General features: G+C 40.7%; 2 protein-coding genes across 3 annotated transcripts; one reads left to right on the top strand and one right to left on the bottom strand.

Annotated features, from left to right (window-relative positions):
• Window positions 1-28,749: 28,749 nt before the first annotated feature.
• LOC132407430 (uncharacterized) lies at window positions 28,750-68,052 on the bottom strand. 2 transcript variants are annotated; one of them, XM_059993920.1, is made up of 3 exons: window positions 67,827-68,052; window positions 50,711-50,918; window positions 28,750-30,886 (listed from the first exon to the last, which is right to left on the bottom strand). In XM_059993920.1, exons 1-3 carry the CDS (start codon window positions 67,984-67,986, stop codon window positions 30,265-30,267), a joined length of 990 nt encoding a protein of 329 aa, XP_059849903.1. In that variant the 5' UTR covers window positions 67,987-68,052; the 3' UTR covers window positions 28,750-30,264. The 2 variants fall into 2 exon arrangements, with proteins under 2 accessions (XP_059849903.1, XP_059849902.1); XM_059993919.1 differs by having other exon boundaries at window positions 67,761-68,052.
• LOC132407242 (uncharacterized) lies at window positions 40,120-80,385 on the top strand. Its single transcript, XM_059993506.1, has 4 exons — window positions 40,120-40,209; window positions 40,767-40,885; window positions 67,805-68,058; window positions 78,388-80,385. Exons 1-4 carry the CDS (start codon window positions 40,120-40,122, stop codon window positions 78,684-78,686), a joined length of 762 nt encoding a protein of 253 aa, XP_059849489.1. The 3' UTR covers window positions 78,687-80,385.
• The last annotated feature ends 63,794 nt before the right edge of the window (window positions 80,386-144,179 follow it).

Here is a 144,179-nt window from a genome sequence, read left to right on the forward strand (position 1 = left end):
ATCTTTTGAGGTTTAATAACCCAAATTTACTGCCTGTACCTTACTTATTTACCATCTACTTACTTACTCTTGTTCTTTATCATGGTGAACTTCACCGTAGTTGATTAGAATCATAGAGCACTACAGCACAGAAGCATGCCCTTCAGCCCATCGGTTCTGTGCTGAACTGCTTTTTTTCTAGGTCCCATTGACCTAGAAATTCAAGTTCAAGTTTATTGTCATTCAAGTGCGAACATGTTTACTGCCAAATGATACAACATTCCTCCAGACCAAGGAGCTCAGCACAGTACATATAACACACACACAAACTTTGCCAATTAAAATGTTGAGGAAGATTGAGACATCGAGGTGTAGGTGGAAGGCGAAGGTGAGTAAGGGTTTTAATCAGTGCTGGAGATGGAGTCTGTGAGTGGCCTATTGCTGTGTGGCTCGCTGTGGCAGTAGGGTAGGCCTCCCTACCTCGTGTGGCACCCCTCTCTTTCAATGATGTCAGTGATGTTGGAGGATGTTACTGTGGTTCTGTGTTCATGGATTCGACTATGTGTTGATGGACTGTGAACTTTTTCAGACTTATCTTATCAATGCTGGCATTGAAGAGGGTCCAGAGCAGGTTCATGAAAAACCTTAGCATACTTTGACACAGCTCAGCCTATTACAGACACCAGCCTCTCCTCCATTTCTCACTGGCTCAGTAAAGCATTCAGCATAATCAGAAATTTAGCCACACACGCCAAACACTCTCTCTTTTCCCAGCTCTTATTAGGCAGAAGATACAAAAGCCTAAAAGCAGGTACTCACTGTTGTAAATCCAGTGAACAGTTCTGTAGGCTGATAAGTTGGACTCTTCACCTCACAATCTATCTCGTAATGATCTTGCACCTTTTTGCTTACCTGCACTGCACTCTCTCTGCATCTGTAACACTTCATCCTGCATGAACACGAGGAAGTCTGCAAATGATGGAAATCCAAAGAAACATACACAAAATGCTGGAGGAACTCAGCAGGTCAGGCAGCATCTGTGGAGATGCATAGACAGTCGACGTTTCAGGCTGAGACACTTCTTCAGGACTGAGATTGAAGGGGAAAGATGCCAGAATAAAGGGGGGAAGAGGAGGCTAGCTGAAAGGTGATAGGTGAAGCCAGGTAGATGGGAGAGATCTTTATTCTGCAATTAGTTATTATTTTGCCTTGTATGACTAGAATGTACGATGAAATGCCAACTGTTTATTAATTTCCACAGATACTGCCTGACCTGCTGAGTTCTTCCATCATTTTGTGCGTGTTGATCTATAATTACCTGCTCATGTAGAGCCATCAGAAGCTGACGTGTAGTTTGCAGAAACATGATGTTGAGTTTTGTTAGCCTCCCTCTTGATCCTGGGGCTGTGCAAGTTGATAGGGTGGTTGAGATGTGCTGGCTTTCATTAGTCAGGGGACTGAGCTCAAGAACCGAGAGGTAATGATGCAGTTCTATAAAACTCTGGTTAGAGCACACTTGGAATATCGTGTTCCGTTCTGATCACCTCATGTGGAAGCTTTAGAGGGGGTGCAGAGGAGATTTGCCAGGATTGCACCTGGATTAGAGAGTGTGTCTTACCAGGATAGGTTGAGTGAGCTAGGGGTTTGCTCTTTGGAGCGAAGGAGGATGAGAGGTGACTTGATAGAGATATATAAGATGATAAGAGGCATAGATTGAGTGGACAGACAGAGGCCTCTTCCCAGTGCGGAAATCACTAACATGACAGGGCATCATTCTAAGGTGATTGGAGGAAGCTATGGGGAGGATGTCAGAGGTAGTTTGTTTTTACACAGAGAGTGGTGGGTGCATGGAACACTCTGGCAGGGGTGGTGGTAGAGGCACATACAGTAGGGGCATTAAGAGACTCTTTATATAGGCACAAGGACGACAGAAAAATGGAGGGCTCTGTGGGAAGGAAGGGTTAGGAGGTTGATCTTGAAGTAGGTTAAGAGGTTAGCACAACATTGTACGTCAAAGGACTGGGACTGTGCTGTTCTATGTTCCATTTCTAAAACATCATCTTATATTCCAGAAATAGGAGATACGTTTGAATCTAAAAATATACGTTTAACTTCTGAATTGAAAACAGCTTTATTATCATGAACTTCCATAGAGTAGAATAGAATGGAATAGAACTTTATCGTCGTTGCTCGAGAAGAGATCGCAGTGCTGCTCCAGTCCGTGCAAAACAAACAGAGCATGCAGTATGGCTTAATTAAAAAAGATATCCCATATTTACATGCAACAAGTGACTTCAATAGTCCAGAACACTCAAAGGTCATTGGCAAGCTGAGGAGTAGCATTATTCAGCTACACAACAGCCCTCGGGAAGAAGCTGTCATTCAATCTCACTACCTTGGCTAAGATGGTTCTGTACCTCCTACCAGGTGGCAGGAGATCGAAGAGACAGTGTCTGGGATGGGCTGGGTCTTTAATGATGTTACAATCGTGCTGTGGACATTGAGAGTTGTAGATTGTCTCTGGGCTTGGTAGTTGAGTCCCAGAGATGTGCTGATCGTTGGAGTACTTTGTGATCTGTCTTGCATTACCGCACTGTCACTCCGGTTGTCAGTATGCTCTATCGCACATTGATAAAAGTTGTCCAACAGTTTCTGAGGGAGATGTGAAATTGAATGTTGTGCCTTACCATGGGAAGTTCTATGGGAAACTACCAGCAAATATTAACCCACACAACAACAAGCAATGTATAACATCTTAGAAAACAAGCAAGGTGCAGAAAGCAATATCATGTCCCATTGGCTCATAAATGCCCGATCCATGAACACTGTCTTTCAAAGGCTCATTGCCTCTTTGTTTAAGCAAAGGGAACATTTGAAACCTGTATCATTTAGAACGTGGTAAAGGAATGCCAAGCTCAGAGATGGCACGGGTGCAGACACACCCAGCCCTGTGTCACCAGGCAAGGTAACCTGATTCCAAACAATTGGTTTATTTGTCATTACAGAATGTCTCTCTGGTCCTTCCCACTCCCTCCTCTCTCCCTTCCCCTTTTCCCAACTATGATTCCCCTCTCCCTGCCCCCTTCCCACTCTCAGTCCACAAAAGAGACCCAGATCAGAATCAGGTTTATCATCACTCACATAGGTCACAAAATTTGTTTTTTTTGTAGCAGCAGTACAGTGCAATACATAAAGTTACTACAGTACTGCGCAAAAGTCTTAGGCACCCTAACTATATATGTATATATGTCTAACACTTTTACACAGTACTGTATGTACTATATTTGTGTTTGTGTGTATATGTACGTATATAATTAAATTAAATAAATAGTGCAGAAATAGAGCAGAAAGTAGTGAGGTAGTGTTTATGGTGTGCTCATTGCCCATTCTGAAATCGATGGTGGAGTGGAAGAAGCTGTTCCTAAAACATTGAGTGTGTCTCTTCAAGCTCCTGTACCTCCTCTCTGATGGTAGTGGGCATATCCTGGGTGATGGGTGTCCTTAATGATGGATGCCGCTTTTTTGAGGCATCACCTTTTGACGATGTCTTCGATGCTGGGGAGGCTAGTGCCCACGATGGAGCTGGCTGAGTTTACAACTATCTGCAACTTTGTCCAATCTTGTGCAGTCGCTGCTCCATTACCAGACGGTGATGCAACCAGTTAGAATGCTCTCCACTGTACATCTGTAGAAATTTGCTGGAATGTTTGGTGGCATACCAAATCTCCTCAAACTGCTAATGAGGTGGAACCACGTTCGTGCCTTCTTTGTAATTGCATTAGTTGGGGTGACGATAGATCTTCAGAGATGTTGACACCCGGAAAGTCGGAACTGCTCTCCCTTGCCATTTCTGATCCCTCCATGAGGACTGGTGTATGTCCTATCAATGAGCTTTGGGCTCTGTAATCAGTTGTACGTTACACTTGAAGCAGTCTATCCAATTGATCCACCCAGAAAAGTTAGTATTTTATTAAATATAAAAGAGCGTAGCTCCTTTTTTTTCTTGTTTGGTCAATCTGACCAGAGGAAAATCACTGACATCAACAATAGAGCATTTCTTGGTAAAATAAATTTCAAGGGATTAATTAAGGAAAGGCAAGATGTTGCTGACTGTAGGAAAAATTGAATCCTTTTACACTCCTGGGAGAGACCACCCACCTGCATCGTATATTCAAGTTATTTTCTTAACAAAGGACTGCAGAGTGTGTAAAGCTTGAAGGGAGAGGGTTGAAGTGAGATGATTATAATGAGAGGACTTTTTAAAGAAAAATGTTCATTAACCTTTGGATAAATGCTTAATGTTAGTCACAATTTTTCCTGCTTAACTGACCTGCAATAAAAGTAACCCGGACTGTTAGCACACTTCAGAGAACAATAGGTCATGAGGAAGTTCCCTGTCTATAAATACAGAAACTTTACAACCCATGGTGTGAGAACGAGCTGCTATAAAGGACTGGGAAAAGTGTCTGAGTGGGGCATTGACGAACCATAAAGCCACTTCCTGGTCGTCTCCGGGGGTTGGGCTGTGCTGCCGAGTTCAGCCCTCTCTCCTGGGGACACCATGTTTCAGAAACATGTGATAGGCCCTGACCCTGAAACGGAGTCTCAGTGATGGCAGGGTCAGGACTGGGGTGGAGGAGGCCCCCAGGCACTGAGGGCGAAGTGGTATTTTATTAGACCATAACACCATAAGACGTAGGAACAGAATTAGGCCATTTGGCCCACTGAGTCTGCACCACCATTCCAACATGGCTGATTTATCATCCCTCACAACCCTATTCTCCTGACTTCTTCTCATAAACCCTTGATGCCCTTACTAAAACCCTAGCTTTCTCAGCTGTCTGTGGCAATGAATTCCACAGATTCATCTTTGTTCTAAAGGGATGTCCTCATATTCTGAAGTGAGCCTTCTGGTCTAGACTCCCCCACTGTAGGAAACATCCTCTCCATATCCACTCTCCCTGTGCACTCTGGTCCTAGACTCTCCCACTGTAGGAAACATCCTCTCCACATCCACTCTCCCTGTGCCCTCTGGTCCTAGACGCTCCCACTGTAGGAAACATCCTCTCCATATCCACTCTCCCTGTGCCCTCTGGTCTTAGACTCTCCCACTGTAGGAAACATCCTCTCCATATCCACTCTCCCTGTGCCCTATGGTCTAGACTCCCCCACTGTAGGAAACATCCTCTCCACATCCACTCTATCTGTGTCCTCTGGTCCTAGACTCCCCCACTGTAGGAAACATCCTCTCCACATCCACTCTATCTGTGCCCTCTGGTCCTAGACTCCCCCACTGTAGGAAACATCCTCTCCACATCCACTCTCCCTGTGCCCTCTGGTCCTAGACTCCCCCACTGTAGGAAACATCCTCTCCATATCCACTCTACCTGTGCCCTCTGGTCCTAGACTCCCCCACTGTAGGAAACATCCTCTCCACATCCACTCTCCCTGTGCCCTCTGGTCTAGACTCCCCCACTGTAGGAAACATCCTCTCCACATCCACTCTCCCTGTGCCCTCTGGTCCTAGACTCCCCCACTGTAGGAAACATCCTCTCCACATCCACTCTCCCTGTGCCCTCTGGTCCTAGACTCCCCCACTGTAGGAAACATCCTCTCCATATCCACTCTACCTGTGCCCTCTGGTCCTAGACTCCCCCACTGTAGGAAACATCCTCTCCACATCCACTCTCCCTGTGCCCTCTGGTCTAGACTCCCCCACTGTAGGAAACATCCTCTCCACATCCACTCTACCTGTGCCCTCTGGTCTAGACTCCCCCACTGTAGGAAACATCCTCTCCACATCCACTCTCCCTGTGCCCTCTGGTCCTAGACTCTCCCACTGTAGGAAACATCCTCTCCACATCCACTCTCCCTGTGCTCTCTGGTCCTAGGCTCTCCCACTGTAGGAAACATCCTCTCCACATCCACTCTACCTGTGCCCTCTGGTCCTAGACTCTCCCACTGTAGGAAACATCCTCTCCACATCCACTCTACCTGTGCCCTCTGATCCAAGACTCTCCCACTGTAGGAAACATCCTCTCCACATCCACTCTACCTGTGCCCTCTGGTCCTAGACTCCCCCACTATAGGAAACATCCTCTCCACATCCACTCTACCTGTGCCCTCTGGTCCTAGACTCTCCCACTGTAGGAAACATCCTCTCCATATCCACTCTACCTGTGCCCTCTGGTCCTAGACTCCCCCACTATAGGAAACATCCTCTCCACATCCACTCTACCTGTGCCCTCTGGTCCTAGACTCTCCCACTATAGGAAACATCCTCTCCATATCCACTCTCCCTGTGCCCTATGGTCTAGACTCCCCCACTGTAGGAAACATCCTCTCCACATCCACTCTATCTGTGTCCTCTGGTCCTAGACTCCCCCACTGTAGGAAACATCCTCTCCACATCCACTCTATCTGTGCCCTCTGGTCCTAGACTCCCCCACTGTAGGAAACATCCTCTCCACATCCACTCTCCCTGTGCCCTCTGGTCCTAGACTCCCCCACTGTAGGAAACATCCTCTCCATATCCACTCTACCTGTGCCCTCTGGTCCTAGACTCCCCCACTGTAGGAAACATCCTCTCCACATCCACTCTCCCTGTGCCCTCTGGTCTAGACTCCCCCACTGTAGGAAACATCCTCTCCACATCCACTCTCCCTGTGCCCTCTGGTCCTAGACTCCCCCACTGTAGGAAACATCCTCTCCACATCCACTCTCCCTGTGCCCTCTGGTCCTAGACTCCCCCACTGTAGGAAACATCCTCTCCATATCCACTCTACCTGTGCCCTCTGGTCCTAGACTCCCCCACTGTAGGAAACATCCTCTCCACATCCACTCTCCCTGTGCCCTCTGGTCTAGACTCCCCCACTGTAGGAAACATCCTCTCCACATCCACTCTACCTGTGCCCTCTGGTCTAGACTCCCCCACTGTAGGAAACATCCTCTCCACATCCACTCTCCCTGTGCCCTCTGGTCCTAGACTCTCCCACTGTAGGAAACATCCTCTCCACATCCACTCTCCCTGTGCTCTCTGGTCCTAGGCTCTCCCACTGTAGGAAACATCCTCTCCACATCCACTCTACCTGTGCCCTCTGGTCCTAGACTCTCCCACTGTAGGAAACATCCTCTCCACATCCACTCTACCTGTGCCCTCTGATCCAAGACTCTCCCACTGTAGGAAACATCCTCTCCACATCCACTCTACCTGTGCCCTCTGGTCCTAGACTCCCCCACTATAGGAAACATCCTCTCCACATCCACTCTACCTGTGCCCTCTGGTCCTAGACTCTCCCACTGTAGGAAACATCCTCTCCATATCCACTCTACCTGTGCCCTCTGGTCCTAGACTCCCCCACTATAGGAAACATCCTCTCCACATCCACTCTACCTGTGCCCTCTGGTCCTAGACTCTCCCACTATAGGAAACATCCTCTCCATGCCCTCTCCATCTTGGCTTTTCAATATTTGATAGGTTTCAATGAGACTCCCCTGTCATTCTCCTAAACTCCAGTGAATCCAGGTCCAGATTATTTTACATTAATCCCAAGTATTCTGGGAGGAGCCAGTCTTTTTTGGTGTTTTGTTTTGAGTTGTCAGTCTGCAGTACAGTTAATCCCCATTGAAAGCCCATGAGCCAGTGCAATGCCTGATACTACATATCCACCAAAACTGTACTCGAGTGTAAAAGAGAAATAAATGATTGTTACTCTGGATCCACTGCAGCATAAAAACACAATAAGCATAAAGACCATAACAAAAACACAATAAATATAAATACTGTGCCTAGATTGATTGTATGTCCATAGAGTGACACTGGGCACAGGTGTGTCTGTACATAGGTGACTGACGGGAAATGATAAAGTAGTGGTAGTGAGTGGGTTTGCCAGGTGGAGATGTTGATTGGATTGGGAAAAGTAACTGTTTTGAAGTCCGGCGGTCGGTCCTGCATGGATGCTCTGTAGCCTCCACCCCGATGGGGGTGGGACAAACTCCATGAGTGTGATCTTTCATGACATTACTGGCCCTTTTACAGCACTTTCTGCACGTGTCCTTGATGGTGGGTAGGCTGGTGCTGGTGATGTGTTGGACAGTTTTGACTACCTGTTGTAGAGCCTTCCTGTCTGCCGCGGTACAGTTTCCGTTCCGAGCAGTGATACGGCTGGTCAGGTTGCTTTCTATTGTACACCTGGAGAAGGTCATGAGTATTGATGTGCGTCGTCCAGTTCTCTTCAGCCTCCTCGGACAGTTGGGTATCAGTTAGTTTTCTGGATTTTGTAGGATGTGTTCTGGTCCTATGAGAGGTTGTGTGTGCTGTGCACTCCCAGGAGTTTGAAACTGCTTGCAGCTTCCCTGCTGTGCCGCTGATGTAAAAAGGTGTGAGTGATGTTTAGATGAACTTAGTCTATAACTGTATAGGATAATGGGCAGCTTATTCCAGACCATGATGCAACCAATCAATATACTCTGCACCACTTATCTATATAAGTTTGTCAAAGTTTTAGGTGCCATGCCGAATCTTTCCTAAGGAAGTAGAGGCACTGCTGTACTTTCTTCATAATTGCACTTACATGCTGACCCAGGATAGGTCCTATGAATTGAATTGACTTTATTACTTGCATCCTTCACATACATGAGGAGTAAAAATCTTTATGTTACATCTCTGTCTAAATGTGCAATATGCAATTTATAGTAATTTATAATAAGTAGTAGGTACAACAGGACAGTAACAAGATGGTTAAATATGAACAGTCAATATAATATAGAAATACAGTTGTGTCAGCATGAATTATTCAGTCTGATGGCCTGGTGGAAGAAGCTGTCCCGGAGCCCGTTGGTCCTGGTTTTTATGCTGCGGTACCATTTCCCGGATGGTAGCAGCTGGAACAGTTTGTGGTTGAGGTGACTCGGGTCCCCAATGATCCTTTGGGCCCTTTTTACACACCTGTCTTTGTAAGTGTCCTGAATAGTGGGAAGTTCACATCTACAGATGTGCTGGGCTGTCTGCATCACTCTCTGCAGAGTGCTGCAATTTTAGGGAACTACAATTCCCATACCAGGCACCAAGAAACTTAAAATTGCTAAACCCCTCCACCTTTGAGCGCCCTCTAAGGACTGACTCATGGACCTCTGGTTTCCTTCTCCTGAAGTCAATAATCAGCTCCTTGGTCTTGCTGACATTGAGTGAGAGGTTGTTGTTATGGCATCTCTCAGCCAGATTTTCAATCTCCCTCCTATATGCTGATTTGTCACCATCTTTGATTTGCCCAACAACAGTGGGGTCATCAGCAAACTTAAATATGGTATTGAAGCTGTGCTTAGCCATACAGTCACAAGTGTAAAGTGAATAGAACCTAACTATTAGCTTTTGACTTCTTAAAAAAGAAGATTGCACCTAGCCCAAGCCCATGGTCTCAGCTGCCAGCTCACTGCTGTATTGTGCAGTTTGATTATGACCAAGCTAATAGCTTCCTTCTGTTTGGTTTAATGTCAACAGGACCCCTTATGAAGAAGTATTAGAAGTTATTTTGGCCACTTCCCTCAACCAATGTACTAAGAACCAGTCAGTTTTGTGTACAAAATGAATACTGCGAGGTACGTCTTTGAGCATGAAGTGCTCTGGGTAGCTGTAATGCTATCAGAAAGGCATGAAATAACCATAAAAGACGTTCCTGCAGACTGGCCATAATATAGGAATGTATAGTATGTGCAAGCAGGATATACTTAATGTGGCAAATTTTTTGTATATAGTGTTACAGGATATGTTGCTGCAGTTAGCATTTTATTGCACATTCCTCATAGTTTGAACCAAGTGGCTTGCTGGGACATTACAGATGCTACATTCTGGAGCTCACATTCCCTTCTCTGTGGGACACTCCTGAGCCAGTGGACTTATAACACAATCCAGAGGTTTAACTCCAACAACTAATGACATCGAAATTAAATTCGCCAGCTGTACTTATTCAATTTGAATTCTTGTTTAGGAATCAGTCCCGATGTTAACATCCTGTGCTCTGTTACCAAATTTGGATCTGTTGAGTTGAATGACTATGAAGGTGGATAGGATGCTCTGAATCGTTGGGGGAAGCTCTAGGTCAGGGGTTCTCAACCTTTTATATGCCCTTTAAGCAAGTGGTCCACGAACCCCAGGCTGGAAACTCCTGTTTCTAGATCTTTTTTAAGTTTGTTAATCCAGTGCACTCAATCTGAAGCCAGTCAGGAGTTGAAACTGTAATGCAGATATGACATCTGAGAGGTTTTCAACTTGTTTTATCGACAGTCATGCCTGTTAATCTCTCAATCTTTCACTAAACAGGCCTTCATATCCTTTTGAAGAATTAATTTAAATAGCAGAATCAGTGATTAATATCTAATGGGCCCCTTTGCATTGAAAAACAGAACACCAGCCAGCAAGGCAGTCACCTTAATTTTTCTCAAGTTTTTGAAATGTTCCCACAGAAGCTCTGGAAAAAAGTCAAAACAATCTGCAGAATTTCTGACACAGATAGAGCAATGCTGTTATGGAATTTGGGGTTCAAATCCAATGCTGTTCTGTAAGGAGTCTCCATGAGTTTTCCCGGGGGCTCTGGTTACCTCCCAAATCCCAAGGATGTACCTGTAGGTTGATTGGTTATTTTAAATTGTCCCGTGATTAGGTAGGGTTAATTGGGGTTGTTGGGGGTGGGTGAGGCAGTGTGGTGCAAAGGACCAGGAAGGCCTATTCCACGCTGTATCATTAAATAAAGAAAAAATTAAGATCAGTCACAGTTGGTTAATGGTATGTCAAAATGAATCCTGTTACTATCAATTAATAATTTTCTTGGAAGTGCGACTAATGTCACCAATATGTAATGAAGAAAGGAATATTTCTTAGGACTGGCTCATGGACCTTTGGTTTCCTCCTCCTGAAGTCAGTCATCAGCTCCTTGGTCTTGCTGACATCAAGTGAGGGGTTGCTGTTGTGGCACCACTCAGCCAGATTTTCAATCTCCCTCCTATTGCTGATTCATCACCACCTCTGCTTTAGCCAACAACACTGGTGTTGTCAGCAAACTTAACCACGGCATCGGAGCTGTATTTCACCACGGAATCATAAATATAAAGCAAGTCGAGCAGGGCGTTAGGCACCTGTGCTGGTGGAGAGTGTGGAGGAGACATTGCCGATCCAAACTGATCCACACTGAGGTCTGCCAGTGAGGAGATCAGGGATTCAGTTGCACAAGCAGGTACCGAGGTCCTTGGAGCTTTATAATAAGCTTCCAGTTAAGTGTCGGTGTGGCGTTAGCTATGCCTGCTGAGGGTGCACCATTCTTCTGTGCCTTTGATCTCATTCTTAATCTGGGTCTCTTAACTAGAAATCTAGGATGGCTTGTGCTGCACCGATGATCCTGATTCAGTTCAACATGCCTCTGGTTAGACTTTAGAGATACAGAATGATACGTGCAGAAAACACTACATCCTCCAACCAATGTAGTATCTCTCACCATCAGAACCTGAGGAAATTCTCATTCAGGACTAAATTTCAACTAATGCAATCTTAAATAATTTAAGAATTTGTTCACCTTTTCAATCAGTTTAACTTTTTATTTTGTTTTATTTACACCACATATTTAAAAACAGGACACAATTTGATTTAATTATCACTTTTGGAAGAAGTCTGATTTAGTATTAACAAGTTACATAGAGACTTCACCACACTTTGGGCCTAGATTAATAGAGAAAATTGTTAATATTCTGGCAACAATTGGACTTCAATTGCAAAGGCTCACTCAATTCATGCAGACAAAGACACAGCAGAAACAACACAGGTAAGGACTTGAGGAGTATAAGAAATGAAAGAGAACACGTTGTTACGAATCCCGTAACTGGATCACTTACCAGCAAAGGTAGAGAGGTCTGTTGAAGTCTGATGGTACTATTTTTAAAGTCTTTATTTATGAAAGGGGCACAAAAATAAGATTAATACAAACATTCAGATAATATACGTAGTCACTACACAATCTAAAAGCGCGGGTCTAATAATAACCATCAATAAGAAACAGCTCGATCGTTTGTCTAGGGGATAATATATTGTCCGATAGAAATATAAAAGTCACTCAAATTCCTGCAGGCTTCTGACTTTTGAGGAGGGGGATACCGCTGGGTTTCCACTTGTTGGAGAGAGAGAGAGATTGGTGAGAAAAGAAAACTTGCCCGGGTCTTTATGAAGCAAAATCCATTGAAACAGGGGAGCGAGCTTCCCCGTTGTTAGCTAAAAGCAGTTTTCCGTGATTCCAGCCACAGATTCCAGGCACGGAATCCAACGCACGTGGCTTCCTTCAAATGGCTTCCCGCTACTACGGGACCGCTAGCATTTCTTCTGGTGCGTCTGAAGGGGTTGTCCCCCCTCCCAGACCCTCCTTTATACTTCCTCACGGGGTCTCAGATGTCAATCAGGTTGGGATGATGCAATCTCTCTCTCAACCAGCCCACTTTGCCCGAGGGCTTGCACGAGGTCTCCATGAGACAATGGTCAATATTGCATTATTTTGCATCGCGGTGGAACGAGGTATTCGGCACGTCTCTCTCTCCCATTTCCTGGGTCTACTGACCCCCCCTCAACTAGTGCTCTTGCGATTCTCACAAAGGAGGGGGCTGCGGGCATAACAACATAAGAACGTACTCAGGAGGGCTAAAAGAAGGCATAAGGTTGCTGTAGCAGACAAGGAAAAGGAGAATATTAAGGAATTCTATAGATGTATTAAGAGCAAAAGGATTTCAAGGGACAAAATTGGTCCTCTGGAAGATTTGAATGGTAATCTATGCATGGAGTCAAAAGTGATTAGGGAGATTTTTTTTTGTAATTTATTTTTTATTGAAGTTCATCATCAAACAAACTTTTCCATAAGATGTATTTCAGATATTGTACGTATGTCATATATATACATATATAGTCATATATGCCACAAATCTCCACATAATATTTATCGGAGGTATACACTTATAGAAAAGAGAGGAAAGAAAGAACAAGCGAAAGGAGAAAACTATGTACAAATAGGGAGTGATCTTTTTTTACAACATATTCATTGATTTGTGAGAATAAAATCAGGCCTGTGAGGCATTATGTCGTTAAACCATTTTCCCAGTATGAATCAAATTGTTCCAGCTTATGATTAACAGATGCTGTTATCGTCTCCATTTCCATCCATGCATTTAAAGTTGGGCTCTCCTGTGATAACCATTTCCTAGTAAGAGTCTTTTTACCAGCCACCAGCAGTATATTCATTAAATATTTATCTCTTTTCAACCATTCTTGATGTATATATCCAAAATATATGGTCTTACTCTCCAAGGGTATTTCACATTTAAAGATGTCTTGTAGGCCATTGTGTATCCCACTCCAATAGTCTTTGATAACTGGGCATTCCCAGAAAATATAGATAAGGGAGATCTTAAATGTATTTTTTCCATCTTTATTTACTCAGGAGATGGACATAGAGTCTATAGAAGTGAGGCAAAGAAGCAACGAGGTCATGGACCCTGTACAGATTACAGAGGAGGTGTTTGCTGTCTTGAGGTAAACCAGAGTGGACAAATTCCCAGGGCCTGACAAGGTGTTCGCTTGGACCCTGTGGGAAGCTAGTGCAGAAGTTTCAGTGGCCCCAGCAGAGAGATTTAATTCATCCTTAGCGCAGGTGAGGTACCAGAAGATTGAAGGATAGCTAATATTGTTCTGCTGTTTAAGAAAAGCTGTAAGCATAAGTTATTGACAGGTACTCTAAGAGAATGGATATACGTATTTGGATAGACATGGTCTGATTAGGGTATAGCTTTGTGCATGGTAGGTTATGTCCAACCAATCTTACAGATTTTTCGAGGATGTTACCAGGCAAGACAATGGATGTTGTCTAAATGGACTTTACCAAGGCATTTGACAAAGTCCCACATAGGAAGATGGTCAAGAAGGTGCAGTCACTTGGCATTCAAGATAGTAAATTGGATTAGACATTGGCTTTGTGAGAGAAACCAGAAGGTGGTGGTAGAGGGTTGCCTCTCTGACTGGAGGCCTGTGATTAGTGGAATGGCACAGGAATCGATGGTGGGTCCATTGCTGTTTGTCATCGATATCAGTGATCTGAATGATAATGTGGTTAACTGGATCAGCAAATTTGCAGATGACACCAAGATTGGGGACAGCAAGGAAAGCTTGCAGCGGGATCTGGACCAGCCTGAAAAATGAGATGAAAAATGGCAGATGGAATTTAATGGAGACGAGTGAGGTGTTGTACTTTTGGGAGGATCAACCAGGGTATGTCTTACACAGTGAGTGGTAGGGCATTGAGGAGTGCAGTAGAACAAAGGGATCTGGGAATACAGGTCCAAAATTCATTGAAAGTGGCATCACAGGTTGATAGCAACATACACAAATTGCAGACCAGGCAGCGTCTATGGAAAAGAGTACCATCGATGTTTTGGACCGAGACCTTTCATCATGAGTTGTTTGGATTTCCAGCATCTGTAGATATTCTCCTGCTTGTGATTGGACTACTAACACTGTGAAGTCTCTTCCAGGGATGCCTCCCCTGAAGAAGTTTAAATCTTCCCTTCCACAAGTCCTGATGAAGAGTCTTGGCTTGAAACATCAACTGCGCTCTTTTCCATAGATGTTCGTAAAAACAAAATACCCCGCAGATGCCGTGGTCAAAGCAACACGCACAACACACTGGAGGAACTCAGCAGGTCGGACAGCATCCGTGGAAATGAACAGTCAATGTTTCGGGCCGAGACCCTTCGTCAGGACTGAACAGGGAGGGGGCGGGGCCCTATAAAGAAGGTGGAGGGAGGGTGGGAAGGAGAAGGCTGATAGGTGCCAGGTGAAAAACCAGTAATGGGAAAGAACAAGGGGTGGGGGAGGGGAAGCAGGGAGGGGATAGGCAGGAAAAGTGAAGAAGGAATGTACGGGGAAAGCACTATGGGTAGTAGAAGGAGGTGGAACCATGAGGGAGGTGATAGGTAGCTGGAGGAGGAGGCAGAGTGAAACTGGGATGGAGAAGGGAGAGGGAGGGAATTCGGCCCAAGAACAATCATGGTCAAAGATCCTGATCGCCTACGTCATATGACACGACACATAATGATGAAGTTGATTACATGTGACAAATAAAACTAATCTTTATCTTTATAATGATAATGAAGTCAACAGTTTGGACAGAATGTACTTGCAACAGCTTTCTCTCAGAAACACGAAGCTTAGACTTCCTGGAACTATGTCCACCAGCTGCAAATTATAAGGGGAAATTCCTGTGTTTGTTACAGACCTATTGTAATGATTTGCAGATTAATATTAACTTTCAAACTTATTTATAATACTAATGGTTTTAACCTGATCAGAGTTGCCAAATATCTTTCACGTATCAATTTCTGTGGATTACTTAAGCCATGGTGGGAACTGAGGGAGATGGCAGAAGTTTTGGATTCAGCATAGGACGGAGGGATGTTGGTGTGCTGCCATTAAAAATGGGGAGCCGCACTTGTACATGGATTGACAGCTACTGGACTGGAGTGAACTTTCATTCCTGCTTTGTGCAGAATGGAATACCTAGAGTCAATAGACAATAGACAATAGATAGTAGGTGCAGGAGTAGGCCATTCAGCCCTTCTAGCCAGCACCACCATTCACTGTGATCAAGGCTGATCATACATAATCAGTACCCCGTTCCTGCCCTCTCCCCATATCCCTTGACCCCGCTATCTATAAGAGCTCTATCTAACTTTCTCTTGAATGAGGAAAATACAGCAGAGAGACTGAGCTGATGGGACAAGAGCACAGAATTAAAAAGTTAAATAGTTTCCAAGCCACGTATAGAACTTCCTTCCTACCTGAAGAAATTGCAAGGTGGCAAGGTTGATAAATAGAAAAGTCAAAACAGTTAATTCCTCCATCATTGGAGGCTGCAGTTTCAGATGTCAAAGTCTTAAGCTCTGCAATTTCTTCCTTAAATAGCTCTACCTTCTGTCATTTAAGATTTTTCCTGAACTTCACTCACCTCAACAATGAACTAATTCCACAACATAACAATTCACTTATAATGACTCTATAACTTATATTCTTGATATTTATTGCTTATTTATTATTTTCTTTTTAAAATTTTATTGTATTTGCACAGTTTGTTGTCTTTTGCACATTGGTTGTTTGTCCATCTCTGAATCTTCTCTGTGAGAGAGTTCCAAGGAGGTTCATGAAAGTGATTCTGCGATTGAAAGGCTTATCATACAAGAAGTGTTTGATGGCTCTGGGCTTGTACTCACTGGGTTTTAGAAGAATGGGGGAGGAGGTCCAAATCATTGGGTTTATTTAAGGGCATTTGTCAGGGCATGAAGGGATATGGGGAGAAAGCAGGAGATTGGGGCTGAGATGGAAATGGATCAGCAATGATGAAATGCTGGAACAGACTTGATGGGCCAAAGGGCTCAATTTTGCTCTTATATCTTATGGCCTTATGAATGTGGTTTTTCATTGATTCTATTGTGTTTCTTTCTATGCACTATGAATGCCTGCAAGAAAATGAATTTCAGGGTAGTATATATGCACTTTGATAATAAATTTACTTTGAACTTTGAAGTCTGCTTGTTTCACCAAGCTTTGGTCACCTGGTCTTATATGTACCTGCTATCAGATTTCGCTGGGTCTTCCCATGAAGTGCTTTGGGAAGGCACACTATCTCAATGGTGCTATATAAATGGAAGTTATTAGGCACAGTATGCAAAGATTGGGCAGCTGATTCCTACATGTACAAAAGTAAATTCTTGAACTTGGGCCAAACTGAGTGAATTGTGTGATGGCTCCACGGTGTTAATAAACTGCAATGTGCTTTGAAAGGATTACACAGTACAGGAATGTGAAACAGGAAACTCTTCCCTTCTGTAGAGAAAATGCCATGGGAATTTTTTCAACAATACATTCCCTATTTGTTTGAATCTTACGCTGAAAATCTCAAGGAACTATGAACAATTAATTTTCACTGAAAAATCTTTTTCACGTTTCAACAAATTCACTTGTACTTCTTTCACCCTGCCCTTAAATTCACTTGCTTCATTTCTAATACCTCTCTCCACTTTTCGATCTCTCTGTCTTCATCTCTGGAGAGAAACTGTCTACTGACATCTTTTATAAACCTACCGACTTCCACGGCTATCTTGACGATACCTCTTCTCACCCGTCTCCTATAAAAATGCTATTGCCTTTTCTCAGTTCCATTACCTCCCCCACATGAGGCTTTCCTTTCCAGAGTATCAGAGATGCTCACCATCTTCAAAGAATGGTGTTTCTCTTTCTCCACTATTGATGTTGCTGTCACCTGCATCTCCTCCATTTTCCAGACATCCGTACTCACCCCATCTTCCCACCATAGAGAGAGTTCCTCTTATCCTCACTTACCACTCTGAATTTGCATCCATTATTCTCTGCAACACTTGCCATTTTCAATGGGATCCTACCCCAAACACGCCACCCCCCACTCTCTGCTTTCTGCAGGGAATCACTCCCTCTGTGATTCTCTTGTCCGTTCGTCACTCCCCACAAATCTTCCTCCTGGCACAATTCCCTGAAAGTGGTAGAAATGCTACACCTGTCCATTCACCTCCATTCTGGGCCCTCAACAGTCCTTCCAGGTGAGGCAACACTTCACCTACGAATCTGTTGGAGTTGTCTATTGTATAGGGTGCTCCCTATGTGGCCTCCTCTATATCAGTGAGACCTGACATTAATCAGGAGACTGCCTTGTTGAGCACCTCTTCTTCAAATGCCAAAAGTAGCATTTCCCGGTGGCTAACCATTTAAATTCCTATTTCCATTCCCATTCCATCATGCTGGCCCATGACCCCCTCCTTTGCCATGATGAGGCCACTCAGGTGGAGGAGAAACACTTCATATTTCATCTAGGTAGCCTCCAACCTGGTGGTATGAATATCAATCTCTCTTTCCGGTAAATTTATCCCCATTTCCCTCTCCTCTTCTACTATTTCCCACTCTGACCTCTTAACTCTGCCTATCACCTTCTGCTGCAGGCCCTCCTTCTTCCTTTCCTCCCTGATTCACTCTTTTCTCCTATCAGATTCCTTTCTGGTCTGCTCTTTACTTTCTCATCTACCTAGCTTCACCTATCACCTTCAAGCTAGTGCTCCATATCCTCCCCCCTCCTTTTAATTCTGGCATCTTCCCCCTTCATTTCCAGTCCTGAAGCAAGATCTTGGCCCGAACTGACTGTTTATTCATTTCCATGGATGCTGTCTGACCTGCTGCATTTCTCCAACATTTTGTATTTATTGTCACTTGGACATGGCTGCTTATGTTACTGCTAACTATGAAAATTTGAGAAATGTCTGTATTCAATCAATTTTACACATATCTCTGTGCATTGCCATTTATCCTCAGTTAAGCAGAAAGGCATAGCCATATTCCCAGTGAGACCAGAAACCCACAGCTTAAATATTGCAAGATCTAATTCTGAATTAGATCTTGTATCACAAACTCTATGTAAACCACATGAAGTGGGACAGCTTGCAGTCTTAATATAAAATATAATGTGGCCTGAACATTACACAAGTTCTTTAATTTAACTAGAATTAACAGGACACAGCTGGCATCCATTTAGCCCACCCAGCCTATGCCAGGTTTCCAATCTGCCCTGATCCTTTGCTCTCTCCTTACTGCCTGATATACTAGAACTCCAATAATCCATTGCCCATTGGTGGTGCACAACTTTCTGAACTATTGGATATTATAAAACCTACTAATACCCCAACACATTTTTAATTCACTTTTTTTTAGGATGTCACTCAGGGATATAATGAACTCCTACTGGCACAGGTGAGTGTAATTGGAGCCCAGTGAGTTTGAACGACTTTAGGAATGGGACCCTGGTGAGTATAAAGGGATTTAAACATATAACATTGTACCTTTAACTACAATTGGGATACTGTTAAGTTTGGTAAATTAGTATATTATTATCACACGTACCAAGATACATTGGAAAACCTGATTTGCAGACCATTGTTAGATTAATTCATTACACAAAGCAACAATAACAGAATGCCAAATAGTTTTACAGTTACAAAGAAAGTGTAGTGCAAGTAAACAATGAGGTGCAAGATTATAATGAGATAGATTCTGAGGTTAAGAGTCCACCTTATGGAATAGGGAACTCTCCGATTGTCTTATAACAGTGGGATAGAAGCACATAAAATATAGGAGCAGAATTAGGCCATTTGACCCATTGAGCCTGCCCCCCATTCCATCATGTCTGATTTGTTATTCCTCTGAATCCCATTCTCCTGCCTTCTCCCCATAACCGTTGACATCCTTACTAATCAAGAACCTATTGACCTCCACTTTAAATATACCCAATGATTCAGTCTCCACAGCCATCTGTGGCAATCAGTTCTACAGGTTCATCACCCTTTCACTGAAGAAATTCCTCTTCATCTCTGCTCTGAAGGGATGTCCTTTTAATTTGAGCTGTCCTTGAAGCTCTCCTTAAGCCTGGAGTTCCATGTTTTCAGGCTTTTTTACCTCCTGCCTGATAGAAAATGGAAGAGAGAATATTGGCTGCTTTACCAAGAGAGATGCAGACAGAGTCCCTGGAGGGAGGATGGATTATATAAAGCACTGAGCTGTGCTGAAAACTCTCTGTAAGCTCCTGTGGTCACAGGCAAAGAAGTTTCCATAGTTTCTTTGAAGTTATTGTTGGGATACAGGAAATGATGTGGAAGACGCCCTGAAACAGCAATATAACCTAATAATTTATTTTTAATGATGTTCTCTGAAGGATTAGTATCAGCCATGACATAATGGAGGATTTCCTATTTTTACATAAGACATAGGAACAGATTAGGGCCATTTGGCCCACTGAGTCTGCCCCACCGTACCATCATGGCTGATTTATTTTCCCTCTCAACCCCACCCTCCTGCCTTCTCCCCATTACCTTTGATGCCCTTACTGATCAAGAACCTAGTTGTTGTGCCTGTGCAACTATATATCAATTAAAATAGAAACACACATGCAGGAGGTGGCTTTAATTTATGTATTCACATTACAGAGAGAGAAAGAGCACAGATCAATGTGCATGCTTAGACAACAGATCATTGCACATGGATAAGTTATCAGACCATGAGTAGTGCTAAGGGGAGTCACCATCCTAAAAGGAATAGATCCATACATTACACTTCCTTCCCCTTTAGATTAATGTAACATAAAAACTGTATATGTAACAAACATTAAACTTCCCTTTAACAAATCCTATTCAAATATATATGCTTTCACAATAACTAACTCCACTACACTAAAGATTCAGTCTTTTGGGTGGCGCTCTGTGTTTTCAGGATTGCACCTTTGGACCTGTGGAGAGACATCAGGTTTGACAGGTGTCTTGTCAAAGTCAATGTTCTCGGTTGCAAGTGTCACATTGCTGTTAGTGACATGATATCACTGAGAAGTAAGCCCAGTGGTGGTAATGTGTCCATCTTGTTGGATGAAGTTGACTCAGGTTTGTTCTTTGGCTGAGCATCCATGTCTACATGACGTCTCCATGTTTGATCTCCAACATCCACTGTGTACTTCAGTGGTCCAGTTCTTGTAGCTATCCTGCCGGGTGTCCACTTGTCTTCTCTGTTATCATGCACTGGGGCTTGCTGTCCAATCTCAAAGCTCCTTGCAGATCAACTTGGCTGAACTGTTTATCTTGCACTTTCCTCCATTGATCTGGTTTCAGGAGCTCTATGTGAGATCTTAGATTCCTGTTCAAGAACAGTGTTGCAGGTGTTTGATTTGTCATCACATTAATAGAGTTCCAAAGCACAAAAATGAAATTGTCCACCTTGTGCAGTAGAGAAATGTCCTCCTTGTCCATCACATTAACGGACTTCTTGAAGGCTTGGATAAACCTTCTAGCCAATCCACTTATTGCTGGGTGGTGAGGAGCTGACTTGAAATGTTTGTTGCCAGTTTACTTCATGAGTAGTCTGAACTCCTCTGACATGTTTTGTGGTCTGTTGTCATGCACAACTATTCAGGTAAGCCATTTCTGGGGAAGATAGTCCTCAGAGCAGAAACAGTCTTTTCTGATGTGGTTGACTTCATTGGTATCATCTCTGGCCGCTTTCAAATGAGCATCACAGCAATCAGAAACATGGAGTTCATGACTGGCCCAGCAAAGTCAATCTGTACTCTTTGCCATGGTGAAGGTGGCCACTCCCATGGATGTAATGGTGCCTGTCGAACATTTTGAACTTTTTGGCATCTCCAACAGCTTTTGATCAAATCTTCAATCTGTCTATCTATCTTGGCCACCACATGTAACTCCAGGTGAGACTCTTCATCTCGACTGTACCCACATGTTCTTCATACAGAATCTCCAACACTCTTGTCTGTAGTTTAGAGCACAAGATCCATACATCAGCATTCTTTGACATACCGACGGTTGGACAGTTGGTCTTGTCTTACTGAGAACTTTGGAAACATAGGGTTAACATGAACTGGCCATCCTTGCATGGTGATGTCATAGATGTTTGACGATGTTGGGTCATTCCTTGTTTCTTTTTGTATTTCAGAATTTGTTACCGGTAACGGGTCCACCAATGCGGTGTGGGACACTTCTGCTGGGTCACAGCATGAAGACTTTCCTTTATCATTTGCTGATAGTGGAAGACATGACAAGCTGTGTTGTTTGGTATCCTTGAACTCTATGTCATAAGAGTGAGTTCCTAAGAAAAGTGTCCAACACTGTAACCAGGTAGCAGTTATCACTGGCATTTCCTTCCTGGAATTGAAAATGGATACAAAAGGCTGGTGATTTGTCACTAGAGTAAACTTTAGTCTGTCAAGGCAGTGGTGGAACTTCTTTATTCCTCATACTAGACTAAGGGCCTGTCAGTCAATCTGTACATAGTTGCATTTTGTGCTCGTCCTGAAGCAAACACAAGCGTACATTCCGAACCATCTTTCATAGTGTGTGAAAAAACAGCTCCAATGCCATAATGGGACACATCACATGCCAGTCTGGGTCAGAGATGGGTCATTATGGGTGAGCAGTTCATCTAATGTTATAGGTCTCCTTGTTTCCTTGAATGCCCTTTCACCTCTTTCTGATGTAAGCCATGGTTGTCAATAGCATGTACACAATACGAGATTTCATTCTTGAAAAGCTCATATTTCTCTCTCTTTGCTAGCAGACCATACTCACTCAGCCTGGTAAGCACTTTACCAAAGCTCTGGAGGCGCTCTTCATCATTCTTGCCATTCATGATGATGTCATCAAGGTAACATTGTGTTCCTGGGACACCTTGGAGCACTTGGTCATTGCCCTTTGCCAAATTGCTGGAGCTGATATGATGCCAAAGATGAGACAATTATGCTGGAACAGTACCATTTGTGAAGAACTTCCTGCTTGACTCCTCAATCTCCATTGGCAGATAGGCTTGTGACGAGTCAATCTTTGAAAACCTCTCCCCGCCTGCCAATGATACAAAAATTTCTTCTATTTTTAGCAGGGGATGTTGCACAATATACAGCACAGGGTTGAGGCTCCCTTTGGAGTCACCACATATGTGAATAGCTCCAGCCTTCCCTTTCTTGACTACTGGGACAATGGCCATAGCCTAATCACTCCACTCAACCTTGATGTCTGCTGCCTCCAAGCTCTGCATTTCAGCATCCACTTTGGGACATAGTGTGTAACGTATTGGACACGCTTTATGGAATCTTGGTGTTGCTGCTTCATCCAGTTCAATTCTGGCCTTTGAGTTTATCAATACTCTTCTCAAACACCTTCTCATTAGCATTAAGCACCTGTGACTGTCTCTGATTAGTCTACTATTTGGATTGCAGTTGCCTGTTGATGACACATAGAGAGCTTTGCTTGTGTGCCAGTCCAGTTGAATTTTTTTCAACCATTCATGTCTGAAAAGTGCTGGCCCTTCGCTTTTTAACACATACAGTTCCAGCTGCTGCGTTTTGCCTTTGTATGTCACATTCACTTTCAGTTTGCCTTTGGGAGGCATTGTTTTGCCTGTGTAGGTCTTCAGTATCACCAAGGTAATTTCTAAAGGTCGTTTAGAAAACAGTCTGTTGTAGTCAGTTTCTGAAATTATAGACAAAGCTGACCCTGTATCCAGCTCCACTTTCAGTTTTACACTGGACAGATCTATTGTGATCCATATGATTTTGCAATTTACTTCAGTAATGCTATCAGTTCTAGTCATAGCAATTCACTTTTGTCAGACTCTGTGTAGTCTGATTCAGTTTCACATTTTGTCACTTTATGCATTTGTTTAGTTTTGTGTTTGAAATTTTTACTGTGTGATCTTTCTCTTTGGTTGTGCTTTTTGTCTGACTTGCACACTCTCTTTGTGTGACCTTGTCTGTCACACTTTCTGCAAACATTTTCTTTGAACTAACTATCATTTGCGTCATGGGAAAATTTGCAACATCGAGAAAACTTTTGGCTTTTTGCACCATTCAGGAACATTTTGTGTGTTTCACATTCTAAGCTCTTTCTGTAGTTCTATACTTTGATGCAGTCTCTAATGATATTGCAATGGTAAATGCCTGTTCTAAGATTAAGTCTCTTTCTTTCTGCCAGTAGCCTCTTTTGAGTGTTTTGACTATGCACAAGTCTAACTTGTAATGCAACAGAAAGCCCATCTGTAAAGTCACAGTATGGGGAAAGTTTGCATAGTTTTACAATGTATTCAGAAATACTTTCATCCTTTGACTGGTTCCTTTTGTTAAATCTAAATCTCTCAGGTATTACCAGTGGTTCAGGGCTTAAGCGATTTTGTAAAATTGTAACAATTTAGAAATATAGAAACATAGAAAGCCTACAGCATAATACAGACCCTTCAGCCCACAAAGCTGTGCTGAACATGTCCTTAACTTGGAAATTACCTAGGTTACCCATAGCCCTCTATTTTTCTGAGCTCCATGTACCTGTCCAGGAGTCTCTTAAAATACCCTATTGTAACTGCCTCCACCACCATCGCCCTCAGCCCATTCCATGCACTCACCACTATGCGTAACAAAACTTACCCCTGACACCTCCTCTGTACCTACTTCCAAGCACCTTAAAACTGTGCCCTCTTGTGCTAGCCATCTCAGCCCTGGGAAAAAGCCTTCGACTATCCACATGGTCAATGCCTCTTATCATCTTATACACCTCTACCAGTTTACTTCTCATCCTCCATCACTCCAAGGAAAAAAGGCTAAGTTCACTCAACCTATTCTCATAAGGCATGCGCCCCAATCCAGGCAACATCCTTGTAAGTCTCCTCTGCACCCTTTCTATAGTTTCCACATCCTTCCTGTAGTGAAGCGACCAGAACTGAGCACACTACTCCAAGTGGGGTCTGACCAGAATCCTATATAGCTGCAACATTACCTCTCGGATCCTAAGTTCAATCCCATGATTGATGAAGGCCAATACACCATACGCCTTCTTAACCACAGAGTCAACCTGCGCAGCTGCTTTGAGTGTCCTATGGACTCGGACCCTAAGATCCCTCTGATCCTCCACACTGCCAAGGGTCTTACCATTAATACTATATTCTGCCATCATATTTGACCTACCAAGATGAACCACTTCACACTTAACTGGGTTGAACTCCATCTACCATTTCTCAGTCCAGTTTTGCATCCTATCAATGTCCCACTGTAACCTCTGACTATCACACTATCCACCTCCTTGTTGGAGGTGTTGGGGCAGTCCCCAATTAATGCTATGCTAATGGCACCAACACAGCATGTCCACAATTTGCTAATCCTATCCCGTAGGAGAAACTCAGACTGGTTGATTAATTTACTGACCGGCATGTCTTTGAATTGAAACCAGAGCACATGAAAGAAACCCATGCAGTCACAGGTAGAACATAAAAATCTTTACAGACAGCAGTGGGAATTGAACCTTAACTAGCCACTACAATGTGCTGTGCACCTAAATAACATGGGAGTGCAGGGAAACTATTGATAGAATAAAAGGAATATTAGTAATAGGGTGAAATAATAGACAACTATTGAATGGAATGTTAACCTCTTTTGAGTGTGTGATATATTGCTAATATTGGTCCTTGTAATGCAAAAGGCTACAGACAAGGAGAATTGACATGCAGGCAACTGAAAGCTCTGGGTCACTTGCTGCAGATTGAGGGCAAGTGCTTCACAAAGCAATTACCCAATCTGTGTAAGGTACAGGGCTGGAGAATCAGTTCTTCAAGAGTATTTGGGGCCAAGAAGATAGTTCTAGCAGAAAATATGAAAACAGAATTGTAAGGCATCTGACTGCAAGCTCCTAAAAAGGAGTTTGAAGACTGCTGAGAGGACAATCGGGGACTCTCTTCCATCCATCAGAGGTATTTATCAGGAGCGCTGTGTACATGCAGATCCTTAGCATTGTCAGTGATTCCTCCCATCTGTCCAACAATCTCTTTGATCCCCTACCATCAGCAGGAGGTATTGTAGCATTAGAACAGGACCTGTTGGGATGGGAAACAGCTTCTTTTTCCAGGCTGTAAGACTACTGAGCTCCCTGCCACCATCCAGGTCTCATCACGAATGAAGAACTAGTAGCGTTATATTGTTTACATTTGATCTTGTGTTGCAAATGCACCTTATTGTTTGTAAATTTGCTAGTGGTAATATTACTTTATGAGTAACGTGTGAGTTATTTGTATTGTGTTGTGCACCATGGTCTAGAGCAGGGGTCAGCAACCTTTACCACTGAAAGAGCCATTTGGACCCATTTCCCACAGAAAAGAAAACACTGGGAGCCGCAAAACCCGTTTGACATTTAAAATGAAATAACACTGCATACAGCGTTTTTTTGCCTTTATGCTATGTATAAACAAACTATAACGTGTTGCATTTATGAAATTGATGAACTCCTGCAGAGAAAACGAAATTACATTTCTGCATGCAACAAAAACATTTTGAACTCCGAAAAAAAGACGTTGGGTTGAAGGTTACTTTTAAGTAAAATACTCAATGTCTATTTGAGTCCTTCTTGTATTTATGAAAAACGCCAAACTTAAATTTTCTGCCAGCAGCAAACCAAAAATAACGTCAGCCAGCTGTCAACCTGAAAAATAAAAGGGCTATTTCACTGAACAATGAAAAAATATGAATATATGTAAAATAATAGGCAATTAAAATATTTATCATACTTGGTTAATGGGATTTCTGCTCCTGGACCTCAGCGCACAGCGTCTGCACATCAGGGCTGTATGACGTCACCTTCATCTTTACACAGGATCGCAAGCTGTCATCTGTGAGGCGTGTGCAATGTTTGTTTTTAATAAAGTTCATGTTGGAGAACACCTGCTCACATACATATGTGGATCCAAAGATCGACAGGACTCCAAGCGCATACTTTTTAATGTTTACATAAATGTCAGGGATAGCATTCCATGTTTCGAACACAAGTTTGTCCGGTTTTGGGAGGTTTTCAATATCACTCCATTTGTGATTCTGAGCAAGAACGGCCTTCTGACGGGCAACATCTTCAAGGTCTTCTGTCAAGCGTCTAAACTTGGACACCCATATGTCTTTGATGGCTATGTCGGCCAGTTCCATCTCAAGATCAGGTTGACTCACACTTGCCAATGCAGTCGTATTCAGTAGGGATGGATCGATGCTTAGGGGAGTGACTGGGAAGGATAATGTGTTTTTTTTTCTCTCTGAACTCACAGAAGCGTTTCCCAAACGACGTTTGCATTGCGATGATTGCAGAATGTCGATACTCCGAATTTATCATGTCGTGACCTTGTTTGAACTCTCTCAAATTGGGGAAGTGAGACAATGTGCCTTTCTATAAATCTCTGGCAAGCACTGTCAACTTGCGCTCGAATGCCAAAACATCCTCCAACATGTGTAGGGCTGTACGTCCTTTCCCCTGAAGAGCTGTGTTCAGGTACGCTGTCATGTCTACCATAAAGTGTAGATTTTCCAGCTACTTTGGCTGGTCCAGCTTAGGAAAGTTGAGCCCTTTGCTGCCCAGGAAAGTTTTCACTTCTTCCAGACATGCGACAAAGCATTTCAGCACCTCCCCTCTGGACAGCCAGTGATAAAAACACGTTGTAGCGGTGTGCTACCCTCAGTCAGTAAACTGCAGTCAAAGATGACTTTATTCGAACTAAACAGCCTCCCTCAACCCACCCCCCATGGGTGCGGATGCTCCAAAAGACACGTACTCACAAACCCCTGTAGGCTATCTCCCTTAGACTGAACGCTGGCTAATTGTGAGCCGGTTCGGATGTGCCAGGAAATGGGTTGCCACAACATTTTATTTAGATTGTACAAGATCACCATAATCTTCAAACTTAGAATTACATTTCAAAAACTAACAAACTAACATAAAGTACATTTTAATTAAATACTCATCATTTATTTTCCAAAGTCACAGGGAGCCGCAGCACAGAGATGAAAGAGTCGCATGCGGCTCCGGAGCCGCGGGTTGCCAACCACCGGTCTAGAGGAAAGTTGTTTTATTTGATAGTATTCATATGTATGGTTGAATGGAAATAAACTTGAACTTGAAGTGATGGGGTGAATTGGCTCTGACAGAAAGATCAATGCTTAGAGGAGTGTGGAGAATGGATAAATACCCATAAGCTATGAACATTGCCGGGTCTGGAATGTTGAGGTCAGGCTGTTGACATCATGAACCAGGGATTTTGTTGAGAGGGAGGGAAGCATGGGATTCAATGACTGAGAATGAGATTGAAGATGAGATCAGGTCCTCAGAGATTGGGAGGTCTTTGGTTGTGAATGAAGGATCAAACGTGTATAGAATAATTTACAGGAATTCCAATCAATTGCCACTTCATAAAAACCAGTTGTCTTGGGTGTGGCTAACTGTGATTATCCTATGACAATTCGTTCTAAATTCTCCACACTGCACTAATAATATTGAATTTGGAATGATGTCACCTTGTACAATTGATACAGAAACTGCACGAGGCATCTGGTGATTAAGTATTCTGGGAAAAACCCAGTCAAAATATCCTGGAAATGGTTACTGTTGTTTTCAGTTTTGGGCAAGTAAATCTTTCATCATACAATGTTAACAAAGCTTAGCTGATCAACTTTCTAGTCCGATTATTATAAAAAAAATTCAGACAGCATTCAGAATACAGTATTTTGGGCTCTAACTTTAGAATGGTGTCAAACTAGTTTTATGAAAACTTGAGGAAATCTGCAGATGCTGGAAATTCAAACAATACACACACAAAATGCTGGTGGAACACAGCAGGCCAGGCAGCATCCATAAGGAGAAGTGCTTTCGACGTTTCGGGCCGAGACCCTTCATCAGGACGTCAGGCTTGACGCTTCTCCCTATAGTTGCTGCCTGGCCTGCTGTGTTCTACCAGCATTTTGTGTGTGTTGTTGTTTTTATGAAAACTTTATATTTTTCTCTTTGGCATTATTAATCAACCACTCCAAAACTATTTTCTTGTATTTAACATTGTAGTGATTTAACATTATAGAATTTCATTAAAATTCTATACACACTATAGTAGATAATGAGGCTGTTTAATATTTCTTGCACAGAGCTTCATTATCTGTTTCAAATGAGCATCCTAACTGAACAATACAGGATTACATTTGTTGCTCTGCTCAACATTTAAAACAGTAACAATTAGAAGGGTGATAATAAAATGCACATTAGATAAATAAAATAGTTATTTTCTAAAAAAATCATATTTATTGATTTTTTAGGTGAATACTGCATATTGTACATATTTGCTTCAAATTATAAAGCAACATGAAATTCAATAAGTAGGTCCATTTTTGTACTGTTTTGGAATGCCCTTTGAGTCAATTGCTATACATTATTCTTAAGAAATAGTAATGGGCTTTTTATCATTTTAAAAACAATAGAGTGGAGGTTGGCAAAATATTAATATCCTTATTTAATTCTTGCATCTGTTTGTGTAGACATCATATAATTGGGAACAGACTATCTGAAGAATAGCTGGCTAATATATGCTGGTAAGCTTAAAAAACCATTCCATTTCTGTGGGATCACAAAAGATTCTTTCATGTATATCTGCACATTGTTACTTATTCTATATTGGTGTGCACCTGAATAAATGCACAGAATTTGAAGAAGATTATCCATACACTTGTGCCATTTTACATGAATATTAGCCTTTAGTTCTTCATCATTCTAATAATACAGAGGTGTTATTTATGGGTTATACTTGTGAAAACACAAAAAAGCAGCAATGACAAACTCCTGTAGAGTACGCAGGATAACACTTTGTCTTGCAGAGCTGATTCAGACCTTTCTATTAAGTTTCAGTCTTGTATACTGCATATACAAATGTTTCACAAATGTTATCTGAACTCAACCTGTTAACATCTCCCCTTCCTATAAATAATGGATTCAACTAAATATAACACAAATAAGTGTAAGAGGCTCTTTTTATATTTATTTAAAGAGCTGGCACCTAACAGACTAAGTAACAGAAACTGAATTATCTTTGCATTTGTAGAAGACTGAGGGAAAGATGAGAACTGGTATGCTTTTCAAAGAACCAATTAGTGGGAACACGTAATGGAAAAATAATCCTTCCAAAATGTTGAAATTTCTTCTGCTACAAAAACATAATTAATAGTAAGCATAATTTAATGACTATGAGATCTAAAATGGGGCTGGTTTAATTCTTAATGAATTTTAGAATAGCTTTAAATCATTTATTCTAAAATATTATGGTGTTCAACAACCAACAGGGATAGTTTTCATAACACATCTGTGGTTCTTCACTTCAAATACTACTTAACAAGTGGTTAAAATATTACTATATATTTATAACTGGTACATTAATTTTACACCAACAACATTAATAGTAGAAGATATCAACAAGATCTAAATGATTTCTCACCTCGTATGCCACTGTCCATTCCAATTTTTACCAAATTTTAAAATAATTTGTTAAAATTAAATCTTTATTACATAAAGAGCTAACTGAATAACTCTGCTCTCCTTCTCATTTTCCTTCCTTCCCATTTTTTTTCTTTTCATGTTTATCTCAGATTTCCTTTTGAAAGTTAATGAGATTACTTCCCTGCCAAGCAGTGGATTCCAGTTCATAACATAAAAAGTTTTTTCCTCTTCCATTTGGTCCTTTTAGTAAATGTCCTAAATTGGTGTCATTATTTAAAACTTTGTAATAATAGTTACATTTTCTCCTATATTCACTCTACTATCAAAGCCTCCATAATTTCCAGTATTTTTATTAAATTCCCCCTCAATTGTCTACACCAGCTTTTTAAATTGGCAAACACTATATTTACAAAGTGGTAACCTATACTGTGAACTGGAAATGAAGTTTTTGCGCTGAACGTTCAGATGTTTAGCCATGGGCAAAACATGAATATCAGATTCTTTTGGCTCGCTTGCACTGAATACAAATATCTTTGTTTTCTCTCTGTCTTTCTCAGCATCATTAACCAGAGCAGGATTCTGATTGGTATTGGACTGTGAACGGTTGTGTGTGTTCTCCTGGGGTCGGTGGGCATCATCTAGTTCAGCTTCCAAATCATAAATATTTAATTCAGCCCTTGAGTCATTCCTGCTTTTGTGCTTTAATGGTTGTGTTCGGTGTAATCCATGTGGCGAATCTTGCAATATTTTGGAATATTGTTTTTGCCCCATAAAGTAACAAGTGATCGAAGTAGGATGGACACATTTCCTTTCAAACATTGGTCTCCTCTGCACCTGACCTTTCAGTTCCCCACCAGGCCGACATACCCAGGCAGAACCTTTGATTGTACCTGAATCCTCTATTTTGCTAATATTTTCATGTTTTTCTTTTATCTTTGTGTTTTCAGCAGATGCAGGTACTTCTGATTTTTGTGAAACAGCCTCAGCTGGTTCCCTGTAAGACAGGTTAAAAAAGATATCACAAAACACATTGTCAAATTTCTCCTCATTTATTCAGTTACTAACAGATTTTATTTACAACAGTAACTATAAAGATGAAAGTGCAATACATTTTAAAATATAATGTTTTTCTGACATTTTGGAAGGGAATTTAGTGTAAGATGTCACTTATAGCATTTACAAACTATACATATTGTAAATTAAGTTCAATTTTTAGTATGTGCCAAGTTAAGATGTATAGGCATGACAATTGGCCACACACGACATTGTCTGGGAAGGAGCAGAATGCAATTTGTGAAATTCTGATTCTGACTGTAATGCAACAATCCTGCTGTTTGCATTATCCATCTTCTGGGTGAACAGACAGCAAGATATGGACAGTTCATCCTCTGGGTAAACAGACAGCAGGATATGCTTAGCCTCAACCGGCAAGACAGCAAATAGTAAACTCTGTGCCTCGGATCTTCTGAACAATTTGCCAAAGCATTGTGTCATTATCAGCCTCTGAAATGGTGAATTTCTCTTTTTCAAACATGCAGAGTTACAAAATGATGTGACTTGTGACAAGATTATGTCCTGATGAAGAGCTTCAGCCCAAAACATCAGCACTTTATTCCTCTCCAAAGATACTGACTGACCTGCTGAGTTCCTTCAGCATTTTGTGTGTATTACTCTGGATTTCCAGCATTTGCAGAATCTCTTGAGTTTAAGATTTTGTCAAGGTTTTAGTTTGATGTTTCCTTCCTTTAAAATCTGATTATTGTATGGGATTCTGAGAGCCAATTGTATTTAAATTGTACTTCAGTAAAAAAAAGGTTCAAAGGTTTATTTATTGGCAAAGTATACAACCCTGAAATTTTTCAATTCTCTGGGTAGCCATGAAACCAAAGGAAGAAAAAAGGTAGCACAATCATCAGTTCCCAAATCTCACTTCCATGCAAAAACAAGAATAAAAATGGAACAGGCACATCAACCCCCAAATCCCTTCTTCTGCCACAAAAATGAGAAAAATGGGTCAGGCACATCAACCCCCAAATTCCTCTTCCTGCACAAAAAAACAAAATGGATAAGGCACATTGACCCCCAAATCCCTCTTCCTGCACAAAAAATGGAACAAAATGGATCAGGAATATCAACCCCAAATCCCCCTCCCTACACAAAAAAAAACACGAGAAGATCAGGCAAAAAAAAACATGGAATGTAAAAAAAAAGTCTATAGTCCAAAGTCCAAATCCAAAACTCAGAAAAAATCTGGACAATATTTTCTGGGCACATTGTCCCCTTACCAGTACAGAGAAACCCATTAAAAGCCAAGTAGCCAGCGCACATGCTCTGCACTCCAATCCCCCTCATTGCATTAATCAGTGAACAATGGGAGCTTAATCGGCAAAATGGAGTCAAACATTGGCTTGCACTCCGTCCTGCAGACTGCCCACTATGAGGTTTGCGCACATTGCCTCTGGAATCCTCTTGGAGACTGCAGAGTGCTGGAACACCCAAACGATCTCCAAACTTTTGTACTCGCCTCAATATTTCAATTGCCCTTGTCGCCTTAATCAGCAAACAATGGAAAATTTAATCAGGGAAATGGAGTCCATCATCAGCTTGTGTGCTATCCTGCAGTCCTCTTGCCTCCCAGAATCCTCTTGGAGACTGCAGAGTGCTGAAATACCCAAACAATCTCCAAACAACAAAACACAAGCTCCAACAGTTCCAGAATCACATTTAAGATGAGAAACAAATGTAAAAGACATAAAAGAAGTGAAAAGGATTGTTTCATGATCTATCCAGAAGATGTCAACCAAAGGATCATTGTATGCAGTTACCATCTTGACCAGAAGTTGGAGAATATAATTAATTTATAAAAGGAGGGAAGTGAGTTGCAATATTGGAACTGAGTAGTACATTTAGCCCATTGATCCTTATAATGCATTCAGTGAAATTATGACCAAAATGTGGTCCAACTCCATTCTTCCCCCAAATTCTTTAATTGCTTAGCCCACCAAAATATCAAACAACCAGATCTAAATTTAACAACTGAATTTGTAGAAAATAAGGTAATACAGTAGAAAAAGAGGTTAATTAACATTAGGACTGAAATAGAATCTATACAAAGATATACAGATTTAGATTACATTTTCTCATCATCTCTAGAACTGCCTAAAAATACTTCCTGAATCATAGTTACTGTTGCAATGCAGAAATTGCAGCAGTAGCCAATTTTAGTCCAGTAAACGCTCCAAAAGGGCAATCCAATATTGACTGGGTAATCAGTATTTTTGCTGATGTTGACTGAGAGTCAAGTATTGGCCAGGCTACTAGGGATAATTTTGTTTATCTTTGAAACTGTGTCATGAGATCTTTTCCATCATGGTTTAATGTTTCATTCTCATTCTCAACACTTTTGAATCCTGGATTGGCACTGGAACCCATTCACCAAACAATTCACCAAAAAAGGAATGGATGTACTGTAATCAGAATTCCAAGTACAATTGCAGAGGTGTTCCATTGTGTAGGAGTTGGTTTCCTAAAAAACAACCACACAGTGATTTTCTGTAATATTTGTTGTTTCTTTCACATTGTTTATTTCATTTTTTTTCTCATATAAATTCTGTAAGAGCAAAATGTTACCCCATATCTCAAATCTTTTGGTAGTAAATTCTGTAAGGGCAGCTTCATGCTGCCTGAACTGCCATAATGCAGGGATACACTGCATATTAAACCAATAAAAGAGGAAGCACTAGTAGATCTAGTAATGTAAATGAAAGACAACAGATTAAAAAAAGCAAATGTATGCCAATGTAGTCATGCCAATAGTGACCTTAACATAATGACAGTTTGAAAATAACAATTGAAAAGGTCACAACTTAATGATCAAAGTAATGGAATAAGAGTAGAAAAATTACAAAACGTTTTAGCTGATTTGTAAAGATCATGGGAAGCATAGCTTGATAAAATAAAACAAGAATCTGTCACAGTAAAATAAAAAAAGATTCACCCCCATGTCCTATATCTATATGTAATTATGGCTACAAGTTGGAATAAATTATTACAAAATAGTCAAATTCAGCTCTAAATAAGTGCTTAATTATGCCTGTTATTGTATTCTAGTAAATCTCCTCTGTACTCTCTCTATTTTGTTGACATCTTTCCTATAATTTGGTGATCAGAACTGTACACAATACTCCAAATTTGGCCTCATCAATGCCTTATACATTTTTAACATTACATCCCAACTCCTATACTTAGTGCTCTGATTTATAAAGGCCAGCATACCAAAAGCTTTCTTCACCACCCTATACACATGAGATTCCACCTTTAGGGAACTATGCACCATTACTCCTAGATAACTCTGTTCTACTGCATTCTTCAATGCCCTACCATTTACCATGTATGTCCTATTTTGATTAGTCCTACCAAAATGTAGCATCACACACTAATCAGCATTAAACTCCATTTGCCATCTTTCAGCCCACTCTTCTAACTGGCCTAAATCTCTCTGCAAGCTTTGAAAACCTGCTTCATTATCCACAATGCCACCTATCTTAGTATTATCTGCATACTTACTAATCCAATTTACCACCCCATCATCCACATCATTAATGTATATGACCCAATATTGGACCCAGTACAGATCCCTGAGGCACACCACTAGTCACCAGCCTCCAACCTAACAAACAGTTATCCACTACTACTCTCTGGGATCCCCAATCCAGCCACTGTTGAATCCATTTTACTACTTCAATATTAATACCTAACGATTGAACCTTCCTAACTAACCTTCCATGTGGAACCTTGTCAAAGGCTTTACTGAAGTCCATATAGACAACATCCACTGTTTTACTCTCATCAACTTTCCTAGTAACCTCTTCAAAAAATTCAATAAGATTTGTCAAACATGACTTTCCACGCACAAATCCATGTTGACTGTTCCTAATCAGACCCTGTCTACCCAGATAATTATATATACCATCTCTAAGAATATTTTCCATTAATTTACCCACAACCGATAATTGCTAGGTTTACTCTTAGAACCCTTTTTAAACAATGGAACCACATGAGCAATACACCAATCCTCTGGCACCATCCCCATTTCTAATGACATTTAAAATATTTCTCTCAGAGCCCCTGCTATTTCTACACTAACTTCCCTCAAGGTCCTAGGAAATATCCTGTCAGGACCCAGAGACTTATCCACTTTTTTATTCTTTAAAAGCACCAGTACTTCCTCTTCTTTAATCATCATAGTTTCCATAACTACCCTATTTGTTTCCCTTACCTTACACAATTCAATATCCTTCTCCTTAGTGAATACCGAAGAAAAGAAATTGTCCAAAATCTCCCCTATCTCTTTTGGCTCCGCACATAGCTGTCTACTCTGATTCTCTAAGGGACCAATTTTATCCCTCACTATCCTTTTGCTAATAATATAACTGTAGAAACCCTTTGGATTTATTTTCACCTTACTTGCCAAAGCAACCTTATGTTTTCTTTTAGCTTTTCTAATTTCTTTCTTAAGATTCTTTTTACATTCTTTATATTCCTCGAGCACCTCATTTACTCCATGCTGCCTATATTTATTGTAGATCTCTCTCTTTTTTCTGAACCAAGTTTCCAATATCCCTTGAAAACCATGGTTGTCTCAAACTTTTAACCTTTCCTTTCAACCTAACAGTATTAAATGTATCATGCAAAGGATACCAAGATTGCATTCTACTGAATGTATGGTCTCCCCAGTGATAACTGCAGTCGTAGAAATGAACCAAACTATTGTACACCTTTTGATTTATGCACATGCATACCTTCTACTTCTCCAATTGCCAACTTTTCAAGTGAACTGAATACTTCAGATTCAGATTAGTTCATTATCATTAACACAAAGGTGAAATGAAATGCCTTGCTGGCATGAAACTCTAGTAAACAATACTACAGTGACTAGCACAAATCAACAGAATAGTACAAAGATGACATGGCACATAACAAATGAACGAGTACAAAGATAGTAGTGTAATCCGAAGTAGTGCAAAATGAGAAGCTAATATGACAATAAGGGAATAATAGAGAGAAATAGAATTGAGTATAAAATATGGCAACATTACTGTGAAAGAGCTGTGAAAGTGGTTGTTGGTTATGAAATCTGATAAAGTAGGGAAAGATGTTCTGATTTTTGGGTCTGGCTGTCTGGGCTTTTAAGTTCCTGTATCTTCCCCAGAAGCTAGAAAAAAAGAATAGGAGATGGTCAGGGTGGTAGGCATCCTTGACAATACTACTGTAATGCCCTGGGAAAGGTTTCACTGCTAATGTAATGCTTGTTCTGTAGCAGCAGAGTTTGGGTTATGACTAGAGATAATGGAGGCTTTGGAATGTCCTGCTGTCCAATGAAAGGAGTGTTTTTTTCTTGTTGTGTGCCTGAGAGAAAGTTGTTCAAGGTCTTTTGTTTGGCAGAAAATGGTGAGAGAAGATGCTAGAACAGAGAGGTCGTAGACTTGGAATGGGGCCGGGAGTCAACAACCCCCAAAGGAAATCAATGGAGAACTAACAGATGGGAAAACTGTGAGCTCCAACATGCACATTAGACTGTTTCATTAAAATGGGCCCTTTTTCTTTTCTAATCCTATGGTCAAATTAAGAATTATAAAGCTCAATCGTTTAATTGCATATAGTGTACTGTCTGATATTTTGTGGAGCTGATTTGTAAAACAGGGTAACTCATCATGCAGCATCCACACAAATGAGATTTCACAAGTTTGGCAGGGCCAGAGACTGTCTTCCCCTAGACTAATGCCACTGGCTGAACCTGAGGGTTACAATTGTGGGGGCTTGTCTGGGATTGATTTTGTTGGATGCTGTGTGATTGCCCTGAGCATTGAACCGGTGGGTTGGGTTTTTAAGTCTGTGCTGGTATGGATGCTGCTGGGGTGGAGTGGTGGTGTGCTTCCACGGGGTTATCAGTAACTAATGCGTGTGTTTTGAGTGGGGTAGATATTCCTACTCTGGATGAATTGTTAATTCACCTGTTAAGTACTGTTAAAGTTGTTGGCAAAATTACGATGGCGGGCTGGTGGTTTGATAAAATGGCGGGCACAGACCTTGTTTGATGTAATGGTAGTGTAGCTGCCTGGTACTATAGGTGCCCCAGGTGAGGCGGGGCCGCGGACTGTCCATACTTTCAAGGAAGAAGAGAGTGTAGGAGAACGGGCTAAATCACAAGTTGAGGTTCCTGTAGCTGGGGGTGCTTTATTGTTTCTGAGGAGTGAGGGGAAGGAGCGGTCATATTTTGAATGTCTAATTAGTCCCCGTCCCCCAGGGAAGAGTGAGAATTCTGAGTTAGTATCAGCCCTTACTTCTCTGGTGAATAAATGGGAAAACGCCCAAGTCCAAAGTCCCAGCTTTGGTAGGCTTCGCCTGTTCTCTAGAATAACACCCACTCCTAAAGGGGAAGTGGAGAATGAGACTTGTGTGGAGAAGTTGCGCGGCAGTGCTCTGATGACATAAAGCGACAGAGATTGGTTGAAAGTTTGAGTGCATGGGCTGCTGACATTGTGAGAGCCATGAAGTCTCGGTACCCCCTGCCAATGTTGCTGATTACATGGGAGCACTGGAAAATGCATTTGGCATGACAGGAAGCCCAATGGAGCTCATGACAGGGTTTCAGAACATGCATCAGGAGAAGGGGGAGAAGCTTTCTGCCTATATCTTTCAGCTAGAGAGGCAGCTCAATTGCTTGCAGCGCAGAGGAGCCAGTCAGGCGGCTGAGGTGGATCAGTTAAGAATGGACCAGATAGCAAAGAGTGCCCAGTCCCAGGACCTGATCGCTTGGGGTCTCCGATTGTCTTGTACGATGCACACTCCCTCCCTCATTTGTTGAGTTGGTCAGAGAAGTATGAGAGGAGGACAATGCACCGGAGATGTGGGAAGCCTCTGTCAGCAGGGTATGGTCTCAGTAGTGGTCCCCTGAAGTGAAGTGACCACAGACAGCCTGCCCCGGGGAGTGATAGAGGAGATTGTGGCAGAGTTGAGAACTGAAATGTCCCGGTTGCTATCAGTGCATGTGATGGAGCTGAAAGGGAGGAGGATCCTCTAAGTGAATGGACAATGCAGAGGGCTGGCAGCAGCCAGTGTCATGTGATTAGGGGAGCGGCCGGTATTGTCTGTTATAACTGTGGTGAAGGGGGGCCCAACACTCCTATTATGAGGAGGCTCATGGGAGCCTGCAAGGAGAAAGTTGGAGAGAGCATCCGTTCACCCGATGTTTCGAGCTGCTTTTGAGGAAGTTCGTGGTTGCATTGGGCCAGATAATGAGTTTAGATGAGGGACTGTTTGGTTCATCCAGTCCAAGCCAATCATGTTATGGCCCAGGGAAGTAGCGAGAGTAATGGGAAATCCCAAATTTCCCGGAATGCCTGAGGATGAGGCCCTCTTGGCTAACACTCCAGAAGACCAAACCCTTGGTTGTACAGGTGAACAGGATGGCAGTGATTGTCAGGAAAACTACAACGAGGGAGGTCACCTTCAAGCATAGGGTGCCCTTGGTGCATATCTTCCCAGTGACAGTAATGTCTAGTGTGAGACAAGCTGGGAAGAAACTATTGGAAAAAGGGGAAAAATTGTGTGGTAAACTATGTATACCTGTCTGGACACGCCCCTCTGCTGACTGCTCCTGTGGCTCCTCCCACAGACCCCTGTATAAAGACGATTGGGACACTGCTCCTCTCTCAGTCTCCAAGATGTCGTGCTCCCTTTTGCTGCTAATAAAAGCCTATCATTCACTTCCAGTCTCCGAGAGTTATTGATGGTGCATCAAGTTGTCTGCTGAGTCATTCAGCTTTGGGGACTCCCTGGTGCCTGCGGGTTGTTAGAGGAGGTTGTTAGAGAAGAGGTTGAAGCTGGAAGGTGTCTTTTCCATGGATGAGTTTGACGTAGATTGTTCCAAGAGCATTCATTACACTATCTGGGTGACCAAGGACACCCCATTCAGAGAGAGGCTGCAGCTACTGGCCTCTGCAGAGGTGGAAGATGTTTGGTAGCATTTGTGTATGTTGAAGGAAGCTGGGGTCATCACTGAGTCCAGAAGGCCCTATGCGTCACCAGTACTAGTGGCCAGAAAGAAGAATGGAAAGGTACGGATGTCTGTGGACCATAGCACTCTGAACAGGTGTACCATCCCCGACCAGCATATGGTCCCAAGTGTTGAAGACATGCTGGCCTGTCTAAGTGGTGTGAAGTGGTTCAGTGTGCAGGACTTGAGGAGTGGATATTACCAGATCCCCAAGAGAAGATGGCATTTAGATTTCCACTGGAATTCTTCCAGTTTGAAAGGATGCCCCAGGGCATATTGGGAGCTTCTGCAATGTTCCAGCATGTCATGGAGAAAGCGGTGCAGGATATGGACTTGCTTGAGGTATCGGTGTATCATAGTGTTTAGGTCCACCTTGGAAGAACATTAAGAGAGGCTACTGAAAGCTGAAGGGTTAAAACTTCCCTGGACAAGTGCTGGTACTGCAAGACGTCTGTCAGCTATGTTGAACACATAGTCTCACGGATGGCGTAGGTAATACTCTGGCTAAGATTGAGGTGATGACCTCCTGGCCAAGACCCCAGACTGTGAGCGCTTTGCACTCATTCCTTGGGTTCTGTGGTTACAATCAGAGGTTCATGAAGGGATATGTGAAAGTGAATCACCCTTTAAATCAGCTTCTGTGCAGTTACCCTCCCTTGGGGAAGAAGGAGGAGGATAAAAGGAGAGGAGGGTATAGAGTATCTTAGCCCTTTTGGACTGAGGTGAGATGTGAAAAGGCCTTTCAGTCACTGAAGGAGATGCTGACCCAGGTGCCTGTGCTGGCTTTTGCAGATCCCCGATTGCCATAGGTACTGCATACAGATATCAGCAGAAAGGGCTTAGGGGGTGTCCTGAATCAGGATCAGGGCACCGGGTTGTGACCTGTTGTGTTTGTCAGCCGGAGTCTGTTGCTCTCTGAGAAAAACTATCCCACACCCAAGTTGGAAATGGGCTGTGGTGGGTAAGTTGAGTGACTACTTCTATGGGGCCACCTCTACCTCTATTTGAGGTGAGGATGGACACCAGTCCCTTAACTTTATTCCTGACCTCGGCAAAATTGGATACCACAGGCTATTAGTGGTTGGCAGCATTGTCTGCCTATAATTGCAGCCTGAAGTACTGGCCGGGAACCAGGAACATTGATGCTGATGCTTTGTCCCGACGGGCGCATGAAGGGCTCCAGGGATGAAGAGTGGGAGAGCGTTCCTGCCCTGGGGGTAAAAGCCATGTACCAGTTTGCCACCATGGTGAAGGCAAAGGTAGGATCGAGCAGTAGATCAACTGGGAGCTTCTGATGATGCTATTCCACTAGTTTACTGTAACCTGACTGCTCTGAAGACAAACCAGTTACTGAAATTGAGTCCTGGGGAAGTGGCAGCTGCTCAGCGAGATGACCCGGGCATCAGTACAGTACCATTTGGTCAGTGGTCAAAAAGGGAGATCTGGCCCAAGCAGAGAAAACAAAACACGCTGCTGTGCATCCCTTACTGAGAGAATGGCTCAGATTGGAGTTAAGGAACCGCATCCTATACCAGGTCACGTCATCTCTGGACCGACCTTGGCATTCCCAGATGGTTCTGCCTGAGAAGTATCGGAGGAGTGTGTTGAAGTCACTTCATGATAATACTAGACATTTGGGGGTTGAAAAGACGTATGGATTGCTCAGAGATCGATTTTACTGGCCCTGAATGAAGCTGGAGGTCGAAGAATACTGCAAGTCATGTATTCAATGCATACGGAGGAAGACGCTCCCTTGTCCCACTTACAAAGTGCGGGGCCCCTGGATCTGATGTGTATGGATTTCCTGTCAATACAGCCAGATACCAGCAACATGGCAAATGTCTTAGTCATCATGGATCACTACATCAGATATGCGCAGGCTTTCCTTACCAAGGACCAGAGGGCATTCACGGTGGCCAAAGTATTATGGGAGAAGTATTTCATTTATTATGGCCTCCCCAGCCCGATACATAGTGATCAGGGATGGGATTTTGAGAGTAGGCTCTCCCATGAGTTACTGCATATGCTCGGAGTTGAGGACTACTCCTTATCACCCACAGGATGATCCCCAGCCCAAGAGGTTTAATTGGGCCTTGCTAGACATGCTTGGAACCTTGGAGATCAGCAAGAAGAGCAGGTGGAGTCAGCATATTGAGCATTGAGTCAGGTGAAATGGGGCTCAGCCAAGGGATAAAGAGGGGTCCGAGTTGCAGGAGGGCGCGAGTGATAGACCAATGGTGGCCTCGCCAGGTAGACCAGAAGTATCCCCAGTAGTGTTAAAACAGGAAGAGGTAAATGAGGGGGTATGGAGGCCTCAAAGAATCAGGAGACGACCAGATAAGCTGGCCTATGTAGCACTGGGGGAACAGAGTGTGGCTCCTACTGCTCCGGAGAGTTATGTCACTGCCTTTTACACCTGGGCTGGACTTTGTGTTTTGCAGGAAGGGGTGGCAAATTATCTCAAAGTTATGAGGAAATGACTAAATTTGGTGGGGGGAGAGTGTAATGCTCTGAGAAAGGTTTCACTGTTAATGTAATGGTTGTTCTGTAGCAGCAGAGTTTGGGTTATGACTAGAGATAACGGGGGCTTTGGAATGTCCCGCTGTCCAATGAAGGGAGTGTGTTTTTCTTGTTGTGTGCCTGAGAACAAGTTGTTCAAGGTCTTTTGTTTGGCAGAAGACGGAGAGAGAGGATGCTAGAATGGAGAGGTTGTAGACCACAGGACAGAGTGAATTTGGAATGGGGTCGGGAGTCGACGGCACCTGGGGGAAATCGATGGAGAATGAATGGAATGGAAACCATGAGCTCCAATGTGCACATTAGACTGATTCATTAAAATGGGCCCTTTTTCTTTATTTCTTTTTCCTCCCCTTCCCTTTTTTTAACTAACCCTATAGTCAAATAAAGAATTATAAAGCTCGATTGTTTAATTGCATATGGTGTACTGTCTGATATTTCGTAAAGCTGATTTGTAACAGGGTAACACATCATGCAGCAACCACACAAACGAGATTTCACAGGTTTGGTGGGGCCAGAGACATCTTCCCCTAGACTAACACTGCCAGCTGAACCTGAGGGTTATACTACCAACTTTCTCGAAGCAATGCTCCATGAAGTGGTGATTCTGGTATGAAACTGGGCAGTGTTCAACACTGTCTCCTAGTTTGCTTGGTACAGAGGAGAGCAAATGCCAAACCAGCCTGAAAATGTAACTTCAAGAATACTTTCTATAGAACATATGTAGAAATTTGAGAGAATGCGCCGATGCTTAAGAAAGTACAGATGCTGATGTGCTTTCTCAATCACTATATCAGTATAGAGGGACCTGATGAGGCTTGGACAACAGGAACTTGAAGATGTTGCCTTTCTCTTTAGCAGCTCATTTGATGAGGTCAAGGTTGTGTTCATTCCCTCGCTTCCCTTGTTCAACAACTAGATCTTTCATCTTGCTAACATTAAATGTAGGGATGTTGTTCTGACAAAATGACCTAAGGTTTGTGATCTCTTTCTTTTACTATGTATCATTATTGTTGGCATTAATGGGTGATGGATTCTTTCCAGTATTTGCAGAATAATTTTGTCTTATTAAATATTTTTTGTATTACTCCTTATGGTTAATTTCCATGAGATATGTATTCAATTCCTCCAAGACTGGCTAGTAAAACAAAACTGATACAGAAACAGCAATGAAGAATCCTTCTACATCTGAGTGGGAGGGGGATTCCCAAGTCTCCACCTGGGACTTGCATGACTGACAGTAGCGAAAACTGAGAGGAAAGTACTGATATGATGAAGGAAGCTCATCCACTGTCATGGATGGAAGACCTTCATTGTTGCCCTAAACGCTGGTGGCATAACAGGTGTAAGTATATATTCAATTACAATATGCATCATCATGGATATCTTTCAAGTGGCGGTGCCTCGGGAAGGTGGTATCCATCATTAAAGACCAATACTGCCCTCAACTACACCATTTCATGCATGCCTGCCCTTACTCCATCCTCCTGCCACCCCATTAAGGGTTCCTCTTGTCCTCACCTACCACCCCACTAGCCTCATGTCCAGCACATAATTCTCTGTAACTTCCAGCAACTCCAATGGGATCCCACCACCAAGCACATCTTACCCTACCCCCAATTCTCTGCCTTCTGCAGGGATCTCTCCCTGTGTGAATCCCTTCTCCATTCGTCCCTCCCCACTGATCTTCCTCCTGATACTTATCCTTGGAAGCGGAGGAATGCCATACCTGTCCCCATACCACCTCCCTCACTACTATTCAGGGCCCCAGACAATCCTTCCAGGTGAGGCAACACTTCACCTGTGAGTCTATTGGGGTCACTGCTATAACTAGTGCTCCCAGTGTGGCCTCCTGTATATCAATGAGACCCAACATAAATTGGGAGTTTGCTTCTCAGAGCACCTGTGGTCCATCTGTCAGAAAAAGTGGGATCTCCCAGTGGCCACCCATTTCAAGTTTACTTCCCATTCTGACATATTAGTCCATGGCCTTCTCTACTGCCATGATGAGGCCACACTCAGGTTGGAGGAGCAATACCTTATATTTTGTTTGGGTAGCCTCCCTCCTGATAGCATGAACATTGATTTCTTGAACTTCCAGCAATCACCCCCTACTTCACCATTCCCAATTCCTGTTTCCCTCTCTCACCTCATCTCTTTACCTGCCCATCACCTTCCTCTGGTGCTCCTCCCCCTTCCCTTTCTTCCACAGTTTTCTACTCTCTCCTATCAAATACCCCCTTTTCCAGTCATTTATCAATTTCACCAACCAACTTCCTAGCTCTTTACTTCACCGCTCCCCCTCTTTCAGTTTCACCTATCACCTTGTACTTCTTCCTCCCCTCCCTGCACCTTCTTACACTGATTTCTCATCATTTTTTCAAGACCTGGTGAAGGGTCTCTGCCCAAAACATGAACTCTTTGCTCTTTTCTATCGATGTTGCCTGGCCTGAGCTCCTGCCCAACATTGTGTGTATTGCTTGGATCCAATTCCTCCTCCCTGCACCCCCCATGGTAGTTATAAGAAGGCATGTCCCAAATGATGGCGTCTTCTTATAACTACCATGGGGGTGCAGGGAGGAGGGATTGGAGCCTGAAGAACCACACTCAATGATTCAGAAACAACTTCTATTGCTTCATCATCAGATTTCTGAACAGTCCATGAATACTACCGTGTTATTCAATTTTTGCAATATTTATTTTGTAATTTATAATAATTTTACATCTTTGCACTGCAGCTACAAACTGACACATTTCATGTTATCTAAGACATTGATAATAAATTTGATACTGATTCTTCTGATTCTAGGCATAGCCTCAGTTAAATTCAGCAAATTGCTAAGAAATTCCTCTCTGATCTTAAAACACTGGATCATGATTAACAATGTTGCTTACAGCCATGACCATGTTTCCTATTCAACTGAGAAGGGATTCTGTAAACTATTCAGTTCTGCTAAACAAATGAGATGAAACATTAAACACTGATCCTTCATCAAGTAGCAAGAGATTGAGCAATCAAATTACATGCAGACACATGTGTGGCTTTTAATGCCAAACAAAGATTGTCAAGTTATTTTAGCTACATTTATTTGCACTTCATTACATTTTCAATTGTTCTCAATTTTTTTTCTGGAGTAAAATTATCAATTTAATTACTACATTTCATTATGAAGGTAATGCATTACAAAAACAAAGAAGAAAGTATATTTGATATAGGTCTTTTGTTTTGCAAAATAAGAATAAGATTCAACAAGTTACCATGAGAATTGAAGAAATGTGAACTTTACAAGTTTAATTAAAAATTAGTTATAAAAGTGTTTCTGCCTCACCCACAAGTGTATCTACAGAACCATCTTCCAGAGATTTAAAGTCAATTGAAAATGTAGAAATGTGTTTTCACTCTGCCCTCACAGCTCAAACTAGAGAAATGGAAAGATCACCTCCAACAATTTCTTTGTATCTCATAGCAATCACAGTTGTGTCATTTGTAAATTTGATGATTGAGTTTGTAGCATGAGCAGGAGTGCAGTTATTGGTGAAGAAAAAGTAGAGAAGTGGGCTCAGTACACATCCCTGAGGGGTACTAGTGTTCAGGGTTGCAGCAGGGGGTGGTGTCATGTTGATGTGCACTTGCCTAGTTTTACCATCTAGGTATGATTAGTGAGGAAGTCAAAGATCCAATTACAGTAGATGTGCTAGAAATGTGAAACAAAAAACTGCAGTACACAGGTCATGCAACTCTACTGGAGATGGAAATGAGAGTTATTGAATTAGATCAATACTTTTACAACTTCCCTCTTCACTTCTCAAGCCCACTGTGTTCTTGAAACAAGATCTTCCCTGTAGTCTACTCACCATTTAGCCAAAAATAGCAGCTGGATATAGTGTGGAAAATTTTTTAGTGCAGGTGACATCTTTTACTGTTTAGTAGATTAATTGCTGTGTATTTCTGAACATTGTGGACATACTATCTTGGGGCTGGAATGTGTCATTACACTTGCAGGCTACCCCCAAGCATATCCTTAGGTTGTCACAAGGGGACTTAGACTGGACCCAAATGCAGGACACAGGCACTGAAGTACTAGGGGCAGGACAGGAATAACTAAAGGATAGAACAAGATGGGGAGACCATGGCATACATGAGGGTCATGGCATTCAAAGGTGATCCTGGGGTTCAGAGACAGTTCGTGGCAAGGCAGGATCCTGGAGTTCATGGTGAGGCAGGACCCTGGGGTTTGTGGCAAGGCAGGATCTTACCTAGGCTAGAGGATGGATCTATGGGACAAGGAATGCTGGGGAGATAGCCCCCTGGGCAGGCTGCAGGGCACAACCCATCAGAAGCAAGGGGTAGGAAAGGGTCAGAGTCCCCCACCAGGAAACAGCAGTCCAGCCTACTTACTCAAAAGAGGCAAGGGATCAGAAGGGAGCTCAGTCCAGGGTGACTACAAAAATAGACTTATAGAACTAGTTGATTAACAGTGGCTACTCCAAGCCAGGATGAACAGAACAAAACCAGGTGAACAGCACAAACAGGATGACTAGGTCAAACATCATAACCAAAACACCCCCAACTAGACTCAGTCCCAGAAACCCTTATATACACCTGCCCGCCGGTAGGCATCAGGTGTGCCTCCTTAAGCCAAGATGATCCTATTTGGGCTTAAGGGTGAAAGGAGGGACAGCTACAAGACCCGGAGTCCAGAGTCCGTAGACCAGATCAAGACTCGGAATGCGGGTTCCGGACTGGACCACAACATAGGTTGTGTTGGTTGTTAATGCAAATAAAACATTTCACTGTATGTTTTGATATACATGTGACAAATAAAGATGGTGTCAGTGACCACAGCAATGTCTTGCAGATAGCTCACTAAACAGCTAGATATTTCTTCTGAACTGTGATTGCTGCAGTCTGTGGGCTGTAATTTCCCTTTTAAAGGTGTACTTTAGAACAGACTGAATGATTCGGCACTTTTGCGATCTCTTGGGAATTCAGTGAACTAGATTCCCAAGAGTACAGATACTGCCTGAGCAGCCATCACTATGGGTGGACACTACATTGAGGCCTGATTGCGGAAGATGAACCTGTGCTTGGCTCCATTTTTCATACTGATTAAAGTATCGAGCAAGGTTAAAATCATCGAGGATGAGAACAGAATTTGAACAGGTGTTCAGCACCATCTGCCTGCATTTGACCGGTCTCCCTCTCTTCTTGCTGTTACCAACAGGAAGGAGGTGCAGGAGTCTTGGGTCCCAGGGTGCCATGTTCAGGAGTAGTGGCTGCTCTGCAGTTAACGGGCTGCTGGGTAGGCTTCACTCCCCTCAGCATTGAGTGGGTTCTGCAGCTGTGCACTCACTTCCAGGAACTCTGCAGTTCATGTTCCATGTGTTTTGTTTACTTATTTTTACTATTTGTACGATTTTTCTTCTTTTGCAAATATCTGGCGGTCTTGTTACGTGCATTCTTAGTGAGTTTCATTGTATTTCTTTTGTTAGTATCTGCAAGAAGAATCTCATGGTTCTTTATGGTATAGATATTTTGATAATAAATTGAACTTTGAACTTTAAATGAATCTGAATATGAATACCCACAGATGCAAAATTCTAACAGAAATTAGACAGATCCCAATGTCTCTCAAACCTGAAACCATTTCACATCTCTGTTAATTTTCATTTTTTCCACTATTGGATTAAGTCATCTAGTCAAGCACAATTAATCTGATAAATACAGCTAAATATCCAACTGAAAAACTGAAATATATCTGAGAAAGGATCTGGTGCTTTCCCGATGTAAGTGACAAATAAACTCTTCTCGGGGTTCCAGCCAGGTCCAAGTAACAATTTTATCCTACATTTCAATCACAAACTCTGCCATCTTCATAAAGGGTAATGGATGGTCATGTCTAGTCCAGTGGTATATCATTGTGTAAAGAGAAGGTGACGCTTCTTTGTTCTTTAGCCTTCCTTCTGAAATGGCAGGATAAGGATATCATCCCTAAATTTGTGAGGTTCCATTCCATGGTGGTTTCTCCAACAGCTATATGTATTCGATGATGAGCTAGCCAAGCATTGGTTAAAGAGTGTATCCATTGCATTAGATCGGCTCTGGACATTAACATAAACAGACAACTGTCTCTTCACTTGGAACTGTCAGCCCTCTTGTCTCCTGGTGATTGAGAGAACATCAACAACAAAGGAACACAGTGAGACAGGCCAGGAAATACAACAAACAAAATGCAGCCATTCCACCATTGGACCCAGAAGGATTGTCATCAGTCAGACTGGGCAAAGCATTGATAAGATGACTAGATCTGTCTTCAACAAGGGGCTAAACTTCACTCTGGTCCCCAGAGCTATACCTTATTGGGACTACATTAACTGAGTAGAGCAAGCAATCTGAAAACTACTACCAGATACCATGGAGGAAGTAAGGATAGTGGTCTGCATAGCCTTCAAAAGGGCTGTTTTGCCAAAACCAAACATTACAAAAGGAGAGCAACTAGCCCTCCAGGCACTATAGTGAAACACAGCCATCATTTTACCAGCGCACAAAGGAAGTGTGATGGTTCTGATGTTCTTGGAGGAATACTACAAGAAAATCCAACGGGTTCTAGATGATCCTGTCTACAGAGCTCTACAGTGGGATCTCACAGATTTGATTGTGAGACCGACCTCTGCTTTACTGAAGAAATTTGGACTGCCAGCAGATATACGCAAGACACTTCTACCTCAGGTGTCAGTACCACCAAAACTTTATAAGCTCCCTAAGATACTCAAGCAGGGCTCCCTCAAGACCTACAGTCAATACAATAGATCCCCTGTCTTACTACCTTGTTAAGCATTTAATGACCATGCTCTCTCCCTTTGTTGGGGGCTGTGAGCATCATATCACAAATTCGACCGGCTTCGTAAAAGCTATAACCTACATCCATATGATCGCAGAGGACATAATGGTCAGTTTTGACGTGGTGCCTCTGTTCATGAGAGTTCCCATTAAGGACAGCTTAGTCCTCCTGTGGTTAAAATTTGATAAGGGTACCACTGACCTTTTTGAACATACCTTACATCAATGTACTTCCTTTATATATGCTATGACAAAGATGGATGGAGTGGCCATGGGATTGCCCTTGTTGCCAACTATTGAGGAAGGGCTCTGAGCTCATTGCCCTTATCTTCTTCAGAATCATTGATAACACCCTCGTAGTGTGGCCTCATGGATTCCAGACACTCCAACTGTACCATGACCATCTGAACAGCATACATCTGAACATTCAATTTATGATGGAGATGGAGAAAAATGGCTGCCACCCGTTCCTGGACATTGTAATATGACGGAAACCAGATGGTAGCCTCAGGCATGTCTATTGGAAACCCATTCGCATGGACTTATACCTCAATAACAGACACCATCATGCCTCCAAAAATAGAGCAAATTTTTCTACTTTGATTAACTGTGCAAAAACTATTTTGGAACCGGAGAATCTCCATGAGGAAATTAGACAATTACAAATGATGTTACTACAGAATGGCTACAAGGTGAAGGAAATCCATTGGACCTTTAAAAGGGCTTATGGAAAAACCAGGAAACCTAACAACAAGGAAGAACCTGTCTTCCCTATATTTCCATGGTTTCTGGAAGGATTGTCAGGACTCTGAAGCAAAACTGAATTCATAACATCCACAAGCTCATAAGAAAGCTCAAATTATAGCTCAAATTATAGCTCAAAGATGACCTAGGACTCAGGATGGCTGGCATTTATAGATTTTCCATGAACGTGGAGCAGTGCACATCGGCCAGACGGGACGCACGGTGGAAACCCACATCAAGGAGCATAGGAGGTGTACCTATTTGAGTTACCAGGATAAATTAATGGTAACCGAAAACTGCATTCACAATGGTCATAGGACTTACTTCACAACTACTGTGCCATACTACTGGCTTTTGGGACTACCAGGTGAAGGAAGCCATTGAAATAAAACTAGAGAAAAGGAATTTTAATAAAGATGAAGGTCTCACTCTAAGATCTGGAATTTGATTGTAAACAAGGAGGCACATTGGAAACCTGATTGGATGAGCACTAACAGGGGTATATATACCATCAGACTAGACATGCCCAGGCATTATCCCTGATGAAGATGGCAGAGTTTGTAATTGAAATGTCAGTTAAAATTGATACTCATTCTCAGATGGAAGCCCAAGAAGAGTTTGTCTGAAATTGTGTGCAAATAACGATCACAAATAACCATTCAGAATATTTCACAAAAACATTGTAAACATTGCAAGCCATTTAAACTGGTCTTAAAGATCTTTCTTTAATAAAGCCTGGTCATATTATAACTACAATTGTTGAAATTATCTTCAATTCTGCACATAAATCACCATCAATACATGATCCTACCTTCCTTTTTGTATTTTTTTAGTTTACAGCTATTGTAACAGATTATACAGATAAGTATGTACTTTAGGAAGACTATCTTAAAATAAGCCAAGAGACGGGTTTTGTAAAGCAAACAGAATTATAACAAAATTGGTGTGATTAATGTGAAGCTATAGGAACCCAGTCACCAACAATGAGATGGCTAGGCTTTACAGTGTACATTGGTAGCAAAGTATTCAGCTGCTGTAAATGCAGAACGTATTTTGGTTGATGTATTTCTCTCACATGCATATATAAATTACATGTCTGTTTAAGTTGCATCCTTTGTAGCTGGTGATGTATTATATTTATCAAATTGTCTTTGTGATTCCTTCAACTTGTTTGAGATAGTTTCAATACAAATTGCAATAAAAAAGCAGAGAAAGATAGTGACTACTTCCTTCTGCTTTTAACCTACACTTTCAACATTCAAATATTTTTGTAAAGATGTATAGTAAATATACCTGTAACTGTTAATTTGTACCAATGTGTACCAACAGGGATATCCTTGTTCTTGGCAAAGGTTGTGTATTGACAATATTTGCCACATAATAGAGACTTTTCCAGAAATAAGTGTTATACATAGCTATAAAAGTTATAAATATCTAAAAATATCAGAGTTCCCATCAGGACTCCAACTTCAAGTCCAACATTTATCCTTCCAACAACACTTCAAAAGCAGATTATTTGCTCATTCATTCAATTAAAGCTTGAGGGATCTCACTAAGTGTAGGTTAACTGCTACAGTGCTCTACCCCAACAATTGAAAAAGAACTGGAATGAAGTAATCTGGGGCATGAAAGTTAAATATGTGCAATATAGACTTTACCATACAATTGGAGATTCCTCCTCTTCGTGAATGCCAAGGTTGGGTAGATAAAGGTGAAGTGTTTCCCGACTATTTACTTCGGTTTGCTGGTATTCCGAATCAAAGGATCCGGAGGAAGCACCTTTTTCACAGTATGTTTGTGTCTCAATTTCTTCTTTCCTTGAAAGGTGGATGTCAGCATCAAGGTTGGTACTTACATCATCTTTTCCTATTAAAAATTGAACCAAAATATCAAGTTTGATTAATCTCCAATGACCTTTGATTTTTTTGTTTATATAAGAAAATAAGATACAAAATATCCAAGTAGTAGTTGTACTGTGTATCACTGGTGGTCAAATGGAGGGGGAGTTTAATTCATTAATTTTTACCGTCTCGCTACTCTAAATGGAAGGCTGTCTACGGCTATCCAGTTTAGATTTCAAATTAGCCCAAGGTAGTCAATATGAGAGTAGGTTCCATTGACTGGGAAATTCCAAGTGGTTGTGGCAGGAACTTGTGTAATTATTCATCTGAACCTTTTCCATAATTCCAGCAAATTATTGGTTATTTATAATGTATTTCCATTTTTTTGTGTCTTCAATCACTGTAGATCAGTTTTGTTTGATAAAAATCTTTCCAGTTCAGTCTTGAAACTTCTACCTGTCCAAGCATCCACAGCCTTGACAGTAAGAAAGTTTCTTACTTCTATTATTTCTCTGTGTTAAGTTGTTTCTTGATTTCACTGCTGAGTCCGCTGTTACTTTAAAGATCATATCCTCAGACTTTGGAATGCACCAAAAAAGAATGTGTTCGCTTTATACACTTTATTGGAAACTTAAACAGTTGAATTGTAGCATTTCATAGCTTTCAAACTGAGGTTACAGTAGGCCACTATGTCTTCCCTTAAGTTTCGTCCTCAGAACACAACAAAATAAACCAATAATTATAATGTTTCTTCTCCCAAGGCACATCATCTGTAACGTGTCATTAAGTGCTACCAGTCAGCTGATATCTTACTCTAGGGCCCATTTTTTGATTTTGAGGATAAATGCAAATGTTAATAAACTATTTGTGAAAAATAATAGGAATGAACCCAACTTCCTTTCCAGCTGGGTTCACCATATAAAAAACAGTGTCAGGAACTGTTGGGTTGCCACTGACACATTGAACAGTTTTCCCACCAGAACTCTGCAAAGTACTCAAAATGTGGAATCAATTTTATACTTCATGATTATGAGCTAACAAGTACAATCTAGGCAATGTTTATACAGAGTGTATATTACCCATGTCTTGAAGTGAAAATATATATTGTATGGATACTAAGATAGGTGGCGTTGTGGATAATGAAGTAGGTTTTCAAAGCTTGCAGAGACATTTAGGCCAGTTAGAAGAGTGGGCTGAAAGATGGCAGAAGGAGTTTAATGCTGATAAGTGTGAGGTGCTACATTTTGGTAGGAATAATCAAATAGGACATACATGGTAAATGGTAGGGCATTGAAGAATGCAGTAGAACAGAGTGATCTGGGAATAATGGTGCATAGTTCCCTGAAGGTGGAATCTCATGTGGATAGGGTGGTAAAGAAAGCTTTTGGTATGCTGGCCTTTATAAATCAGAGCATTGAGTATAGGAGTTGGGATGTAACGTTAAAATTGTACAAGGCATTGGTAAAGCCAAATTTGGAGTATAGTGTACAGTTCTGGTCACCAAATTATAGGAAAGATGTCAACAAAATAGAGAAAGTACAGAGAAGATTTACTAGAATGTTACCTGGGTTTCAGCACCTAAGTTACAGAGAAAGGTTGGGTCTTTATTCTTTGGAGCGTAGAAGATTGAGGGGGAACATGATAGAGGTATTTAAAATTATGAGGGGGATAGATAGAGTTGATGTGGATAGGCTTTTTCCATTGAGAGCAGGGGAGATTCAAACAAGAGGACATGAGTTCAGAGTTGGGGGCAAAAGTTTAGGGGTAACATGAGGGGGAACTTCTTTACTCAGAGAGTGGTAGCTGTGTGGAACGAGCTTCTAGTAGAAGTGGTAGAGGCAGGTTCGATATTGTCATTTAAAAAAAAGGATAGGTATATGGACAAGAAAGGAATGAAGGGTTACGGGCTGAGTGCAGGTTGGTGGGGCTAGGTGAGAGTAAGCGTTTGGCATGGACTAGAAGGGCCAAGATGGCCTGTTTCCGTGCTGTAACTGTTATATGGTTATATGGAACTGACGGAACTTTTTGAAGTGGCTAAAGAAATAGTTAAGCTTGTTGAGCTCATTTCTTAAAATTTTGATTAAAGAGATATGAAAAATTTAATTGTTTGGTATTTAATTGCTGTACTTCTGGTCAGATGTGAAACATTTACTAATTGCAATTTTTTGTTAGTGAACACCCACATTTTAACTGTATGACTGAGAATTAACCAAATGATAAGGAAAAATACATATATTAAAAATTTAGTTGTAATGGGAATGTTTGCATGAGAAAGCAAGAAAAAAAATATATCAAACTTTTCTATCCATTACAAACAAGAGAAAATCTGCAGATGCTGAAAATCTAAGCAACACACACAATATGCTGGGGGAACTTAGCAGGCCAGGCAGCATCTATGAAAAAGAGTGCAGTCAACTTTTTGGACCAAGACCCTTCAGCAGGACTGGAGAAAAAAAGATGAGATTAGATTTAAAAGGTTGGGGGGGAGGGGTGAAGTAAAGAGCTGGGAAGTTGATTGGTGAAAGAGATATAGGACAGGAGGAGGAATAAGATCATGGAAGAAAGAAAGGGGGGAGGAGCACCAGAGGGAGGGGATGGGGAAGGGGGAAGGTGGGGGGGGGCATTACCAGAAGTTTGAGAAATCAATGTCCATGTCATCAAGCTGGATGCTACCCAGACAGAACACAAGGTGTTGTTCCTCCAAACTGAGTGTGGCTTCATTGCGACAACAGAGGAAGCCATTGATTTACATAACGAAATGGGAATGGGAAGTGGAATTAAAATGTGTTGCCACTGGGAGATCCCTCCTGCTTCTTCTGGCAGACAGAGCATAGGTGCTCCAGAGACTCACAGGTGAAGAGATGCCTCACCTGGAAGGACTGTTTGGGGCCCTGAATAATAGTGAGGGAGGAGGTGTAGTACTTGTTCTACTTGCAAGGATAAGTGCCAGGAAGGAGGTCAGCAGGGAGGGATGAATGGACAAGGAGTAGTGTAGGGAGCCGATTCCTGCAAAAAGTAGAGAGTTGGAGGGAGTGTGGGGGGAAGATGTGCTTGATGGTGGGATCCCATTGGAGATGGTGGAAGTCCCAGAGAATTATGTGCTGGATGCAGAGGCTGGTGGGGTGGTGGGTGAGGACAAGAGGAACCCTATCCCTGTAAGGTTGGCGGGAAGATGGGGTGAGAGCAAATGTGTATGAAATGGAAGAGAAGCGGTTGAGGGCAGCATTGTTGGTGGAGTGAAGGAAGCCCCTTCCTTTGAAAAAGGAGGACATCTCCTTCATTCTGGAATGAAAAGCCATATCTTGAGAGCGGATATGATGCAGATGGAAGAATTGAGAGAAGGGGATTGTGTTTTTACAAGTAATAGAGTGGGAAGAGGTATATTCCAGATAGCTGTGAGAGTCTGTGGGTTTATAATAAACATCAGTAACTAATCACCAGGAGCCAACCAGAAAAGGGCCCTTTTGTTCACACTCTTAGCCTCTTACCAGTCAGCTGATCTTCTGTCCATGCTAGTACCTTTCCTGTAATATCATGGGTTCTTATCTTGTTAAGTAGCCTCATATGTGGCACCTTGTCAAAGGCCTTCTGAAAATCTAAGTATACAACATCCACTGACTATCCTTTGTCTATCCTGCTTTTTATTTCCTCGAAGAATTCCAACAGATCTGTCAGGCAAGATTTCCCCTTTCAAAAACAATGCTGATTTTTGCCTATTTTATCATGTGCCTCCAAGTACTCTGAAACATCATCCTTAATAACAGACTGCAATATATTTCCAGCCACTGAAGTCAGGCTAACTGGTCTATAATTTCCTTTCTCCTGCCTCCCTCTCTTCTTAAAGAGTGGAGTGACATTTACAATTTTCCAATCCTCAGGAACCATTCCAGAATCTAGTGATTCTTGAAAGATCATTACTAATGAGAGATCCACAATCTCTTCAGATACTTCTTGGAACCTTGGGGTGTAGTCCATCTGGTCCTGGTGATTTACTTACTTTCAGCTTCCCAAGCGCCTTCTCCTTCGTAATATCAATGGCATTCAACGCTGCCTTCCCGCATTTCTGGCATTCTGCTAGTGTCTTCCGCAGTAAAGACTGACACAAAATATTTATTACGTTCACCTGCCGTTTCTTTGTCCTGCATTACTACCTCTCCAGCTTCATTTTCCAGCAGTCCAACATACACACTTGTCTCTCTTTTACTCTTTAACTATCTGAAAAAAACTTATTGTATCTTCACTTATATTATCGGCTAGCTTACTTTCATATTTCATCTTTTCTCTCTTTGTGGCTTTTTAAACTGCCCGGCCTTTTTTTAGTAGTCCTAATAAAGGGTCTTGGCCTGAAATATTGACAGTTTACTCTTTTCCATAGACGCTGTCTGGTCTGCTGAGTTCTTCCAGCATTCTATGTGGATTGCCCTTATAACATGCCTTTTCCATCTCCTGTTGTAATTTGTTGCCCACATCCTGGCTGCTGTTCAGAGGCCTGTATGTAATTCCGATCAGGGTCTTTTTATGCTTGCAGTTTCTTAGCTTTACCCACAAGAATTTTACATCTTCCAATCCTCTGTCACCGTTTCCTAAGGATTTGATTTCATATTTTCCCAACAGAGCCACCCATTCCCTCTGCCTACTTGCCTATTCTTTCAACACAATATGTATCTTTGGATGTTAAGCTCGCAACTATGATCTTCTTTCAGCCATGACTCAGAGATGCCCACAATATCATACCTGCTGATCTCTAACTGTAACATGAGATCATCTATCTTAATTCTGCATACTGCCTGCATTCAAATGCAACACTTTCAGTCTTGTATTTATCACCCTTTTTGATTTTGGCCCCCATTACACTTCACCTCATCCCAATGACTGCAATTTTGCCCTACCATTTGCCTGTCTATCCTCACAATCTTACTACACATTGCATCTACTTGTATACCAACTGCCCCACCCTCAGCTCTATCACTCTGGTTCTCAGCCCCTGCCAGATTGGTTTAAATCCTTCCCCCACAGCTGTAGCAAACCTGCTTGCATGGATATTGATCCCCCTCGGGTTAAGGTGTAACCTGTCCTTTTTGTACAGGTCACACCATCCCCAGAAGAGATTCCAATGATCCAGAAATCTGAAACCCTGCCCCTCAGCCACACATCCATTTGCCACATCATTCTATTCTTACCCTCACTAGCATGTGACACAGACGGCAATCCAGAGATTACTACATTGTTGTCCTGCCTTTCAGCTTTCTGCCGAACTCCATATATTCCTTCTTCATGGTCTAGTCCCTTATCCTACCTATGTTGGTGGGCTAATATGCACCATGATTTCCAGCTGTTCACCCTGCCCCTTTAGAATGCTGTGGACCCGATCCAAGACATCCCTGACCCTAATACCTGGGAGGCATCATACCATCCTTGTGTCTTTTTCACATCCACAAAATCTGCCTTCTGCTCCGTTAATTTTGGAACCCCCCCGTCACTAACTTAATTCAGCATTGTGTTCAATGCAGATGTCATGAGTAGAAAAACTTGTTCCTGTGGTGTAAGGTTCTATTTTCTGTAAAATACTCCCAGTTCCTAACAGGTCAGCCAAGATCACTTTGCCACTTTCAGCCAATGTCACAGTTGAACTGTGTGTCACACTTTCCAGTAGTACCAGTGGTGTGAACAAATTTCCCCTTGTTCATCAAAGTGCTTTCTCTGTGGACCAAATGATCAGAACAGTGTTTGCTTAAAGAACCAATGAACCAGTCCACATTGTGAGAATGACTCTTCCACACTGACTCTTTCTAGTGTGCCTCCAGAAAAGTACAAAAAGGTCGAGGATTATGCACATGTACTACAAAGTGCCTTCTGTAAAAAAAAATTAGAGAAAAATCACTGCAGATATTCAGATACAATTTGCTTTTCCAATCTCAGAAAGCATCCATTAATTGGCTTTTGCATCTTTAAATTTAATGACAATGATTTCTCTGCCCTGTAATCTGGCCATTGCTTCCTGAAGCAACACACATTTTTCAAAATTTAATGCTTCATGATAGCTTAAATATCTGCACAGATATAAAACTAGTTTTGTCAGAATCGGGGTCATGGAATGGTTTGACTATGTTTTAGGTATCGGTTAAGAATGTAGTGCAAACTCTGTGGCCATAAACAAACTGTTTCTGAAGTCAATAAGGATTTTGTTTTTCCATTGCTGGCTCTGTTGAACTCAAATTGAATGATGTGATCTGAGGAGCAAAGACAGCTGACCAATGTATAATCAAGAAGATAAAAAGAAAGCAGGTTTTTGAGCCACCATAGGTTCTTGGCTTATGTTCAAAGTTAAAGAAGCAAAAGTTGCCAATGAAAATGATGAAAAGAAATAAAAGAAAAAGAATAAAGTACAAATTGAGGATGTTTTATTTACTGATAGCTCTGGCAACATATATATTCTTAGGGTGAAATATTGTCTCTTTCTTGAATCACTGAATGGGATCCCAGTGCAGTAAATTGTCTCTTTGCTTGGACCAATTCTAGGCCACTTGGGACACATTGTACTTAGTTGCAGAGAATGAAAGAATCTATTTGATTCTGCTTGGTAATTTCACTCAGGCTACAGAACATTTGATGCTTGGGATAAGATAACAGAATCAAAGAAATGCCCAGCACAGAAATGGGCCATTCGGCTCATAGAGCTCAAGTTCAACATTAATTATCATTCAACCATACATGAATGCAGCCAAATGAAATAGTGTTCCTCTGGGGCCAATGTGCAAAACACATTACCAAAAGCACACAAAATGAGCTCCTCTGTTGGTTAGGGTCAACCATGGATGTTGCATCCCAGCTGTCTACGTGATGTGCAAGCCAGGGTCAGTATGCTAAGGACAGCAAGCCCATATAGCAGGCTACCTCTCTCCACACAGCTGATGTATCCAAAGGAATGGCAGAGACCAATACAATTTGGCACCAGTGGTGTTGCAGGAGTTGCTAGTCAACGTTGAACTCAATGTAGGACTGCCTTAGGGAATCTAGCTCCATATTTTTCCTTGAGGTTTACTCCTGGTGCCTTCCCCATGAGTGGGTACAGCTGCAAGGCAGTGGAGGTTTGAGATCAGAGATTTCCTTCTCCTTGATGAGCTGTCAGCCATTGGCAGATGAGCCCCATCTGCCTGGTTTTAAAGTGGCTAGTAACCCACCTTTACCCCTTCTGTCAATAGAGGCAGTTCCACTAGTAGCTAAGGCACACGTGAAGTCCAGGAGCTGGACCTGGCTGTCAGAGTCTATTTGGGATACACACCATTGGGAGTGTTTAATAGCTAGTGGGAGCTTATCGCCACTATCACACTTCCAGATGTAACAACCTGAAGGTACTCCTGTGATTAAGCTTACTTCACTTTTTTTGAATGTTTATACATACTCATAAGATGCTTATAGTCAAGGTTTACCAGCCTATCATCTCAATCAGGGATTCTCAACCTGTGGACACCTTGCTTAATGGTATTGGTTCATGTCATATAAATGGTTGGGAATCCATGATCTAAGTTCTGAATATTGATTCCTCCAAATGTGAATTAGTAGAATTCACCACTAAGTTTAATATATTACTGAACAAAATATTAATGTAAATCATAATTATCTTTCCAATAGATTACTAATCAATTATTCATTTGACATGAAAATTAAAAATGAAAGTGACATTAGTAGTGTTACCTCTAATGTATGGCATTTTTTTCTCAGCTGATATTTGGCTTTTCGGCTCTGTTGATCTGAAGTGACATTTTTGAACTTGTGTCTTAGGCCTACTTAGATCATGGGCTTTTATTGGTGCAGAATTGCATATTGTATTGGTCCTTTTAATTAAAATAAATAGGTAAAATTTCTATTAGCTTTTTAAAATTATGGTTCTCTGAAAGGAGCTCAACCTTCCCCACCATTGAGAACATCATAAACAGGCAGTGCCTCAAGAAGGCTGCATACATTACTAAGGACCTTCACCCCACCAGGGATACGCTCTCTTCTCATTACTACCATCAAGGAGGAGATAGAGGAGCTGAAGACACACACACACACCCCCAATGATTCAGGAACAACTTCTTCCCCTACACCACCAGATTTCTGAATGGTTTATAAACCCATAAACATAAGTTGTTATTACAAATTTTGCACTATTTATTTGTTTCATAATTTATAGTAATTTTTATGTCTTGCACTGCATTGCTTCCACAAAGCATCAAAGTTCATGTCATATAAATCAGATTTGGATTCTGAGAAAGAAATGTGTATCATATTTTATTCTCCTTAGTGATTCCCATTCCTAATTGATTACATTTTATTCATCCAATACCACAGAACGAAGATAGAAGTTGACAAACCCTGTTTTTGGGATTCTGATTGAAATTTTTTCAACTAATGCAGTGCTTCTTGTCTGAGGATTTTGTTACTTATCCAACTAGGAACAAATGAAGGCATGGTTATTATGGTTATCTGGAGTTTTGTGAAGAACTGATATGTTGGGCTCAGGATGTATCTATCATGGAGAGCATTCTAACTGGCTGCATCACCAGTTGGGGGTGGGGGTGGTGAGTGGCTACTGCATAGGATTGAAATAAGCTGCAGAAACTGGTAAACAGCTCCATTATGGGCACTAGCCTCCATAGTATCCAGAACATCTTTAAGGAACAATGCCTTAAAAAGTGGCAGCCATCATTAAGGACCCCCAATACCCAGGATATGCCCTTTTCTCTTTGCTACTATCAAGAAAGAGGTACAGGAGTGTGAAGGCACACACTCAATGATTTGGGAACAGCTTCTTCCCCTCTTCCATCTGATTTCTGAAAGAACATTGAACCCATAAATGCTACCTCATTACTTTTCCTTATTTTTATTTTTGTACTAATTATTGAATTTAACTATTTTACATACTATATATATATACACATACACATATTCACACACACATGCACATACATACACATATATACACACACACTCTTATTGCAATTCACTGTTATTTTCTCTATTGTTTTGTATTACATTGTACTGCTGCTGCAAAGACATCAAATTTCATGACATTTGCCGATAATATTAAACCTGATTGTGATTCTGAATATCTTCAGTTTTCTAAAGTACTTCAGACCTACCAGGTATAAGTACCCAAATGAAGGAAGTAAAGCCATAAAGTTACACTGTTCTACTCTTGACAACATGATAAGTTAATATAAAAACTGGCCACTTACCATGCTGCTACTTTACCTCTATTTATCAGAGAGGATTCAGGAGGAGGTTTGTGTGAACTATTGAGAGATTGGTATTGGTAAGTTGGTCCGATTTCATATTTGTTCTTGATGGCAACTTTAAAGACTGATGGCTTTATCAGTTCCAAGGCATATGCACAATTTAAAGAAGAATGTAACTGATTCTATATAAAATGAGACGTTTATCAGTTAACCACCATAAATACAAAGGTTTGAACTGCTGGTCAAAACCTAATAGTTAACATTATATTGAATACCAATGCTATACACAAACCAAAATGATGGGACTCCAAAGTGACATTTAGAACCTAGAACAGTACAGTAGTGTACAGGCCCTTCACCCCACAATTGGAGTACTGTGCAGACACAACAGAAGCATTCCTGCGCAGATCTGGCAAAGAGCTTTAAAAACCCAGTCTCTATAAAAGAGAGGTATCACCTAGTGGAATGATCATCATAGGAGTGGTCATCGTTGAAGTAGTCTGAGTCTAAGTAGCAAGGCTTTGGCTCAACAAGGCTTGAGTGGGAACAGGCAGAAGTAAGGTAAATAGGCGAGTTCATTTCTTATTTTTTTTCCTTATTTAATTCTTGAGAGAATAGGGGGTATGTCCACAGAGCCAGTGTTCTGTTCTGTGTGTCAGATGTGGGATTTTCAGGAGACTACCAGCCTTCCCGATGGTCACATCTGCACCAAGTACATTGAGATGCAGCTCCTTAGAGACCGTGTTAGGGAACTGAAACTGCAGCTTGATGACCTTTGGCTTTTTAGGAAAGTGAAGCAGTGACAGACAGAAGCTACAGGAGGTAGTAACCCCAAGGCTCCAGGAAACAAATAAATGGATGACTGTCAGGAGAGGAAAGGGAGAATATCAGGTAATAGAGAGCCCCCTCAACAAGAAATACTCCATTTTGAGTACTGTTGGGGGGAAGGGGGCGGACCTGCCTGGGGAAGCAACAGCAGCCGTGTCTCTAGGACGAAGTCTTGCCTGTGGCTCAGAAGGGTAGGGAACTGAAGAGGATGGCAGCAGTAATAGGGGACTCCATAGTTTGGGGGATGGATAGGTATTCTGTGGATGCAAAACAGAAACACAGATGGTAATTTGCCTCCAAGGTGCCAGGGTTCGTGATGTTTCTGGACGCATCCACAATATCATGAAAGAGAGGGTGAGCAGCCAGAAGTTGCAGTACATATTGGTACCAACGACGTAAGAAGAAAAAGGAAAGAGATCCTGAACGAAGAATATAGGGAGTTAGGTAGGAAGCTGAGAAGCAGGACCTCAAGAGTAATAATATAGTGATTGCAGCCTGGGCCATGCGACAGTGAGGATAGAAATAGAATAAGGTGGCAGATAAATGTGTGGCTAAAGAATTGGAGCAGGGACAGGGGTTCAGATTTCTGGATAATTGGGACCTCTTCTGGGCCAGGTGTGGCCTGTACAAAAGGGACAGGTTGCACTTGAATTCGAGGGGGACCAATATACTTGCAGGCAGGTTTATAGAGCTGATGGGAGCGGTTTAAACTAATATGGCAGGGAGATGGGAACCAGTATGATAGAGCTGAGGATGAGCCAGCAAGTTTACAAGTAGATGATGGATGTAACAAAAATGTAAGGAAGGACAAGCCAAACACTTATTAGAAAAACAAGATTTTTATCGGTATTTACAGATGCGACAGTATGTTAATAAGATGCTTAGAAATGTAACCAAGGCAAGAACATGCTTGATAGAGCTATTTAAAAAAGAATATAATTCAGATAACGGTAGTAGAATCATCTCAAGCATTTATAAGGGGTTTTCAAATCTTAAAACACATTCGACTTCATACATTAAAACAAAATGGGAGAAAGAAGGAGGGATAATTAGATCTGAGGAAGAATGGACAATAATATGGAGGTATCAATGGAAGTGCACCAGTTCACAGAAATGGAGGGAGTTTGGATGGAAAAACTTGATAAGATATTTTATTACACCCTCTCAGAAATCCCATTATGATAGTAACCTCCCTGTTTGCTGGAGAAATTGTGGAAATCAAAATGAAAATCATTATCATATTTTTTGGGACTGCCTTGTTATCAAAAACTATTGGAGGGGGATACACAATGCCCTACAAGACATCTTTAAATGTGAAATACTCTTAGAAAGTAAGACCATATATTTTGGATAAATACCTCAAGAATGGTTGAAAAGAGATAAATATTTAATGAATATACTGTTGGTGGCTGGTAAAAAGACTCTTACGAGGAAATGGTTATCACAGGAGAGCCCAACTTTAAATGCATGGATGGAAATTACAATGGACATTTACAAAATGGCAAAGGTAACAGCATCTGTTAATCATAAGCTGGAACAATTTGATTCATACTGGGAAAAATGGTTTAACTATATAATGCCTCATTGGCCTGATTTTAATCTCACAAATCAATGAATATGTTGTAAAAAAAAGATCACTCCCTACTTGTCCATAGCTTTTTTTCCTTTTGCTTGTTTTTTCTTTCCACTCTTTTCTATAAGTGTATACCTCAGATAAATACTTTGTGGAGATTTGTGATAAATGTGATTATATGATATATATGTACAATGTCTGAAATACTTCTTATGAAAATGTTTGTTTGATGATGAACTTCAATAAAAAATTAAATTACAAAAAAAAGGACAAGCCAATGATTGGGTACAAATGCAGACAGAGCAAAGAGTTAAATTGTACCACAGAGGCAAAATTCAAAAAGGTGAAGAATGCAGGACTGACGGTATTTAAATGTGTGTAGCATTCCGAATAAGGTGGGCAAACTCGTGGTGCAATTGGAGATTGGTTAGTACTGTGGGCATCACTGAATTGTGGCTAAAAGAAGGCCATAGTTGGGAGTTTAACATCAAAGGACATACTTTGTATGGAATGGACAGGTAGGGAATCATAGGCAGTGGTGTGGTTCTGTTAGTAAGAGAGGGAATTATGTCTTTAGAAAGAGGTGACATAGGGTGAGAGAATGTTATATCTTTGTGGGTGGAGTTAAGAAACTGGGTGAAAAAATGCATTATGGAAATTATATGTAGGGTTTCAAATAGTAGCCAAGATGTGGGGTTGAGATTGCAAAGGGAGTTGAAAAAGCCATGTAAAAAGGGTAATGTCACAATTGAAATGAGGACTTCAATATGCAAGGGGATTGGGAAAATCAGGTTGGTTTTCGATCGCAAGAGAGGGAATTTGTTGAATGCCTATGAGATGACTTTTTGGAGCAGCTTGTGCTTGAGCCTACTCAGGGAAAGGACATCTTAGTTTGGGTGTTGTGTAATAACCCAGATCTTATTATGGAGCTTAATGTGAAGGAACCTTTTGGAGACATTGATCATAATATGATTGAATTCATACTGCAGTTTGAGAAGAACAAGTACAAGTCACATACATTAGCATCGGAATGGAAGAAAGGGAATTGCAGAAGCATGAGAGAGGAGCTTGCCCAGGTGGATTGCAGGAGGATACTGGCAGAGATGATGACAGAGCAGAGATGGGAATAGTTCACAAAGCGCAGAATAGATAAGTCCAACAGAAGGAAGTTCTCAAATGGCAGAGGTAGACAACCATGGCTGGCAAGGGAAGTTAAAGACTGCATAAAAGTCAAGGAAAGGGCAAATAAGGTAGCAAAAGTGAGTGGGAAGTTGGATGATTGGGAAGCTTTTAAGATCCAACAAAAGACAACTAAAAAGCTATAAGAAGGGAAAAGATGAAATAAAAAGGCAAATTAGCCAGTAATATAAAGCATGATACTAAATATTTTTCCAGTTATATAAAGAGTAAAAGGGAGCTAAGAATTGATATTGGACAACTGGAAAATGATGCTGGTGAGGTAGTAATGAGGGACAAAGAATTGGCAGATGAACTTAATGGGTACTTTGCATCAGTCTTCATTGTACAAGACACCAGCAGTGTACCAGAGGTCCGTGAATGTCAGGGAGCAGGAGTGAGTGCCATTGCTATTTCAAAGGAAAAAGTCCGAGGCAACCTCAAAGGTCTTAAAATAGAAAAGTCACCTGGACCAGACGGACCACATTCCAGAGTCCAGAGAGAGATTGCTGAAGGGATAACAGATGCACTGGTCATGATCTTTCAAGAATTATTTGATACTGGCATGGTCCTAGAGGACTGGAAATGTTACTCCACTCTTTAAGAATGGAGGAAGGCAAAAGAAAGGAAATTATAGGCCAGTTAGCCTAACCACAGTGGTTGGAAAAGTGTTGGAGTCTATAATGAGGTTTTGGGACACTTGGAGAATAATGATAAAATAAGTCAAAGGCAAGGTTAAAGGGAAATCTTGCTTAGCAAATCAATTACAGTTCTGCAAGGAGGTAACAAGTAGGGTGAACAAGGAGGTCGTTTACTTGGATTTTCAGAAGGCATTTGATAAAGTGCCACATATGAGGCTACTGAACAAGATAAAATGCTATGTTGTTACAGTAAAGATACTGGCTTGGATAGAGGAATGGCTGACAGCCAGGAGGCAGTGAGTGGGAATAAAGGGGGCCTTTTCTGGTTGGCTACCAGTGATTCCTCAGGGATTAGTATTGTGACCATTACTTTTCAAATTGTTTGTCAATGATTTTGATAATGGAATTGATGGCTTTGTGGCAAAGTTTGTGGATGACACAAAGATAGGTGGAGGGGTAGGTAGTGCTGAGGAAACAATGTGATTGCAGCAGAACTTAGACAAATTAGAAGACTGGGGGAAAAAGTAGTGGATGGAATACAGTGTTGGGAAATGAATGATAATGTATTTTGGTAAAAGGAACAATAGTGCGGACTATTATCTAAATGGGGAGAAAATTCAAACATCAAAGGTGCAGAGGGACTTGGGAGTCCTTGTGCAAGACTCCCAGAGGGTGAATTTACAGGTTGTGTCTCTGGTAAAGAAGGCAAATGCAATGTTGGTATTTATTTCAAGGGGAATATAATATAAAAGCAAGGAGATAATGCTGAGGCTTTATAAGACACTAATCAGGCTGCACTTGGAGTATTGTCAACAGTTTTGGGTCCCATATCTCAGAAAGGATGTGTTGTCATTGGAGAGAGTCCAGGGGAGATTCACAGGGATGATTCTGGGAATAAATGGATTAAGATATGAGGAGCTTTTGGCAGCTTTGGGCCTGTACTCATTGGAATTTAGAATAATGTTGGGGGGGGATCTCATTGAAACCTACTGAATGTTGAAAGGACTAGATAGGGTGGATGAGGAGAGTAAGTTTCCTATGGTGGGGGTATCCCTAACTAGAGGCCACAGCCTCAAAATTGAGGGGTGACTTTTTAGAACAGTGGTAAGGAGGATTTTTTTTTAACCAGAGAGTAATGAATCTGTGGAATGCTCTGCTACAGACTGCAGTGGAGGCCAAGTCTGTGGGTATATTTAAGGCAAAAGCTGATAATTTCCTGGTTCGTCAGGGCATCAAATGATACAATGAGAAGGCAGGTGTACAATTGGATCTGGGATCAGCCATGATGGAATGGCAGAGCAGACTCGATGGGCTGAATGATCTAAATCTGTTTCTATGTCTTATGATATTATGGACCTTTTAACCTACTCAATCTAACCCTCCCTTCCTACATAGTCCTCCATTTTCCTATCATCCACATGCCAATCTAAGAGCTTCTTAAATGCCCCTAATGTATCTGCCTCTATCACCTCCCCTAGCAAGGTGTCCCACCACTCTCTGTGTAAAAAAACTTACTTCTGACATCCCCCCATACTTTCCTCCAATCACATTAAAATTATATCCTTTTATATTAGCCATTTAGAATAATTAGATACAATTTCATTAACAAGGGAAGTCTTTAACTACAGCAAACAAAAAAATCTTTACTCTATTTAAAAATTGATAAGCATAATCTTTCTCTGAATCCTGGGATCCTGGAAGAACACTCGATTCCACCATAATAATATCTTGGAATCTCATGTTTAATAAAATGTTAGAACATCCCCCACAGGAGTGTTTCTCTTTAATGGGCTAAAAAATACCAGGGGACAAATTTGGCCTGCAGACAGTTCTTTAGACATTTTGTTGAACATGGGGGTTATAAAATGCATAGAATCACAGTATCAGGCCCTTCAGCCCACTATGCTGAATCAAACCAATTAAATTAGTAATCAAATGCCCATTTGAGCTAATCTCTTCTGCTTACACAATGTCCATTTCTTTCTATTTATAATATTGTAAAAGTAATGCTGCAAATGGATGTTTGACTCTTGTTTTATTACAAAAATCATACAGCATCTAGTTTTACTGGCAATTCAACTACTTGTAAGACAAATCAAATACAAATCTGAGACTTAATTCCTATTCCTTGATAGTTCCCTAATATGCTGTTCTAGATGGATTTATAGATCAGTATCCTGAGGTACTGATTAAGGAATAGACCATTTTCGATCTACAGCTCTGCAACAACATGGATTAATTCTGCTGTAATATGATCCAAAGGGAAGAATTTCCATGTGTGATAAAATTTTGCATTATGTTTGACCTGGTGTAGTACAATCTGAAACTAAGGATTTCATTTTAAATCAAGGGTCTCTTTTTTATGCCATGGACCCTTAACTAAGGAGTCCATGGACCCAAAGTTGGGAACCCCTGTTCTAAACAGAGGAAACTATGAAGGGAAGATTGACTGTGGCAGATTGGGGAAAACTACATTAAAAGGAATGGCAGTGGTAGGCAATGGCAAATATTTAAGAAATATTACATGTTTTGTAACAAATACACATTCCTTGAAGGCACAAAAACACAATAGGAAAAGTGGTCCCACTATTTATATTTCTTCACAGATGATCGGTCATTTTTTAATGTAAAACAGATCCATAGATTTCTGCATATTCCTTGAAACAATGGATACAGAGGTGAGGCAAGAAAATGATGCTTAGATGGTCTGCTTTAACCTTCTTGAATGGTGGAGCAGGCTTGTGGGCTGTGTAACCCACTCCTCAAGTGAAAATTGCATAGGATTATTAAATCCACAAATATATTTTTGCTAGGGGCATTTAGGGTGGAGTTTGGAGCCTGTGCACTCCTGCATGAATCATAAATAGAAAAAAATCCTAGCTTTTTGGCAAAGCAGAAAATAACTAGAAGCTTTATTTGCATAGCATTTTTCTTGTCTCTTTCTGTATATGTTTAAAACCTTCACGGTCAAATACATGCTTTGAGAGCGTGGCTGATGTTGTAAACGTCACTGATATTTCTTAGCCATCCCGTGTTGCCAGAGAAAGATTTAACCACATTTGTGGGTCTGGAACAACAAATTAGCCAATTCGGTAAGAAAAACGGATTTTGTGTGTGTGAATTAGTGGGCATGATGCATTTCATTAGATTTTATTCCCAGGCTCAGTTTCTTGAATTTAAAATTTCCCATTTGGCATGGAAGTGTTGGAACTCATGGGCTCTGGATCAATAAACTGTTGCTGCTAGTCCAACGCTAGAGTAGGAAATGGCCAATCAACCTGTACACAGCAAGCTCCCGCGAGAAGCTACATGATAATAAACAGAAAATCGGTCAGTGCCTTGGACAAAAGCAACATATTTCTGGAAATCTGCGGTGAAATAAAAAAAAATGCTAGACGTGTAGAGCAGGCGAAAGAAACAGAATTTACGTTTTAAAACAGATTTGTCTTTAAAGGCCTCTGTAAACACACAGGTTGTCCCGCAGCTGGAGGTACCTTTTCGTCCGGGTTGAGGCGAGCTGCTCGGCAGGATCTGCGTCTTTGGGTAGGGTCCGCGCCGCCTTCCATCCGCTTTTGCTGAAGAGGCTACGGCCGCTGACCGACGGCCGCGGTCGCCCCGATGCCCCGGCAGGCTCGAGCGCGTCCCCGTCGCCATGGCAACGGCACCCGGCGGCACCGGTGCCCGTTAACGGTCGGCGGCGGGAGGAGTGGACGCTAACAGCGGGCAGTAAGTACTCACCTCACTCCGTACACCCGCCCTGTTTTGGGGTCCAAGCAGTATGTTTAACCAAAGTTATAACCCACTTTCACAATGCTTCCCTGAAAGACACTTCTTCTGTGGAGGTTATAACCTGTCACATTTTTAACTATGTCCCTAACCTGAGATTCTTCTCACTAGTGACATGTACCCTGTCAACTTCTGCCCCCTCACCCCCAGATCTCAGTGTGATCACCCCTTGTTCTATTAAACTCCAAAACTGTAGGTGGTGTTTCCTTTCCAATTAGCTTTTTTTGCCGCATGTAAGAAGAACAATATAAAAAGACAGAATGTCCCGAAGAAGGGTCTGGGCCTGAAACGTCGACTGTTTACTCTTTTCCATAGATGCTGCCTGACCTGCTGAGTTCCTCCAGCATTTTGTGTGTGCGCTTTGGATTTCGAGCATCCGCAGATTTTCTTGTGTTTGTGATATAAAAGGACAAAGAGTACTAGTTATAGAATAACAGAATGCCTAAAGCACAGAAGAGGTCATTTTGACTGTTAAGTTCATACCTGATATACTAGAACATCCTAGCCAGGTCTGTTTTCATACACCTCCCACTGCAAACTCCTTCTTTCCAGATATTTACCTTTTCTTGGGGTACTAGAATGGTATTTGACTCAACCTGAACTCACTTTCCAGACCCTATACTTCTGCTGAGTAAAGAAAAAAGTGTTTCCTTGTGTTTTGTAAGTCATCATAAATCAATTTTCTGACTTTTTCACCAGTGGGTATGGTTTTTCTCTTCACTGGGTACCCTTCAAAGTTTTCAATAGTTTTATCAGAACTCCCTTGTAAGGAGAAATACAGCTTTCTCAGCTTATAATGTAGCTAATGCCCCTTATCCCTTAAATTGTCTAGTAAGATGGACTCTTGCCCACACCGTCTACCTCATTCTGGTCTTGCACTTTATCATTTATTTGCATTGAACTTTTTTGGTAACTTTATTCTGCATTGTTATTGTTTTATCTTTTTCTGGCTTAATACATTTTGTCATAATTGATCTGTAGAAAAAAGTATATGAGATAAGTGTTTCATTCTATCTTGGTACATGTGACAATAATAAACCAACCCAATATCAATAGTGAATCTCTTCTAGAAAGCTTTTACATCTTTCCTGTTCTCGTGCCTAAAACCAATTATTTTAAAAGGCTGAACATAAGTTAAATGCTCTTGTACTCTATCCATTTACTTATAAATTCCAAACTCTTGAATGCTTTTTAAATCTTTCTCAATTTGCCCTACTGCTTTGAATAAAATGTATACATTTATCTCCCTGATGTTTGATCTAGTACCCATTTTAGAATTGTCTTGTATCAAAAGTAAAAATTTGCACTATGTAACAATATATTTCACCAGCCACCCGTCTACCAATCATTCAGCCTGTCTGTATCTTCATGAAGTTTCATTAAGTAGTTCATGATGTCGCATAGTTGTTGCTGTCTGCTGTAGCCTGCCCTGCCATTGAAATCTTTCATGGCTGGTCTGCCCAGGCCTCACCTGCTTTATTTGTTCAGTTCCCCATTACCTTAAATGTACTTTGAAAAGTATGTCAACCTCTTTAAAAACTGCACAATATAACCTTCACAACCTTATAGAGCAGAGAAATTCCCAGACACACCCCTCTCTGCAAGAAAAAATAATTTTAAACGTCCGTTCCTTTACCTCGCTTACAATACTTCTCTAAACTCCAATCCCTTGCATTAAAGACTAGTGTGCCTCTTGCTTTTCTAGTTATTTGCTGAAATTCCCAGCTAGTTATTTTGTGATTTATGCATAAGAAAACCAAGATATCTCTACTCCATTCATTTACAATTTGCCTTTGATACCTCTTAGTGAAATGCACAGTCTCACATTATCCCACAAGTAATTAAATTGCCAGCTTCCTGTCCACTCACTCAATCTGTCTATATTCTGCTGCAGAGTATAAATATCTACATGGCATCAGGCTGAGTTTTGTGTGTTTGGGAAACTTGAATGCCCGACACACTGTTCCCTCCTCCAAATGATTAATATTGATTTAAACAATGGTTGGCCAAGAACTGATCTTTCCTTTCTGATAAAGACCCATTTACTGAATACTGATCACAAGAGAAAATCTGCAGATGCTGGAAATACAAGCAACACACACAAGATGCTAGAAGAACTCAGCAGGCCAGGCAGCATTTAGGAAAAGTCAACATTTCAGGCTGAAACCCTTCAGCAGGACTGGAGATAAAAAAAACTGAGAAGTAGATTTCAAAGGTGGGGGGGGGAGGGAAGAGAGAAACACGAGGTGATAGGCAAAACAGACACAAAATGCTGGAGGAACTCAGCAGGCCAGGCAGCACATATGGAAAACAGTATGGCCGACATTTTGGGCCGAAATCCTTTAGCAGGACTGTAGAATAAAAGCTAACGAGTAGATTTAAAAGATGGGGGGAGGAGAGAGTGAAACACCAGGTGATAGGTGAAACCTGGAAGCAGAGGGATGAAGTAAAGAGCTGGGAAGTTGGTTGGTGAAAGAGACAAAAGGCAATGGAAGAAAGAAAAAGGGAGTGGAGAACCAGATGGATGTGATGGGTGGGCAAGGAGATAAGGTGAGAGAGGTGGGCATAATGGTGAAAGTGGGTGGTATTATCGAAAGTTTGAGAAATCGATGTTCATGTCATCAGGTTGGAGGCTACCCAAATGGAATTCATGCCATCACGTTGGAGCCCTGCCCCCACCTTTTAAATCTACTCCTCAGCTTTTTTTTCTCCAGTCCTTCTGAAGGGCTTCAGTCTGAAATGTTGACTGTATTCTTTTCCTAGATGCTGCTTGGCCTGCTGAGTACCTCCAGCATTTTGTGTGCGTTGTCATTTATACTGATTCTTTGTCTTCTATGAGATAACTACTCTTCAATCCTTGTGCAACAATCTTTTACATGTCACCTTGCCAAATACCTTCTGGAAATTAAAATAAACTAGACAACCGGGTGACTTGTTGGGGCTCCCTTTGAGAGAAAGGTGGAGCAGTCTGATGTGATGTGCTTGGAAATTAAAGAAGAAAAACTCAGTTTATTAAAGAAGAACAATGCGTAGCAAGGCAAATATAGCTCCTCCTCGTTTAATGAAGGACACTTTTGATGGCAACATTTTTGGTTGATCTGCCACCCTTGTGCCTTTTGTTGTCATTCTGGAGATGTGCAGTCATTTCATCCCCCGTCTCTTCATCTCTTCTGCTGTTTGTTCTTTGTCTTTGATTCTGGAGTTGTGTGGCCCTGGCCTCATCTGATTCTTGTTCTCTCTCTCTCCTTGCCACTTCCCGATGACGTTTGGTGTCATCTCTTAACCATAATGTCCCCCTTCTCTTTCCATGCGGCATAATTAGGCTGACCTTTTTTTTAACCTTAATGCTGGATAGAAGGTATGAACCAGTGACACCAAAGCCTCCAGGATGCTGATTATTCTCGATGATGTGATTGGTGCTCTCCTAAATGGACGTGATATAATCGCTGCTGTCCTTTGACTGCAGCAAAGGGTTTGATGGATGTTTCGAAGTATGTCATTACAATTAAATTTAATTATCTCTTATTGATGGGTCGTAGTTTGATCTGTCCCAATCCTGCACATTCTGATGGTGGTTAGCAAAATGTGACCACTCGAAATAGAGCTGCCCTGCTCCGTTTGGTGTCGCTGCTGTGAGCATCGTGAGGCACTGCTGAAGCTGGCCGTGTGCATGTGTCGTGGTGTCGTGTCGGATTTTCCAGCTACGAAAATATAACCTTGAACTTTGCATGCATTCTGTAAGTTAGCATTTTTTAAGTCGATTTAGTCAAAAAAAGTGCAGTTGTAATGCACCGTTCGGGCTAATTGGAGGTTACAAACAGACAAACAGAGCGTGAGAGTTTTAGTAGTATAAGATGGATTACATCTATGCTGCATAGAGCAGTAGAGCACAGGATGGGCCCTTCAGCACATTATATTGTACCAGTCTATATAAACGCACTGTATTTCATGATCAATCTAACACAGCCATAACTCTCCATTTTTCTTGCATCCATGCACCTAAGAGCTTCTTAAATGTCTGTATTCTATCAGTCTCTACCATCACAATGCATTTCAGAATTAGAATCAGATTTATTATCACCAGCAAGAGTCATGAGATTTGTTAACTTTGCAGCAGTAGTTCAATACAATACATAATATAGAAAAATAAATAAGTAAGTAAATCTATTACTGTATATCTTCTTCTTCGGCTCTCCATCGGTTTCGATGTTGACTGTGCTGAGAGTTTAGTCTCTGCAGGCACGTACACCATCCAGAAACTACTCCAACATGCCTTGCACAGTAATAAGACAGAAGGTGTCGTGCCCGCACCATACAGTCTCTCTGGGCTTCCAAATCTGATGCTAAGTGGTACACAGTAGTGTAACAGACTTAGTGGTTAAGGAAGCTGCCCCGCAGTGACAACTAACTAGTCTAGTGATGCCATCCATTGACCAGCACTCTGGTTCCTCCGCATGCCACCAAGGTGGCTGTACCATTGATCCTTTTGGATTCATCTGCCACAGACACCATCAGACGCCCTGCTGCCGGCATCCTTGTTGGGTGCAGCCTTTGCCTAAAGAGGCATAACCTACAAAGTAGCAAAGGCATGCTTACCTCCTTGACTTAGCTAGACATGATCCTATTACTAGATCTAGTCTAGTAGTATGCCAGTGGAACATCACTTTCTCGGCTAGGTTAGACCTGCCAGAGAACGAATTTCCACTGCACTTCACTGATGTTCGGCCAGTGTCACTCCTACTCCTACTCCTACGCTTGTGAGGTGCCAAGGTAGGATTTTGTAGGAGGTAAGATTACTGTATATATTGAATAGATTAAAAATCACACAAAACAAAGAATATATATTAAAAAAGTGAGGTAGTGTTCATGGGTTCAATCCATTTAGGAATCGGATGGCAAAGGGAAGAAGCTGTTTCTGAATCACTGAGTGCATGCCTTCAGGCTTCTGTACCGCCTCCCTAATGGTATCAATGAGAAAAGGGCATGCACTGGGAGTTGGGGGTTCAGGAACCTACCACCATCCGGACAAAAAAACCAATCCCTCTGATATCTCTCCTAAACCTTCCTCCACTCGCTTTAAACAGATGTTCTCTGGAATTGGTCATTTCCACCCTAGGAAAAAGATCCTGGCTGTCCATCCTTGAAAAACTCTATTAAGTTTCCAACACACACAAAATGCTGGTGGAACACAACAGGCCAGGCAGCATCTATAAGGAGAAGCACTGTTGACATTTCGGGCCGAGACCCTTCGTCAGGACTAACTGAAAGGAAAGATACCAAGAGATTTGAAAGTAGTGGGGCGAGGGGAAAATGCGAAATGATAGAAGACCGGAGGGGGTGTGATGAAGCTAAGAGCTGGAAAGGTGATTGGCGAAAGTGAAACAGAGCTGGAGAAGGGAAAGGATCATGGGACGGGAGGCCTCGGGAGAAAGAAAGGGGGAAGGGAGAGCACCAGAGGGAGATGGAGAACAGGCAAACAACTAAATATGTCAGGGATGGGGTAAGAAGGGGAGGAGGGGCATTAACGGAAGTTAGAGAAGTCAATGTTCATGCCATCAGATTGGAGGCTACCCAGCCGGTATGTAAGGTGTTGTTCCTCCAACCTGAGTGTGGATTCATCTTGATAGCAGAGGAGGCCATGGATAAGTCTGCCAATTGTGATTTTCCTTTCATAAAACCATGTTGACTTTTCTTTCATAAAATTGCATTAAATATCTCTAAATGACTATGTATTTCTTTCTTAATTATAGTCTCCAGAATCTTGTCTGAAACAAAATAACCTATGTTTCCTACTGCATCTTGTTTTTGGAAGCATCTTGAGAGAATGGCAGCAAATCTTATTCACTAAGGCATTTAATTTTATATGTAAATTGTTTTGAGGTATAAAAGAGGTGTGTTATTGCATCAAATAAATGCATTTAATTTCCTTTTTTAATGATGCTTAGGGAACATCTGGTGGCAATTTATGAAATTTGATTCTGCGAATTGCCAGTTAAGAATATTGTATATCTTCACAGATTCTTTATGACTTTTGGAATCAGGGTTGTTTTATTGAGATGTTGATTTGGAATTAAAATAGAAACTAAAAAAAATCCTTGTTACAGGAACTAATTATTTCTGTTAGCGATGGTACGTATTTCCAAATGTGCTGTGGCAGAATTTGAAATGGGGCTTGAAGAAATTAAGATACATGTTGATTTTCCACTTGTGTTAACAATTATCCTGAAATGCAGTCTTCAGCAGCACAGTACAGTTGGTCATCACTTTTTTGTCTATTTGCTAAGTATGCATAGGCTAGAATGCAGTCTTCAGCTAGTTTCTTGTTAGCGTGAGGGAGGACAAAGGAGAAAATAAAATGCTCAAGTAATAGTTAAACAACCAATGAGACTTTTCTATGTTTTGTGTGCTTGAATGGAATTAAATTTCTTGATGTTGAGTTCCTTTGAGGGTGATTTTGTATCTTAGAATGCTGTGGTTTTCTCACATTTCACTTAGTCAGCATCAAAGAGCATGCATCTAAATGATTCATTTGATTCTGGTGTTTTCACCCTTCCTTTCCAGACCTGAAGAATGGTCTCGGCCCAAAATGTCAACTGTTCATTAATTTCCACGGATGCTGCCTGACGTGCTGAGTTCCTACAGCATTTTGTGTGTGTTTCTCTAAACCAAAGCATTGTTTTACATATGTAGTTATTAATGTAGTGAATTGGAACCTTTTTTTCTCTTTAACTGGTTGGATATTCTGTGGGCTGTTTTGACTTCAAATTCTAGAAAAATGTAGAGCAAACACTTGGTCGATCATTGAAAGGCAAAGGCTCCATTTCTGTAGTTTAGCACATGGTCAACGAATGAGATAATATAAATCTAATAGTAAATGATTGGGCAAATGCAAGGAAAGGGGAAGGGGCCATGGGTCTGTTCTTTAAATAACATTTATTATTTTTAAAGGCTTGCTGTTCTGTAAGTGTGTACAGCATCTCAGTCTTGATTCTAATTGAAGTGGTTCAAACACTCACTGAAGAGGAATTTTGCATGTAATATATCATTTGGGTGATCTGGTCTCTAGAAAACAGGGTAGGATGCATGAAAAATTTGCAGCAAAATAAAGATACAATATCAATGACTATTGATAACTCCCAGGATTTCTGCTAATCCTATGCTAGTTTTCCTGGTGTGGCACAGACAAATTTCTAGGCATAATATGAAAAACGGCATGAGGCTTAATGACAGAAAACAGGAAGTAATGTGTTAATGTTTTATATCAGTCTGTTGTCTGAACAATGTTGCAGTAAAATTAAGACTGTTACTGACAATAGTATCTGTCTGCTTCCCACATATGCATTAGTTTCTACATGATGGTTTCTAATGTGGACTGACATTTGCAAAACTATTTAGAACTATTTGCCCTTTAGCACAGAACAATGAACACCTCTTATGATGATTTTTATTATGCATTAATAAGTATATCACTACAAAATACTAGAATTCAAAACACATTCCTAGACACTAGTATTATTGAGACTCAAAATGTACATTTTTTTGAGTATAATTTGCCATAAAAGACAACCAGATAATCTTTTTGCTCTGCATTGGTCATAGGATAAACAGCATTTTACCCAGGTTGTTTACCCTGCTCTTTAAACAGAAACATAGAAAACCTGCAGCATAATACAGGCCCTTTGGCCCACAATGCTGTGCCAAACATACTTACTTGGAAATTACCTCAGTTTACCCATAGCCCTCTATTTTTCTAAGCTCCATGTACGTATCCAGGAGTCTCTTAAAAGACCCTATTGTATCCACCTCCACCACTGTTGCCAGCAGACTTTTCCACGCACTCACCACTCTGTATAAAAAAACTTACCCCTGACATCTCCTCTGTACCTACTTCCAAGCACCTTAAAACTGTGCCCTCTCATGTTAGCCATTTTAGCCCTGGGTTAAAACCTCTGACCATCCACACAATCAACGCCTCTCATCATCTTATATACCTCTATCAGGTCACCTCTCATAGAGTTATGCAGTACTAAGTTTTCCTTACAGACAGCAGTAGGAATCAGGGATTCCATGCCTGTAGTTAATGTACAATTTTCCCCCAACCACATGGGTTTCCCCTGGGTGCTCCTGTTTTCTCCCACAATCCAAAGCCATACCAATTAGTAGGTTAATTGGTCACATGGGTGTAACTGGGCAGTTGAACTCTTTAGGTCAGAAGGACCTATTACTGTACTGTATCTTGAAATAACTAAAACAAACACTTTGGTTCATAGTGTTAGGAAGAGACAGACCATTGGTAGACAGAACATTGTCCACCAATGCTATACCTTGGACCCAATATCTTCTAAAGTGCTGAGGTAAATTGATTCCAAAATTAAATTGGTGAAATGGTTTATTATTGCTATATGTAAGAGGTACAGTAAAAAAAACTTGTTTTGCATGCCACTGATACAGATAATTTCATCACAGCAGTGCATTGAGGTGGTACAACGAGATATAAGCTAATCTTGTGCTTAGTGGTACATGCGTTCAGGCTTTTATATTTCTTGCTTGAAGGGAAGGGTAAGAAGAGTAAATGTCCAGGGTGGGTGAAGTCTTTGATTATATTAGTTGCTGTACTGAGGCAGCAAGAAGTAATTGCAAGTGAATCATGCCTCCATGCATTTGATTCTACAAACGACATCCGTTCAGTAGAACAATTTGGCACAAAATTTATTCTTTGGGGACCAACTATTAAATCTTATTTTATACTTTTAATCTTACTTTTGTAAAAATTTACTGTATGAGATTTTTGAAAGTAATTTGTTACAAGTTATTTATTCATCTATAGCCAATGAACTGTAGAGTTGTAGTTTTCTTCTATTAGTAGTGGTGTTTTCATTATTTTCAAAAGTAAAGGTAACTTGTATATTTCATTACTAAAAGTGATTATACATCCTTTAGTTCTCTTCTCTCATAGTTATTCTCATAAACTGAATAAGAAGATGTGTTATATTATTCTCCATATGAAGGAAGAAGAATAAAATGGTGAAATTTTGGATGTGCATTGTAGCTTGTTCCCATTCCTGTTCCAGTGTGTTGATCCATGGCCTCCTCTTGTGCCAAGATGAGGCCACCCTCAAGGTTCAGAAGCAATATTTTGTATTCGGTCTGGGTACTCTCCAACCTGATAGCATGAATATCAATTTCTCCTTCTGGTGAACAAATTCCACCCCCCCCAGTCACCACTATGACCTTTCACTTCTTCTCACCTACATATTACTTCCCCTTGTGTTCCCTCCTCCTTCCCTTTCTCTTATTGTCCACTTTCTCCAATCAGATTCTTTCTTCTCCAGTCACCTATCATCTTCCAACTAACTCTTTCCCTTCCCTCTTCCTTCTCTGAAGAAGGGTCTCAGCCCAAAACATCAACTGTTTAATTCCTTCCATAAATGTTGCCTGATCTGCTGAGTTCCTCCAGCTTTGGAATTAATTGGACATCAGTTCAAGGAAGAAACATTCCCTTTAGTCACTGGTATGAGATGGAGCATTAACAGATTTGAGATCGACGGTTCCTCAGTCAAGCATTCCCCACAATTTTGCAAGTAGGAATGTTTTTGATTTGTATAAATCCTCAAACAAATCAAAGAACTGTTCTGATCTTTTAGCCAAGATTTGTTAAAAACTGATGTTTATAAACACTGTGTATCACTATTTTATAATTTTGTTTGTAGGATTAGATTAATTTTTATTATTATTAGGAAGTCATGCAGGTACTAATTTCCATTAACAGTGTATTTTGACTTGTGCATTTGTTATTGCTCAGGTTTGTGGGGATGAACAGTATAGTCAAAAAATAAAGGTAATTATTTTATGTGGATGGCGGGGTGAGGATACATCTCTATAAAAGGAGGTGTAGCTCCTTCCCTCTGCTAGTCTACCCTTGGACAAGGTGTAACACCTGCTTAGTTCCCTGATCAGGGTCAAGTGAAGCCATGAGAGCAGATGGTGGATGGTCGTATGAGCAGCTGGTGCATATCACAGGTCCTGGTTATGATGCCATAACTTTAATCTGAAGAGTATTGATAATGGCTGGGGTTAACCATCTTGTAAAGACATTGTCCAGAAGAAACCACTTCTGTAGAAAAAAATTGTCAAGAACAGTTCACCCATATCACGTGACACAGTACATAATGATGATGATGAGTTATTTTATTGAGAACAATGAAACCTTCTGTTTTTTTGTTCACATTGATGTATACAAATCAAATACTGGTAATTTATTAACTCCAGCACCATCACTGCATGTTCCAATGGCTATGGATTCGCCCCAGCTGTCGATCTCGGCTGCCCCAGCGATCCAGGGCATTTTGAAAATCCGGACTCCAGTGCCATCACCGCGTGTTCCAATGGCCATGGATTCGCCCCAGCTGTCGATCTCGGCTGCCCCAGCGACCCAGGGCATTTTGAAAATCCAGACTCCAGCACCATCAACGTGGGTTCCAATGACCATGGACAGCTTCAAAGTGATTGCGCAACCACCGACTGCGACTCCAGCCTTGAACTCCAGGCCAGGTCTTCACATGCTGTGATTGTGACTCCCGTCTCCCCTTCCCACACCACCACTCTGCAATCCCCTCTCCCTCAGATCCCATCGTCAGCTCCTGGGCCCTCAGAGGCTCCATCTTCCTCTCACCCCAACCCTTCCCTCTCCACCGACACCACCAGCCTCCCTCCTTCCCCCCTCTGATCCCATCTCTCATCCGTGCCGGGTCTTTACCATTCCCTCTGACCTTCAACTCTCTGAGGCAGAGTGCTCTGTCCTCATTAAGGGCCTCACCTTTGTCCCCCTTTGCCCACACCTCAGTGAGTTCCGCATACGCCATGACGCTGAACTCTTCTTCCACTGGCTCGGTCTCCGAGCTTACTTCTTTGACAAGGTCTCTCCTACCCCCACCGATGACTCCTCCTCTCGTCTTCAACCCTCCTCCTCTTCATGGACACCCTGCTCTGGTCTTCTGCCTGCTCTGAATCTCTTTATTGCTAATTGTCGACGGGACATCAACCGTCTTAACTTCACCACACCCTGTTCCAATTCCAACCTCACTCCTTCCGAACGCTCTGCTCTCCGCTCCCTCCGCACCAATCCCAACCTCACTATAAAACCTGCAGATAAGGTGGGGAGCTGTTGTCTGGCGTACTGACCTCTACCTGGCCCAGGCACAGTGACAACTCTCTGATACCTCCTCTTATTTACCCCTTGATCATGACCCCACTAAGGAGCACCAGGCCACTGTCTCCTATACCATCACCAACCTTATCAGCTCTGGGGATCTCCCATCCACTGCCACCAACCTCATAGTTCCCACACCCCGCACTTCCCGTTTCTACCTCTTACCTAAGATCCACAAACCTGCCTGTCCAGGTAGACCTATTGTCTCAGCTTGCTCCTGCCCCTCTGAACTCATTTCTGCATACCTTGACACTGCCTTATCCCCCCTTGTTCAATCTCTTCCCACCTATGTTCGTGACACTTCTCATGCTTTGAATTTTTTCAATGATTTTAAGTTCCCTGGCCCCCACCGTCTTATTTTCACCATGGACGTCCAGTCCCTATATACCTCCATCCCTTACCGAGATGGTCTTGAAGCTCTTTGCTTTTTTTTGGATTCCAGACCTAACAAATTCCCCTCTACCACCACTCTCCTCCGTCTAGTGGAATTAGTTCTTACTCTCAATAATTTCTCCTTTGGCTCCCCCCACTTCCTCCAAACCAAGGGTGTAGCCATGGACACCCGTATGGGTCCCAGTTATGCCTGCCTTTTTGTTGGGTTTGTGGAACAGTCCATGTTCCAAGTCTATAACGGTATCCAACCCCCTCTTTTCCTTCGCTACAACGACGACTGCATTGGCACTGCCTCTTGCACGCATGCTGAGCTTGTCGACTCCATTAACTTTGCCTTCAACTTTCACCCTGCCTTCAAATTTACCTGGTCCATTTCCGACATCTCCCTCCCCTTTCTTGTCTTTCTGTCTCCATCTCTGGAGATGGCCTATCTACTGATATCTACTATAAGCCTACACAGCTACCTGGACTATTCCTCTTCCCACCCTGTCTCTTGCAAAAAGGCTATCCCCTTCTCACAATTCATCCGCTTCCGCCGCATCTGCTCTCAGGATGAGGCCTTTCATTCCAGGACGAAGGAGATGTCTTCCTTTTTTAAACAAAGGATCTTCCCTTCGTCCACCATCAACTCTGCTCTCAAACGCATTTCTCCCATTTCCCACACATCTGCCCTCACCCCATCCACCCGCCACCCCAATCGGGATAGGGTTCCCCTTGTCCTTACCTTCCACCCCACCAGCCTCCAGGTCCAACGTATAATTTTCTGTAACTTCCGCCACCTCCAACAGGATCCCACTACCAAACACATTTTTCCCTCCCCCCCTTTCTGCTTTTCGCAGGGATCGCTCCCTACGAGACTCCCTTGTCCAGTCGTCCCCCCCATCCCGTCCCACCAATCTCCCTCCTGGCACTTATCCTTGTAAACGGAACAAGTGCTACACCTGCCCTTACACTTCCTCCCTCACCACCATTCAGGGCCCCAGACAGTTCTTCCAGGTGAGGCGACACTTCACCTGTGAGTCAGCTGGTGTGGTGTACTGCGTCCGGTGCTCCCGGTGTGGCCTTTTATATATTGGTGAGACCTGACGCAGACTGGGAGACCATTTCGCTGAACACCTACGCTCAGTCCGCCAGAAAAAGCAGGATCTCCCAGTGGCCACACATTTTAATTCCACGTCCCATTCCCATTCTGATATGTCTATCCATGGCCTCCTCTATTGTCAAACTGAATCCAAACTCAGGCTGGAGGAACAAAACCTTATATACTGGCTGGGTAGCCTCCGACCTGATGGCATGAACTTCTGTTAATGCCCCTCCTCCCCTTCTTACCTCATCCCTGACATATTTAGTTGTTTGCCTGTTCTCCATCTCCCTCTGGTGCTCCCCCCCTATCCTTTCTTTCTCCTGAGGCTTCCCATCCCATGATCCTTTCCCTTCTCCAGCTCTGTATCACTTTCGCCAATCACCTTTCCAGCTCTTAGCTTCATCCCACCCCCTCTGGTCTTCTCCTATCATTTCGCATTTCCCCCTCCCCCCACTACTTTCAAATCTCTTACTATCTTTCCTTTCGGTTAGTCCTGACGAAGGGTCTCGGCCCGAAACGTCCACAGCGCTTCTCCCTAAAGATGCTGCCTGGCCTGCTGTGTTCCACCAGCACTTTGTGTGTGTTGTTGTTTGAATTTCCAGCATCTGCAAATTTCTTCGTGTTTGTAATTTATTAGCATTTTGTTAGGGACTGGGGAAGCAACAGGAGAAAGAAAAGACACTTCTACATACATATGCTGACAGATATGTTCAATAGTCATTATTCTCAGGTTTCCAGCATCTGAAAAACCAGTTAATTTTGATTAAAATTGTAAAATATATCCTTCACAAGAGGGTGCTGTTGTAACTCTTACTAACTAATATTCATGCATACATGTGGAATTAGCTGATCTTTTTAAAAATAGTTTTCTCAAATTTTTGAAAGCAAATATAAATCTACGCAAATAGCACAGATTTATTATAAACATTCAGGTATCTCGAGTGAATGCATTGGTTCATTTGAGATATAAATTTAAATATTCTGATATCTGCTTAAAATGGATAAATTTACACAGTTGTGCAATACACAGTCCTAACCTATTATTGGTGAATCATTTTCAACTTTAATTGTTACCATTACATTTATCATTATCTAGTAATCAAATTGAGCTTTTTTCCCATTTTTAATGTGCCATACCCTAATTATAATCATAAATGCAAGAAATGTGGATTACCTAACTGTGGGATACAAGATTCAAATTGTTCAAGCCCAATTCACTAGGACTTTAAAACAGAAAATGTGAATCTAACTTTAATCTGTTGATTGAATACACTGTATAGTTCTACAATGCCTATAATATTGCTTAAAATGTTGATGCAACAGAGTTGGTCAAAGATTTATACAATTATTCATAGGAGACATAAGATAGTAGTGCATTCAATTGCAGCAGCTTCTACAGGGTCAACAAAGAGTGCTACTGTCCTTTTTAATCATATTTGTTATGAAAGCAAGAACCTGCCAGACAATAAGAACTTAAAGTACTATAGGTCTACCCCACCAGCAAGTTGCTTGCTGGCAGAGAACCTGAAGGAGATGGACTAGTACATATCGTGCTGCTGCTTGTGTCAGAGAGGCTTTGGAGGAGTTGGTGCGCAAAGGAGGCATGCAGTATAATAACAACTGTCTTAGTCACTTTTCTGTGATCATAAGATCCTTTTGGACATTGAAAACGTGGAACACTTTTCAAGTTCAATTCACTAATTTATTGGTAAACAGAAGGGGCAGACAGCAAGGGAGCTGCATGGCCTTGGTCATAGATCGTAGCGAGAACTAGGCCTCAAGCTATGGTGTTTCCTGTTTACAGCCACTAGGAGAGAGGTGTGAAAGCTGGTGCGCTCCATTGGAGGCGGTGTGGCACGGCATCCAGGCTAGAGTTGGTGCTGCCTCCCCTGTTTACTCGGTAGAAGGCAAACTGTATAGTGGTCGACTGCAGGTTTCTGTGACACTTACAGGCTCAGGGTCTAGACCAGGGGTCGGCAACGTTTACCACTGAAAGAGCCAATATGGACCCATTTCCCACAGAAAAGAAAACACTGGGAGCCACAAAACCCGTTTGACATTTAAAATGAAATAACACTGCATACAACGTTTTTTTTTGCCTTTATGCTATGTATAAACAAACTATAATGTGTTGCATTTATGAAATTGATGAACTCCTGCAGAGAAAACGAAATTACATTTCTGCATGCAACAAAAACATTTTGAACTCCGAAAAAAAGACGTTGGGTTGAAGGTTACTCCATAGGTAGCCTACCTTGGATGGAAGAATCAAAAGAAAGCGCGCACTGGTGGGTGTCAGGCATTGGCAGTGGTGATGTATATTAATAGCGATAAAAAACACGTTGTAGCGGTGTAGCGCTACACGCAGCGCTAAAATAAAGACACTGCAGTCAAAGGTAACTTTATTCGAACTAAACAGCCTTAATTTAAAGCCTCCCTCAACCCGTCCCCATGGGCGCGGATGCTCCAAAAGCCACGTACTCACAAACCCCCATAGGCTATCTCCCTTAGCCGGAACGGTGGCTAATTGTGAGCCGGTTCGGATGTGCCAGGAAATGGGGTCTCCACAACGGTTTTAGATTGTACAAATTCACCATAATCTTCAAATTTCGAATTACATTTCAAAAACTAACGAACTACAGGGAGCCACAGCACAGAGATCAAAGAGGCGCATGCGGCTCCGGAGCCGCGGGTTGCCGACCCTTGGTCTAGACTAATTTTTTCTTGCTTGACTGTATTTTACTGATATCTTAAATGTGCTTTCTATCTTGTGTGTGCTATGTGTACTTTGTGCTGCGGACTGTTAGTACTGTGTTTTGCACCTTGACCCTGCAGTAACACTGTCTCATTTGGCTGCATTCATGGGTATTCATGTATGGCTGAATGACAATTAAACTTGAATTGAATTGAATTGAGTGAAATTCATTGTAAATCACCACATCCTTTTGAACAATGAATATAGAAAGCTCCATCTACAAAAGGGGTCAAAAAGTAAGTGAATATGTATTACAATTATGAATTATGCTTGCTGCAGATGAGTAGGATTACATCATGCTGAAGGTACTGTTTTACAGTTTTGGGTAATGAATGGGTTTAGATTTATAGTCATCCATGTTGATTTTGTCCATAAGTTGGAAAATACACAGAAATCACTCAATATGCTAACTATACTTCCACAATTTTGCATCCATCTGATTCCTAAATGGACATTGAAGCTTTGGACACTACCTCACCTTTTTTTAATATACAGTATTTCTGTTTATGCACACTTTTTAAAATCTATTCAATATACATAATTGATTTACTTGTGTATTTATAATTATATTTTTCTCTCTCTGCTAGATAACATATTGCATTGAACTGTTAACAAATTTCACATCACGTGCCAGTGATCTAATTCTGATCTGAGAGAGCAATTGTTAAAAGTGAAGACAGAGAGAAATCTAGTTCTGCCATTTATTAGAAGGTTTCTTTGTTTCACTCAAAATAACTTTCTTGCATTGCCCTTACACACAAAGCAAAATTGATGTTGTTTCAATGTATACTATTTTAAATATTGCTGAGGAAATTTTTAGGTGCTACATCAATCCAAGTCCTCCATTTCTGTTGCTTTTTCACAATTTGGCTTTAATCTGGTGATCCATCCTTCCTCCTGTGGTTCTCTGAGAGGTTGATGATTAAATAGTTCAGGTGGAGACCATATAAGTTAAACTGTGGTAAGAGGATGTTTCAGGATCTCTTGCTTGTACTTTGTAATCAGGAAGTGGTTTATTTAAAAAATACTGTGGTTTTGGCGTGTGATAACCTATGGTTAGGTTGTATCATAAAAACATAAAAATATAAGAACTAGGAGCAGAAGTAGATCATTTAGTCCATTGAGACTGCTCCGCCATTCAATAAGATCATGTCCGATATGGCCGTGGACTCAGCTTCACCTACCTGCCATTTCTTCATAACCCTTAATTTCCCTGACATGCAAAAATCTTTCTAACTTTTAAATATAGTATATTTGTTGAGAAAGCCACTACTACTTCCCTGTGAAGAGAATTCCAGATTCACTACTCCCTGGGAAAAGCAGTTTTTCCTCATCTCTGTTTTAAATCTATTCTCCTGAATCTGGAAGCTGTGTATTCTAGTTCTGGTCTCACATAACAATGGAAACAACTTTCCTGCCTTTATTTTATCTATCCCTTTCATAATCTTATATATTTCTGTAAGATCCTTTTGCAGTCTTCTGAATTCCTGCCAGTATAATCCCAGGTGATTTAGTCTCCCCTCATATGCTAAGCCTGTCATCTCCAGAATCAACCTGGAGAACTTCCTCTGTACCACCTCCAAAGCCAGTATGTTTTTCCTCAAATAAGGAGACTAGAACTATGTGCAGTATTCCAGGTGTAGCCTCACCAGTGCTTGTACAGTTACAGTATCGCTTCCTTGCTCTTAAATTCGATCCCTCTAAAATGGAAGATCGACATTTCTTGCCTTCTTGATAACCTCTTGCACCTGCAAACCAACCTTCTGCGATTCATACACAAGCATTCTCAAGTCCTTCTGTACAACAGCATGCTACCATCTTTTAACGTTTAAATAATAACCTAATTTATTTTTCCTTCCAAAGTGGAAGGCCTTGCATTTACCAACATTGTACTCCATCTCCCAGGCTGTTGACAACTCACTTAACCTATCTACTTCTCTCTGCATCCTCTATGCAATTTGCTTTTCCAAACAATTTAATGTCATCAGCATCCTGAAGAGGTTATATATATTTAATCCTATTCTTGTGCTTCGTGAAAACTCGGGTATTATACTCCTTGAGGAAATCTTAGGAACTTGATTTTTTTGAAAGAAATTGCATACTTCTCTATGGAATTTTGTAAAATCCTCATAGAATTTCCTGAATACTTATTGTAGAAGATAGTATAGCAAGTAAACAGTATAAAGATAATATAACTATTCTATAACATACATTCAGTGGCCACTTGATTGGATACACGTGTACACCTACTTGTTAATACACATACCTAGTCAGCCAATTATGTGGCAGCAACTCAATGCAGACAGACATACAGACAGGCAAAACATTAGAATGGAGGAGAAATGTGATCTAAGTGACTTTGACTATGGAATGATTGTTGGTGCCAGATGGGGTGATTTGTGTATCTCAGAAACAGCTGATCTCCTGGGATTTTCATGCACAACAGCCTCTAGAGTTTACAGGGAATGGTGCAAGAAAAAATTCAGTAAGCGGCAGTTTCTGTGGGCAAAAACACTTCATTAATGAGGGAAGTCAGAAGAGACTGGCCATTCTGGTTCAAGCTGACAGGAAGTCAAATAACCACACATTACAACAATGGTATGTGGAAGTGCATCTGAATGGATAACACATTGATCCCTGAAGTGGATGGGCTACATCAGTAGAAGACATGAATATGCACTCAGTGGCCACTTTATTAGGTACAGAAGTTATCTTATAAAGTGGCCACTGAGATTATAGACAGTACGATAATTCAGCTTTTTAATCATAGCTAAATGCTTAGTAGGCCAGAAATATTTGAAAGGAGATCAAAGAATACTTAATGCTGCAGTTAGATGTACGTGTCTGCTCAGTTTATAATGACATCTCCAGTGCCATCTTTCATAATTGTGTTCCAAATTCTTCATAGTGGATCTTCAACAGTAAATTTTTGCTGGCATGGAATTCCTGCAGCCTGTTAATGCTTAGTCTTGACAAACTTAGTTATGTTGTAGAAAATCTGCAGAGCAATTTTATGTTTATGTATACTATTACAGTTAGAAAAAAAGCATCAAATTTTAACATTTAATTAGTTTTGAGGATTGTTGTGTGCAATTCTCCTTCAATATGATGATGGGGTGGTAAATTGGATTACTAATTGGATTAGTAAGTTTGCAGATGATACTAAGATAGGTGGGTTGTGGATAATGAAGTAGGTTTTCAAAGCTTGCAGGGAGATTTAGGCCACTTAGAAGAGTGGGCTGAAAGATGGCAGATGGAGTTTAATGCTGATAAGTGTGAGGTGCTACATTTTGGTAATCAAAATAGGACATACATGGTAAATGGTAGGGTATTGAGGAATGCAGTAGAACAGAATGATCTAGGAATAATGGTGCATAGTTCCCTGAAGGTGGGATCTCATGTGGATAGGGTGGTGAAGAAAGCTTTTGGTATGCTGGCCTTTATAAATCAGAGCATTGAGTATAGGAGTTGGGCTGTAATGTTAAAATTGTACAAGGCATTGGTGAGGCCAAATTTGGAGTATTGTGTACAGTTCTGGTCACAGAATTATAGGAAAGATGTCAACAAAATAGAGAGAGTACAGAGAAGATTTACTGGAATATTACCTGGGTTTCAGCACCTAAGTTACAGAGAAAGGTTGAACAAGTTAGGTCTTTATTCTTTGGAGTGTAGAAGGTTGAGGGGGGACTTGATAGAGGTATTTAAAATTATGAGGGGGATAGATAGAGTTGATGTGGATAGACTTTTTCCATTGAGAGTAGGGGAGATTCAAACAAGAGGACATGAGTTGAGAGTTAAGGGGCAAAAGTTTAGGGGTAACATGAGGGGGAACTTCTTTACTCAGAGAGTGGTAGCTGTGTGGAATGAGCTTCTAGTAGAAGTGGTAGAGGCAGGTTCGATATTGTCATTAAAAAAAAGGATAGGTATATGGACAAGAAAGGAATGAAGGGTTACGGGCTGAGTGCAGATTGGTGGGGCTAGGTGAGAGTAACCTTTCAGCATGGACTAGAAGGGCCAAGACGGCCTGTTTCCGTGCTGTAATTGTTATATGGTTATAATAAATATATATTGAATCCGCTTCAGAAATTGTTATAGTACCTCTAAATTCTAAAGATTTCTCTTCTAATCAATTTTTCCAGCTAAATATTCATTTGCTGTATCATTTCTATTGTACATGTTAGCATTATCTGCCTATTCTTCCTAGACTGTTTCATAGTCATCCCTGCCTTCTCTGGTCACACTTAAGCTGCAGATGACCACTTGCTCAAAACATACTATCCAGAAAAGTCTTAGCCTCATGGATGAACCACAGTGACTCCAGCCACCCTTCAACTCCAAAGCACCGAGTACAATCTGCTGTACCTAGGAACACTTCTAGCACAACTGCTTTTCTGGAACATTGGATGAATCTGGGGATCCCAGATGATGCAAGAGTGGAATTACGCACAACCAAGTTACCCTACCATGTCTCATCTTCGTTAAAACTTATAACAAGTCAATAAAGACTCACCACATGGCTACCCTGTACTAATATTGCACTGTTGAATAAAGTCACCAAAAATCAGGCATCACCAGCACCACCCTACCTGCTATCAAGGACATATATACAGAAAGATGTTGGAAAAAGGCAAGAGACATTGTGAAGGATCCCACCTCCCCGCTCATGGACTGTTTGTCCCACACCCATTAGGGAGCAGGCTATGTAGCATTCACGTCAAGACCACCAGACCCAAAAACAGTTACTTTCCCCAAGCAGTAAGGCTGATCAACACCTCCACCCACTAACAACCCAAGTACAACCCCCAACTGCCACTACCTTATGATATTCCGTTCAGAGTTACCACCTGACCAGACACTCCTGTGCCTAGCGTCACTTTATAGTCATATAACCATAAGTTAGTTTATGTATTCATATTTTTTATTGTGTTCCTTATAGTGTTTTTTGTGCTTCATTATATCCAGAATAACAATTATTTCATTCTCCTTTACATTTGTGTACTGGAAATGTCAGTAAACAATCTTGAATATTACACTGGTGCAGTCCATGTGTGTACAAACCACATCACGGTTCTGCAACCATCCTTTTTAAAAACTCAAAGAAAAACGAGTCTGGCTTAATTGGGGATATAAGAAACTGCAGCTGATGAAATCTGAAGGAACAAATGACACACTCAGTGGGTTGAAGTCCTGCCTCCATATAGTCAGCTGATTTGATCTGATCTCAATTGAATGTATATAATTATACAATAAGACCATAAGACATAGGAGCAGAATCAGGCTATTTGGCCAATTAAGTCTGCTCTGCCATTCAATCATGGCAATCCTTTTTTTCCCACTTCTTAGCCCCACCTCTAGCCTTCTCCCTGTAACCTTTGATGTCGTGGTCAATTAAGAACCTATCAATATCCACTTTAAATACACCCAATGATCTAGACTCCACAGCTGTCTGTGTAACAAATTCCACAAATTCACCACCTTCTGGCTAAAGAAATTTCTCCTCATCTCTTTTTTAAACGGACACCCCTCTATCCTGATGCTGTGACTTTGTTCTAGATCCACCCCCCCCCCCCACCATGGGAAATTGCTTTTCAACATCTATTCAGTCTCGACCTTTTAACATTCAAAAGATTTCAATGAGATTCCCCCTCGTCCTTCTAAATTCCAGTGAGTGCAGGCCCAGAGCCATCAAACGTTTCTCATATGATACCGCTTTAATTTCTGGAATCATCCTTGTGAACGTTGTCTGAACTCTCTCCAATGCCAGCACATCTTTTCTAAGATGAGGAGCCCAAAACTTTACAATACTCAAGGTCAGGCTTTACCAGTGCCTTATAAAGCCTCAGCATCACATCCCTACTCTTGTATTCTGGACATCTTGAAATGAATGCTAACATTGCATTTGCTTCCTCACCACTGACTCAACCTGCAAGTTAACCTTTTAGGGTGTTCTACACAAAGATTCCCTTTGCATCTCATATTTTTGGATTTTCTCCACATTTAGAAAATAGTCTGTATTTTTATTTCTTCTACTGAAGTGCATGACCATGCATTTTCCAACAGTGTATTTCATTTGCCACTTTCTTGCCCATTCTTATCTATCTGTCCTTCTGCAGCCTTCTTGTTCCCTCAACACTACCTGCCCTTCCACCAGTCTTCGTATCATCTGTATACAACATAAAAAGAAGTAGTCCCAACACCAGCCCCTGTGGAACACCACTAGTCACTGGCAACCAACCAGACAAGGATTCTTTTATTCCCACTCTCTACCTCCTAGCAATCAGTCAATGCTCAAACCATATTAGTAGTTTTCCTGTAATACCACGGACTCTTAACTTGGTAAGCAGCCTCATGTGTGGCATCTGAAACTCCAAAAATACAACATCCACTGCATGCCCTTTATCTATACTACTTGTAATATCCTCAAAAAATTCCAACAGATTTGTCAAGCAAGATTTTCCCTTAAGGAAACCATGCTGACTTTGTCCTGTCTTATCCTGTGTCACCAAGTACTCCATAACCTCATCCTTAACAATTGACTTCAGCATCTTCCCAACCACTGTGGTCAGACTAACTAGTCTATAATTTCCTTTCTGCTGCCTTCTTCCTTTCTTAAAGAGTGCAGTGACATTTGCAATCTTGCAGTCCTCCGGAACCATGCCAGACTCAAATGATTCTTGAAAGATCATTACTAATGCCCTCACGATCTCTACTGCTACCTCTTTCAGAACCTTAGGTTGCAGTTCATCTGATTTGGGTGACTTATGTACCTTTAGTTCTTTAAGCTTTTTGAGCACCTTTTCCCTTGTAATATTAACTGCATTCACTTCTCCTCCCTCACACTCTTCAACACCTAGCACACTTGTGCTAGTGTCTTACACAGTGAAGACTGATGCAAAATACTCATATACTTCATCTGCCATCTCCTTGTCCCCGTTATCTTTTTTAAAATCTCATTTTCTAGCAGTCTTGTATCCACTCTCATCTCTGTTTTATTTGTTATATACTTGAAAATTCTTTTTCTATCCACCCTGATGTTGTTTTCTAGTTTGCTTTCTTATTTCATCTTTTCTCTCCTAGTTGCTTTCTGAAGGTTTTTAAAAGCTTCCTAACCCTCTATCTTCCCGCTAGTTCTTGCTTTGTTGTACGCCCTGTCTTTAGCTTTTACATTAGCTTTGACTTCCCTTGTCAGCCATGGTTGTACTGTATTTGCCATTTGAGTATTTCTTTGTTTTGGAATACATCTACCCTGCACCTCCTTCATTTGTCCTAGAAGCTCAAGTCGTTGCTGCTCCGCTGTCATCCCTGCCAGCATCTCCTTCCAATTTACTTTGGCCGGCTCCTCTCTCATACCACTGTAATTTCCTTTACTACACTGAAATACTGCTACATCAGACTTTACTTTCTCCCTATCAAATTACAAGTTGAACTCAGTCATATTGTCATCACTGCCTCCTAAGTGTTCCTTTACCTTGAGCTCCCAAATCGCCCCTGATTCATTACATAACATCCAATCCAGTATAGCTGATCCCCTAGTAGGCTCAACAACAAACTGCTCTAAAAAGCCATCTTATAGGCATTCAACAAATTCAATCTCTTGAGATCTATTACCAACCTGATTTTTCCAATTTACTGGCATGTTAATATTTCCCATGGCTATCATAACATTGCCCTTTGGACACACCTTTTCTATTTCCCATTGTAATCTGTAGTCCACGTCCCAGCTACTGTTTGTAGGCCTGTGTATGACTGCCATCAGGGTCCCTTTACCCTTGCAGTTTCTTAACCCACAACAACTTCCAATCTTATGTCACATCTTCCTAATAATTTGATGCCATTCTTTACCAGCAGAGCCATGCCACCGCCTCCGCCTACCTTCCTATCCCTCCAGTACACTGTGTAACCTTGGACATTCAGCTCCCAACTACCATTTGTCTTATCATGAGCCCCTTCACTCTGGTTCCCATTCCCATACCAAATTAGTTTAAAAACTCCCCAACAGCTCGAATAAACCTGCCCATTAGAATATTGGTCCCCCACAGTTTCAAGTGCAACCCGTCCCTTTTGTATAGGTCATACCTCTCCCAGAAGAGATTCCAATACTCCAAGAACCTGAAGCCCTGCCCCCTGCACCAGATAGCCAGCCACACATTTATTTGCTAAATCATCCTGTTTCTACCCTCACTGGCACATGGCGTAGTTAGCAATTCAGTGATTACTACCCTGGAGGTCCTGCTTCTCAGCTTTCTGCCTAGCTCTCTAAATTCACTCTTAAGGATCTTTTTGCTTTTCCTTCTTATGTCATTGGTACAACTATATACCAAGATATCTAGCTGCTCTCCCTCCTCCTCCAAAATGCTGTGGATATGATCTGTGCTGATCGTGACCCTGGCAACCAGGAGGCAACATGCCATTTGGGTGTCCTGTTCACGTCTACAGAATCTTCTATCTGTTCCTCTGCATATTGAATCCCCTATCGCTACCATATATACTGTAGTCTATACCTATAATGTATATTAATTAGTGGTAAACTTCCTAATTACAATAAGGCCTTTCCTTACATTCTGTTTAGTTGATAATTAAAGCATACATCTAGCAGTTTTAAGGCCCCATTTGTGACCTTATTGTTGAATCATTGTTAAAATGCATTTTAGTTTTCCATTTCACTACTAATTGAATAAACACTTTTGTAAAAGAACACCAGTGTTTCTTATGACCTCAACGGCAGATGTTGAATATGTGACACAGATCAACTAAACAAGATCATAATCAGATTCATTAACACTATGAGTTACTGGTTAAAATTTGAACTAAACAGAAATTCATTTACTGAAACTTTACATTTTAAGCTCTTAGAAGATAAAACATTTTTTGTTGAATTTACTCATTACAGTCCTCAATTTTTGTAATGTATTTATTCTTTCCTACTTTAAGTTAGTCCCTGAATGCTCACATCCTTAATGAAGAACACTATTTACTTCTACAGGATACTGAGTGATGCATAAAAGCTGTTCAGATCAGATTGATACCCAAGTTATCCTATGTTTTGAATTTAACAAAATAATTTTCAGAAATTAATATTACTGTTGAAATGTGTCTGTGTCTCTGCATTTTTATGATTTTCTCCCAGTTATGTTCCTTTCCATTGTTACCTCTTCCTCTCTTACATTAATTCCCTTCTGATATTATTATATTCTCTCCTAATCTATTCCTAGTCTGACTTCATTTAATTCTCTTTCTCAGCCTGTTGTTCCCAATCTATAATCTTCTATTTTCATAGTTCCTTATGGCAGTCATATATCAGTCAGCTAAACAGTTTTTCCCTTTCCTGCATTTAAATGACATACTTGTATCAACAATAAATCAGTTGTGGCTATTCTCACCTTTGACTCAAAAGGTTTTGTGTTTAAAATCTATTGGAACAGCTTGAACACAAAAATCTAGGCTGGCTTTGAGAGCTTCATTATTCCCAAAGGTACTTTTTAAAAGATTAAACTGCATCCTTATCAACTCTTTGGCACCATTTTGAAGAAGATCCTTGGAATGATGTCAATATTTATTATTCCAGTCAACAAAAATATAACAGATTTCTGATGATTAGCACATTGCTGTTGGTATACATTTGCATTGTAAAATTACTCCATCTTATTAGCCTTAAGATGTTTTGTGATGTCGTAACATGTTTGTGAAAATTGCAAAATAAATGAGTGTTTTTATTTTAATAAGCAAGTCTCCAGTTCTCATGCAGCTGTCTAAATTTCCTCACTACCTCAGTGAGAAAGCTGAGATCAGAATGTTAACTGTCATGCCTGTGCTAACCTGTTGCCTAATGTATAGTATGTGTGTTCCTTCATTGCTCTAATTAAAGCTCCAAGTGTTCATTGAAGTAATAACCTCAAGAGATTCTGCCAATACTACAAATCCAGAGTAACATACACAAAATGCTGGAGAAAATCAGCAAACCTGGAAATAATAAACAGTTGACATTTCAGGCTGAGATACTTCATCAGGACTCATCCCGAACTGTTGACAATTTATTCATTTCCATAGATGCTGCCTGACCTGCTAAGTTCCTCAGGTATTTTGTGAGCAAATAATGAAGAACGGTTTCTTGTAATGTTTGAAAGCTGCTTATTATGCAGTGTAGTCATAAATATACAATGTATATACAGTGTAGTCATAAATTATCAAACATATACATAACCTGGCATGATTTTTGGACTATATTGTTTTGTCCACCGTGCAGTCAGACATTAACCCACTAGTTAACTTACTACTTAAGCAGCACATTCATTATTGGTTTTATCCTGTTCTATTTTTATTCTAAGACAATCATTTCTATCAAAAAGGTGTTGATGATCAAGGCATACAGCTGTGGATCAGAGGGAGAGCATCAACTTGAAATATCATTAAGATGATTAATCTGTTGATAAATAATTATCTAAATTGGATGCCAGATAGAGAGTGTTAAGCAGAGCTTTTCATTTTATTTAATTAAGTTAATTTAAATTATGTTAATTGTTTTGATGTGTATACATATATCTTTAATCTCTCAACTATTAAATTATCGTTATCAATTTAACTTTTCAGGCATTTTTAACAGAGGATGTGTGATGTGTGATTTATTTTGAATGTTATAGACATCAACAAACTATCATAAAAGTGAGACCATTGACAGTTAGGAGCCTTGGGCAGACCCTTAGTGGCTGTCAAAGCTATTGAGTCAGTGCACTGAGAGAGGCATTGTACTTTTGGGCTTGTAGACAGGTTTGTGCTAGAATGTATGTAATATCTGCTGAGAAGGAATGCTTGCAAGATATCTTCAGTCACCTGATGATGCAGTTGTAACACTAATAGGATAGTAAGTGAAGCTAATGGGATCTTGGACCGTATATGGAGATGTGGAGAACTGAAGCAAAAGAGATTTTGTTAAGTTTGAACACTGATCAGGCCACAATGAGTTCCAATTCAGAGAGAAAATGCTGAACAGATTTATGAGCATGATCCAATGATGGGAGAATTTACTGTACAAAGTTAGACCAGAGATGCCAGAGTTGTTGTTTTTGGAATAAAGAAGATTGAGTGGAGATTTGATTAAACTGCACATATTGTGACAATTATATGTAGGACAAAGGACATATGTTAGCTGATGGGGTTCAAGGACTACAGGCTACAAATTTAAATGAAGATCAAAAGAATTGGTGGGATGATGGGTAAAGGGAAGCGAAGATGAAGATGTTTTGTTTACTTGGAAATTAACGATGATCTGGTGCTCATTGCTTGTTGGACATGATGGAAGCAGTGTCAATTAGGCTTTCAAAGGAACTGGAAAAGTAGTTCCATGATTGCAGGCAAGGACTTAAACAGGACTTAATTTCTCTTTAAGGAAATGTTATGGATTCGATCAACATCAACATGACTTTATGGAATGAAGAATCATCAGTCCTTAAAGGGCATTCATTAGTCCAGAAACAAGATGGAGAAACTGACAAATGCAACTAATAAAAATGACTGACTTGGGACTTTTCTTTTTATTTATCTATCTATCTATTTATTTATTTATTTATCGAAATTCAGCATTATACAAACATTTCCATAAGATGTATTTTAAATACTGTATGTATATATCATATATTCATGTTTGCCACAAATCTCCACATAGTATTTATCTGAGATATACACTTATAGAAACATAGAAAGATAGAAAACCTACAGCACAATACAGGCCCTTTGGCCCACAAAGTTGTGCCGAATATGTCAACAGACTATAGGTGCAGGAGTAGGCCATTTGGCCCTTCGAGACAGTACCGCCATTCAATGTGATCACGGCTGATCATCCACAATCAGTACCCCGTTCCTGCCTTCTCCCCATATCCCTTGACTCCGCAATCTTTAAGAGCTCTATCTAACTCTTTCTTGAAAGCATCCAGAGAATTGGCCTCCACTGTGTTCTGAGGCAGAGCATTCCATAGATCCACAACTCTCTGGGTGAAAAAGTTTTTCCTGAACTCCGTTCTAAATGGCCTTCCCCTTATTCTTAAACTGTGGCTTCTGGTTCTGGACTCCTCCAACATCGGGAACGTGTTTCCTCTAGCATGTCCAATCCCTTAATAATCTTATATGTTTCAATCAGATCCCCTCTCATCCTTCTAAATTCCAGCGTATACAAGCCCAGTCACTCCAATCTTTCAACATATGACAGTCCCGCCATCCCAGGAATTAACGTTGTGAACCAACGCTGCACTCCCTCAATAGCAAAAATGTCCTTCCTCAAATTTGGAGACCAAAACTGAACACAATACTCCACAATACTCTGCTGAATACAACAGCAGAAGGACCTCTCAGCTCCTATACTATACTGTCCCGACCTTAGAAATTACTAGGCTCACCTATAGCCCTCTATTTTACTAAGCTCCATGTACCTATCTAAAAGTTTCTTAAAAGACCCTATCATATCTGCCTCCATCACTGTTGCTGGCAGCCCATTCCATAAACTCACCACTCTGAGTAAAAAAACTTAACCTTGACATCTCCTCTGTACCTACTTCCTGGCACCTTAAACCTGTGTCCTCTTGTGGCAACCAGTTCAGCCCTGGGAAAAAGCCTCTGACTATCCACATGATCAATGCCTCCCATCATCTTATACACCTCTATCAGGTCACCACTCATCCTCCATCGTTCCAAGGAGAAAAGGCCGAGTTCACTCAACCTATTCTCATAAAGCATGCTCCCAAATCCAGGCAACATCCTTGTAAATCTCCTCTGCTCCCTTTCTGTGGCTTCCACATCCTTCCTGTAGTGAACTGAGCACTGTACTCTAAGTGGGGTCTGACAAGGGTCCTATATGACTGCAACATTACCTCTCGGCTCCTAAATTCAATTCCACGATTGATGAAGGCCAATGCACCATATGCCTTCTTAACCAAACAGTCAACCTGCACAGCAGCTTTGAGTATCTGATGGACTCAGACTCCAAGATCCCTCTGATCTTCCACACTGCCAAGAGTCTTACCATTAATACTATCTTCTGCCATCATATTTGACCTACCAAAGTGAACCACCTCACACTTATCTGGGTTGAACTCCATCTGCCACTTCTCAGCCCAGTTTTGCATCCTACCAATGTCCCGCTATAACTTCTGACAGTCCTTCTCACTATCCACAACACCTCCAACCTTATAGAAAAGAAAGAACAAACAAAAGGAAAACTGTACAAGTAGGAAGTGATCTTTTTTTTTACAATATAATCATTGATTATTGAAAATCAGGCCTATAGGATATTATGTAGTTAAACCATTTTCCCAGTATGAATCAAATTGTTCCAATTTAGGATTGACAGATGCTGTTATCATCTCCATTTTGTAAATGTCCATTGTAATTTCCATCCATGAGTTTAAAGTTGGGATCTCCTGTGATAACCATTTCCTGGTAAGAGTCTTTTTACCAGCCACCAGCAGCATATTCATTAAATAGTTATCTCTTTTCAACCATTCTTGAGGTATATACCCAAAATATATGGTCTTACTTTCTAAGGGTATTCCACATTTAAAAATGTCTTGTAGGGCATTTTGTATCCCACTCCAATAGTCTTTGATAATGGCACAATTCCAGAAAAAATGGTAATGGTTTGCAATTTGAGTTCTACAATTTCTCCAGCAAACAGGCAGGTTACTATCATGATGGGATTTCTGAGAGGGTGTAATAAAATATCTTATCAGGTTTTTCCACCCAAACTCCCTCCATTTCTGTGAACAGGTACACTTCCATTGATACCTCCATATTATTGTCCATTCTTCCTCAGATATAGTTTTCCCTCCTTCCTTCTCCCATTTTGTTTTAATGTATGAAGTCGAGTATGTTTTAAGATTTGTCAGACCCTTATACACGCATGAAATGATTCTACCTTCATTATCTGAATTACATGCTTTTTCTAAACAGTTCTATCAAACATGTACTTGCTTCGGTTACATTTTTCACTCTCCTATTAACATAATGCTGCATCTGCAAATACCGATAAAAGTCTTGTTTTTCTAATAAGTTTTTCTCTTTAAGCATTTCAAAATTGAACAGTGTTCCTTCTTTCATTATTTTGTGAAGAACTGTTATTCCTTTAGCTGTCCAGTCCTTAAATCTAGCATTCAGTTTATTTGGCATAAAATCTGAGTCATATGCATACCATTTAAGAGTTACAATATTTCCCTCTAGTTTATATTCTTTTATAATAGTTTTTCATATTGTAAGAGTCCATTTCACCCATAGGTTATCAATAGTATTTATACAACTTTATAGGTTATTATCAACCAAAATTGCCTGTATGGGCATGGAAAATATCTTCTCTTCAATGTTTTTCCATTGAGCATCATATGATGGGTTGCACCAGCATATCACAGCTCTTATCTGTGCTGCAAAGTAATAATCTTGAAGAGAAGGTAGGCCCCATCCCTTCTTTTCCTTGGCTAATTGCAAAGTTTTGAGATGAACTAAGTCTTTTACCTTGCAATATATACCTTGATAACATTTTGTGCCATTCATTGAATTGATTTTGGTTATTCTCTATTGGTAGGGTCTGAAAGAGATATAATAGTCTGGGCAATATAATGTGGGACTTTTCAAAATAAGTGATCCAAACTAATTTAACTGTGATTAGATCTCTGCAAGTCTTGAACCGCAAATGAAGTGATGGAGGATTTTGTAGAGGAAAAAGAAATATAGCTGAAATTGAAAAATACTGTGATGGTGGGAAAGGCAAAATGAATTAGTAAGAAGATGGATGGAAAATTAACATCAAATTAAAAAGTTATCCTGTAGAAAAGGAAGTTAGAATAAAACAAAATGTAACGACAGAAACAAAACTTTGTTCAGAAAAGCCCAGCTGGAATTAGTTCCTTTATTTTATGCCTGTGTTATGTTCTTGTTGTGTTTCTTCTAAATATCAGCACTTTGGATTATCTGTTTTCCAGCTGGTCCGGTTGCATTCTCATTTTATGTAAATGTACCAGGGAGAAAATACCAAGGAAGAAGTATTAATGAAGAGTCAGATCATTGGCTGAAGGAAAACTTTGAACAGATTGTAAATAACATATTTGGTATTGAAAAATGTTGGCTTTTATCCAGATGATTAGTGTTACTGCCATTCTTCTATCTGTTCCAATTGATTTTTGTCAGAGCGTGCACTGTATGTTTCAAATGCATTGAGTGTTCCAATGCTGTTTTTAAGGTAACTTTTGATTCTGTTTCTTTCATTGAAAATGCATTGTTAGAAGCTTAATATAGCACAAAGTTGACTTTCTTCATTACATATAACTCAAGATAGGCTGTCTGTGCATTTGTCCAGATGACGATTAACAGCAGTGAGATGCGTGCTACACTCCAGATTCCTTTTGTCTTTTGGCACCCAAACAAACTGGAGTTGTTGTACAGAGCTGAATCTAAACTGCTAAGATATAAACTTAGTATTTTTATCAAACTGGTGTTCAGTGTATATTTTCCTCTCAGTTAGAGTCCTGACTCAGGATGGATTGAGTACTGTGGGAATTAGCATTAGCTATTTTTGTAAACTCATGCTGTAATCTTAGTACTGGAGTTTAAGCATTTCCATATGGAAGCACAGGAGTGTCTTTATTTTTTTAGGAAATGTACCCTTTGTAGTAGAGTATGGTAAAACATACTCAGAATTTTGGGGGGAAGAGTTTGTTGTGTTTTGTTGTCTTAATTTATTTGCAGACATTCTGCAACTGTAAAGCACATGCCCTAATTTTATTTCAATCAATTTTCCAGATCAATGTATTTACTAAATAGGAGGAGATTGTCCTAAAAGTCAAAATTGTTATTTTCTTATTAATTGATAAGATACTGAAAGAGATAAAATATTACTATAATTATATTTTCAAAATTTATTTAAATAATGTAATAATTTGCCATTCTCTGCAACTTGTAAAATTATTTCATTCAAAATAATTTGTCATTTCCTGTACATAAGTGTAAAGGAGAATGACATAATTATTCTGGATCTGATTATAGCACAAAAAGAACACAATAATAATTATTATTATTACTATTTTAAAAACACAATAAATATAAATACAAAAGGTAGCTTATCTACATTGGTTATATGTCCATAAAGTGACTGTGTGTCCATAGGCCCATGAGTGTCCACACATAAAGTGACTGGAAATGATAAAGTAATGGTGGTTGGATGTGGAAGGTTGTGGTGGTGGAGGTGTTAACCAACCTTACTGCTTGGGGAAAGTAACTGCTTTTGAGTCTGGTGGTCCTGGCATGGATGCAACATAGCCTCCTCCCTAATAGGAGTGCGACAAACAGTCCACGAGCAGGGTGGGTAGGTCCCTTCATGCTGTTACTGGCCCTTTTCTGACACCTTTCTGTATATATGTCCTTGATGCTGGGCAGGCCACTGATGTGTTGGGTAGTTTTGACTACAGGTTTTGAATCTTCCTGTCTGCTGCAGTGCAGTTTTTGTACAAAGCAGTAATGCAGCTTTTGGGATGCTCTCTTCTGTGGATCTGTATAATGACGTGAGTATAGATATACATAGTCCAGCTCTCTTCAGCCTCCACAGAAAGAATAGGCATTGGTGAGCTTTTCTGACTGTGTAGGACGTATTCTGGGACCATGAGAGGTTGTGTGTGATGTGACACTCCCAGGAGTTTGAAACTACCTGTACTTGCTGTTTCTATTGCTGTGATGCCGATGTAAAGCGGAGTGTGTGTAATATAAGTTCTCCTGAAGGTAATAACCATCTTCTTTGTCTTGTTGATAATAAGGATGAGGTTATTTGACTGGAAAATACAACCTGTTCTTTGAATGGGTTGTGGTTTAGTTTGTTGTCTACAGAATGGCACTATTGGATCAGAATGTTAAATTCAGGTTATCCTTTTTGGGTATTATTGGTGGGCATACAAGAAATTCTTGTCAACTGTCTAATGAACTGATGCATATCAACTGGTTAAACAATTAGAAATTCATTTGCATAATAATACTTTTTTAAAAATTCCTCATATTAAACACAATAACAAGTATTTTTTGATTGTTTCACCCAGAAAATTTGACCATTTCATTCATTTTAAATGTCTTAATGTTTTTGTTAAATCATGTTAATCCTTTTGGAACACAATAAAGCATATTTCTGTTGATTTGGATAATGTTTTGCATCCTGATAGCATCTGGGACTGGGGACAGTTGAAGTTTTAAATGGCACTGTGTGAGGGACAAAATGAATATCTCACTACTATGCCATTCAGTGCATCTTAATGCCTGCATTAGAATTTCTAGCTGCACTTATCTATATGTCCATCAAAGTTTAGCTCCTTAAGGTTGTTATTCCCACTGCCTATTAAACACTTGCTAATGGTCTGCATCTCAACTAGCCTCTGACAACCAAGTCCATATCCTGGCCTTCATGTGTGGCTTGGCTACTAAACCCAGCAGAACCATTTCTACTGACAGGAGAAGGGAGGTTACTGGTGCCTTAAAACCAGTCACTTCAGGGAGATGGAGCTTGTCGGTTGTGGTTTGCAGCTAATCTAGAAGAAAAACTCTGATTTCAAGCCTCCACTATCTTGTGGCTTTACCCACTCATGGAGAAGGCTTCAGCAGTAATCCTTGAGGAAAAATCCGAAGCTGGAATCCCAAAGGCAGTCCTATGTTGAGATCAACGCTGGCTGGCAGGTCCTGTAATGCTGCTGATGCCAAACTGTATCTGTCTTTGCCATTTCTTTGGATTTATCAGCTGTGTGGAGAGGGGTAGCCTGCTGCATGGCCAACAGTTTGCTCTCCTCCATATCATACTGCCCCGGCTTGCATATCATGTAAATAGCTGGGACGCAACATCCATGGTTGTGCCCAATCAACAGTGTGCCTCAATTCAAGGTTTGTTACCAGGATCTCAAAGAGTGATCAAGCCAGAGACTTAAATGATTAAAATAATTTAAAAAATAGTAATTTTAAAATCCTTCACAGTACAGATTAAGTTCAGTATTAAAAAATATTCATTATTAACAAAAGGATCTAAACTTGTAACTATACCCCATTTTTGTCAACATGACAGGATTTATGATGTAGCTGAAAACTGTACATGTGTTTTGTACAGTATATGGAAAAATAAGTGAAAATGACCTATTTATGCAAATAATTTTTCAAGTCAAAACTATTATTAAACTGGGTAATTTGGTGTAATTGGATGACCAGAATTGCACACAATTTCTGTATGTAAAGCTATGCCTTCTATGTCTTCTGTCAAAACATGTGCATTGAAAAAACACACACAAAATGCTGGTGGAACACAGCGGGTCAGACAGCATCTATAAGGAGAAGCACTGTCGACGTTTTGCGCTGAGACCCTTCATCAGGACTTTGTCTCGGCCTGAAACGTCGACAGTGCTTCTCCTTATAGATGCTACCTGGTCTGCTGTGTTCCACCAGCATTTTGTGTGTGTTGTTTGAATTTACAGCATCTGCAGATTTCCTCATGTTCGCATTGAAAAAAAATTGTTTATTTACTGTTTCTATATACAATAAATTCCTTGAAGGCAAATTTTATTTTATATCTCACTTTTGGGTGGTGGTTTGTGAATTTTATAAGGGTGAATTTATAACCTAAGTAGCTGTAACTTGGTGTTGTCTCTATTTTCCTCTTCACCTGTGGTATTCCCTTCAGTTGTTTAGCATTTTGGGAAATTAATTACTGCAACATATACTTAGTCTAAATGGAGATAGGTTGTAGGAGAAAGAACTCTAAATCCCCTACAGGTCTGCAAACCACTTAACTGATTGATTGTTTTATAGATTGGTATAGGTTTTCACATTTGCCTGTTTACAAGTTCAGCTGACAATTGACCTTACTGTTCACAGAATCAATCTCGACCTTGCAGAAAAATGGTATTGGAGCAATGTAGTCGTAAAATGTGTAAATGTTTAAAGTACTTGATTCATTTTTTATATATGTGTCTTTGTATTTCAGTGTATTTAAGTATTTTACTTTTGAAAGAAGAGTGTGATAACATTTGAGCTGGTATTTCTCAAGGTATTGAAAACACAAAATTTAGTCAAGGGGAAAGTCCACTCAGTTTACAACGACTGATTAACCTACCAACCAGTATGTCTTTGGACTGTGAGAGGAAACTGGAGCACCCATAGAAAACCCACACACTCATGGGGAGAATGTTCAACCTCCTTATAGACAGTGACAGGAAATGAAACCGCATCGCTGGTACAGTAAAGCGTTCTGCTAACCAATACACTACCATACTGCCCCAATAGTACTGAAGCACCACATAGCAGAGTTGTCAGATTATCTACCCATGTTTTCAATGATGACTCCAGTCATAAATCTACCACTTTCCTTATCCCTGGTGTTCTGTCCAAAATTCCAATCCAAGTTTTTGTGGTACGTTTGGCCCACATCCTGAAGCTCTTCCTGTTGCAATATGAACCATATATTAGCTGTTACTTTAACTTATTGACCTAAGTGTTTGCAGAACTTCCAAAATGATTGCACAAGACGAGCTTGCAAGGTAGATATAGTTTTATATTATTGTAAAGAAAAAACAAGGCAATTAACACAAAAAAAATCACTCAGGCCAGGTTCCTGACCTTGGTCCTGGCAGCAGAATCAGAATCAGATTTATTATCACTGACATGTATTGTGAAATCTGTTTTTTTGTGGCAGCAGTACAGTGCAATGCATTAAAAACACTATAAATTACATTAATGTATATAGTATGTATATATATATATGAAAAACTCAAAGTATCAAATAAGTAATGCAAAAAGAAAACAAAATAGTGACACAGTTTTCATGGGCGGTTCACAGTCTGTTCAGAAATCTGATGGTGGAGGGGAAGAAGCTGTTTCTAAAATGTTGAGCATGTGTCTTTAGGCTCCTGTACCACTCTTATTGGATCCCCAACTTCCTAACCGGAAGACCACAGTCTGTGTGTATTGGTGATAACATATCCTCCTTGCTGACAATCAACACTGGCGCGCCTCAGGGGTGTGTGCTTAGCCCACTGCTCTACGCTCTATATACACATGACTGTGTGACTATGCATAGCTCAAATGCCATCTATAAGTTTGCTGACAATACTATTGTTGGTAGAATCAGGTGGTACGAGAGGCTGCACAGGAGTGAGATATGCCAACTAGTGAGATGGTGCCGCAGCAACAACCTGGCACTCAATGCCAGTAAGACAAAAGAGCTGATTGTGGAGTTCAGGAAGGGTAAGACGAAGGAACACACACCAATCCTTATAGAGGGATCAGAAGTGGAGAGAGTGAGCAGCTTCAAGTTCCTGGGTGTCAAGATCTCTGAGGATCTAACCTGGTCCCAACATAGTGATGTAGTTATAAAGAAGGCAAGACAGTGGCTATACTTTATTAGGAGTTTGAAGAGATTTGGCATGTCAGCAAATACTTTCAAAAATTTTTTTAGTTGTACCATGGAGAGCAATCTGACAGGCTGCATCACTATCTGGTAAGGAGGAGCTGCTGTACAGGACCGAAAGAAGCTGCAGAAGGTTGTCAGTCTAGTCAGTTCCATCTTGGGCACTAGCCTACAAAGTACCCAGAATATCTTTAGGGAGCAGTGTCTCAGAAAGGTAGTCTCCATTATTAAGGACCTCCAGCACCCAGGGCATGCCCTTTCCTCACTTGTTACCATCAGGTAGGAAGTACAGAAGCCTGAAGGCACATACTCAACAATTCAGGAACAGCTTCTTCCCCTCTGCCATCCAAATCCTAAACATTGAAGTTTTGCACACTATCTCACTTTTTTTCAATATACAGTGTTTCTGTTTTTGCACATTAAAAAAATCTATTCAATGTGTGTAATTGATTTACTTGTTTATTTATTATCATGTTTTATTTAATTTATTATTATTATTTTCTCTCTTCTAGATTATAACCATATAACAATCACAGCACGGAAACAGGCCATCTTGGCCCTCCTAGTCCGTGCCGAACCCTTAATCTCACCTAGTCCCACCTACCCACACTCAGCCCATAACCCTCCACTCCTTTCCTGTCCATATACCTATCCAATTTTACCTTAAATGACACAACTGAACTGGCCTCTACTACTTCTACAGGAAGCTCATTCCACACAGCTATCAGTCTTTGAGTAAAGAAATACCCCCTCGTGTTTCCCTTAAACTTCTGCCCCCTAACTCTCAAATCATGTCCTCTAGTTTGAATCTTCCCTACTCTCAATGGAAACAGCCTGTTCACGTCAACTCTATCTATCCCTCTCAAAATTTTAAATACCTCGATCAAATCCCCCCTCAACCTTCTACGCTCCAATGAATAGAGACCTAACTTGTTCAACCTTTCTCTGTAACTTAATTGCTGAAACCCAGGTAACGTCCTAGTAAATCGTCTCTGCACTCTCTCTAATTTATTGATAACTTTCCTATAATTCGGTGACCAGAACTGCACACAATATTCCAAATTTGGCCTTACCAATGCCTTGTACAACTTTAGCATTACATCCCAACTTCTGTACTCAATGCTTTGATTTATAAAGGCCAGCATTCCAAAAGCCCTCTTCACCACCCTATCTACATGAGACTCCACTTTCAGGGAACTATGCACAGTTATTCCTAGATCTCTCTGTTCCTCTGCATTCCTCAATGCCCTACCATTTACTCTGTATGTTCTATTTGGATTATTCCTGCCAAAATGTAGAACCTCACACTTCTCAGCATTAAACTCCATCTGCCAACGTTCAGCCCATTCTTCTAACCGGCATAAATCTCCCTGCAAGCTTTGAAAATCCATCTCATTATCCACAACACCTCCTACCTTAGTATCATCAGCATACTTACTAATCCAATTTACCACCCCATCATCCAGATCATTTATGTATATTACAAACAACATTGGGCCCAAAACAGATCCCTGAGGCACCCCGCTAGTCACCGGCCTCCATCCCGATAAACAATTATCCACCACTACTCTCTGGCATCTCCCATCTAGCCACTGTTGAATCCATTTTATTACTCCAGCATTAATACCTAACGACTGAACCTTCTTAACTAACCTTCCATGTGGAACTTTGTCAAAGGCTTTGCTGAAGTCCATATAGACTACATCCACTGCCTTACCCTCGTCAACATTCCTCGTAACTTCTTCAAAAAATTCAATAAGGTTTGTCAAACATGACCTTCCACGCACAAATCCATGCTGGCTACTTCTAATCAGATCCCGTCTATCCAGATAATTATAAATACTATCTCTAAGAATACTTTGCATTAATTTACCCACCACTGATGTCAAACTGACAGGTCTATAATTGCTAGGCTTTCTTCTAGAACCCTTTTTAAACAATGGAACCACATGAGCAATACGCCAATCCTCCGGCACAATCCCCGTTTCTAATGACATATTAAAAATCTCCGTCAGAGCTCCTGCTATTTCTACACAAACTTCCCTCAAGGTCCTGGGGAATATCCTGTCAGGACCCGGAGATTTATCCACTTTTAAATTTCTTAAAAGCGCCAGTACCTCCACCTCTTTAATTGTCATAGGTTCCATAACTTCCTTACTTGTTTCCCACACCTTAGACAATTCAATATCCTTCTCCTTAGTGAATACCGAAGAGAAGAAATCATTCAAAATCTCTCCCATCTCCTTCAGTTCCACACATAGCTGACCACTCTGATTCTCTAAGGGGCCAATTTTATCCCTCACTATCCTCTTGCTTTTAATATAACTGTAGAAACCTTTCGGATTTACTTTCACCTTTTTTGCCAAACCAACCTCGTATCTTCTTTTAGCTTTTCTAATTATGTATTGCATTGAACTGCTGGTGCTAAGTTAACAAATTTCACGTCACATGCCGGTGATAATAAACCTGATTCTGATTCTGATAATAAAAGGAGAGCACATCCTGGATGATGGAATCTCTCATGGTCGCAGAACACATTCCACAATCAGGAAAGCTCACCAAAACATCTACTTTCTGAGGAGGTCAAAGAGAGTTGAACTTTGCATGTCCATACTCAAGTTATTCTCCAGCTGCACAATAGAGAGCATCCTAACATGCTGCATCACTGCATAGTACAGAAACTGCACTACACTGCAGCAGACAGGAAGGCTCTTTGATGGGTAGTCAAAACTGCCCAGTACATCACCAGCACCAATCTACCCACCATCTAGGAGTTGTATACAGAAAGGACCTGTAACATTATGAAAGATCCCACCCACCCTGCTCATAGACTGCTTGTTTCACTTTCATCAGGGAGGAGGCTACATAGCATACAAGCCAGGATCACAGACTCAAAAACAGTTACTTTCCTCAAGTAGTAAGGCTGATCAACATGTCCACCCGCTAACCCACCCCACCACCACCACATTATCATTTCCTGTCAGTCATCTTGTGTACAGACACTGAAGTGCCTAGCTTCACTTAATGGACACATAATTAATCTATGTATATAAGTTATGTATTGAAACTTATGATGATTTTTATTATTGTGTTCTTTAATGTGTTTTTGGTGCTGCATTGGATCCAGAGTAACAATTCATAATCCTTTACACTTATGCACTGGTAATGACATTAAACAATCTTGAATAATGGATACTGCCTTTTTGAGGCCTTGTGACGGCCCACTTCCTAGCGCACTTGAACCGGCTCACAAAGTGGCGCGCGCCGGCATTGAGGCCGGTCCCAAAGGGGGTGCCAAGCCTGCTTCACCAGCAAGGGGAAAAGCCCACGTGCGGGACGGGACTGTGAATACGCGCCCCCTACAGCATTCCCACCCGGGGAGGGCGGGATCAGGAAGGCTTTAAAGTGAGGCTATGAAGTTTGAATAAATCTCTTTTTGCAACTGCAGCTCACCGATTCCGTGTTGTTATTTCAGCGCTGCGTGTAGCACACCGCTACAGCCTCACCTTTTGAAGATGTCCTCAATGCTAGTGGCTAAGTTTTGTTTTTCTCTACTTATCAGAACAACATGTCAAATTTAAACTATCTCGTAGTAAATAGACTTTACTGATATGTCAGGAGGAAGCTGTGGAGAAATGTATAATGCATTCTCAGTAAAACGTTATCAACCTTATGTGAATTAGTGGATGCTATGTCTTTTTTATATTAAGGATTTAATGTAACTTATTTACCAATTCCTATACTACGTTTTCATCATTAGCTAGTTCAAACATGAAACAAAGACTTGAATTCCACAGCTGAGGTGTATTTGTTGACATCAAGATATCATCTGACTGTGTATAGACCCAATCATTTTGATAAGAATGATCTCAAATTGCTGGAGTCAAGTCTTGCAAGAAGAATGATGGTTGTGGTTGGTGGAGGTCAATCATTCTAGCTCCTGGACATCACTATAGGAATTCCTTAGACCAGTAGGCTCAGCCATCCTCAGAAGCTTTGTCAAAAGTCTTCCTTCCATTATAAAGTCAGAGAAGATCACGGATAACTGTAGAGTGTTTAATAAAGTTCACTATCTCCTCAGTAAATAAAGACATACATGACTGCTTGTAGCAAGAGCTAAACTACATTCATGCAAGGACTGATAAGTGCCAAGATATATTTGTAACATGAATGTGGCAAGACAATGTCAATAAGAGAGAGCCTAACCAGGTACCTTTGGCAATGAGTGACATTTATGTTGCATAGTTGCCTATAATCAGCATCTTATGTTCTCTATTGACCAAAAAGCCAGGATACAGTAGGGTCTTTTAAGAGATTCCTGGATAGGTACATGGAGCTTAGAAAAATAGAGGGCTATGGGTAACCCTAGGTAATTTCTAAGGTAAAGACGTGTTCACCACAGCTTTGTGGGCCGAAGGTTCTGTAGGTTTTCTAAAACTTGACCGGATCATTCACCTTAATTACCATGAATTCAAAAAGAGCTCAGATGTTGGGTATCCTGCAATGAGTTGCACTTCATGCTTTTCACCATCTACAAAGCCCAGATCAGGTGTATGGTAGAGTAGTCTCCACTTATATTGATATGCATAATTCCAACAACTCTCAAAAAGGTCAATGTCATCGAGGACAAAGCAACCTACCTAACTGTTACTCCATCTGTTATTCATTCCCTCAACCAACTGTACTAACCATCTTCAAAATGCACTGCAATTATTTGCATAGGCTAACCTGATAGCATCTTTCAAACATGCATTGTTACCACCAAAGAAGATAAAAGTTTCAACCTCTTAAAAACATGTGTATATTTTCCTTGAAACAGCTTCTGAGTCCAGCACTGTGTTCTGGAGGTCTCAACACCACTGTGGGCTACACTTACCAGCCAGATTATAGTTCATCACCAATATTTCAAGAACTAGTGATGGGTAGTGTATGCCGTCCTTTCTATTGATGTCTACTTAGATCCTGAAAAATGAATGAACGAATAAATTCAGGTCATGCAAATAAAGCCTTTTGGCTACTTTCTCAGAAAGTAATATGATACTATTTCAAACTATTTTAGCCCTTGAAGCAATAGTGTACTGAAAATGTTATGGAATTTTGACATTAATTTCTCTCTCTATTCTCCCATCTCCGTTGTTTTCATTGGTTTGTTTGTTGAGAATTGATTTCATGCTTATGTTTATTTAGTTGTATTCAACAAAATGGAGCAAATAGATAGAATTTTAATTTGACAGTGGAGTCAAAAAAAAATCTCAAGAGTCAAGAAAATACTCTCCTAAAAATTATCAACTTCTATAATAGTTCTTAGTTCTTCAGAATCAAATCATGTCTAGATACCCAAATCATGTCTAGATATGCAAGCCTGGGTAGTATGATATGAAGAGCAAGCTGTTGCTCAGGTAGCTCCCCCTCCCCACGCAACTGATGAACTCAAAGGAATGGCAGAGACTGATACAGTTTGGTAGCAGCAGCATTGCAGGAATTACCAGTCTGCATTGAACTCAACATAGGACTGCCTTAGGAACTCCAGCTCTGGATTTTTCCCTCAGGGATTACTCCCAAAGCCTTCCCCATGAATAGGTATAAGCTGCAAGGCAGCAGAGGTTTGAGATCAGAGTTTTCCTTCTCCTAGATGAGCTGACAACCATGGCTGACGAGTCCCATCTGTCTGAAGCGACTGGTTGTAAGGCGCCAGTAACCTGCCTCTGCCCCTTCTCCTATCAGTAGTAATGGTTCTGCTGGGCTTAATAGCTAAGCCACACATGAAGGCCAGGAGCTGGACTCAGTTGCCAGAGGCTACTTGAGGCACACTGATGCACCATTAATAACTCTTGGAGACATGAGGCGAGATAGACAATAGACAATAGGTGCAGAAGTAGACCATTTGGCCCTTTGAGCCTGCATCACCATTTTGAGATCATGTCTGATCATCTACTATCAATACCCAGTTCCCCATATCCCTTGATTCCCCTATCCATAAGATACCTATCTAGCTCCTTCTTGAAAGCATCCAGAGAACTGGTCTCCACTGCCTTCCGAGATAGTGCATTCCAGACCCCCACAACTCTCTGGGAGAAGAAGTTTTTCCTTAACTCTCCTAAATGACGTACTCCTTATTCTCAAACCATGCCCTCTGGTACTGGACTCTCCCAGCATCTGGAACATATTTCCTGCCTCTATCTTGTCCAATCCCTTAATAATCTTATATGTTTCAATCAGATCCCCTCTCAATCTCCTTAATTCCAGCGTGTACAAGCCCAGTCTCTCTAACCTCTCTGCGTAAGACAGTCCAGACATCCCAGGAATTAACCTTGTGAATCTACGCTGCACTTCCTCTACAGCCAGGATGTCCTTCCTTAACACTGGAGACCAAAACTGTACACAATACTCCAGGTGTGGTCTCACCAGGGCTCTGTACAAATGCAAGAGGATTTCCTTGCTCTTGTACTCAATTTCCTTTGTAATAAAGGCCAACATTCCATTAGCCTTCTTCACTGCCTGCTGCACTTGCTCATTCACCTTCAGTGACTAATGAACAAGGACTCCTAGATCTCTTTGTATTTCTCCCTTACCTAACTCTACACCATTCAGATAATAATCTGCCTTCCTATTCTTACTCCCAAAGTGGATAACCTCACACTTATTCGCATTAAACGTCATCTGCCAAGTATCTGCCCACTCACCCAGCCTATCCAAGTCACCCTGAATTCTCCTAACATCCTCATCACATGTCACACTGCCACCCAGCTTAGTATCATCAGCAAATTTGCTGATGTTATTCTCAATGCCCTCATCTAAATCGTTGATGTAAATTGTAAACAGCTGTGGTCCCAATACCGAGCCCTGTGGCACCCCACTTGTCACCATCTGCCATTCCAAGAAACACCCATTCACCGCTACCCTTTGCTTTCTATCTGCCAACCAGTTTTCTATCCATGTCAATGTCTTCCCCCCAATGCCCTGAGCTTTGATTTTACCCACCAATCTCCTATGTGGGACCTTATCAAATGCCTTCTGAAAATTGAGGTACGCTACATCCACTGGATCTCCCCCGTCTAACTTCCTGAACTCCAACAGATTAGTCAAGCATGATTTACCCTTGGTAAATCCATGCTGGGTCAGCCCAATTCTATCACTGCTATCTAAATATGCCACTATTTCATCCTTAATATAGGCTTTTATTGGCTGGAAGAAAGAACAAGCAGCAATTGACCTCCACACTGCATCCAAGAGACTGAGACCGGGGCGGTGTCCCCAATGCCTTTATACTGGGGTCTGTGGGAGGAGCCACAGGAGCAGTCAGCGGGGGTGGGGGGGGCGTGTAGTTCACCACGTTCACCCCCTCCTTTGTTATAACAGAGAGTCGCCATGGGGCGAAGTTTCTTACAAGTATATTTACAGGTTAAGTCTATCAGGTGGTCGAATCTGTCGCTGTGATCTACATAGCACCGGCTGTGATTGCACAGGTGCCGGTGGTGATTGCACCGGAGATGGTGGTTGTGCTGGTTCCGGCCTAACTGGAGGTGTCAGCCCACTAGGCGTCAGTGATCCCTCATGCGTGTGCAAGGCGCCTAGTATATGCGCGTGCGAGACGCCCGGTATAGGAGTGTCGTGAGGAGTCTGTGTAGGGCTTGGTGTGCGCGGTGTCACCTCGGGTACAGGGTTCATAGTTACCGTGGAGTGTTCGGGGTAGTGGTCTGCTGCTCCTGCGGACGCCAGGTCGCGGACGGAGACCGTGTCCACTCGCCCATCAGGTAAGACCAAGTAGGCATAATGGGGGTTGTAGAAGGTGAACCCGCTCGACCAGCGGGGAGTATTTATTGCTCCTCACATGTTTCCGAAGCAGCACTGGCCCTGGGGATGTCAGCCAAGCCGGTAGGGTGGTCCCAGTGGCAGACTTCCTGGGAAAAGAAAATAGGCGCTTGTGAGGGGTGGCATTGGTGGACGTACATAACAGGGAGCGGATAGAGTGGAGTGCCTCAGGGAGGACCTCCTGCCATCGAGAGACCGGCAACCCTTTTGACTTAAGGGCTAAAAGTATGACCTTCCACACTGTGGCATTCTTCCTCTCCACCTGTCCATTTCCCCGGGGATTATAGCTCGTGGTCCTACTAGTAGCAATGCCCCTAGCCAGCAGGTACTGGCACAGCTCGTCACTCATAAAGGAGGACCCTCTATCACTGTGGATATAGCAGGGATATCCGAACAGAGTGAAGAGCTGGCGCAGTGTTTTTATGACGGATGTGGCAGTGGTGTCGGGGCAGGGGATGGCAAAGGGGAACCGCGAGTACTCGTCGATAATGTTGAGTAAGTAGACATTATGGTCGATGAGGGGAAGGGGGCAACACTCAGAGTATGGCAGGTTCTGGGCTTTCACGAAATGGTAAAATCGGGTGACCCCCGGATGGCAAAGATGTGCATGGAGGGCGTATAGCTGGTCGAGCTGTGCGCTGGCACACGCTCCTCGGGATAGGGTATTAGGGGGCTCATTGAGCCTTCCAGGCCGGTACAGGATATCATAATTGTAGGTGGAGAGTTCTATACTCCACCGCAAAATTTTATCATTTTTGATTTTGCCCCACTGTTGGTTGCTGAACTGAGTGCTGGTCGGTCAGCAAGGTGAACCTTTTGCTGGCGAGATAGTGTCTCCAGTGCCTAATAGCTTCCACTATGGCCTGGGCTTCTTTCTCCACCGCGGAGTGCCGAATTTCAGAGCCTTGAAGGGTACGAGAAAAGAATGCTACTGGCCTGCCTGCCTGATTGAGGGTAGCAGCCAGCGCGAAATCAGAGGCGTCACTCTCTACTTGGAAGGGAATGTTCTCGTTCACCGCATGCATCGTTTCTTTGGCAATGTCCCCTTAATGTGGCTGAAGGTCACATGGGGTAGACTTGACCAGGGGGCGGGCCTTGTCTGCGTAATGGGGGACCCATTGGGCGTAATAGGAAAAGAAGCCTAGGCACCGTCTGAGGGCTCTGAGGGTGGTGGGAAGAGGGAGTTCTAACAGGGGGCGCATACTGTCGGGATCAGGGCCAATGACCCCGTTCTCCACGACATGCTCAAGGATAGCGAGTCGGGTGGTTCCAAACACGCACTTGTCCCTGTTATAAGTAAGGTTCAGGGCTTTGGCTACTTGGAAAAATCGTTGGAGGTTGGTGTTGTGATCCGACCAGTTGTGACCACAGATGGTGATATTATCCAGATAGGGAAATGTGGCCTTCAGTTAGCACTGGTCCACCATCTGGTCCATTTCCCTCTGGAAGACAGAGACACCATTTGTGACACCGAAGGGGACGTGCAGGAAGTGATAGAGCCTGCCGCCCACCTCAAAGGCGGTGTAGGGTCGGTCCTCTGGGTGGATGGGGAGCTGGTGATAAGCGGATTTCAGATCTATTTTCGAGTACACCTTGTACTGAGCTATCTGGTTGACCATATTCGTGATGTGGGGTAGGGGGTACCCGTCAAGCTGCGTGAACCTATTGATGGTCTGGCTATAGTCCACGACCATCCTATTTTTCTGCCCAGTCCGAACAACAACCACCTGGGCCCTCCGAGGACTTGTGCTTGGCTCAATGATCCCCTCCCTGAGCAGCAGCTGCACCTTCGACTGAATGAAGGCCCTGCGTCCCGTGCTGTACCTCCTGCTTTTAGTTGCCACAGGTTTACAGTCGGGGGTCAGGTTGGCGAACAGTGGTGGGAAGGGATCTTGAGGGTGGAGAGGCTGCAAGTGGTGTCAGTAGTGCAGCTGTCGGTATGGTGCTGGGTGGGATGTGCGGGCCGGTGTGTGTGTGTGTGTGTGGTATATAGCGGGGTATATGACGAAGTCCCACAAAACTGAGGATTCCTGACAGTGAGTGGTGGGAGGGGCCCGGCATATGCCATAGTCACACTTTCGAGGTGGCTCCAGCCCTAATAGCACAGGCGCGCACAGTTGAGGCATGACCAGTAGCGCAAAGTTCCAATATTCTGTTCCCTACACCACCAATGTCGCTACACAACCCACCCGGATGTCTGTGGAATGTGACCCGGAAGCCATGGTGACCCTCTGGCTTACTGGCCATGTCACGAGTCCGCAGCATTGCACCGTGTCTGGGTCAATAAAACTCTCAGTGCTGCCCAAGTCAAACAGGCAGCTAGACCTGTGCCCCTCCACCAGGATGTCCATCATTGACCTTGCAAGCTGGTGTGGGGCGCTTTGGTCGAGGGTTACAGAGGCCAGAGTTGAACCACTGTCTTGGTGCCTGGTAAGCACCGGTGGGTCAGGGACGGGGTGAGGTGGAACCGACAAAGATGGCCGCCCCCATATCTGGCACGAGATGGGCAGCAAGATGGTGGCCCCCATGCCTCACACGAGGCAGGCAGGCAAGATGGCGGCCCCCATGCCTCACACGCAGCACTGCCCGACCCCGCTCGTGGTTCAGACTTACAGACCTTGGCAAAATGGCCCTTCTTCCCGCAGCTGGAGCAGGTCACTTCTCGGGCCAGGCAGCGTTTTCGGGGGTGCTTTTTATGATTGGAAGCATGCAAGCCAGAGTTCAAAGGCAAGAGCTGCTTCTGAGTCTTGAGGATCAAGGTCTAATTTTTGTGGATGTAAAATGCTTTCCATGTTTTAAAATTTCCAGCCAATAAAATTGATGCACCATCAATAACTCTGGGAGACGTGAGGCGAGATATAGGCTTTTATTGGCTGGAAGAAAGAACAAGCAGCAATTGACCACCACACTGCATCCTAGAGACTGAGGCCGGGGCGGTGTCCCCAGTCACCTTTATACCGGGGTCCGTGGGAGGAGCCACAGGAGCAGTCAGCGGGGGGGGGGGGGGGGTGTCCAGACAGGTATATGTAGCTCACCACACACACGCCATTAGGGGCATTTAGTAGGTGGTGGGAGCTTGTCCACATTACTACCCCCGGCTATAACAAGCTTAAGAAACAAATCAGCTTCCCAATCAGAGTCTCGCGAAGCCATGGGAGCAGGTGGTGGACAGTTGTATGAGCAACTGGTGCATATCATAAGTCCTGGTTATGTGATCTTTGATGCCAAGCAGACAATTTCTGAAGAGTATTGATAATGGCTGTGGTCACCCATCTTGTAAAGACTCTGCCTCAAAGAAGGCAATGGCAAACCACTTCTATAGAAAAATTTGCCAAGAACAATCATGGTCACAACATGGATGCCCACAACATATGAATCAGCATTTAATGATGATGATGAGTTGTAACCAAATTGAACCTTTTCATTTTACAAAGACTCTGTGACATCTTGTTCAGCATATATTACAGGCAACATCACAAACCTAAATTGCATTGTCACATTTCAAACAAAATGTATTACTTCTTTTTGTTGGAGATGTACTTTTTATATACAGATAATAACTGTTCATTTTGTAAATCATTAGTACTTCTTTGCTTAGTATCATGCATGTACAAAACAAAATCGAATAAACATTACAGTATACATATTTGTACTTGTACGTCTGCTACTGCATTAATCATTTAGGAGAATCTGGTTGTGCTATTGAGAAGTCGTTTGTGAGGAAGCAAATGTCAAACTCCTGCTGGTCTGTCTAAAATGAAAACTGAACCCACTGTGCTACCAAACATAGAAGTATATTTCATATTATGGTGATACTTGTTCATTTTGGACTGCTAATTTCTCAGGTTATGCAGAAATGTGTACATGCTGTGCCAAGCATGTACTTTCTAGAAATTACCTAGGGTTACCTATAGCCCTCTATTTTTCTAAGCCCCATGTACCTATCCAGGAGTCTCTTAAAAGATCCTAACATATCGGCCTTCACCACCATCGCCGGCAGCCCATTCCACGCACTCACCACCTTCTGAGTAAAAAAACTTACCCCTGACATCTCCTCTGTACCAAGCACCTTAAAATTGTGCCCTCTTGTGTTAGCCATTTCAGCCCTGGCAAAAAGCCTCTGACTATCCACACGATCAATGCATCTTATCATCTTATACACCTCTATCAGATCACCTTGCATCCTCTCGCTCCAAGGAGAAAAGGCCAAGTTCACTCAACCTATTCTCATAAGGCATGCTCCCCAATCCAGGCAACATCATTGTAAATCTCCCCTGCACCCTTTCTGTAGTTTCCACATCCTTCCTGTAGTGAGGCGACCAGAACAGAGCACAGTACTCCAAGTGGGGTCTGACCGGGGTCCTATGTAGCTGCAACATTATCTCTTGGCTCTTAAACTCAATCCCATGATTGATGAAGGCCAATGCACCATATGCCTTCTTAACCACAGAGTCAACCTGCTCAGCAACTTTGAGTATCTGATGGACTCAGACTCCAAGATCCCTCTGATCCTTCACATTGCCAGGACTCTTACGATTAATACTTTATTCTGCCAACATATTTGACTTACCAAAGTGAACCACCTCACACTAGTCTGAGTTGAACTCCGTCTGCCAGTTCTCAGCCCAGTTTCACATCCTTTCGATGACCTGCTGAAACCTTTGATAGCCCTCCACACTATCCACACACCCCCAACCTTTGTGTCATCAGTGAATTTACTAACCCATCCCTCCACTTCTTCATCCAGGTCATTTATAAATCTCACGAACAGAAGGGGTCCCAGAACAGATCCCTGTGGCACACCACTGGTCACCAACCTCCATGCAGACTATGACCTGTCTACAACCACTCTTTGCCTTCTGTGGGCAAGTCAATTCTGGATCCACAAAGCAATGTCCCCTTGGATCCCATGCCTCCTGCCTTGCATGGGTACCTTATCAAATGTCTTGCTGAAATCCATATACACTACATCTACTGCTCTACCTTCATCGACGTGTTCTGTCACATCCTCAAAAAATTCAATCAGGCTCGTAATACACAACTGCCTTTGACAAAGCCATGCTGACTATTCCTAATTATAGATGTTCATAAATCCTGCCTCTCAGGATCTTTTCCATCAACTTACCAACCATTGAAGTAAGACTCGCTGGTCTATAATTTCCTGGGCTATCTCTACTCCCTTTCTTGAATAAGGGAACAACATCTGCAAACTTCCAATCCTCTTGAACCTCTCCCATCCCCATTGATGATGCAAAGATCATTGTGGAAGGCTTAGTGATCTCCTCCCTCACCTCTTACAGTAGCCTGGGGTGTATCCTGTCCAGTCCAGGTGATTTATCCAACTTGATGCTTTCGAAAAGCTCCAGCTCATCCTCTTTCTTAATGTTGATATGCTCAAGCTTTTCAGTAGGCTTATCTACATATTGTGTCAGGAAGCCTTCCTGGACACACTTAACTAACTCCACCCCATATAAACCCCTTGCACTAGGCACATACCAATCATTATTTGGGAAATTAAAATCTCCCACCATGATAACCCTGTTATTATTACACCTTTTGAAAATATGTCTCCCTATCTGCTCTTCGATATTGCTGTTGCTGTTGGGTGGTCTATAAAAAAACACCCAGTAGAGTTATTGACCCCTTCCTGTTCCTACCTTCCACCCACAGTGACTCAGTAGACAACCCCTCCATGACTTCCTCCTTTTCTGCAGCCTTGACACTATCTCTGTGTTACGTCCCCACACATAACATTTAAACTACTTGAAAGATGATACTTTGCTCATTGCAATATTTCAGTAAGATACTGTGTAGGGGACTACTGTCATTATGTTCAATCTATATTTTATAGAGTGGAGATTTCTGTCTTTGAGGTTTTGAATTTGTGTCTATTATTCTGTCATGAAGAGAGTTACAGTCCATATTTCATGTGAGATTTCTATTTGACTGTTTATTTTATTTAGTTCTTTAGACTGCAGCTTATTTTCACACTGAGTTTTCTGCTTAAGAAGCTTTATAATCTATCCAAAGAAATGGATTCTGATGCTTTTTGAATGACCTTAACTCCTGTGAGAGGTGGGTTAGGAATGGAAGGCAGAATTAAATGGACTGAAAGTATTTTTCTGTCACCAAATTAAGTATATAACCCAAAATTGTATGTGGAAAACCCTTCAGAAGAATCAGGTTGTCAATTTTTAGGATCAAGTTCAAGTTCAAGTTCAGGTTTAATTGTCATTCAACTATACGCATGTATACAGCCAAACAGAACAGTGTTCCTCTGGGGTCAAGGTACAAAACACAGTACTAACAGTTGCAGGCAGCACACAGCAGATATAGCATGCATAATTATGATAGCAGGAAACATAAAATTACAAAATATTAAAAAAAATAGCCTGTTCATAAGGGTCATGGCCCATAGATTGATGGTGCACGGATGTTGTCCTAGAGCTACATTTCCGCAAGAACAGCCTGTAGCAGTTCCTCAGGTCATGCAGTGAAAGCCACAGCAAAAGGCCATCTAGCTCTTCTGTCGAGTGAACATTGGAGGGAAGTACTGACAGATGAAATAAGCCTCAACTCACCACGGAATCCAGTGGCTTACAGTCAGCTTCAGCATTTCCTTCCTTGGCAGCCGCAACAGGCGGGAATGAGGTCCTAGTACTTCTAATTAATGGGCATAGGTTTCATTACAGAACACTAAGGAAAAATAATAGATTGAAGCAGTGTAAACAACCAACTCTTTTGTTTGGCTGACATTGAGGGAATGATTGTTGTCATAACACCATGCCTCCAGGCTCACTATCTCTTTCTTGTACTCTGACTCATGGTTATTTGAGATATGACTCACTACTGTGGTATCATCTGTAGACTTGTGGATGGAGTTAGAGCAGAATATGGCCACACTGTCATGAATATACAGGAAGTGGAGTGGGGGGTGAGGATGCAGATTTGTGGGGCACCAGTGTTGAAGTTAATCATGGCAAAGGTGTTGCTGCCTTTCTTTACTGATTGCGGTCTGTTGGTGAAGAATGTAGATTTAGAAATGTATGTAGGTTCAGCGAGGTGGTGTCAGTAGTAGGCAAATTGCAGTTACACAAGGTTGAAAGGAGTTAATGCATGTCATAACCAGCTTCTCGAAGTACTTCATGATGATAGTTGTTATAGCCACCAGATGTAGTCATTAAGTACATTACCTTGTATTCCATAGTACTAGGATGATACTGGTTTTCTTAAAGCTGGTGGGAACCTGAGATTGAAGCAGGGTGAGGTTAATAATATCTGCAAATGCCCCTACTGTTTGATCTGCACACGTTCTAAGGCAAGGCAGGAACACCATGTGAGTAAGATACTTACTTTGTATTTGCTCTCTGGAAGTCTGGTCTTATGATCAGAAGGTTGTCATTGTCATTTGAACAAGTTAAATATTCTTAAAGCATTGAAGCTATATCTCACTTGTACTTGACAAGGTGACGATTCCACCTGGTCGCTCAACACAACCTCTTTGGTCAAGAAAGCACAGCAGCATCTCTACTTCCTAAGGAGATTGAGGTGAGTGAGGCTCCTCCTCCCATTCTAACCAATTTTTACAGGAGCACCATCGAGAGTGTCTTGACCAACTGCTTGGTACTGGAACTATAAGGCTTTCGACTGCAAGTCCCTATAAAGAATTACAAGGTCTGCTGGGAGGATCATCGAGGTCTCTTTTCCATCAATCAAAGATACTTATCAGGAGCACTGCATTCGCAGGAGCCTTAACATTATCAGTAATCTCTCCCATCTATCCAACAATCTATTTGACCTGCTACCATCAAGCAGGAGGTACCACAGCATTAGGAAAAGAACTGTTAGGATGAGAAACAGCTTTTTTCTCAGGCTGCCACCACCCAGGTCTCATCACATATAAAGCGCTAGTAATGTTATTCTGTTTACTTTTCTAACTTGTGTTGCAAATATTCCTTATTATTTGTTATTTACTATTGGTGATATTACTTTGTGTTATTTGCGTGAGTTAAATGTACTGTTTTGTGCACCTTGGAACAGAGGAACCTGTGTATGGCTGAATAACAATAACTGAACTTGAAATTGTACAGGTCCTCTCAAACCAGATGCATTGATTGAAGATTCATTTGGGCTTGTTGTAGAACTGTTGGACTATTTGGGGTGTCATGGTAACATAGTGGTTAGTGTGACACTATTACAGCTTGTGGTGTTGCAGAGTTTGGAGTCCATTTCTGGTGCCATTTGTTTCCAAGGGCGGTGTGTTTGTTGCAAAGTAAATGAGTAGATGGACTGTCTTGCTAGACAGTGCTCCCACTGTCTCAATGAAATGCATAAAATTTTTAGAGCTTGTCAGGATAGATGAGGGGAGGATATTTACCTTGGCTGAGGAGTATAAAATCAGGAGGCACTATCTGAGAATAAAGTGCAGTGTTGGGAGCTGAGACAGGGATTTTTTTCTCCCATATTTGGAATTCTGTATCTCGAGGGCTATGGACACAATGATCATTCTGAACAGGGTTGCTAGATTACTGGACATTAAGGGAATCAAGAGATAGTGCTGGAAAATGACAATAAAATAAATCAGCCATGATCTTGAATAGAGGTTCTCAACCTTTTTTATACCATGGATCAGTACCATTAAGCAAGGGGTCAAAGACTCCAGGTTGGGACCCCCTGATCTTGGAAAATGGTAGACCAGATTTGGCAATACTCTTCAAAATTGTAGTATCATTTGCTATTCTTTTAAACTTCAATGAGAACGACTCAGACTGTTCAAACTTTCCTCATAACTCAATCCCTTCAACTCATAAATCAATTTAGTGAACTTACTGTGAGGTGCTTCAATTGTAATTATATATTTCCTTAAGTAAAAAGAATAAACCTATTTTATGTTGTTGAATAAAGTTATTGTCTCACCAATCCCTGTAGGGCTTTAGTATGTCTTGCTGATTCTTCTATTTCATCCACTTTGCAATGAAGGGCAAAATATTTCTCTTTTGGATTCAAAATTACCATTATGTAGAAGAATAGCTCAAATTTCTGTCACTCTTTCTGTGTAGAAGTTTATCCCAATTTCATTCTTGAAAGACCTGGCTCCAATGGTAAGACTACGTTTCATGATACTGTTTCAGCCGATAGAAATCCTTACTGATTGGAGTCTGTTGGTCAGGAAGTCAAGGATCCAGTTGCAGAAGGAGGCATTGCTTCCCTGGTCCTGAGTTTGGTGATGAGTTAGCTTAGAATTTTTGCATCGAAGGCAAAACAATAGGCAGCTCTACTATCTGGATGTTCTGAAGATGTGTGTAGGGCAAAGAAGTAGCACTCACCGTAAACCTGTTTTGGTGCTAGGCAAATTGCAGTAGTCTAAGATTATATAAAGACTGGAATGAATGCCTGCCATAAATATTACAATTTTGTCATTCTTATATCATAGCCAGGTATAATATTCTTAGCAATCACTGAGGGTCCATTCAGAAATTTATGATTATAGAACTGTAGAGGAAGTATCTGAGTCATCAAGAAAGGCTGGTTACAAAAGCCTACTTTAGTTAACAGTGAGTGTGTTAACAGCACGCCTCATATATATTTACTTTGTAATCCCATCATGGTCTCCTGGAGTTTGATTGCAGTGAAGGAGAGATTCTGAAATAATCTACAGTTTATTTTGCCCCTCCAGAGAGATTGCTTGACTACAAGGGAAAGGAAATGGAACTGATGGCATGCCAGTTTACACTGTGCCAAGATAGACAGGTTCAATGAATTTTCATGTCCTTTTTTTCAAATCTTCAGTATTTTACAATATTATACAGAACTGCTGTTGAGACAAGTTATAATATTACTTTGTTTTTGTTAACATTACTGACTTAGTGCTTTTTTTGAAGAATGCTACAATGAATTTGAAATGTCTATTTTTCAACATATTCACCATGATTTCTGCAAGTTGCTTTGATAAGAAGCAAGTATAGGATGTATTTTAAATGTTAGTATCTCACTCAAAGTAATTTTGCTTCTGAGATCATTCCACATCCAGAAAATTATATTTGTGCTGTTAAGACTGGTTTGAGGAAACCAGTGTATAGTCAAGTGCACTCAGTTGGTGCACATCAGCAATTCACTGTTATTAAAGACAGAATTTCACTCAGCAGGTCCAATTGCAGTTTTTGGATGTAGACTGGGTGACATCAGAGATTATTACTTCAGGAAGAGAAGGTGAGCTAGTTATTTTTTTCAGGGAGATGCCAGATGTGTTATTCTTTTAACAAGGATATTTAATGAAATACAAATGTTGGCAGCTCAGCAGGGCTATTTGAACTTTAACTGGTATCTCCATGAGTCTCAGAAGATCCATACTCAAGGAATATGTTTGTTTTGAGGTGAAGTGAATTGCTCTTTGTTTGATCTTCAGAAATGCTCATAAATGAATAGCATTGCTGAAATTTCCAGCCTATTAGTAACATCGGAAAAAATGGGCAACTTTGTCCGTGCACTGTCCTACTAATTGCTAGATCTGTAATTAGATCTGTATTTGTTCCTTTATCCTACAACTCTTTAATCCTTCCTTTAATTAAATTATCAATCTCAGATTTGAACAAGTACCCAAGTATGTAACATTCTTTGCATTTGGAATTGCTTTGTAGTTTCAGTGCTAAAACATCAGTCTCTTACCTTTAGGCTACAGTATTTCCCCAATTTGTGATTGGTCAATGGAAATAGATATTACTCTGTTTGTTCCCTCATAATCTTGTAAGCTTTAATCCAAAATTTCAAGTTAATGTAATATCTCCTCTTACTCAAACACAGAATGAAGATTTCATTCTAGTTTATCGATAATGCACTCCTTCAAAAGCCTATTCATTCTTTGCTTTTTAAACTTTAGTAGACTAGAATCCCTCACCAAGTCCAGGTTGCAGTGAGTGTCCACTCAGCAGTGAAGATCATTGGCCATCATCCTCTGGTGTTAAAAGACTTGTCCATTGCTAGACTGAAGAAAAAGGCTGAAAAAATTGCTGCTGATTCCACCCACTATAGCAGCTACCAAGTCACCAAATTGCCATCAGGGAGATGCTACAAATCCATCATCACCAGGACTACACGTCATCTCCAAAGCTTCTTTCCTGAAGCCATCCAACTTCTCAACAAGACTCACTCAGATGCAATACCTTAACCATCCCTGTGCAATATCTGTAAAATGGTCTTTCCTACTCTCATTGTTCTGTTAATAATTATTGAGTCTGTTCATATGTTCATATTTATTTGTTTCATTATTGATGTTTGCATTTGTGACATTCTGCCTGTTGTTGTTTGCTCATGAGTACTTGCACTATTGTCTTGTAAATTATTGGTTGTTATTGTGTTATCTGTTATGGCATCATCCTGTGTTTTATGTTTGGCACTGAACCATAATCAATTCTGGTATGTTTCACATACTGGCAATAAAGTGATTCTGATTTGTACATATGGAGGATTTTGTTGATGAGAAGACTAAAGAAACTCTTCTTTTTTTACTTGATGCTGCAGGGGACAAGTTACATGAAAAAAAATCAGTTAGTTTAACAGTAATGGACGATTGGGAGAACAAAATTACAAGAAAGTACAATCAAATCAAGCCTGAGGGAAGCTTTCAAACGTAATGGAAAAATTCTTTCTTTTTCCATTTACCTTTCCTCATTTATACAATGATCATTGGACTAGTAATTTATGAGGACATTATTCATGAATTTTTTTTTCAAAACAGGGCCGCTTAAGATATTAATTGCTCACTGAGTTAAAGCATGTAAAAGATAGGCTGTACTTGGAAATGTCTGTTGTTAGATATTAACACAATATTTTAAAAAACAAAACTCTGCATGTAAAGCCAGAGTTTTAGAAGGAAGATAAATAGTGAGATTGTAACTTCTGCCAAGATAACATTCAGAACGTAAATGTTTGTTTTGATTTTAGGATGTTGAACAAAGAATATTGGCATAAGCTATGATTATTTTTTTAATGAAAGCTTTCCGTTTGCTAGTTTCTAGGAAGCCTGCTGTCTTGACATTTCCTTCTAGATTCATGTATATCATTTATCTCATCTTTGAAACCCCCTGGTTAACATTGCCACTGCCAGTATATTTTGGATTGATACGGAGAAAATATTTGAATCATTCAGGTATTCTTTTCTCTTGTGGCATGGTGGGTAAGATTTGCAAGTCCATTTGTCAGCCTTCATTTATTTCTTTCAATGAAAATGCTTCATAGTTCTTCTGTTCATGAATTATATGGCACTTGACCCTTTTGGAATTTGGCTCTATGTCAGTGCTATATAACAATGAGAAGTGTATTTCTTAGGAAACAAAGCAATAGATGTGGTTCTGTTTTGTGACAGTTTTACCTCGATGAATTAAGAGAATAGTATCTATCTTACTTTGTAATTACTTCAGAGGTAAAAGTGCAAACCTGCTTGTCTTTCCTGGTATTAGTAGTTATTCAACCCTATGATAAAACATCCATCATCAGGGACCCCTACCAACCTGGTCATGCTCTCTTTTTGCTACTGCCTTCATGAAGAAAGTACAGTTGCCTCAGGATTCATACACTGCTAGGTTCAAGAACAGTTATTTTCCTTTAACCATCAAGCTCTTGAAACAAAGAGGATAACTGTGGCAGAATGTAGTATTAATGGTAAGACTCTTGGCAGTGTGGAGGATCAGAGGGGTCTTGGGGTCTGAGTCCATAGGATGCTCAAAGCAGTTGTGCAGGTTGACTTTGTGGTTAAGAAGGCATAGAGTGTAGTGGCCTTCATTAGTCATGAAATTGAGTTTAGGAGACAATAGGTAATGTTGCAGCTATATAGGACCTTGGTCAGACCCCACTTGGAGTACTGTGCTCAGTTCTGGTCACCTCACTGCAGGAAGGATGTGGAAACCATAGAAAGGGTGCGGAGGAGATTTACAAGGATGTTGCCTGGATTGGGGAGAATGCCTTTTGAGAATAGGCTGAGTGAACTCAGTCTTTTCTCCTTGGAGCAAAGGAGGATGAGAGGTGACCTGACAGAGGTGTATAAGATGATGAGAGGCATTGATCGTGTGGATAGTCAGAGGCTTTTTCCCAGGGCTGAACTGGTTGCCACAAGAGGACACAGGTTAAAGGTGCTGGGGAGTAGGTCCAGAGGAGATGTCAAGAGTAAGTTTCTTACTCAGAGAGTGGTGAGTGTGTGGAATGGGCTGCCAGCAACGGTGGTGGAGGCGGATATGATATGGTCTTTTAAGAGACTTTTAGATAGATATATGGAGCTTAGTAAAATAGAGGGCTATGGGTAAGCCTAGTAATTTCTAAGGTAGGGACATGTTCGGCACAACTTTGTGGGCTGTAGGGCCTGTATTGTGCTGTAGGTTTTCTATGTTTCTTACTGCACTCAACTTCACTTGCCCCACCACTGGACATCTCATGTTCTCAATAATTATTGCTTATTTATTTATCATTATTATTTCTTTCTTTTTGTATTTGCACAGTTGTCTTCTGTATTCTAGTTGCAGAAGACAAGTTGGGTAGTCTTTCATTATGGTTACTATTCTGTAGATTTATTGAGTATGCTCATAGGAAAATGAATATCAGGATTGTATATAGTGACATATATGTATTTTGATAATAAATTTAATTTGAACTTTAAAGTGTTTGACTATTAGTGTTAGGTATACTGTAGGTGACCAGCCATTAGATGAAGTGAAATTTAGAGTAAATAAAACTTTTAAAAATCCACTTGATTCAAGTTTATCTTTTTTTGTTAAATTAGGTCTTGAGTAAAAGTGAAGAGAAAGACAAATATGAGTGTGCTCCAGCAGATGTCTGGTATACTGCTAATAGACAAAGTGAGAAGCTGCTGCAACAAAAACACACTGAAGTTAATGGAACCATCTAAGAAAGGACACAGAAGAAGATAACAGGTATAAGGGCATTTCAAAGGAAAATAAGGTGAAACATGAGTAAAGGGGGGGTCATTAAAGTGGCTTTGCCAGGTAAAGGGGAAAAGGAAGACTGAAAATTAAACTCTTAAGTGATGGAAAGGGACAAGAGAGAAGAGTGGAAACAGAAAATAAATTGCTATTGATAAGCATATAAGATCAGTGGAATCATTCTGTAGAGCTTGAAGTCATATTTTTTAGTAATATGTCAGTAGGATTTTTTAAATGGTCTCTTCACCCCCTTGTGAATGTACCTTGAACAATATAATATGAAAAAGACTCTTCACCAGTATTAATGTGGTACATATATTTTTGAAGTGTATCATTGATGCATCTCACAATCACTTCATGACTAAACAGAAAAAGTAAATCCAACGTGATACCTAATGTAGGGAAACATGAAAACTGCTTAAGCGCACGGTGGTTGTTTTCATTTCCAACTCCTTCCTACATTAATTGTAAATTGACTATTTTTTGAATACCTCTCTTCAGAGCAAAAAGACTAGTCTTAAGTGATTCCTACTGAAAAATACACTCATTTACTTGCCAATATACAATAGATGGAGAGAGTATAACTACTTAGAATTGATATCACAGGGGTGTGTGGTAGAATTATACTTCATGAATAATGAGTTCTTTCAGTGAGGATACATTTTGGAGGGCTAGATAGATCACTCATATTATACAATTCTGTTTTACAAGTCTCCTTTTGTTCAGACCCTCTCTAGTTTATAAATACCTGATTTATGGAGTTCAGTACATATGAACAATTTCCCATAAATATTATTAAATTCAAATGCAAACCAGTCTTGAAATCAGAACCTAAATACATGTAACCTCCCTGTAGTAAGTTGGCACTGTTATCTTATAAATAGAACTGCCCGTTTCAATATAGAAGATTACTTAAGAGAGTTGCTTTGGAATTTGAACAGCAATTGCTTTTATTGATTTTGTGCAATGACATTCTATTAAGCAATGTAGCATCCCATTAAAGCCCACCAAACCAACCATTGAGTATGGGGCATCCTTATTCTTTACTATTGTAACTAGGTAGGGGAAGAAAATAAATAAATGTTCATGTTAATTGACAGTTATCAACACTATTCATTAAGTACTGTTTTGGTGTGGTTACCATATTAAATGATTTTCCAACAAGGGCAAAATTAACTTATGAATGTCGGTAAAGCAGAAGCTGTCCATAACCAGGATGCCCTGTATTCTACAGAGGAGTCAATGTATAAAGCATAGCAACTATCTGAAGTCCAAGTGTTCTAATAATTCTTTTTTTTTAATCATGTCTGCCTTTGACTGTGTTACTGTCAAATTCAACATTGTCTAACAGTATTTATTATGACTTCTATCACAGCTGTGTTTTGAGATTTCCATGGAAACCTTCAGTATTGTTACTTTATGAGCCCACTAAGTACACCATTTTATCCAAGAAAATCTTCTTGAAATATTTGTCCAGATTAACAACAAGTTCATGTTCGGGGAAAATTTGAATGTATTTGACATATTAATATGGGAATCATAATCTCTAGTCATGATTTCATTATAACTTATTCATCAAAGGTCTGTTTCCAATCACTTCCACATTGTTGGAACTCTTCTATGTTAATAAAAGTATGCTTTTATTGCTAGTCATGTCAGGCTTTTCCCAATTTGTTCCTGCCTTCCCCTGGCCTGTCACATACTATTTCTAAGGGAAATGGAGGTAACGTCATGCCAGCTTCTAGAGTCACTCTTTAACTGCTTGTTAGTTACAATGAGGAAACAAATAATGTTAATTTCCACTTCATGAAGTTCTTTCTGATGGCTTGTTTGTACGCAGAATCTCTTACAAAATTGTTCTTGTAAATACTCACCCTGGTTCTCTGAAATATAGCATTAAATCATTGTATATATTTTGGTACAGGATTCTTTGCTTACTTGAAAAACTAAAAATAAGAGTTGGAAATAGAAACTGCTGAAATGATTAAGCTGGTCAAGTAGCATTTGCAAAGACAAATAAATAGATTTTCAGTGAATTAAAAATATTAACACATTGTAAACACACAAAGGGTAAAATGTAGCAATGTACTAGGTGTTCATTGAGTTTATTTGTTTCAGTTGACCACTTGTCTTTGGAATAGAATGAAAAATAATAGTATCCAGTAGCAACTTGCTGAATGTTCCATTATCCATTTGCCCATGGACATTGGATTGTTTCGAGCCCTGTTGTTGCTCAGGGTGAGGGAACTTATAGATACAAGTTAATAGCATTTTGTCTTGGAACTAATGCCAGATATTCCATAAGAAAAAAAATTAAAAATGGGAATGTGCTAGTCCATTGTAAGAGTTCATCAGTTCAGTTCTGAAGGCAAGTACTATTGAATAGCTGGTTCCTTCCACTTGAATAGCTTACCAATGCACAGTACCTTGACTGGTTGCATAAGCAGCTAGGGAATCTAAACCAGGCAAAAGAGTGACTCCCCGATTGTATCAACTTGTTTAAAAGTGAAGTTGTTCTGACTCTTCACAAAGATATTCACTACCCTGAAGAAACAGTTCTTCCTTTACCATTATAGTACTGGTAGCCCTTTAAATTGCACGTATAACAATGGTGGTCCAGATTATTGAATTTTGGCTATGTTGCAGTTTATATGATGTTGAGGATGAGAGGCCAGCAAATAATTTGTTACACTTATGTGGTAAACTATGTATACCTGTCTGGACACGCCCCTCTGCTGACTGCTCCTGTGGCTCCTCCCACAGACCCCTGTATAAAGGCGATTGGAGGCACTGCTCCCCCCTCAGTCTCCGAGATGCTGTGCTCCGTTTTGCTGCTAATAAAAGCCTATCGTTCGCCTCCCATCTCCAAGAGTTATTGATGGTGCATTAACTTATTAAGTCTAGAGCTAGGAAAAGTACAATCAATGGATCTGGAGACAGAGATGGAGGTATGTGTTGAAGGGAGCATTTTAGGTGTCTGTGAGAATGGCTGTGCCCAATGTTCCCTCTAATTTGTAATGACTAGTGTGCACAAAAATCTTGTGCTCTGCTATTTTTTTGCCCAGTGATACCAACATGTGCACACTAAAGTTTTAAATGGAAATAAACCTGAAGCTATTCTCAGGATTATAAGCCATTCCACTTTAAATGATCTAGCAGTTCTTTTACGTTTTACATCCTTTGCTTCTTTGGAAGTCAACATAGTGAATCTATAATTTCAATAAAAACAGTATAATTAAGCTAGTTCTAAAATCATCGCAAACTCCACATTGTCAACACCATCCACATCAGAAACTTGGAAAGGAAATGTGATTGTCCACGATCATGAAATAAACATAACATGTCAATGAGATAGAGGGCAACAACCTTTTGTGCGCTAGTAGCAAAAGATATGTGTGAGCATATCTTAAAGGGAACATTAGCTGCGCTCAGTCCAGAATGAAGCAACATGCTAAGAATGTATGCTGCCTTGTTTTATTTGAATATACAAACGTGTATCTGGGAAGGGTAGGGAATCATTAGCAGAATGCTGAGAATCATACCATGGATTATTAATACAATTTTTCATAACTAATAAGCCAAACACTGGCCTGTACTCAACCTAAAATTGCTAGCTATTGCCTGTCCACAACTGTATTTATTTGATCTAGAAATGATGGACCAGTCTCTCTAACCCTCTGTATTTCAGAGTTCAGTGGTGTGCTCTCAGCTCTCACTTCCCTGGAGTGCCCTTAAAACTTTTTGACAGTGGGTAAAACTGGAGATGTGCCTTTGCTGAAATGTAAAGTTGTATTTGATTAATAGATATTAGAAATCTATTATTTATCTTATAATTTATATAATATATTAAAATTGAAGTTGAAAATATTCTTTAAAATTAAAAAGATGTGAAGACACATATTTGATATTTCATTATAATAACCAATTAATTTAACAGCTAGAATGTCTTCATATTTTTCTATTATGCTGGTGATGAAGTTTCATTTACCTGAGTATGAAAGGTGTAGGGAAAATGTGCAAGCTCCACATAGACGAGTTGGTAAATCAACATTGTACCTGATGTGCTGGAGCTGTGAAATGGTTGTACCACCCACAGACTATTTTTGATATACGCTAACAAAAATGTTCCAGTAAAGTAGAATCATTTTTAATAAGTAATTTTCCATCTCTTTAACTATATATAAAGAATCAAATATTTCTTTTTAGTGACCTTGTGTCCTTCCATTTTAAAGAGTACTATACATATACTCACAAGTTTCTCTATTCTGTGTTCCCTTTAGAATTCCATTATTTGGTTTATATTCATTTGTCCCTCCGTTAATCATTCCTTATCTTTCCATTTTGATTTACTGCATGTCCAACCATTTCACCAGCTCATTTAAACAACTGTTCACCATGCACATGAAGACAAATTACTGTGTAATATGAAATAGAAGTACTGTATAAAATACTGGAAGGTCAAGGAATATCTGTGGAGAGCACTGGAATCTTCTTTTATATACTTTTTATGACATATTAGTTGAATTAATGCAAGCCTGAAATTTTAGTTTTGATCATAGTTCCCTTTTACAAACTTAATTTGTATACTTAACAATTTGTATCTTTAACAAACTCAAGTATTTTTCACAGTATGGGTGGTTCATCCCCACTTACTGGCAGAAGGCAGTATATCAGTTGCATATACCTTTTCATTTTTTAAAATTGGCTAAGTGTTATGATTGTACAACCATCGAATGGTTTATTCTTATCAAAGGAATTTCTGTTAACTTGAGTATAAAGGTGATAGATTTTTCAAAGGCACCATTTTTTATTGAATATTTTGAATCTCTTTAATTTCTCATCTTTCATCTGCCTTGTTACTTATGTCTGTATCTTTGTTTAAACTTTAAAATAAATGATTATGAAGAACCAATGAATCAAAGTTTCTCGTTCACTTCTGACCTCCTAGAAGAATCCAGGGATCAAAAATAACCAAGATCTGACAAGAGAGAAACAGTATTTATATTTACAGTTGACATTATGACATAAGATCATCAGCATGAAATGCTTTCTTGCAACAGACACTTGCTGATCTGCTGAACGTTTCCAGTATTTTCTGTATTAATTACAGTACATTGCTTTTTGTCTGTTGGCTGAACATATCTACAGTGGCATGCAAAAGTTTGGGCACCCCTGGACAAAATTTCTGTTACTGTGAATAGCTAAGCGAGTAAAAGATGACTTGATTTCCAAAAAGCATAAAGTTAAAGATGACACATTTCTTTAATATTTTAAGCAAGATTACTTCTTTATTTCCATCTTTTACAGTTTCAAAATAACAAAAATGGAAAAGGGCATGAAGCAAAAATTTGGGTACCCTGCATGGTCAGTACTTAGTAACACCCCCTTCAGCAAGTATCACAGCTTGTAAACATTTTCTGTAGCCAGCTAAGAGTCTTTCAATTCTTGTTTGGGGGATTTTCGCACATTCTTCCTTGCAGAAGGCTTCTAGTTCTGAGAGATTCTTGGACTGTTTTGCATGCAATGCTCTTTTGAGGTCTATCCACAGATTTTCAATGAGGTTTAACTCAGGGGACTGTGAGGGCCATGGCAAAACCTTCAGCTTGTGTCTCTTGAGGTAGTCCATTGTGAATTTTGAGGTCAGTTTAGGATGTAGAAGCCATCCTCTTTTCACCTCAGTTTTTTTACAGACAGTGTGATGTTTGCTTCTAGAATTTGCTGGTATTTAATTGAATTCATTCTTCCCTCTACCAGTGAAATGTTCCCTGTGCCACTGACTGTAACATAAGCCCAAAGCATAATTGATCCACCCCCGTGCTTAACAGTTGGAGAGGTATTGTTTTCATGATATTCTACACCCTTTTTCCTCCAAACATACCTTTGCTCATTGTGGCCAAAAAGTTTTATTCAAAAAGTTCAAAGGAACATCTAAACAGCCTGATGCATTTTGGAAACAAGTCCTGTGGACTGATGAAGTTAAAATAGAACTTCAGGCGAAGTCAGGAAAGGCTGGTTATCTGAAACTGTTGGATTCAATATTGAATGCAATGTGCCAAGACAGAATGTGAGGTACAGTTTCTCAGGCACATATTGTATATTTTTAGTTTTAGTATTATTTGTTTGTTTATTTATTTATTATTTGTTTTTTTATTTGCACAGTTTGTCGTCCTTGACACATTGTCAGTGTTTGTAGTTTTTCATTGATTTTATTGTATTTCTTTGTTCTACTGTGAATGCCCACAAGAAAATGACTCTCAGGGTAGGATATGATGGCATATATGTATTTTGATAATAATTTACTTTGAACTTTGAAATAGTTGAGATTTTACATATTGATCCACTCTGTGCTTAACCAGCAAATTCCTGGATTGGATTTCATACCAACTGAGTTTCATAGAAGCGTATGTATGAGCTCTCATCCTGGAGTCCATGGACTCTTTATTTAATGATAGGGGTTCATGGCATAAAAAAAGTCGGGAACCTCTGTTTAAAAGAATCTAATCATTAGGCATTGTTAATCTGAAGTACATAGGGGATTAAGTTATCCAAGTTGGCAGTCAAGAGTGGGACTGTAAGTTATGCAAACTATAATGTTACCTTATTAAGAGGAACTTTAAACTTGATAAGAGAACAGAGAAAGAAATTCATTTATGTTGTAATTTAATACTATTTTAAGCCTACTTTCAGTTTAACAACAGAGTTTTAAAAAGCTTGTATTTTTCTACCTATGTTGAAACATAATCTTTTTACAGTTTAAAAATATTTATGTAATTATCCAAGGCAAAATCTGAAGCTTAATCTCAGTGTTACATTCCCTAGCATGTTGATATACAGTGGGGATCTTTTGATTGTATTTATTTAGTGGATAATCCTAGCTGATTAGCACACAAAGTTGAAGTTGCATAATACATAATATCATGAGTTTTTTTGTTCAGTGGGAACTTGCTGCTTTCTGCATGGATCTTTTTAAATGGACTTACTGATCGGCAGTGGTATATTCTTTTGAACTTATACGAGCTCTGTTGGATAATATTAAGCAAAATGAGGGAAGACTGGAAGCTGCAGAAATGTGGTTTTTTAGAAGATTGATGAAAATATCATGGAAGGATGGAGTAACAAATGAGTAAGTCTTGCGAAAAGCCGATATAAGAAGGGAGCTGATATTACCCATCAGGAAACAGCAGCTGGAATTTCTGGGACATGTACTGAGGAAAGAGAAGCTCAAACATCTTGCAGTGACAGGAAAAAATGATGGAAGAAAAAGTCATAGTCAACAGTGCATGACATTCATGAGTTACTGTACATCAAGGGATGGTCAGGCAAAAGTTTTGAAGAGCTGATTAGATTAAAGACAGATGGAGGACCATAATCGCACACATCATACAACACGATATATAATGATGATTATGACAGATACTGTGTATTTTAGTTCATGCAAACATAGACTCCATTCCACTTGATAATGAAGTAATCTCAGTCTGCAGTCTGTGATGTACTCAGAGAAGGTGTTTATACCTTGCTTGTGTTGTGATTCCCACTCAAACAGCAGTTACTCTGAAAAATAAATTATTTCCTAACTCTCAACAATTCTGGTTCCTTAACATATGGTATTTTGTTAGTGAGAAATCAACTTAATGACTGCTTTAAGATTTTTAATGGCTGCGCTTGCCAGAGGATGATGGAGCTCACTAGCTAATTGGAATGTGTACTAGTTTATTATCTTAAACCGTGGAAGGACAAGCCATGTAATCTTTTAAGGGAAAAGTAGTTTAAAAGTTGAGGCGGTGAAAGACGTTTGGCTAAAGAGAGAACAGGATGGTTCATCACTTTTGGATTGCACTGGAAAGGAGCTGGCAGAGACATGGCATTTGTACAGTTGTCTTCTTATGCACATTGATTGTCATTCTTTGTGTGTAGTTTTTTGTTCTTTGGTTCTTTGTTCTACTGTGAATGTCTACAAAAATATGAACCTCAGGGTAGTATATAGCAACATAAGTACTTTGATAATAAATTTACTTCAAGTATGTGCCGAATTATCTGTATATGTGTTGTATGTAGTTTTCATACTGTTCATTATTTGTCTCAATGAAAAAGGGAATTACAAGAGTTTAAATTGAAAAAAAAGATTAAATCCTATGTCCCATTTGATATTATTAGTTCCACAGGAATTATTATTAGATGATCTGAACCTATTATGGTATACTTGACAGCAAATCATAAACATGAGGAACTTTGCAGATGCTGGGAACCCAAAGCAACACACACAAAATGCTGGAGAAACTCAGCAGGTCAGGCATCATCAATGGAAATGAATAAACAGTCAATGTTTTGGGCTGAGACCCTTCTTCAGGACAGAGAAAGAAGGCAGAAGATGCCAGAATAAAAAAGGTGGGGAGAGGGGAAGGGGCTAGCTGGAAAGTGACAAGTGAAGCCAAGTGGGTAGGAAAGGTAAAGGGCTGAAGAGGAAGGAATCTGATAGGAGAGGAGAGTGGAAGGTAGGAGAAAGGGAAGGAAGAGGGGACCCAGGGGGATGTGATAGGCCGGTGACGAGGTAAAAGGCCGGAGTGGGGAATAGAAGAAGAGGGGAGGGGAGGGGAGGGAATTTTTTTTTACCAGAAGGAGAAATAGATATTAATGCCATGAGGTTGGAGACTATCCAGACGAAATATAAGTCGTTGCTCCTCCATCCTGAGGGTAGCCTCATTGTGGCTTGAGAGGAGGCCATACATCGACATGTTGGAGCAGGAATGGGAATCAGAATTAAAATATTTGTATGCTAGGAAGTTCCAGTTTTGGTAGATGGAGTGGAGGTGCTCGACCAAGCAGTCCCCCTATTTACAATGATTCTCACCAATGTTAAGAAGCCCACATCAGTTGCACCAGATACAATAGACAACCCCAGTAGATTTCCAGATGAAGTGTTGCCTCACCTGACGGACTGTTTGGGGTCCTAACTGGAGATGCGGGAGGAGGCGAATGGGCAGGTCTAGCACTTCGGTTGCTTGCATGGATAGGTGCCGGGAGGGAGGTTAGGGAGAGGGAAGAATGGACAAGGGAATCATGGAGGGAGCAATCCCTGTGGAAAGCAGAAGGGGGGAGTAAAGATATGTTTGGAGATGGCAGAAATTGTGGGGAATGATGTGTGGGATGCGAAGACTCATGCTGTGATAGGTAAGGATAAGAGGAACTCTATCACTGTTAAGGCGGCGGGAAATGGGGTACTTTATCTTATTTTGAGCATATACAATTTATTGAAATAGAGATCTGGTAAAAATTATAAAACAATAATCCAAGTTCATCTGCAATACAACTTTCATTTATACTGAGAATTAGAACGCTTTCATCCACGTAGGTGATAATTCAATGCAGAAATTGTGCTTTCCTTACAAATGGCAAAAAAACAAGCTGGTTTTGAATTGGTTACCAAGAAATTTAGTATATAATAAGTTGAGCCAAGTTTATTGTGCTTTACTTATTTTGTGAAAGGAATTTGCTTGATTTAATAGAATAAAGTTTCTTTGTTATCCTCTAATTAATTGTTTTAGAATGTGCACATATTTTTCCAGTGAACTGTGCTGTATACAACAAGGGTACAGTTTAATATAATTTACAGTATTGGCAATGCTTCCTTGTTGTTTCAGTGCAATTATACTGTGTCACAACAGGTTTTCTAATTTAGTTATGAAAATTTGAAATGTCCATCTATGATGGCATTAAGATTGTTCTTCAAGTTATGCAGAAATTTCCAACTTGGCAATGTGTGATGGGGCTCAGAGGAAAGTGAGCACTTGATGAGCACTACTAAATAGCCACATGCAGAGGATGTATTAACTTGACATTGACTCAGTACTTTGCTTTTTCGGAATAATCTAACTGTCTAGCTATGTCAGGGAAAAAACTTGATTTTTATATTTACATTTCTTGAAAATGACTAAATTATTATTGACTTATTGATATTTTGTATTTTTAACTTGTAATAAACAATATTGTAAAGCCTCCGGTGTTTTCAGTGCTCTGATTATAAGCTTCATCTTAGACCAAGGGTTTCCAATCTAGGGTCCATGGATTCTTGCTTAATGGTATTGATCCATGGCATATAAAAGGTTTGGAACTCCTGTCTTAGTCACCTTAAGTCTTATATCTGTAGAAAAAAATGGAATCAGTATATTCACATTATGATTTTGAACTAAATTACCAAGGCAAGCCATTTTAAAATCTGATTAACTCTTGTCTTATATCCTAACTCCAGTTTGCTAAGTGGAATGTATGTCTTAAGTATTTCATCAGTCACATGCCTCACGACTGATATTTCTGTGGGTATCCTGCGGTCAAAGTGGAGCCATAAAACTGGGGTAACAGTGAGGTACATATGAACCTGAGGGAGTTGAGATTCTGAGTGCTGTCTGAGTGCTGTTTAAGTAGACTAGTACAAGGGTGCTAATTGGACCAGGCCTCGCAGGTATCATTTAGTCACCTTCTGAAATTTGTACATTTTATACATTTAATATAATATAGTATAAATCTAGTGATCATCCATTTGATATTATAGAAATCTTGATGGTCTGGCTCACTGGTTGTTATTTGTCATACTTGAAGTTCCTCCAGAATTTTGTGTGTGCTGCTTGGATTTATAGCATCTGCAAATTTTCTCTTGTATGTTCACTGATATATTTATCAGGCTACTGAATAACATCTAAATGAAAGCAAGTTAAAGATGTGTTGGGAAATTAATAAGAATATCATCCTAAAGTCTATAAAAAATTGCCAGTTTGATATCACCAACATCCTGAGCATGTCAAATTAAGAGGATTTTAGTTTTTATTTATTTATTTAGAGATGCAGTGTGGACTAGGTTCTTCCAGCCCTTTGAGCTATGCTACCCTGTAACCGCCAACAAGCCTTGATTTAACCCTAATCTTATCACAGTATAATTTACAGTATAAGTTTTATAATGACCAATTAACCTACTAACATCTTTGATGACGGGATAAAACTGGAGCACCAGAACAAACCCATGCATTTCATCCCTTACAGTGGATGCCAGGATTGAACTCTGAACTCCAAGCTGTAATAGTTTCACACTAACCTCTACACTGCAATAACATCCCACGGTACCTTAAATTTATACCTGTCAATCAGTAGCAAAATATTTTGGAAGTAAAATTGTTTGAAATATAGGAGTTGCCTTGGAAAATGATAAGGTCAATGGATTCACATTCGCTGTTTGAGGCAGAGGTTCTCAATGTGAAATACGAAAACCTCCCATAATGGTTAGGGTGTTGTTTATTTTGTTTGTTTCTTGAAGTACTATGGATTATCTGTCCTTCTTGCGCATTGTGCACAAGAGAGACTTCTTACACATTGTGGCCAAAAAATATAAACACTGCTGGTTTACACTAACATGCATTTCGGTGTTTCATTAGTCAGTCCAATGTTGGTTCAGGTGCTTGGTTAATATTGTGGCTGCATAAGGAAAAACATTGCTTCAGTCTGGTTTTGTAATTTTAGAAGATTCAAAATTGTATTTCATTTTCGATGGAGAGCAGTTGTTTTGATCTTCACTTTTGTTCTTTGTACTGGATTTTCAGGAGGCCTTTGACAAGGTGGCACACTTGAGGCTGCTGAACAAGCTATGAGCCCATGATATTTCAGGAAAGACTCTGTCATGAATAAAGCAGTGGCTGATTGGCAGGAGGCAAAGATTGGAAATAAAGGGAGCCTTTTCTGGCTGGCTGCTGGTGACTAGTGTTGTTCCACAGGGATCTGAGTTGGGACAGATTCTTTTTATGTTTTCTGTCAATGATTTGGATGATGGAATTGATGGCTTGGTTGCAAAATTTGCAGTCAGTTCGAAGATAGGTGGAGAGGCAGGTCATTTTGATGAATAGGGAAGCTACATAAGGACTTAAAAGATAGGAGAATGGGCAAAGAAGTAACAGATGAAATACAGTGTTGGGAAATGTAAGGTAGAAAAAATGAAAGAGTTAACTATTTTCTAAATGGAGAGGAAGTTTGAAAATATGAGGTGTGAAAAGATTTGGGAGTTCTTGTGCTGGATTCTCTAAAGGTTAATTTGTAGGTTGAGTCTGTAGTGAAAAAGGCAAATGCCATGTTATTCATTTCTAGGGGACTAAAATAGAAAAGTAAGGATGTGTCGCTGAGGTTGTATAAAGCACTGGTGAGTTGTCACTAAGGGTATTGTGAGCAATTTTGGACTCCTTACCTTAGAAAGGACTCAAAGGAAGTTCTTCGAAATGATTTCAGGATTAAATGGCTTGTCATATGAACAGTGTTTGATGGCTCTGGGCCTGTATTCACTGGAATTTAGAAGAGTGTGAGGGTGTTTTGTACATAAAGCACTGAAAACTAACATACAGGTACCGCAGACAGGCAAATTGAATGATGGGCTTTATTGTTGCAGGATTTGAGTACATAAGTAAACAGTTTCTTACTACAATTAGCAAGATCACGGCTGAAGTGCTGTGTACAGTTTTGATCTCAAGTCAAGTCAAGTCACTTTTATTGTCATTTTGACCATAACTGCTGGTACAGTGCATAGTAAAAATGAGACAATGTTTTTCAGGACCATGGTGTCACATGACACAGTACAAAAACTAGACTGAACTACGTAAAAAAAACAACACAGAAAAAGCTACAGTAGTCTACAGACCTACACAGGACTGCAAAAAGTGCACAAAACAGTGCAGGCATTACAATAAAAAATAAACAGGACAATAGGACAAGGTGTCAGTCCAGGCTTCGGGTATTGAGGAGTCTGACAGCTTGAGATAACTCCTTATATAAAGAAGTACATATTCACTATGGAAGAAGTTTAATCAAAGTTGTATGTTCAGGAAGGTGATTGAGTGCAAGTTACCAGGCTACTTTGTACTGTTGAGTGTTGTTAGACCAACACTTGTCTAGCTTCATGGAGAGTATTCCACCACACTTCTGACTGCTGCCTTGTAAATCCAGTGTAAGCAGTGGAAGCAGTGCATCATTTGGCAAACAAGCCATCTACCAATTCATTTGACGACCATTTCCCCCATGTTCCCACATCAGCCTTGTGGATACCCAGCAGAATGGGCCATGCTAAATACACAACAAATTGGGCAGTATCTGGTGGAGAGAGAAAACCTGAGGTAATATTACAGAACAACACATACAAAATACTGGAGGAACTCAACAGGTCAGGCAGCATCTATGGAAGTAAATAAACAGTTATAATACCCTTCTTTAGGACTGAAAAGGAAGGGGAAGACACCAGAATAAAAAGGTGGGGGGGGGGGAAGGAGGATAGCTGGAAGGTGATAGGAGAAACCAGGTGGGTTGGAAAGATAAAAGGCTGAAGGGGAAGGAATCTGATAGGAGAGGAGAGTGGACCTTAAGATAAAAGGAAGGAGGAAGGGACACAGGGGGATGTGGTAGAACACTGAATAAAACTGAATGAAAAGAAATGCTAGGTAGTATATTTTGCAAAAGAAATAAAAGCCAATAAGAAACTAAATGATAAATGTTTTAAATGGGTACAGAAGCAGGAAACCTGAGGTTCATTACACAATGTTTTGTAACTGAGTATATTGGTTCATGGTTATTTAAGATATGAATATGGGCCTTTGATGTTATTAGTAGATATAATATATAAAGGTTAAAAACCATGGTAAGTTTTCTTACATTATTTCAACTACATCCATCCATCATCCGTTCAATATTTTACTATCAGGCAAAAGACTCTGATGCGTTAAAAACAAGAACAGTCTAGATGGGGAAACAATTTCTTCCCTTAGGCCATTAGGCTTCTGCCATATCGCATTTGAAGTGTCACCGGATAATTTGTACTATACCCTAGCAATATTTAATTTATGCACTTTACTTTGTTTACCAATGCATAATTAACTTGTAGATTTAATTCTTATTTTCCTAAGTTATTGGGTATTATGTGTACTACTGTGCTTTACACCCTGGTCTGGAGAAATGTTAGTTATCTCATTTGGCAGTATACATACATATAGTTAAATGACGATAAATTCCTACCTGAGGCTATCAAACTTTATAACTTCTCCCTCGGAGTGTCAGACACCCTGAGCCAATAGACTGGTCCTGGACTTATTTCCACTTGGCATGATTAACTTATTATTATTTAATTATTTGTGGTTTTATATTGCTATATTTCTTCACTATTCTTGGTTGGTGCGGCTGTAACGAAACCCAATTTCCCTCGGGATCAATAAAGTATGTCTGTCTGTCTGTCTGTTCACTTGATCTTGTACTGATTACTCGATCTGATTACTACACTTCATAATGGATGTTAAGAACTTGAATATACTTACCAGAATAGTAACCACAAATTAGTGAATTTAATTACGTGTAATCTGCAGATTGGGATTGTTACTCCTCAGAACAAGAAAATAAATGAATATTTATAGATTTTTTCAAAATTATGATGAAAATTGTCGATAATGAAAGACCTGAGATTTAAGGTAACTGGCAAAAAAAGTAGATGAATGTGTTAAGAAACTATTCTCAGTAAATTATTGTGATCTGGAACACATTCACTTGAAAAGATGTAACGTGGCATTATGAAGACAATTAAGGAATTGAATTAATTCCTGACTCTGAGAGAGCTGGCACAGCCACAGTGATTTCAGACTTTACTAATCACATGACATTGTATTGAAAGTTTTATTGAGCAACTAGAAGTCACAGTTTTAACTAGATAATTTCTGTTTATTCTAAAGTAAGGATCAGACTATCTGTGAGAAATGTTCTCATTTTTAAATAGTACTGATAGTAAATGAGCAAGCTCCATTAAAGTTCAGATGAAAGGAATGGACAATTTCCAAAGATATCCAGCAAAATAAAGTAAAGCTGCAACTGGAAGCAACATTCCATTAATGGCGGAGGAGAAGGACGTGAACATAGCTGCATTAAAATATTTTTACAGAAATTCATCATAAAGTTTTGTATTCATAAAACCATAAGGTACAGGAGCAGAATTAGGCCATTTGGTCCATCGAGTCTGCTCCGCCATTTCATCATGGCTGATCTATTTTCCCTCTCAGCGCAATCTCCTGTCCTCTCCATATCCCTTCATTGCCCTGACTAATCAAGAATCTATTAACCTCTGCCTTGAATATACCCAGTAACTTGGCCTCCACCGCCACCTGTGGCAATAAATTCCACAGATTCACCACTTTCTGACTGAAGAAATTTCTTCATCATCTCCATTCTAAAAGGATGCCCCTCTATTAGACCATAAGACGTAGAAGCAGAATTAGGCCATCTGGTTGAGTCTGCTCTGCCATTCAGTCACGGCTGATCCATCTTTTTTCTATCCTCAACCCCAGTTCCCAGCCTTCTCCCCGTAACCTTTGATGCCATGTTCACACAAGAACCTATCAATCTCTGCCTTAAATACACCCAATGCCCTGGCCTCCACAACTGTACGTGGGAATGAATTCCATAAATTCACCACCCTTTGGCTAAAGAAATTTCTCTGCATCTCTGCTTTGAAAGGGCGCCCCTCTATCCTGAGGCGGTACCCTCTTGTCCTAGACTCTCCCACCATGGAAAACATCCTTTCCACATCTACTCTGTATATGCCTTTCAACATTCGAAAGGTTTCAATGAGATCACCTCTCATCCTTCTGAATTCTAGCAAGTACAGACCGAGAGCCATCAAACATTTCTAGTATGATAACCCTCTCATTCCTGGAATCATCCTTGTGAACCTCCTCTGAACCCTCTCCAATGCCAGCACATCTTTTCTAAGATGAAGGACCCAAAACTGTTCATCATACTTAAGGTGAGGCTTCACCAGTGCCTTATAAAGCCTCAGCATCACATCCTTGCTCTTGTATTCTAGACCTCTTGAAATGAATGCTAACATGGCATTTTCCTTCCTCAACCTCCAAGTTAATCTTCAGGGTGTTCTACACAAGGACTCCCAAGTCACTCTGCATCTCAGATTCCTAGATTTTCTCCCTGTTTAGAAAATAGTCTGCACATTTATTTCTACTACCAAAGTGCATGGCCATGCATTTTCCATTTATTTCATTTGCCACTTTCTTGCCCATTCTCCTAATCTGTCTAAGTCCTTCTGCATCCCACCTGTTTCCTCAACACTACCTGCCCCTCCACCAATCTTCATATCATCTGCAAACTTGACAACAAAGCTATCTATTCCATCATCTACATAACTTATATACAGCATAAAAGGAACTGGTCCCAACACCAACCCCTGTGGAACACCACTAGTCACTGGCAGCCAACCAGAAAAGGATCCTTTTATTCCCACTTTTTGCCTTCTACCAATCAGCCAGTGCTCTAACCATGCTAGTAACTTTCCTGTAATATCATGGGCTCTTAACTTGCTAAGCAGCCTCACCAAGTACTTCATCTTTAGCAATTGACTCTAACCACTGAGGTCAGGCTAACTGGCATATAATTTCCTTTCAGCTGCCTTCCTCCTTTCTTAAAGAGTGGAGTGACATTTGCAATTTTCCAGTCCTCTAGCACCATACCAGAATCCAATGATTTTTGAAAGATCATTTCTAATGCTACCACAATCCCTAACACTACCACAACCCTAGGTTGCAGTTCATCTGATCTGGGTGACTTATGTACCTTTATGTCTTTCAGCTTTTTGAGTACCTTCTCTCTTGTAATAGTAACTGCACCCACTTCTCTTCCTTCATACACTACAACATCAGACATACTGCTGGTGTCCTCCACAGTGAAAACTGATGCAATATACTCATTTAGTTCATTAGCCACCTCCTTGTCCCCCGTTATTATTTCTCCTGCTTTATCTTCTAGTGTCCTATATCAACTCTTATTTCTGTTTTATTTTTAACATGCTTGAGAAAACTTTTTCTATCCACTTTGATAGTATTTGCTAGCTTGCTTTCATATTTCATCTTTTCTCTTCTAATTATTTTTTTAGTTGTATTTTAGTTTTTAAAAACTTCCACTAATTTTTGCTTTGTTGTATGCCCTTTCTTTTGCTTTTACAATGTCTTTGACTTTCCTCGTCAGCCATGGTTATACTAGTTTACCATTTGAGTATTTCTTCATTTTTTGGAAATCATATATCCTGCACCTTCCTCATTTTTCCCAGAAACTCACACCATTGCTGCTCTGCTGACATCTCTGCCAGCAGCTCCTTCTCTCTCATACCACTATAATTTCCCATACTTCACTGAAATACTGCTACATCAGACTTTACTTTCTCCCTATCAATTTTCAAGTTGAACTCAATCATATTGTGACCACTAGTTCCTAAGGATTCTTTAACCTTAAGCTCCCTAATCATCTCCGGTTCATTACACGACACCCAATCCAGTATAGCTGATCCCCTGGTAGGCTCAATGGCAAACTGCTATAAAAACTTATCTCTTGGACATTCAACAAACTCACACTCTTGCAATCCATTACCAACCTGAATTTCCCAATTGACCTGTATGTTAAAATCTCCCATGACTACCATAACATTGCCCTTTTAACTCGCCTTTTCTATTTCCTGTTGTAATTTGTGGTCCTCTTTCCAGCCAGTGTTGGGAGGCCTGTATATAACTGCCATCAACATCCTTTTATCCTTGCAATTTCTTAACTCAGCCCACAAGAATTCAACATCTTCCGATCCTATGTCACATCTTTCTACTGATTTGATGCCATTCTTTACCAGTAGAGCCACACCACCCCCTCTGCCTACCTTCCTATCCCTCCAATATAACGATTCACCCAGAAGGTGCTTTACATCACCTTATTACCCAGCATGAGAATATAAGACACAATGGCAGTGAGCCATTCAACCAAATGGGGATTCAATATGACCATAGTTGATTTTTACTTTAGCAACACTTCCAATCACGAACTTCATATCCACTGGTTCTATTGATGTCTCTTAAGAACATGTGCAGATTGTATGCCATTGTGATTATGTAAACAGATCTAACGAAATGGAATTCTGAACAACCAAAGGAGATAAAATTGCTGAATGTGAAAGCCATATGGACAATTATACAGCAAAACAAATGCACAAAAAAAGTAAACAGCATATTTTCATACCAATCAACCATTACAGTTTGGTTCTTGGAGAAACTACATTGGGTAAAGGGAGTGAAGTTCTGACAAAAAAAAACATCTGGAGTGACTTTTAAATAATGTTACTAATATCAACATTTTTTAAGATTATAAGAATCCAATATTGTATACTATTCCCAGCAGTCTACATGATACTTGTAGGCTGTTGTATGTGTAGTTCATATGCAGATGCAAAATTGTTTAATAATATGCAGAATTATTCTGAAAATTAATATACAATAAAGGAGCAGTCAATTTCTAATAGAATCTTTTATGATAATTATATATTTAATATTTCAGTAATATTTGAGTAACATGGTAAACAGATTGTTTGAATAAGCATTCTTGTTTGTTTAAATAATTTGTTATGGGTTCTATGTAAAAATATGTGAATGCGT

Source organism: Hypanus sabinus, chromosome 18, assembly GCF_030144855.1.
Source record: "Hypanus sabinus isolate sHypSab1 chromosome 18, sHypSab1.hap1, whole genome shotgun sequence".
NCBI classification, from domain to species: Eukaryota; Metazoa; Chordata; class Chondrichthyes; order Myliobatiformes; family Dasyatidae; genus Hypanus; species Hypanus sabinus.

What these genes read in the sequence shown, in the direction of transcription:
- LOC132407242 (XM_059993506.1), top strand. Translation starts at nt 40,120, where the DNA reads ATGAAGGGCTCCAGGGATGAAGAGTGGGAGAGCGTTCCTGCCCTGGGG. An exon ending in CCACCATGGTGAAGGCAAAG is followed by an intron (nt 40,210 to 40,766) that starts GTAGGATCGAGC and finishes CTGTCAATACAG; the next exon opens with CCAGATACCAGCAACATGGC. An exon ending in GCCAAAGTATTATGGGAGAA is followed by an intron (nt 40,886 to 67,804) that starts GTATTTCATTTA and finishes GTAAACACACAG; the next exon opens with GTTGTCCCGCAGCTGGAGGT.
- LOC132407430 (XM_059993919.1), bottom strand. Translation starts at nt 67,986, where the DNA reads ATGGCGACGGGGACGCGCTCGAGCCTGCCGGGGCATCGGGGCGACCGC. An exon ending in AGACAAATCTGTTTTAAAAC is followed by an intron (nt 50,919 to 67,760) that starts GTAAATTCTGTT and finishes AATTTTTAATAG; the next exon opens with GAAAAGATGATGTAAGTACC. An exon ending in GAGGAATCTCCAATTGTATG is followed by an intron (nt 30,887 to 50,710) that starts GTAAAGTCTATA and finishes CCTGTCTTACAG; the next exon opens with GGAACCAGCTGAGGCTGTTT.